The sequence below is a fragment of the Pogoniulus pusillus genome, chromosome 13 (genome assembly GCF_015220805.1).
Source record: "Pogoniulus pusillus isolate bPogPus1 chromosome 13, bPogPus1.pri, whole genome shotgun sequence".
In the NCBI taxonomy this organism is placed as follows: domain Eukaryota; kingdom Metazoa; phylum Chordata; class Aves; order Piciformes; family Lybiidae; genus Pogoniulus; species Pogoniulus pusillus.
This window is the reverse complement of record NC_087276.1, coordinates 24,611,635-24,733,530: the sequence shown is the minus strand read 5'-3', so window position 1 is coordinate 24,733,530 and position 121,896 is coordinate 24,611,635. Positions and strand designations below refer to the sequence as shown.

Sequence of the window (121,896 nt, the reverse complement as noted above, 5' to 3'; positions counted from 1 at the left end):
CCAGAAATCCCATTTTAGTAACTTCAAGAGTAAGAACAAAGAGTCTTTCTGCCTGTACACACACTCAAACCTAACTTGTCCTCAGTTACATCAGCCTCAGTCAGAAGTAAGTCTTTTACAGTCAGTGTGGCTGCAATGAGGTAAGACAGACATCCACAATGCTGGGATCCAGGGATGGGGATTTTGGTGGTGGTGCATTTTTAAACCTGGCATCACCTTAAAGGACAGCTTTGCAGAGAGACCTCCTACATCTTTCAGCTTCCTCTCCCTTCATTACTAATATTAATCTTTCATCTTCAGATCTAAAGGGATGAGGATGCTCAGCAGCACGACGAGGAGCTGCAGGAGCAGTTTCTGCCACCTCTGTCCACTGCAGGCAGAGCTGGAAGCAAAGCAGACTGGCCTGGAAGGCAGTAAGTGCTCTTGCAAACTTTAGGACCAGGCAGAGGTCATGGAGAAGAAAAAACGAAGGCATTGTCCATGTACAGAGTGAGTAGAACTATTTATGTGACAGCTGTCTTGTCACAGAGTTCATGTGCAAGTGGTTTAACATTAAATCCTCACTGTGGGCAAGAAATGCTGGAGCAGGCCAGTGATGGATAAATAGAGCAGTGGTGTGTCAGACAGATGAGATAACTCTAGGGAACATGAACAGCTGTCTGCAGAGAGATTCTGCTGGGAGCAGGACTTTGGGAAAAGCACCATCTTCACAGAATCATAGGATCACAGAATGGTTTGGGTTGGAAGGGTCCTTAAAGATCATCTAGTTCCAACCTCCTGCTATAGGCACAGACATCTTCCACTAGACCAGGTTACTCATAAGCCCATCCAGCCTGCCTTTGAACATCATCAGGGTTGGAGCCTCCACAGCTTCCCTGGGCAACCTGTTCCAGTATCTCACCACCCTGATGGGGTAGAATTTCTTCCTATGTCTGATGTAAATTGAGCTTCTTCCAGTTTGAAGCCATTACCCCTTATCCCCTCACTCCGTGTCCTTGTGAAAAGTCCCTCTCCAGCTCTCCTGAAGGCCACTTCAAATACTGGAAAGCTGCCAAGGTCTCCCTGGAGCCTTCTGTTTTCCAGATGGACAGCCCAAACTCTCTCAGCCTGTCTTCATAAGAGATGTGCTCTAGCCTTCTGATCATCTTTGTGGTCTCCTCTAGATCCACTTTAATAGTTCCACGTCCTTATACTGGGGGTTCCAGAGATGAACACAGTACTCCAGGTGGGATGTCACCAGAGCAGAGAGGCAGAATCTCCTCCTTCAACTTGTTGGCCCTACTGGGGATGCAGCCCAGGACATATTTGGCTTCTGAGCTGTTAGCATGCAACCACCTCATATTGAGCTTCTCACAGAATCACAGAATCAACCAGGTTGGAAAAGAGCTCTAGGATCATCAAGTCCAACCTGTCACCATGGCACTAAGTGCCTCATCCAGTCTCAATTTAAACACCTCCAGGGATGCTGACTCCACCACCTCCCCGGGCAGCCCACTCCAATGGGCAATCACTCTTTCCATGTGTGACAGTTTGGGAGTTACCTGGCCCCCCACTCTTATGAAATCACCCAGACTAGACTCAGCCAGGCTGGAAGTTAAGGAATGAAGCTTTATATTCACAGCTTAGCACAATATACAAGCAGATATTTACAATCTATACAGATATAGACAGAAATACACAAGTAAGACAGAAACACAACAGCCCTCCCAGAAACCAGAATCCCCAGGAGGGCCTCCCAACTACCCTTCCACCTTCTTTCCATCCCTCTACCTTATCCCAGAATATACCTTATCTGCAAGGTGAATTTGGAGGATCAGCAAAGGGGTTAGAAAGCAGAAGGATTAGTTACACAGAAGCAGCCCAGGGCACCCCCTGTGACAGAGGCACACACACACACACACACACTGAATTTCCCACTCTGTCTCATCTATGTTTTGTGTTCTTGCTTTTATACATCTCAGCAAGCCTATGAGTGAAGCAGACATCACCACTGCTTCCCCTTCACAGCCTACCATCTAATTTTTCTCATTAAAATATTCCAATTAGCTTTAAACCAGCACACTGTGAAGAACCAACCAATACCCACAAGTTCTTCTCAAGACTGCTCTCCATCCATCTTGGCCCACATCCTAGCTAGGCCTGTGAGAAGACTTTCAACAAGTTGAGTGGGTGAATGAAGGCAGTGCTTAGCCCTTTTGAAAAGCCCACCTTAAAGAGGACAGTGTAAACGCCTGCCTGCATCGCAAGCAGCAGCTTCACCAGCTGTTTCCATGGTGCTCAGATTTCCTCCACAGCCTGGAGCCCACAGTGAGATCACATTGAGTGAAACTTTAAAGCATCCTGGTGCTGCAGATTGCAGCATGGAACAGCATACCTGCCACTTCGTTTGGTGCAGAGATTCAAAAAGCTACTCGAACATCCACCTGCAGTTCTTTCCCACAGAGACAGCACACACAAACGTTCCCAAGAAGAGTCTAACTTCTGGAAAGGACTGATAATACAACAAATATTTCTCAGCTGCAATTATGGGACACCAATTATCAAAAATCAAGTGGTAAATGTAGCTTTTATTCAACGAGGTTAAAGAAGGCAACCAATGCATCCACTTCCAACTGGCTGATAATAAGAGGATACATTTTCTTTTAACCAACAAAGTGCTAATTTCATGTTTTGAAACTCAGTTGTCATACAAAACCTTCATAGCATGGAACTCACTCAGCATCAGGGATGATCTGAGTGAGGAGGAAGTTCTTCAGAATGAGAGTGGTGATACCCTGGAATGGGTTTCCCAGGAAGGCAGTTGAGGCCCCACCCCTGGAGGTGTTCAAGGCCAGGCTGGATGAGGCTGTGGGCAGCCTGCTCTAGGGTAGGGTGTCCCTGCCATGGCAGGGGACTTCAAACTAGATGATCCTTGTGGTCCCTTCCAACCTTGACTGATTCTATGATTCTATGATCCCATTGCTGTCTACAACTACCTGAAGGGAGGCTGTAGCCAGGTGGAGGTCAGTCTCCTCTCCCAGGCAACCAGCAACAGAAAAAGGGGACACAGTCCCAAGTTGTGCCAGGGGAGGTCTAGGCTGGATGTTAGGAGGAAGTTGTTGTCAGAGAGAGTGATTGGCATTGGAATGGGCTGCCCAGGGAGGTGGTGGAGTCGCTGTCCCTGGAGGTGTTCAAGAAAAGACTGGATGAGGCACTGAGTGCCGTGGTCTAGTTGACTGGACAGGGCTGGGTGCTAGGTTGGACTGGATGATCTTGGAGGTCTCTTCCAACCTGGTTGATTCTATGAGTCTATGATTTACATGATGCTGTTTTGCTGGAGAGCAGCTCATGTAGCTAGAATGGATTTTTTTCTATTGAAGCCCTTATAGTTCTCCTTCCTTAGAGTGTTTTTTTTTGTTGTTGTTGTTCCTTTATTTATTATTTTTACAGCAGCAACAACAACAGTTCTCCAATGATTCATATCAGTAAACAGTAAGCACTAAATGAGCTGTGGGGCTCATATTTTCCACGAGATAAAAAGACACATACATATTGCAAACTGTGGAGCAGAGGCTGCATTTGTTCAGAAAGCAATCAAATAGAGTTTCAACTGGGTCTAAAGCCAGCTGCTTCTATTGCAGCACAACTTGGCAATAAATAATCTTGGTATATAAACTCAAATCCATACAGAAATTCAGCGAAACAGACTTGGACTCAAGACCTTCATAAACAACAGGGCCTATTTCTGCCCCAGAGGTGCACAGTCATTTTAGCTCTCATTTAGCCTGCAAGCAAATACACAGGTTATAATGGTCCATAATGCGGATCTAGGAGGGAAGAATCCAACTTGACTTAACAGTGCCCAATTTTAGGGATAAAAAACCATCTCCACAGAAAACTGTGATGCACAAATCATCTCTTTGAGAGCCAAATGCAAGAGCTGAGCAGATTAAGACATTCTGAGTCTCTAAGACTTCTTTCCACCTTCTAGAATCACTCTGCTTACTATTAAATGAAAGCTGGAGCCTGACCTTCAACACACTATTAATGAGCAGAGGAAAGTCATCAGCGAGTGCTGAGCAGCTGATGAGAGAGCAAAGAAAGCTGTGGCTGATCTAAGTCACCTCCCCACCTTTCTGCCCTTTGTGCTGATAGCTGGAAACCTTAGGGTATATCTTCTATTCCTTCTCTCCAGTGCTCTCACAGTGTTAATAGCACACGTTGTTAGCATTTGCATTGCTTTTTATCATCCTGAAAAGCAGAATGCAGGTTAGCTCACTGATTGCAGCCTGGCAAAATTAATCCACTAAAGAAGAAATCCACTTCCTCACTGCCTCCCGGGTAATCTCCATCACAGATGGCACCCTGAGGAATTCCTCCATTTCCTCCCAATTTGTCCTTTCTTTCACTCATTACACAACTTCACTCATCACACCTATCAGGCCTCCAGCAAAGAGTAGGCTGGCTTCCCTTTCCAGCTAGTCAATGGCATCCATAATTGGCACAGAGGGGAGAAAAGTTGCCAGCACGGAGCAGATTGCTCCTTTGGCACTGTGCTGACAACTGGCACTTCAGAAATATCACTGCTAGCTGTGGATTTAACGCGCAGCATTTCCCCTCTGTGCGAGGCTGAGCCTTCTGCCACCTCGCTGCCTTTGGAGACTGCATGTGCTGGCAGTACCTTTGCCTTCCACCTACAGCACGCTCTCAGCCACCTTCTTTCCATTAAAGTGTGAAAACAAAAGCCCGGAGCATCATCAGAACTAAAGCTACTGACTTCATGGTAGGTGGGGATAATGCATTTGACTAGTCCAGAGGTACTAGTGCAGGCTGAGGGAGCTGGGGTTGTTTAGCCTGGAGAAGAGGAGGCTCAGGGGGGACCTCATTGATGTCTACAACTACCTGAAGGGAGGCTGTAGCCAGGTGGGGGTAGGTCTCTTCTCCCAGACAGCCAGCAATAGAACAAGGGGTCACAGTCTCAAGTTGTGCCAGGGGAAGTATAGGCTGGATGTTAGGAGGAAGTTGTTGGCAGAGAGAGTGATTGGCATTGGAATGGGCTGCCCAGGGAGGTGGTGGAGTCACTGTCCCTGGAGGTGTTCAAGAAAAGACTGGATGAGGCACTTGGTGCCGTGGTCTAGTTGACTAGATGGGGCTGGGTGCTAGGTTGGACTGGATGACCTTGGAGGTCTCTTCCAACCTGGTTGATTCTATGATTCTGTGAGTGCTCCACTGTCTGGTTTACATTCCAGTCTGGAGATGTGGATTTACAGGAGTTACTTCCATGGATTCCAGGGAAACGTAGATCCAGTCTTTGGCAAGGCAGCCTGTCATACACCAAAAAATTAAGAGACGTGGCAAAACTTCTCAGAAGGTAACATGCAAGTATCAGGTTAACATAACCTAGCTTTGAATGGGCTGTATAAATAGCTGTGCTATTGGTCTGTTTCATGCCTTCCTCACAGGCTCCCTGTGTGGCAAAAGATCTGTGTGGGGAGCAGGATCATTTTGTGCACCTGGAAAAGATTAAGGAGAACCATTAAACTGCAATAAAAGACCTGTAAGTCAGGATGGAACAGGATGAGCAGGTAGCCCTGAAAGGAGGAGGGGAAAAAGCACCATCAAGCAACTCCAGAGTAAGAAAACCCATGTACAAATACATTAGGAAAATCATTCCAACTGAGCAGCTCTGAAACTCTCCTGCACCTGAGCTTCCATATTCAGCACAAATACCTGAAAAGGACCATTTTCATTTAACAACCAACACGTCCCAAAGGGAATGTGCTAATTTAAGGAAACCCAGGCAAGGCAGAAAAGATGCATGTAGGACATTCTCAGCCCAGTGGAGCACAAGAGAGTTTCAGCACTTTGCACCCTGTGAAGAATGCATCAATCAGAACCTTTATGGTGCTTGAGTGCAGTGGTAACAAGCCACGGGGGTCAGCAGCTTATCTGCACCCACAAAGGAGAATCTGCAAGGTGTTACTTGGCATTCATGCACATCTGGAGCACAAGTAGCCTCAAATTCCTGAGGTAGACATGGTCTTCCTGTTTCTTCTTCTAATCCTCATGATCACACATCAATTATTCTTCCTCTGCTCTGAAGGAACTCAACAGAAATAGACTCCAGGCAGGGACACTGCGTGGACACTGAAAATTCTGCACAAGAACAAGAGGCCTCTAAAGGAGTTGGTCTTGCACTGAAGATGGCTACAAAACCAAGTAGCACATGCAGGGGCAGCAGAACAAACTAACCTTAGAAGAGGCAGGCACTGTGTCGCAGCAAGCAGAGGGCTTACGTTCTAGGGAGGTTCTTCAAGTGCCTCAACCTTCTTCCTCTCTGCCAGTGGCCCCGGAATAGACACTGAAACTGCAGTTCACTTTTGAACCCACCTGCCATGAACTTACTAGAGCAGAAAAGGGTGTGGGATGGAGATGAGGAAAACATAGGTGTGTTCTCAACAGCAGCTGACTCATGCAGCTCCCTATAAAAGGGAAAAGAGATATTCCACAAGTCTCTGTGCACGGAGATGAGTTCTGAAATGGCTCATGGTTAGGGCAGACGTGTTCTAACTAATGGTAAAACAGAAAGGGAGAAGGAGCAGCATCTTTCTGCTTTCAAAAAGGATACACATTAAGGGCTAAATCTTTTCTCAAGGGCACCAGAATTGGACCTCTCTTAGGAAAAAGCCCACCTCATCCTGGCATGGTATTCCAGGACACTCCTGTATACTCCATAGGGAAGGCAAGGACCAAAAGAATACAAAGTATGTATCACCCAATCTCTACTCCTCCTCCTCCTTCCTCTGAGGTAAGGACAAGGAGTTGCACATCATTGTTTATCAAACATGGATAGAGGTTACAGCATTTCTACCTTCTTTCTCAGCAAGGCTTTGAAAGGTAAATAAGATGCTACTACAACACAGCTTCAGCATCTTTTTCCCTTCCAGACAACTGTGTACTGTGTCAAAAGCTGCCCAAGAGAACACTGCTGTAGTGCTGATTAGAACAGCAGGTCTGAGATATCAAGAAGTGGCCCACGTGAAGAAGAGACTATAAGACAGGAAAACGTGTGCAGTGATCTGCAGATAGAAGAATTATCTGTGTGTCTGACCCAAAAAGTTGCAAATGTACTTCTCAGGTTTACCTGGAATGACAAAAGATATCCAACACTGCCTGAACACTATCTGTGATAACACAGATTGGGGATTTTTCAAGTGAAGGCTAGAAGGTGGGATCTGGGCCATCTCTTCCAAATAATTACTCTCATCAACAGCTTTATTCATAGACTTGATAAAGCTCATTGTATAGGGGAAAATGAATCTGCTTGCAGCGAGGCAGCAGGACACAGTGTTCAGGGTTGCTGCCCAAATGCCAGATGCAGTAGGGTGGTGTGACAGGAGGCTGGAGTAGCACAGAAAGAGTAAATTCAAACAAGACGAGCATCAGAAACAGCTCCTGTGGCAGCCTCGTGAGGTACAGCCTGTAGGGCATGAGACTTTGTTGGCTGTGGAGGAATTACTCTGGAACGAAGAGGGCTGATTCTGAGGGAATCAGAATTGTTAAGGTTGGAAGAGACTTTTAAGATTGCCAAGTCCAACTGTTAACCCAGCACTGCCAAGTCCACCACCAAGCCGTGTCCCTCAGCACCACATCCACACATCTTCAATCCCTCTAGGGATGAGGATTCCACCACTTCCCTGCCAACACTTTTGGGGAAGAAATTGTTCCACGTGTCAAGCCTAAACCTCCCCTGGCACAACTCCAGGCTGCTTCCTCTTGTCTTGTCACTTGTTACTTCAGAGGAAAGACCAACCTCCACCTTGCTCCAACCTCCTTTCAGGGAGTTTAGAGAGCAAGAAGGTCTCCCTTCTGCCTCTTTATCCCCAGGTTCTCCCAGAATCCTGGTGCCCTCAGCTGCTCCTCACGAGACTGCCTTGACCCAGGCACCATTAGCAATGCCAATGTATAATTTTGCTACCATCATCTGAGACAAAAAAAAAAGGTGATGAACACTACTGCTGTTTCTTTTCTAGTGATCATTTTCTGGGAGCTAAAGGAAAACACTGCTGTCATCCAAACACCCTGCTGCTGTTCACCAAGCTCTGCTCAGACAGCTGGAACAAACACATCTAGGCACACAACCTTTCAGAAGCAGGCTAAAAAGGGCACAGATGCTGCCAGATGTCACAAGCTAAAGCTGAAGGTGGTCATTTAGAACCTGAGCCAGAGGGCTTGCCGATTTGAGCACGCAGGATCCCACCTGCTTCATCACAGATCTCCTCTGGCAGCAGTCAACATCAAGGTGCAAAAAAATGCTGCACAGTCCAAGTCTGGCCAGGCAGTGGGAGCAGTTTTCATTCTCTCTTGCTCTGCATTGTGACCACTGCATGCATTCCACACCAAGTTAAAACAGGTTGGCAAGGGAAACACAGTCTAAAGCAATAAAAAAGCAGGAATGTTGGGATACAGTTTCTTTCTTTGCTAAAAAAATCCCCACGTTTGCAGTTACTTTGATCATCTGTAACTTTATGTAATCTTAAAGCAATGTTTTTGATAATTCAAAACTATTCCTGATGATGAAAACTGATCTCAACATATGACCATGATCTCCATGGATGTTCTGGTGAAGCAGAGAATACAGCTGGGGTAGGGGGGGAACACATTTGTTGGATCTTCCTTTTAAAGACAGAATCATAGCATGCTTTGGGTTGAAATGGACTTTTAAAGGTCATCTAGTCCAATCTCACTGCAGTCAGTAGGGACTTCTTCAAGCAGAGCAAGTTGCTCAGAGCCCCATACTTGAATGATCCTAGGGATGTAGCATTTACCACCTTTTTAAGCAACCTGAGTCTGTATTCATCACCTTCAGTACAAACATCTTCTTTCTTCTCTCTAGTCTTAATCTCTCAATCTTTCAGTTTAAAATCATACTCCTTGTCTTGTCACTAGAAGCCCTGCTACAAAGATTGTCCCCAGGGAACAGGTTGCCCAGGGAGGTTGTGGATACTTCCTCCTTGGAGGTATTCAAAGCTAGGTTAAATGAGGCCTTGAGAGACCTGTTGTAGTGGGAAGTGTCCCTGCCTATGGTGGCAGGTTGGAGCTAGATGATCTTTGAGGTCCTTTCCAACTTAAACCATTCTATGATTTTTTTCTCAGGGACCCCCTTTAAGTAGAGAAAGGCCATAATAAGTTCTCCCTGGAGACAACATCAGGCCCAACATGACACTGCTGGGAGCTACTCAAATACTGGGGTGAACAATGCACAACTAATGCCTCTAAAGGCAGATATTTTCCTCCCATTTGCACATATAACATTCTGCTTCCAAAAGAGCCCTTTTTGGCTAGCTGGTACCCACCTGCACACATTCACTGCATGAGGATGTCCCAGCTCAATTTCTAGCAACTGAGGGAGCTGGGGATGGTTAGTTTGAGGAAGAGGAGGCTGAGGAGAGATGTCATTGTTGTCTACAGCTACCTGAAGGGACATTGTGGGGAGGCTGCTGCTGGACTCTTGTCACAGGTAATTGGAGAGAGAACAAGAGGAAATTGCCTCAAGCTGAGACTGGGAAGGTTTAGATTGGACATTAGGAAAAAGTTTTCATGGAAGAGTGGTCAGGGACTGGAATGAGCTGTGCAGGGAGGTGGTAGAGTCACCCACCCTGGATATATTTAATGGTGGTTTGGATGTGATGTTTAGGGATATGGTTTAAGGTGAATCTTGTTGAGTAGTATTATAGGTTGTACTTGGTGATCCTGAGGGGCTTTTCCAACCAGGATGTTTGATTCTGTGATTCCAGGGAAGTGGTGGAGTCACCCACCCTGGATATGTTTAAGGGTGGTTTGGATGTGATGTTTAGGGATACGGTTTAAGATGAATCTTGTAGAGTAGGATTATAGGTTGTACTTGGTGATCCTGAGGGGCTTTTCCAACCAGGATGTTTGATTCTGTGATTCTATTCACACAGATCTTTGACAGTTGGACTTGATGACCTTAGAGGTCTTTTTCCAACTAAAACAATTCTATGATCCTAAGGTCAAGCTGCATCTAAACTACTTTCACTAAGATCAGTTCAGTCTTGCTTCTGAGGCCTTAATCTCAAACACATTGGCATCCCTTATGGATTAACAGAGCATAATTGTATCTGCAATACAGCAGGAACAGGATAGAAGCACTCTCTGTAAAGCTGTGCTGGGAAGGGGGCCTTAGCTTTTAATGCTTAAAAGCTCTGCAGAGCTCCTCATTTAGATGCTTTGACTCCATCTGGTGAAAATCGTTTTGTAAACATAAAACCATACTTAAAAGGGAATTTCATTCCTCTTACGTAATTTTGCCTGGCCTAGTTGCGTGCCTTTAATCGGTGCAGCTGATCTAGTTGGAGCATGAAGCCAGTAAGGGCTGCCACGATGACATACCTCATTGTTACAGAGCCACGGGAACCCTGGTTTCAGAGGCCAGCCACTCATCTGCCTTCTCAGCTGCAAGACCTTCTATTACACTTCTGCCAGCCTGACAAGAGATTTTTCTGATCCATCCTTAAAAATGGCTAAGAGGAGCCTGACAACCTGTCAAGTCAGTCCAGCACAGGGCTTGACTACTTCAAAGGAATCACTGAGGATATTTTTCACTCTAACCCAGATCTGCCTTGCTGTTATCTCTGCTTACGACTTAGGCCCCTACACCCAGTGGCCGTAAGAGAACAAATTGTTCCGTTCCCTTTCTCCTAGCTGGAGCTCTTTTATCTATTTGAAGACTTACCACATTTCCTCTCAGTTTTCTGCCCTCTCAAAAAGGCTCAGCAGAAGTCATGTGTTCAAAACTCTGATCGTGATTGCTGCCTGTTTTCTTCAAGTCATCCACATTTCTCTCGTGTGGAGCCCAGGAGTGGACACGCTCCTCTAGCACAGCTCAGCAGAGCAAGATTCCTGTCTGTGCACTACTGGACCTGTGATGGTGTTTGCCTCTTCTAAAACTCTCTCAGCTTACAAGCCATGGCAACCTCTCCATCCTCCCCTAAAGCACAGCCAGCTGTCCAGTTCTTCCAGATCTCCTTTTATGATCAGGTTACCCACCTGGTGCATGTGGGGCAGGCTGTAGATGTAGTCTACCTGGACTTCAGCAAAGCCTTTGACACTGTCTGCCACAAGAAGCTCCTAGCCAAGCTGGCAGCTCATGGTTTGGACAGATTCACTCTGTGCTGGATCAAGAACTGGCTGGATGGCAGAGCCCAGAGAGTGGCAGTGAATGGTGCCACATCCAGTTGGCAGTTGTCACTAGTGGTGTTCCCCAAGGATCAGTGCTGGGCACAGTCCTGTTCAATATCTTTATTGATGATCTGGATGAGGGCATTGAGTCCAGCATCAGTAAGTTTGCAGATGACATCAAGCTAGGAGCAGGTGTGGAGCTGTTGGAAGGTAGCAAAGCCCTGCAGAGGGACCTGGACAGGCTGCATGGATGGGCAGAGGCCAATGGGTTGAGATTTAACAAGGCCAAGTGCAGGGTTCTGCACTTTGGCCACAACAACCCCAAGCAGCACTACAGGCTGGGGACAGAGTGGCTGGAGAGCAGCCAGGAGGAAAGGGACCTGGGGGTACTGATAGATAGTAGGCTGAAGATGAGCCAGCAGTGTGCACAGGTGGCCAAGAGAGCCAATGGCATCCTGGCCTGCGTCAGGAACAGTGTGGCCAGTAGGACAAGGGAGGTTATTCTGCCCCTGGACTCAACACTGGTCAGGCCACACCTTGAGTGCTGTGTCCAGTTCTGGACTCCTTAATTCAAGAGAGATGTTGAGGTACTGAAACATGTCCAGAGAAGGGCAACAAAGCTGGTGAGGGGCCTGGAGCACAGCCCTGTGAGGAGAGGCTGAGGGAGCTGGGGGTGTGCAGCCTGGAGAAGAGGAGGCTCAGGGCAGACTTCATTGCTGTCTACAACTCCCTGAAGGGAAGTGTAGCCAGGTGGGGTTGGTCTCTTCTGCCAGGCACCCAGCAGCAGAACAAGGGGAGGCAGTCTCAAGTTGTGCCGGGGAAAGTATATGCTGGATGTTAGGAGGAAGTTGTTGCCAGAGAGAGTGACTGGCATTGGAATGGGCTGCCCAGGGAGGTGGTGGAGTCACCATTCCTGGAGGTGCTCAAAAAAAGCCTGGATGAGGCACTTAGTGCCATGGCCTGGTTGATTGGACAGGGCTGGGTGCTAGGTTGGACTGGGTGATCTTGGAGGTCTCTTCCAACCTGCTTGATTCTATGATTCTATGATTCCCATCCTTGCAATCCTGAAGGTGATCACACTGAAGCATAAAGCAGTGCACCTGCTGCTGCACCACATCCTATTTTCCCCGCAGAGCCACCATTTAAAATCCTACTTCTACAATTCTGTTTATTGTGCCTTGAAACTTGATTTGATCTTTGAACACAGTCGTTACATTCTTTATTCCATCATGGATGAGAAATGGACCCAGGGTAGTTCCCTGTACAAGCATTGATATAGAGTGCATTTCTCCTCAACCAGTTTCGCAGCTCCCTTGGAGCACTGCCATCTAGACTGGTCCCCCAGTTTGTTGTTAGAATATCCTGCAATCCAGTGTCAGAAGCTCTACTAAAAATCAAGATATATGACATATACAGCTTCTCCCTTATCTGCAACTCTTGTTATGCTGCCAGGAAAGGAAATTAGATTGGCTCCATTCATTCATGGCAAAACCATACTGGCTAGCATTCATCTCCTTGTTTCCTTCTAGATGCTTATAAATTGTTTATTTTCTCTTGGACTCAAAATTAAACTCACTGCTCTATCACTCCTCAGTCTATCTGGGAGTCACTAATCTCTCTTCACTCTCCCAGACTTGACACTTGGGGGTTTTTCAGCTGTTGTATTTGGGCTCACAAAAACCTGGCAGGCAATGGAGTCTGAAGTTTTACAGGAGCCAAACTATGAGACCCCAAACATCAAGCAGCTCCTCAAGGTGATTATGTGCAGGGCAAAATATTGCAAATGCACTTCCTCCTATATTCCAGACAGGTAGGAGGGAAGGTCTCACAGCATTTGAGTGAGTCAGGATAGGATTGTTATCCCCTGAAGTGGAATCACAGAATCTAATCATGCTTTGGCTTGGAAGGACCTTTAAAGGTCATCAGTCCAATCCCCGGCAAGAGCGCAGGAACATATTCAACTAGAGCTGGTTTCTCAGAGCCCCCAACAACCTGACATGGAACGGTTCCAGGGATGGAGCATCTACCACCTCTGTGTTCAACCTTGGGCAGATTGAGCACCTCCATTCACGGAATCATAGAATCAACCAGGTTGGAAGAGAGCTCCAAGATCATCCAGTCCAACCTAGCAGCCAGCCCTATCCAGTCAACCAGACCATGGCACTAAGTGCCCCACTGAGTCCTTTCTTGCAGGGATGGTGCCATTGTAAAAACATTCTTCTTTATATCTAGTTTGAATTCTGCCTTTTAGTTTAGAACGTCTCTGCTCTGATGAGAGCCCACCTGCAGTGCTGGGGCCAGCTCTGGAGCCCTCAGCACAGAAGAGGCACAGACCTGTTCAAGGCATGGCAAGGGTATGCCACAACGATGGGAGGGCTGGGACCCCTCTGCTGTGAGGACAGGCTGAGAGAGATGGGGTTGGTCAGCCTGGAGAAGGCTCCAGGAGACCTTCGCGTGGCTTTTCAGTGCTTAAAGGGCTTGATAAAAAAGCTGGGGGCAGACTTTTTAGCAGGGCCTGCTGTGACAGGACAAAGGGTGATGGCTCTGAACTAAAAGCGAGGAGACTCAAACTAGACACAAAGAAGAAGAAAGTTTTTCCAGTGAAGGTGGTGAAACTGACCATGGTTGCCCACAGAGGTGATAGGTGTCCCACCCCTGACGCCACTCCCCGTCAGATTACTGGGAGCTCTGACAACCTGCTCGGTGTCCCTGGTATGGGGTATGGACTAAGTGTCCGCTACAGGTCCCCTCGACTAGGGCCTATGACCCTGTAATTCCTGAGTAGCCTCCAGCGGGTAGCGCCCTCGCCGCGCCGCTCCCCTCCTCCCCCGTCCCGCCTGAGGACAGCCTCCCCGCTGCACATGCGCCCGCTCCCGCCCGCTCCCGCCGCCTTTGTGTGGGGCGCGGGCACGGCGCCCGGGCTCCCCCTCGCTCCGCGCAGGCGCAGCGCAGCTCCCGGCACGCCCCCGCCCCTGCAGCGCGGCCGCCGCCCCGGCGCATGCGCGGTGGTGGGGACGGCCGGCGGGCGGCGCGCAGGCGCAGAGCGAGTTTCCTGGCTCCCTTGTCAGTGCCGGGCCCCCCCGCTCGGCCTCTGCTGCCGGCCGCTCCCTCTCCCGCCGCCCGGAGCGGAGTCGCGTTGACTGACCAGAGTCCGCGAGTCCCGCTCCGCTCCCGCCGCCTCAGGTGAGTCCCGCTACCGGGAGCTGCATGTCCGCCGCGTCGCCTGGCCGGCCTGCCCCCGCCCCTAAAAGAGACGGGGGGGCGGAGGCAGCCTGCAGGCCCGCCGGTGTTGGGGGGAAGGCGGCAGGGAGTCACCTCGGCCCCGAGGGTGGATAGCTGCGGGCAGTCTTCTCGCTATGCGGGGGCCTCGGGGCCCTTCAACCTCTTCGCCGTGAAGGGACGGGGCCGCACGGGGGGATGGACGGGGCTGGGCAGGGCATGGCATGGCATGGCATAGCCGGCCGGGCCTCGGCGGGACAACCGCTGTCTTGCCCCCTGCCCCAGCGCGGCTTCCGCAGCAGAGCCGTGCACCTGTGTTACCATCGCGGGGCAGGGTCGCAGCCCGCCATCCCTCCCAAAGCCATCGGCTTTATCATGCTAATAGTGTCCTGTGTCGGTAGGCTTGCCAATGAGGAGTCACCCTCCTGGGAGAGCTGCGCCGAGTGACTTGAAAGGGAATGACAGGAGTAGGAGGCAGTCCGCAATTGCAGGCACTTTGCTTCCAGATGTTAGAAAGTGATGTAGGTGCTCCGAAAATAGGCGAAGACTAAAAAGTTCCCTTTCTGTCACGCACACGTGCTGTCCCCACGCCTCAGTCTGCATCCTTGCTAGTCGCTTGTCCAGGAACGGCCTTACACTATGTATTTCTCACCCTGTTCAGAGATGACAGCAGCCGAGTCCTGCTCTTCCCAGCCTTCATATTCTGCATACAGAAAGAAGGTGCAAGATTCCCTTCATTTTTATCCCCCTCCTTTTAAAAATAGTGAAACTGGAGAGCAGTTACTTTGCATTTGAATAAAAGACCAGAGACAGTTAAATCCTTGACTGACAAAGTTAGCATAATGGTGCCTTTCCTGTGGGAATCAGAGGCTGACTTACAGGAGGGCATTGAGGGCTTTACTACATATGAACTTTGTCTAAAGAATCGTGAAGCCAATTGCATTTTCTCTAGAGAATTGTGAATTTCCTTTTGTCTCTGTATTGGTAAGGGATAAATATAACTGGAAGGCTTCATTAATATTTCTCTTGCTGCAGAAGATAGCTCTGCAGCTATCAGATCTAACAGACAGAGCAGTGCTTTTGGAGGTTATCATCTCTGCTGGATTTTGAGTTTGTTGCCAAACTAAAGTGCAAAACAGTCACTTGCTACAGTGTGGTAGCCCAAGAAAATCAGTGGGAAAGAATGGATCATATTGCTTGTTGAGGTTGTCTTTGGGAATATGTGCGGGGTAGTAAAAATCCCTGAACCATAAGTTGGGATGGGACTATAATGCTTAAGTGTAGTCCCAGTCCCTGGAGACCCCACCTGGAGTACTGCATCCAGCTCTGGAGCACCTATTACAAGAAGGATGTGGAGATGCTGGAGCATGTCTAGAGAAGGGCCACTGGGATGGTCAGAGGGCTGGAACACCTCTCCTGTGAGGACAGACTGAAAGAGTTGGGGCAGTTCAGTCTGGAGAAGAGGAGGCTCCAAGGTGACCTTATTGTGGCCTTTCAGTGTCTGAAGGGGGGCTACAAATAAGCCGGGGAAGGACTTCTTAGGCTATCAGGGAATGACAAGACTGGGGGGAATGGAGCGGAGCTGGAGGTGGGGAGATTCAAGATGGACATGAAGAGGAAGTTGTTCAACGTGAGAGTGATGAGAGGCTGGAATGGGTTGCCCAGGGAGGTGGTTGAGGCCCCATGCCTGGAGGTGTTGAAGGCCAGGATGAATGAGGCTGTGTCCAGCCTGATGTAGGGTAGGGTGTCCCTGCCCATGGCAGCGGGGTTGGAACTAGATGATCCCTGTGGTCCCTTCCAATTCTGACTCATTCTATGATTCTAAAATACCAGGATTGTATCAGAAAGTGTTTTGAAATAGCTGCATTCCCTGGGGAGGGGAGATTGGATATTTTTACATTTTATTTCAGAAAGAGTAGAAAAGGCTGAGCATTCCTGGTTGGCAGAACAGCTCCTCAACTTTTCCTGTATATGGAAATGTACTGCTACTGAATGTTGGCATGTACTAAAGGAAGGTCGTGGAAAAAGCAATTTGCAGTCGTGTTTTGCTTATATTAACACATGGAATCTCAAGTCATGGCTGTCCTGGGTCAAAGCTAACTCTGTATGTGTCAACATTTTCACATGAATAAAAAATCATTCATTATTTTGCTTAGGATTGCATATATTTCATAGCTCTGGTGGAATGTGATTATTAGTAGAACCATGATACATTTGCTGCTGTAAGTTATGAACTGAACTTAAAGCTGTTGCAATGAAAAGTTTTATTAGAAGTACATTTAAATTTATGTTTCTTTAAAATAGCAGTGCTTGATTTGTGAAGAAAAAAGAAATTAAAGGAGAAAAGAAAAACAACTCCAATTATTACACTGGCCAAGGTCTGCATCATTTCTGCTCCGTGATTCAGCCCTTGCAGCGTATTTGTTAAACTCAGGGCATGATAATAATTGCTCAGCTGCCTCAGAACGTGCTCCTCTCCCATTCACTCCTGAGTTTCTGTTGGACTGCCACTCATTTCCTGTTTGCTTCCAAATTCCTACCTTGTCCTGAAGCCTCCACCCTCCGCTAACATGGCCATACTTGGGTATGTTGTAATTTCAGGCTACAATGGGTGTGGATCTCTTGGAATGACATCACAGAGAGATTTCTTTATAGGTGTATCTGTAGGGGTAAAAAGACATTGACCCATCAGTCAAGGATAAATTGTTATGAAAATGAGTGGAATATACAGAAGGAATTGACAGATTGGAGTTGTGTGGATAGAATTAGGTATATTTTGATTGTTACAGGTGACCTTGAGGTTTTTATGATGTTATCTTCCACCCATTTACACTGCCTTTGGTATTACATGGCCTAAAGTATGAGGTAATGTTTTCAACAACTCTGTATTTGTGGGTCACTGTACCTCCAGCTGCAGGTGCTCACCACTGCCTCTTGTAGCAGTTAAAAAACTGAGTGTCTAGCTTTATTTTCAACAAAGCGCTTGTAAACTAGAATGATTCAGCTCTTTCTGTTAGTGTTTGAGTCTCACAGGGACAAAAGCCTAACTGGAAAACAGTTTAGTGATAGAATTAATTTGAATAAGTAATTAACTATTATTAATCTAAATATTTTTTCCTCTTGGATACATATCACTGACTTTATCAAATGCTACATGTTACGTATCGATGTTCTGGACACACCAACTTGAGAAAGAAGGAGGAAAAGGTTTTTATTGTAGTGCTACCTGTCAGCCTTGACACCTGTCAGGGATCAGTTCTCTGAGGTGTATCCCAAGATTGTTTTGTTTCAGCTGTTCTATTTGTTTCAAGCTGCAACTGGGTAGGTTTACACTGGACATTAGGAAACATTTTTTTCCCAGCAAGAGTGGTCAGGCATTGGAATGAGCTGCCCAGGGAGGTGGTGGAGTCACCAACACTGGATGTGTTTAGAAGTCATTTGGATGTGGTGCTTGAGGATATGGTTTAAGGGTGAACTCTGTAGAATAGGTATATCAGTTGGACTTAGTGATCCCGAGGATCTTTTCCAACTGGAATGTTTCTGTGATTTCCATAGTTAAACTATTAGGTTTGTTAGATTTCCTGAGAAGTTCTCTGTCACCTCTGAGGACACATGAAGAAGCAAATGTGTACAGCTTTTAGGACAGATGCAATAAGCTGTGGTCAGCAGGACCCCAGAAATTCATGCTGTTACTGAAGACATCAGGAGGTGTGGCAAAGACAGCTCTTTAGGGGCCTTAATTTAGTAAGTTTTCATCACCTGTGAGTGAATTGTGACACTGGTCTGAAACAACCCTGGTAAATGCTGAGGGCTGATTTTGGTTTGATAATGATCTCATTTCGAAGTGTTTTGGTTTCAGTTTTTTACACCTTTCAGCTTTTTCCATTTTTTACAACATAGGAACCTCTTTAACTCGGAATGTCTCTGCATCAGTTTTTACTAGAGCCAATCACCTGCCATGCGTGGAACAGAGACCGGACCCGTAAGTAACAGCTTAGATTTCATTTCCATGCTTTGGTTTTTTTCCACTTGATGTTTTCTCTCTGATGCTATTGTTCCTGATCATGTTTAGGGAATGTATAACCAAGTGTTCCACTTAGGATCCCAAAAGCACACATCCTCTAAATCTGAGCTTTTCTAAACCCATTAGTGGGACTCTGGCATATGAGCACATCTAGCCTTGCTGGGGTTCCAGAAAGCTTTGTCTCTTAGTCTGCTCCTCATGGGAATGACCTGGCCCTTTCCCTCTTTGACCCCTTATCTGTATAGCCCAAGCAATCCCTTTCTTTTAGCAGTCCAGTTTTCTATCACAATGTGACCTGTTCTGCTCCAAATGTGTTGTCTTCTGTGCACAACACTATGCCCACATTATGACCAGAGTTATTTGAGATTATCCAGGAATCATAGATTCATAGAATGTTTTGGGCTAGAAGAGACCTTAAGATCATCTGCTTCCAACTCCCACCTCACCATGGGCTGAAACACCTTCCACTAGACCAGGTTGCTTGAAGCCCTGTCCAGCCTGGCCTTGAAGACCTCCAGGGATGCTGTCCCTTTGTTTACAAAACCCATGTCATGCTATGAAATTTGAGAGTACATGGTTTAGACTGGAAAGTCTTTCTAAGTAAAGCATGTGGTCTGGTATAAGTGATCCTGCTCTGGCACGGGGATTGGACTAGATGATCTTTTAAGGTCCCTTCCAGACCCTAACATTCCATGCTTGTGTGATTCGGTATTAAAAAGCCTGCTGCACTATTGGGCTGTTTTTATTTCTGCTTCCAGAGATTGCCATTAGCCCTAATAATCATGAAGTCCACATCTACAAGAAGAGTGGGAGCCAGTGGGTAAAAGCTCACGAGCTAAAGGAGCACAATGGACACATCACAGGTAAGAGGAAACTGTGCTGTGCCAGGCATGGAAGTCTGTCTACCCCCTGCTTTCCCCAGCTGAGAATCTGAACAGGAAATCTGCAAGTGTCGAGTAAATAGATCTTTTTATAGGCTGGTGTTCCCATTTAGGAAGAGCTTTGCAGCATTTTTCTGCATTGTATGCAATGAATGTTAGGAAGAAAAGCCCTATTTCATTTCCAGATATTTCAGTAGAGTAACTAAGCCTTTCTCTCTTATCTGTTGCTTATTTTTCATCTGCAGTGACATAATGAGAATAAATGTTCAGCCTGCTGAAGTAATTTGGTTGTGTCACCAGCTCTCCTGGTGGTACATTCTGCTTCCTCTCAACTGCTAGTATGAAAACTTCATCAAGTACACAACTGTTGTGTTGGTTTGTGGGTTCTGACAGCAATTAATACATTTTTTTTAGGGACTATATAAAAACTTGGAAGGGGTCAGTCCTGGATATATGACAGACCATCAGTGAGCACGTTCTACTGCAGGCCCAGAGTGTTTGTAAATCTGCAGTGACAAAGAGCTGCACTATGAGTCACAAGGTGTTATTTTTGAAATGTAATTGCCCTTTGGTGCTCTTCTATTACACCTTTTTTTTAATTTCATGGTGATATTTTTATAAGGGCTTCAAGGAAATGAAAGTGATTAATATAAGCACTTGCCCAAACCAGTGCAGTATCCTTTGTTCTGTTCTCAGTTTGCTAATGGGTAGAATCATAGAATGGTTGTGGTTGGAAAAGTCTTTTAAGATCATCAACAGTTATCTGACCACATGTTTGCATCTTTTGGTGGTAATGATTGAACCACCTCCCTGGGCAACTTCTTCCAATGCTTGAGAACCCTTTCAGTGAAGAAGCTTCTTCTAATATCCAACCTAAACCTCCCCTGGTGCAATTTGAGGCTGTCTTCTCTTATCCTATCACTTGCCATTAGGGAGAAGAGACCAACACCCACCTTGCTCCTACCTCCTTTCAGGTAGTTGTAGAGAGGTATCTGCCCAACAGCATTTTGCAGGCATTCCATTTGGTTTATCTGATTGTTGCTGTCAGAGAGCACAACTGTATGTGCTGTTTGGTGAAGAGCCACTTGGGCTGCATTTACAAATGATATCCTGTTCCCCAAAGACATTTCTCTGCATTTTACTTGCACCTGTTAGTGTTAAGGCCAAATATTCATGACTTGGGAAAAGAGATGTCCCTGCTTTCCTGCTCAGCATATACCTTTGGAATACAAAGTGGTGTGGTGGTTGTACAGAGTAGATTTAAGCTGTGCTTTAAACAGAGAAAATGGAACTCATCAAACAGCTTGTTGCCTGCAGGGATGACTCATCTGCTGCCACTCCAGCTTCTGATTGCAAGGGGCATGGTCCCCTATCTTGTCTTTTGGTCTTGCTTCAGAGATCTGTGGGGAGTTGCTTCCGTTCACTCACAGGATGAGCATTGTTCATTCTTTGCTGGCTTGGTTTTCTGCTAAGCTAGAAAGCTGAGCTTGCCATGGATCACAAGAACACCAGTGGTGGCCAAGAGAAGCAGGGAGAGGCAGGATGGTGCCCCTTTCAAAAGCAGTGCTAGACTGAGCTTTGTAACTCTGATTTCAGACTCTTCATAATTTTGAGCTTAAGCCTGTTTCAAAGCAGACCATAAATGAATAATACAGTGAAATTAGTACAAAATCTGGCCATATCTTCAGTTTGTGTGTATAGGGAATGCTCTTAATACTAAGCACAGTTCTGGAAAATCACTGAAATTTAATTTTGTGTCAGGAGAGTTCATGGTTGCATCCTGCATCTCAAAGAAAGATGCTAAAGAAAAGAGAAGTACCATTTCCAGTTCTGGAGCCCTTATTACAAGAAGGATGTGGATGAGCTGGAGTGTGTCCAGAGAAGGGCCACAAGGATGATCAGAGGATTGGAGCACCTCTTCTTGGAATAGGCTACCCAGGGAAGTGGTGGAGTCACTGTCCCTGGAGGTGTTGAAAAAGTATTGGATGAGACACTTAGTGCCATGGTCCAGTTGATTGGATAGGGCTGGGTGATAGGTTGGACTGGAAGAGCTTGGAGGTCTCTTCCAACCTGGTTGATTCTATGGAGGCAAACAGAAAGAGCTGAGTTTGCTCAGTCTGGAGAGGAGAAGGCTCTGAGGAGAACTTATTGTGGTCTTCCAGTATCTTAAGGGAGGGCCTACAAGAAAGCTGGTGAGGCACTTTTTAAGATGTCAGGTATGATAGGACTGGGGGGATTGGAGCAAAACTAGAAGTAGGTAGATTTGGATTGGATGTTAGGAAGAAGTTCTTCAGCATGAGAGTGGTGAGAGCCTGGAACAGGCTGCCCAGGGAAGTGGTAGAAACCCTATCCCTGGAAGTTTTTAAGCCCAGGCTGGATGGGGCACCTGATCTAATGTGAGGTGTCCCTGCTCATGACAGGGAGGCTGGAGCTAGATGATCCTTGAGGTCCCTTCCAGTTCTGTGGTTATATGAAAATAATGTAGCTGTAAGACTTTCTGGTTGAGAACATCCCTTGTGGCATAGGGGGAGAAGGAAGTGATGGCAGGCTTAGCAAAGGCTTCATTTTATCCTTTGATTTGATTATTTTTGCTTTGTCAATGTTTGTGGGTTTGGGTTTTAGGTTTTGGGGTTTTTTTTTGGTGGTTTTTTTTTGTGGATTTATTTTTTTTCTTCTCATGGCACAGCTTAAATTGTAGAATCATAGAATCGATCTGGATTGGAAGGGACCATAAGGATCATCTAGTTCCAACCCACACAAATATGTGTGGGAAGAATGTAAAGGTTTTAACAGTCCATAAAAATTGATAACTTCTAACAAAAAAAAAACCCTCTGCTGTTTAACCTTCCAGATCATGACTGTGGTTTACTAGCAAGCAATCAGCTATTGGTAGAGAGTTGTGCATAGAATCATAGAATCACAAACTGGTTTGGGTTGGAAGTGACCTTTAAAGTTCATCTAGTCCAACCCCCGTGCAATCCACAGGGACATCTTCAACCTAGAGCAGGTCACTCAGAGCCTCAACCAACCTCAGCTGGAGTGGTTCCAGTGATAGGGCATTTCCCTGGGCAACCTGGGCCAGTGTTTCATCACCCTCAATGTAAAAAAATTCTTCCTTCTCTCTAGTCTAAATCTCTTCTCTTTTAGTTTGAAGCCATCGTCCCTTGTCCTGTCACAACAGCCCCTGCTAGAAAGTTTGTCTCCATTTTTCTCATTGCCCCATTTTAAGTCCTGAGAGGCCACAAGAAGGTCTCCCTGTAGTCTTCTTAAGGCTGAGCAACCCCAACTCCCTCAGCCCGTCCTCCCAGCAGAGGGGTTCCTGTTCTCCTATCACTGTCGTGGCCTCCCTCGGACCTGCAGAGTTTCAGAATCGCTGGGTTTGAGCTGTGGCATCCTGTGTGTTGCACGAGTCGGTGGTTTGGTGTGTGCAGGGGACAGACCTTGACCCGTCTGCAGAGCTCCACCTGTTGGCCGCCGTCAAAGCAGGCTTCCAGAGCGGGGACATCACCTGAGGAATCGGGAAATTTGGGATCTGCGATTTTGATGAAAGCTAGAGGGACAAACCGGTATCCCTGACGTTTAAAATGGTGCCTGGAGAAGATGGGAAGGAGGGGAATGCTGACACAAGAGTGCTTACTGTCTCTGGCAAAAGGCTGGGGATGTCTCTGCCTTGATGTAAAGCAAGTTCTGAGTCCCCCAGTTCAAGCGGGACATAGAACTGCTTGAGAGGGTCCAGTGCAGAGCCACAAAGATGATTAAGGGAATGCTTGGAGAAGAGGAGGCTGAGAGGTGACCTCATCAGTGTTTATAAATATGTAAAGGGTGAGTTCCAGGAGGCTGGAGCCAGGCTCTGCTGGGTGATGCCCAATGACAGGACAAGGGCAATGGGTGGAAGCTGAGCCATAGGACGTTTAATTTAAACATGAGGAGCATTTTTTTCCCCTGTGAGTGTGACAGAGCACTGGCACAGGCTGCCCAGGGGAGTTGTGGAGTCTCCCTCTCTGGAGCTATTCAAAACCTACCTGGATGCATTCCTGTGTCATCTGGTATAGGAGATCCTGCTCTGGCAGGGAGATTGGACTGGATGAGCTTTGGAGGTCCCTTCCAGCTCCTGACATTCTGTGATTCTGTAATGAGTGTCTGAAGGGAAAAGGGCATTGATGTGAACCCTGCACTGCAGGCATTGACTGGGCTCCCAAAAGCGATCGCATCGTCACCTGCGGCGCAGACCGCAACGCCTACGTCTGGAGTCAGAAGGACGGCGTCTGGAAACCAACCCTTGTGATCCTGAGGATCAACCGTGCAGCCACCTTCGTGAAATGGTCTCCCTTGGAGAACAAATTTGCCGTGGGAAGTGGAGCTCGACTTATATCTGTGTGCTACTTTGAATCTGAAAATGACTGGTGAGCTGTTTCGTTTCCGTTTGTACCTTGCATGTCTGCATGGGAAAGCTAAAGGCTGGGTTTAAAGGCAGCAATTAGGTTACTCTTTTCCTAATTCCTTCAAGAAATGGTGAGAGATTTGCCCCGTGAATTCCTTCATGGATTTAAGGTTCCCTGTTTGGCTTTGGTGTAGCACCTGAAAGCCTTGGGCTTAGCCTGTTTTCAGGCTGTATGTGTTGGCGTGGATGTGTTCTGGCTGAGTGCTGTAAACATATGCTGCCTTTCCAAAAGTGCCAGGATTCCTGCAGAGTTAAAAATTCTTTGCCACAACTGTATGTTTGAAAAAAGAAATGCTTCCTCCCCCACCTCCTTCCAGAATGAATGAAGAAACCTTGACTTAATTGTTTTGGGCCACTTCTTGCCATTAGAGAACTCAAATCTGTCACTTACCTCCAGGGTGGTCTCTTAGATGATGTTATAACTTGTCTTATATACTGTTCTGTATTCTGTGATGTATCTTGTCACAGTTCTAGATTGCAGTCAGGGCTATCACAGATACTTCCACCATTAATGGTTTTTTTTTTCCTTTTTGGGATCCAGACTTAGTGCTCCTGATCTTTACCAGGTCTCCATTAGCAGCTGTACTTGCTGGAGCTACATTTACATGTAGGATGTGAGGGACAAAGCAATTACTGTGCAAAATTCACATGAAGAAGTTCTGTCTGATGCCTTATGAAAATGAGTTAAAGAAGAATAGGGCTGAGGTGAAGGGATATATGTACATTTATCATGAGTTTGTTCACAGTGTTTAAAAGATTAATTAAGATAACTGTATCTAAAGTTCACAGACTCTACAAGGCAAGAGGCTGGGGCTGTGAGCAGCCTGCTCTAGCTGAAGATGTCCCTGCTGACCTTGAAAGGTCCCTTCCAGCCCTCACCATTCTGTGATACTGTGTGTTTCACAAAGTGCTGTGTTTAGTCACTAATAGGGGCTGCCCTTTTTGAGGAGTACCTCATGGATTTTGGGGAGTCTGGTAAAATATTTTCAATTATCTCTTTTTATTTAGGTGGGTGAGCAAACACATTAAAAAGCCCATTCGTTCCACTGTCCTTAGCCTGGACTGGCACCCCAACAATGTTTTGCTGGCTGCAGGATCCTGTGACTTCAAATGCAGGTGAGAGAAAAGAAAGCATCTGTAAATCAGTTTGGATTAGCAGTCCAGGATAGTAGCATGAGCATGTTGATCATGAATTTGCTATCAAAATAGAAGATGGTTCACTGCATGCTGTCATTGTTACCAAAATAAAATAGCCAGCTTGAGAAATTTTGGCTTTGGTGCCACTGCAGGAAGACTTTGAGCTTCCAGCATGTATCTACTGAGGGGCATGCCTCAGTTTGCTGAACTGGTGGTTTCTTTGCTAGCAATACACAGACGTGGTGTTACTATGCACACTCTGAGTGCTGAGATCTAGTAGTTAGGCTGAAATTAGACTAGTAGGTGCTACCTTGTAGAACACTGACACTAAAAAGCAGTATCCTAATGATGCAGCTCCAAAATTCAAAGTACCTTGGCACTTCCAAAGGTGCTATCTCATCTTTTTCTTCCCTAAGTCACTTGTTTTCTCCCCATGCCCGTGCCAGCCTTAATGTTCTTGAAGCCCTGTGGTGAGCAGGGTTAAGGAATGGATCCACACAGAACTCAATGTAACAAAACATGGGTTTGGAGAGAAAAAGTGCTGGTGAAACTACATTTTCACATAGTGTGGATGGAGTAAACTTCCAAACTGATTGTGAAATTATACCATAAGTCCTGCTAGTTGCTGTGTGCTGACTGATGGGGTCAGTGAGGTCTACTTGGGAAACTGCCTGCAGTGTGGTTGACTTGAATTCCTGTTTTACTTAATCTCTTGTACCTTGAATGCTAATGAAAGCTCCTTTTCTTAAATTCTTTATGTAATAGGGCAATTTTTAAGCTTCAAAGTGTGTACTAAAGATGACTAAGAAGGAGTGGGAAGAGGAGGTGGGACTAGCTGTTAACGTTCCTTATTTCAGAATGAAACCACTGCATCTGAATTGTATCCTTTGATACCTTTTTCTGTAAGGACAGGCATTATGTAGAAGCTGGGAAGAAGAGGAGAGGCTCTTTTTCCTGCCTGATCTCTGCTTTTCTTTAGAAGAACTCTTTGTTCACTGTCTTTCACAAAAACTGATGTAAAACATATGTGCTTTGCACTTGGAAGTTTTTTCATGTGTGTTCTTAAAGCATCTCAGGGCTTTGACCTTAGGTCAGCTGAGAAAGATGAGTGGATAGATGATGAGTGGATAGATGGATGGATGGACAAGAAGCTCAATATGAGCCATCAGTGTGCTCTTGCAGGCCAGAGAGCCAACCAGATTCTGGGATGCATCAAGAGAAGCGTGGCCAGCAGGTCAAGGGAAGTGATTCTCCCCCTCTACTCCGCACTGGTGATACTGGAGTACTGCATCCAGTTCTGGAGCCCTTATTACAAGAGGGATATGGATGTGCTGGAAGGTGTCCAGAGAAGGGCCACGAGGACAGTCAGAGGGCTGCAGCACCTATGCTATGAGGAGAGACTGAGGGAGTTGGGGCTGTTCAGTCTGGAAAGGTGAAGGCTCCAAGGTGACCTTATTGTGGCCTTTCAGCATCTTAAGGGGGCCTACAAGAAAGCTGGGGAAGGTCTTTTAAGATGTCAGGTAGTGATAGAACTAGGGGGAATGAAACAAAGCTAGAAATGGGTAGATTCAGACTGGATGTTAGGAAGAAGTTCTTCAGCATGAGGGTGGTGAGAGGCTGGAATGGGTTGTCCAGGGAGGTAGTGGAAGCCTCATCCCTGGAGGTGTTTAAGGCCAGGCTGGATGAGGCTCTGGCCAGCCTGATCTAGGGTAGGGTTACCCTGCCCATGGTAGGGGACTTGGAACTAGGTGATCCTTGTGGTCCCTTCCAACCCTGACGGATTCTATGATTCTATCTGTTACTTTGGACTTGGTTCCTTTGTCTTCCAGGCTTGTTAATGTACAATGCATCCCTGATGAGTCCCTCTTTCCTGTTTTGATTAAGAAGATAGGTTCACATCATTTGCTGTTCAGTGTAATTTGATTAATTTTTTTCCTTTGTTGGAAGGAAGTCAAGGTGTGATTCCATCATTTCCCAGGAGCATCCTCTAGAAGACTTGTTTAAATCTCTTGTTTGCTATCAGAAAACTCATTCTGTTCTAAATTTTATTTCTTTGGAAATAGAGGGATATTTGGGTTAAAAAATCCCAGCTCTCAGTTTTAAACGTGTGAGAAACTCTCTTCTCTTCCTGAACACTGTTCTTTAGGGTGAATTATTTAATACTTTTGCTAGTTCTATCCTAGAAACGTCCATAAGGAAACATTAAAGAAAGGGAAAGGAGTGAAGATTAGTACTGCTTGGTCTGGAGAAGAAAGAGAGACATCAAATCCTGAAAGAATAAGTTATTTGCTCCATGTTGAAGACAGAGCTCTAGAATTCCAGTTCTAGGGAATGTTCAGTTACATGTTAAAGACGGAGATATCTGGGCCAGAATTATGCATCTCTTCATTTAGCTGGTTCTGGAGAAAATTAGGAATGGATCTGCCAGAGCCACTGGCTGCTGATGAACAGAATCATAAAATCAGCCAGGTTGGAAGAAACCTCCAAGCTCATCCAGTCCAACCTAGCACCCAGCCCTGTCCTATCAACTAGACCACGGCACTTACTGCCTCATCCAGGCTTTGCTTGAGCACCTCCAGGAATGGTGACTCCACCACCTCCCTGGGCAGCCCATTCCAATGCCAGTCACTCTCTCTGTGAGGAACTTCCTCCTAACATCCAGCCTAGACCTTCCCTGGCACAATTTGAGACTGTGTCCCATTGTTCTATAGCTGCCTGCCTGGCAGAAGTGACCAACCCCACCTGGCTACAGCCTCCCTTCAGGTAGTTGTAGACAGCAATGCGGTCAGCCCTGAGCCTCCTCTTCTCCAGGCTGCACACCCCCAGCTCCCTCAGCCTCTCCTCACAGGGCTGTGCTTCAGGCCCCTTATCAGCTTTGTCGTCCTTCTTTGGACACGTTCCAGTACTTTAACATCTCTTTTGATTTGAGCAGCCCAGAACTGGACACAGGACTCAAGGTGTGGCCTGACCAGTGTTGAGTACAGGGGCAGAATAACCTCCCTTGTCCTGCTGGCCACACTGATCCAGGCCAGGGTGCCACTGGCTCTCCTGGCCACCTGGGCACTCTGCTGGCTCACGTTTGGCTGCTATCTACCAGTACCCCCAGGTCCCTTTCTTCCCGGCTGCTCTCAGCCACTCTGTCCCCAGCCTGTAGTGCTGCTTGGGGTTGTTATGGACAAAATATAGAACCCTGCACATAGCCTTGTTAAATCTCATCTCCTTGGCCTCTGCCCACCCATCCAGCCTGTCAAGCTCCCTCTGCATGGCTTTCCTACCCTCCAACAGATCCACACCTCCTCCTAGCTTGGTATCATCTGCAGACTCAATCCCCTCGTCCAGATCATCAGTAAAGATATTGTCCCACAGCCAGTAGGGATGCTGTGGGAAAGGTTGGTAGGCAGAAGAGGGTCTGAGTGGATGAGTATTCAGGGCAGTTGTGGTGGTGGCTGGCCTGGATGAGCTATTCACTTTGTCTTTAGAAATACAGGGATATAAATTGAACAGCAGCACATAGACATAAAGTTTGCATTCTTGCTGGAATGATGTTGCTGTGGGAATGAAAGCATTTTCCCAGTATTCTTCCAGGACTGGGGCCCTCAAGCTGGGGTGATTTTGGTTTTAAAAGAGAGACTTTAGTAAGTCTCTTATTTTTAACTAAGAGGTATCTACAAGGTCTTCACTGCTTAGAAATGACTTTTCTGCCTTGTGTCAAAGGCTGTTGCTTTAAACATCTTATCCTATTTCCATACATTAAGAGACCTGACTTCTCTAAAATGAAGTTTGTTGAAGGATTATGGTTAGATTATATTTAAACTGAGAGAGCCAAATATAAATTCATACTTAATTCTCTAAAAATCTGTCCCCAATATAGCTGCAGTTAAACCCTTCTTGTTCCAAGTGATCAGCTTTATTGGAGTGAGCTGAATACAGCTGCCTTTTTGAAGTGCATGCCTCACATGTGTAAAGGCTTTGAAAAACAGGGAGGGGGGGGAGCAACATTTCCTTCCAATCTATTAAAGAATTCTTTCTTGTGCTTGACTGTAACTATGAATATTTCATCAGGAGTGTTTCGTTTAGACTGGAATGTTTCTCTGGTAGTAGTATGGTGTAGCTTCACTTGCTCCTCCTCTTCAATGGACTCTAATCCTATGTTCGTGATGTCCCACTAACTTCCATGGTAACTAACCGTCAAGAACACCATATTGTGGCATGTCTGAATCATGCCAAAGGAATTTGATGAAAGGGGGAGGCTTTCTATTTAAACATATCTTGAAAATTGTAGTGCTGAGGGGGAGAAAAAAACCAACCTAACAACACAAAAAGCAAACCCAACCTATAAAAACATTGTGGTATTTCAGGTTTTCAAGGCATCCTTCCAGTAATGAGCCAGAACAAAGTGACTCAGAGTTCTTTTGCTAGCATTTGAGCATCAGTTTTCTGCCTTTTGAAATCCTGCTAGAAAGTGAGTGTGTTCTTAAAAAGTGGGTAATTTTGTAGGTGTTTGTATTGGCTTCTAATTACACAGTGTGTGTCTGGCTTTTCTCTGACTGGTGAATTGACTCTCTGGGCTATCAGCACTGCAGAAGGATGAAAGGGAAATCTTAGCATGGGGGAAAATGCAGTGACAACGGATGTTTTGTGCCACCTTCTGGATAGAAAAGAGAGGAGAAAGATACAACAAAAGCATTTAAGAGAAACCTGTACATGTAACAGCCTTTGTACTTTTGCTTTCTCTCTGTACACTGAGGCTTCCCACACCAGTGCTTTGATGTTTAAAGATGTTGTAGTGCTTCATTTGGGTAGAACGAGGCTGCATCTGCCTGCTGCAGGTGTGAAATGTATCTGCAGCTCCCAGGAGGGGTTTTTTTTTCTGGCTTTGTTCATGCTGAAATCTCTTTTTTTCTATTTGCAGGGTGTTTTCTGCTTACATTAAGGAAGTGGATGAAAAACCAGCCAGTACACCCTGGGGCTCCAAAATGCCTTTTGGGCAACTGATGTCAGAATTTGGGGGCGCTGGAAGTGGCGGATGGGTGCACAGTGTCAGTTTTTCTGCCAGCGGCAACCGCCTAGCCTGGGTCAGTCATGATAGCACCGTGTCAGTTGCTGATGCCTCAAAAAACATGATGTAAGTATCTTCTTACTGTTAGTTGTTCACTGGAGCAGGATGTGGAATGTTGTGCTTGCAGCAGGGGGACCTGTGGCTGCTGTTTGCAGTTTTAACAATTTCACTGTAGATTTCAGGAGTCTCTTTTAAGGCCTACATAAATAAGATGGGTTCCTGGAATTGGAGATGGTATCATTTACATTTTTTATAACAGTTCTTTAGGGAGGTTATAGTCAACTGACCTGGGGGTGGAGGGTGGGGGGAAAGTCATTTAAAATAGAATAGAAACAACCAGATTGAAAGAGACCTCCGAGATCATCCAGTCCGACCTATCACCCAGCCCTAGACAATCAACTAGACCGTGGCACTAAGTGCCTCAGCCAGTCTGTTCTTGAACACCTCCAGGGATGGCAACTCTACCACCTTCCTGGGCAGCCCATTCCAATGGCAAAAAAAAACCAAACAAAAAGCAAAAAAAACCCCAAATAAACAAAAAACCACAACCCAAACAAAAACCAACCAACCAACCACAAAAAAATAACCAACCAACAAAACCAAAACATTCCACTCTAGTGACTGGGGAGACAATATTTCCTTGTAAGTGGGTTCATGAGCAGTGTGACTGAATTGCTCAAGGTCACTTTGATTCTATGGTTCTATGACTCTCTGTCCCTGCTCACTGCAGGGGGGTTGGACTAGATGATCTTTGGAGGTCTTTTCCAACCCAAACTCTTCTATGATTCTATGAGACTCCAGAAACACATTCAGTCTGTAACTAAGCCTCAGTCCACAGCTAGAATCTGGAAAATAAGTTGTCAGTTTCATGAAATGTTAATTTCAACTGTTGCCCTTAAGGTCCTGCTGCTACAAGGTTTCAACTTCTACCTTCCATTCCAGTAAGATATTTTATTAACAGTTTCACATTCTGCTCACCTGGAGCTGAATAACTTTTTGGTGTTTGCGGCTTTCTAACCAAGGAGGAGGAAGTCCCCTGTGTAGATTGGTAGAAGAGATCGCTGGTGGATCACCCAGGCTTCATTTTGAGATGTGGTTGTGGTGGTTACAGATGTATTGGTACTTGGCTGGAGACATCATTAAGTATCAAACATTCTAGAATGCTTTTATCCCTTGTTGTAAGATCACAAGAGTTGACTTAATTTAACACAGAGGCTTTTTCCACCTGAAAAGATGGTGTCAAGCTCTAAATCTTCAGGTGGTTTTGTGTATGGAAGTCAAAGGAATGGTTTCATCAGTCTGAACCTGGTTTGAGGGTATTCTTTTTAAACTCTTGCCACTCTTTCCACACAGCCTTTCATATGGAGTACTCCAGGTGTGATACAGATCTTCCAGGACACTTTCACTAGGTTAAGGTTTCTATTACAAAGCATGTCTGAGCTACACTGACTTCTCTTCCAGTGATCCATGTGTGAGAATGGTCTGAAGCTTTGTGGTTTTGAGCCAAAGATGAGATGTTTCCATTGATTCCTCTAACAACTGTTCTTGTGTTCAGGGTTTCACAGCTGAAAACAGAGTTCCTCCCACTCCTGAGCGTGTCGTTTGTCTCTGAGAACAGTGTGGTGGCAGCTGTAAGTGTCTGTTATTTTATCTTTGTAGAGCTGTAGTGTTTTGGAGAGGGAGAAACACCATTAGTTATAGTTTGTAGTAAGCAAACTTCTCCAGAGCATCAGTCTTTGCATCTCTGCAGTTAACAGCAGTGGAAGAATGAACTGGTGATTGTTGCTTGTGTGTCCTGGAATCATAGAATGATTTGAATTGGAAGGGACCTTAAAGATCATCTAGTTCCACCCCCCTGCCACAGGCAGGGACACCTTCCACTAGACCAGGTTGTTCAAGGCCCCATCCAGTCTGGTTTTAAACACTCCCATGGCTCAACCTTCCACAACTTCTGTGGTCACCTGTTCAGGTGCTTCAGCGCCCCGATGGAGAAGAATTTCTTTCCTGACTTGCTTTCATGATGCTTGCTTGCAGGGCCATGACTGCTGCCCTATGCTCTTTAACTGTGATGAGCGTGGCTTGCTGACCTTCGTTTCCAAACTAGACATTCCAAAACAGAGCATCCAGCGCAACATTTCCGCCATGGAACGCTTCCGGAACATGGATAAAAGAGCCACTACAGAGGACCGTAACACTACCCTGGAGACACTGCACCAAAACAGTATAACGTGAGTGTCTCAGCCCCCTGGGACAAGAGGAGGAAACACTCTCCATGGCATTTGGTTTTCCCAGGATGTGCAGCTCAGATTTACCATATCAGACGGGCTTCCTGGTGTCCCATTGCATTTTAGTCTTCCACTAGCAGCTGTCTGCTTCTTGGGCTTGTATGGAAGCTGGTAAAGTTAATCATTAACGTGGCAGGCATGCTGCTGCTGCTTGCTTGTGTTTAATGTGTTCTGTAGCCTGACCATAGGTTACTTTATCAACTGTGCAGACAGTTCACAGGAGCCAGGTAGCACAGTGCAAAATCTAGTAGGCAAAATTCACCGTTTTCACAGAATCTCTGCATGGTGGGGGTCAGAAGGGACCTTTGGAGATCATCCAGTCCAACCCCCCTGCTAAAACAGGGTCAACCACAGCAAGGTTGCCCAGGGAGATTCAGATGCTCTCCAGAGAAGGAGACTCCACAACTTTCCCGACGGGAAATGTCTAGGCCTTGGCCACAGAGCGATAAAAGCTTTCAGCATCCTTTTTTCTTGGCTTATTTTCCTGAAGCGTTGTACCAAAAACCTAGCACAAGCTCTGCTGTGCTCATGGTTCCCTTTTGAGAGAGTAGGAGTTGAATTCAACCCAGATTTCCCAGCTGTCTGGCTCTCTGGGATGGGTGTCTGTGTCACAGCTCTCGCTCTCTGATTTCAGCCAAGTGTCTATTTATGAGATAGACAAACGAGACTGTCGTAAATTCTGCACCACCGGCATTGATGGAGCGATGACCATCTGGGATTTCAAGGTACACCTTTCCTGCCCTCTCTGTGTCAACTGGGGGTGGTGGGGGGGTTTTGGATCTTGGGCTCAGCACTATGTGGGTTTTACTAGCTGTAGGAAATCCAGCCTGGAATATTCAAGGACTCCATAAGGAAGACCGATGCAAGATTCAGCATAAACGCAGATGCAGTTTGTTCAGCAGATGGTGCTAATCCAGGCTTAATTTTTAATAGAATCACTTCATGTCCTTGTGGGAAGGAGTCACACTGATCCTGAGCCTTTCCTTCTTCAACCCTCTACCTCCACCATAATAGAATCACTTCATGTCCTTGTGGGAAGGAGTCACACTGATCCTGAGCCTTTCCTTCTTCAACCCTCTACCTCCACCATAATAGAATCACTTCATGTCCTTGTGGGAAGGAGTCACACTGATCCTGAGCCTTTCCTTCTTCAACCCTCTACCTCCACCATAATAGAATCACTTCATGTCCTTGTGGGAAGGAGTCACACTGATCCTGAGCCTTTCCTTCTTCAACCCTCTACCTCCACCATAATAGAATCACTTCATGTCCTTGTGGGAAGGAGTCGCACTGATCCTGTGCCTTTCCTTCTTCAACCCTCTACCTCCACCATAATAGAATCACTTCATGTCCTTGTGGGAAGGAGTCACACTGATCCTGTGCCTTTCCTTCTTCAACCCTCTACCTCCACCATAATAGAATCACTTCATGTCCTTGTGGGAAGGAGTCACACTGATCCTGAGCCTTTCCTTCTTCAGCCCTCTACCTCCACCATAATAGAATCACTTCATGTCCTTGTGGGAAGGAGTCACACTGATCCTGTGCCTTTCCTTCTTCAGCCCTCTACCTCCACCATAATAGAATCACTTCATGTCCTTGTGGGAAGGAATCACACTGATCCTGAGCCTTTCCTTCTCCAACCCTCTACTTCCACCACAATCAGGCTGGAATGATCATTGGTAGGACAAGACCTTCTTCCCCTTCTGGCTCACATCCCTTTGGATTCTGCCCACTGTCTTTTTGTAGAATGTTGTCCTGCCCTCTCATAATTAACTGATCAAAGTAATAAAAGGTTACCCCAATCAGAAAATGCAGTACTGGAAACCCTGAAAGCATTTGGTAATGCCAGTGATTGCTTTGTGGAGGACTGGCCAACAGAGGTCTCTGCTGGCCACCTCAAGCGGCTGAAAGCTGGCCACTGCCTGTGGGAAAAGAGTGGCTGCTTTGGGGGGACAGGAGCCAGACAAGGAACCGAAGTGATTGATCAGCTGCTTTACTGCAGTTTCAGGGAAAGAGAGATGGGAATCATTAGTCTGTATTTGCATGAGTTTGAAATGAGACCACTAGAGTGGTCTCTGGCTCTCCAGACAAGGAGGTTTTGCCTCTTTTTCCTTAGCATCAGCATTTACACCGAACAAGTGGATACTGCAGCAGGTTGTGATTAAGATTTTTCTCTTTCTCAAGACCTTAGAGTCCTCTATCCAAGGTCTACGAATCATGTAAAGATTGGATTTCCATCATCTAGCAGGACAAACTGCTTGCTGGAATGCAGCTCCCACATCTGCACAGACCCCAAAAGGGAGGAGGAAGGTGGAATGTTTGGAAACATTGAGGAGGAAAGAAAAAAAAAATACAGCTTGGCAGATTTTCTTTGGAATCTAAAATTGGTGAAATGTGTTGGTTTCAAATCAGCTGTGATTGTTCTTTTTACTTTATGTTTTGGTTTTGTTTTTTTTTGGTTGGTTGTTTTTCATTCCATTCTTTACCAAAGCTGCTCCTTAAGTAGTTTATTGCAGGAAGTTCTGAATCACTAACTTAAAAGGGGAATTTTATGTAAATTGTCTGCTAGAAATAATAATAATAAAAAAAAAAGAAAAGAAGAGAAAAAGGATTCTTTGTTTGGTGCTCATTAGCAGTGATTAAAAATGGAGTGTTAAGGGAATGGATTCTTGAGAGGGTGTGGAAACCCTGCACTGATATTTTATGGCCTTAAACTTTCCCTGGTTTAACTGAGTTTCTCAAAGCTGACAGATGAAGAGCTGGAGTTCTGATGATCTGGATGAAGATACAGCTGGGCTTCTTTCAGGAGAATTGCTCTCTTGAGGGGATGATTTTGGGGGATGAACAATTTTGTCCTGCTACTTAGTTCTGTCTACCTGGTGATTCATCCACTAAAATTAGCAAATTAGCTCGAATGTCTCTTTTATTGTCCATTTAATGGGTCACAGTTTTCTGAAGGTGAATGACCAGAATTATTTCTAGTTCCTTTTTAGGATTTGTACAAAGGCTTCTCACAGTGCAGTGCCCAGGGTAGAGGATGGAAGCTGCATGTGGAAAAGTGAGGCAGGGCTCTGCTGAGCCAGATCTTAGGAGGACAAATTAAAAGCATATTCCTTTGTAAGTCCCTGAAGCTACGCAGGCCTCCACGTCATGTTAGAGCAAAGTGCTCAGCCTATAAATTCTGTGTTTTAATGAGTGGTGGAGAAATGAAGCACATTTAGAGGTGTCAGTGTGGTCTGGGTTCTGCACAGATCCTTCGTTTCCAGGTGACTGTACCTTCTGAAGTTCAGTCCTGAACCATGGTAGCTCACAGAGGCAATTGCACATAACTTATTCACATGGTCTAGTTACTTTCAGGTGTGTTGCTGCCTCAGGGCAAGCTGTGCTCTGGAGGGATTATCTGGCTCACAGCTTTGCTTTACAAGGTTTAAGAATTTGTCATTTCTGTTGAAAATGCAGAAGTGTCTAAAAAAAAATATAGCCAATGACTAAATTTACCACTTCCTCTGGAACCAAAGTTGCTTCATACACTCTGTTTCTGAGGAACTGGAAGGGGATGGTGGAAGGTAAGCTCTCAGAGCTGACAACCTCTCTTGTTCTGCTTCAAGTGAGCCATGGTCATAGTGGTGCTGGATGATTTTCAGGTGCAGTGTTGGTTGCCTGCAGAGAACGAACTGTTTTAACAGTTCCTTCAGGTTCTCTTGTGTCTTCCACCTTCCTCATCTGGCAGTATGCAATTTCCTCTCCCTTCTAAGCATAAAATAATGATTATTTAACTTCCACTCTTGCAGCATAGTGACCTGATGAGTACCATAGTTGGGTTTATCAACTAGAATATGATGCTAAAGATGTTGAGTGTCTTCTGGATTGCCTTGGCATGTGAACAGGTTTCACTTTACTCATCTCCATAAGTACAGTTAAATGCTTCTATCTCACAGTCAGCAATAATTTTGTTGCTGAACTTGCTTTTGAAAGTGTGGTGGTTTATTTAAAAAAAAAAAAGTGTGTTCCAAGTAAACTGGTGGGGAAAATAGAGTGGAGAAAATGTTTATGCCTTTTTTTTTCCTGTCTGAAAGAGCTGGAGAAGGTCAAGTGAGCACCTGTGCTCTAAAAACCCAGCAAACTGAGGTCTGGTGGAGCTGCTCGTGGTTACTACCTGAGAGAAGTGTGCATGGCAGGAGTGTGAGAACAGGTTGGAGGGATTTTTAATAGAGGAGGACTGTGCAAGGGGAGTACAACCAACCAGCACTCAAGGCATACTTCAAACTGTGCCTGGTGCACATGTGAGGGTGGGGTGGTGGGTCCCTGGCTTACCCAGGCTGTGCTCTGGGAGGACATTCTACTACCAGCCCACCTGCAGTGCTTGTGAGCCTGGGGGAAGGTGGGTGGTTGTTTTGCCTCTTACCGTTTCCCTGGTGGCCTCCCCCATCTCCAGCGCTGTCCTTTGTGTCCCACGTGGGTGGGAATTCACGGCTGTGTTTAGCTAACCACAGCCAAAGCTCCCGTGTGCTGGGCTCGCAGTGCCTTTGAAAAGGGATGTTAACAGTCAAGCTCCTTGCAGTCAATTACAGGGTAGGTGCTGCCTGCGTGTGCTCAACCTTACCGTTTGTTGGGGACAAGCAGTATGGCTCTGCACAAGCAGGGATGCTAAGGGTTGTTCACCAAAGCCTGGCCAAAAGCCTCCCCAGCCTCAAAATGAAACTGCAGAATTGCTGCTGCTTTTCATGGCCTTTGTCCCACCTGCAAAAAAGTCCCAGAAAGAAAAAACCTCTGTTGTGTCTGCCCAACGTCTGTGCCCTGAGTTTGTTCATCTGCAGCCTTTCAAGCATCAGAAGACAACCTGCTCTGGGTGCAGGAGGTTCTTTCTCCTTAAGAGAAGGTGACAGAGCCCTAGATCAGACTGCTCAGAGAGGCTGTGGAGTCTCCTCCTCTGGAGAGATTCCAAATCTCCCTGAACATTGTGATCGTGGGCAACCTGCTGTGAGTGACCCTGCCTTAGCAGAGACTTTGGATTAGATAATCTCTGGAGGGTCCCTTCTGACCCCCACCATGCTGTGATTCTGTGAAAATGGAGGCAAAAAACAGGCAAAAAGATTTAGTCAAACCTTGGGTCTGATCCGGCAAGAGATCCAGCAGGGCTGAGTCCCCGGGGGGAAACCTAAGCTGTGTTCCAAACCAGCATGTCCCCAGCAGGCAGCTCGCTGCGTGTGTTAGCGCCACAGCAGGAGCAGCTTTGAGACCAGAAGGGATGAGGACACTGGTAGCCAAGAAGCCGCTCAGCAGGCAGTGCTGGGGGTGATGCTTTCCTCTCCCCAGTTCCTGTTGTAGAAGTTAAGCTGACCTGTCACTTCAGTGGCATCTCCACCTAGAAGGGATCCTATGTGCAGAGGGATGGTCTCCTGTCCTACATCTTCAATCTGTGCAGGTGAGAGCTGCTGGCCCTGGCACGGGAGGCAGTGGTCACACCTAGAGTGCCTGAACCTGGTGAGAAGAGGCAGAGCAGCTTGCAGCTAAATGAGGACTAGAGCAAACAGAAAAACCAGAAAGCCACAGCCTGCACTCATGTGGGAGCTGTGTCCCTCTTGCTGCGTTTGGGGCAATGGAAAGGCTTGGGGTGAGGCTGGGCACTGCAATGGGCAAAGTACTGCTGGAGCATGAGGCAGCTCACTGCCTACAGGAGGGACTTAAACCACTACAGTGACTTGCTCCAGGCTAGAGCTGCAGAGACCCACCACTCTCTGAGGACATCTCGGGATCTCTGTGTGTGTCTGCTGGAATTATGGCAATGTGCATGAGGGGAAGCATGCCTGATGGACCTGAGAACCAAGGAAGTGTTGAGCTGCCTGCTCACTGCCCTCCTGCAGAGCCTCTTATCTACAGCTGACCCCTCATATGGGGATATATTGTGCAGCTCAACAAATAAGAGGTTACTGTGTCCATGTCCTGCAGCTGAAAGCCTCGTCAGAACTTTGCCCTCCCTGTGCAAGCCTCCAATGTGCTGCTGTCCTGCTGCTGGGAGTCATCTGGGGAGGAAAAGGGTGAGTGCATGCCTCCAGGTGTGACTCTGCAGCAGGCTTGCAGCAGAGAAGCTGAAGCCCATCTCTCCTTCCCAGCACTTTTAGCAGGAGCTGAGCTCCTGGTAGTTACCCTGTCTGGCTGGGAATGGGGTAAAAATGAGTTACTCTGAAGAAGGAGGGAAAAAAATAGAGGGGTGCAGGGCTGGTAGGTATGCTGGTGCAAGTGGAGCTGTGATAGCAGCTAGCCTGAGCTTGGGTCCCACTGGGCTCCGTGGCATGCAGGAACCTGCAGCAGCTGCTGCTCAGGGTGACCAGATCCTGGCACGGCCGGGTCCTGCCGCACTGCCAACGTCCCCGCCTGGTGCACATCTTGCCCCGGGTGGGCTCCAACCGTGGCATATCACCTGCTGTGGGCCAGCACCATCAGACTGAGCCTCCCTGCTGCAGCCACCCCCTGCAATGCTTTGAGGAGCAGGGGCGAGCAACCCTTCTGCTGTTCGAGGGAGCGGATGGGGATCCTTCCCTCCACTTGCCTCGGCGAGAGAGTTGCCCAGGACCCACCGAGCGCGGCCGGGGGCGTCCCGGGGCTGGTGGCCCATCCACGTGCGGTGATGGCGGAGCGGCCTGGCTCGCAGCAAGGGGCAGGGCGGCTGCTGAGCTGCTTTGCACTCCCCCAACGCCCACGTAAGGAAGTGGTTGCATTTCTCGGAGAGGAAAAGGGAAGTCAGGCTGCCTCGGCGGGGCAGCCACCAGCTCCCGCCGCTCGCTCCGGGCTGCCGTTCGTGTCGACTGCCCAGAGTCCATGAACTAGCCCTGCCCGCCCTGCCCGGCAAGGTAAGGACGAAGAGGCAGCTCCGCCAGCCCAGCGAGGAGCTGGCGCTGTCCCGTGGGGGCTGTGGCCATCACCTCTCCCGATGCTCGCACCCTGCTTGAGGGAGGTGGGGACCTCGCAGCCAGGCTGTTTGGGGGCTGGGGGGCACAGGCAGCACATGGGTTTTGTTGTCGCTGTGGTTTGAGCGCTTTGGTTTGAGTTGTTTTGGGGTATTTTGTTAGTTTGTTTTTGCCTGCGTTAGCAGCAAGTTTGAGTTTGATTTCGTTGCCCGAGGCCCGGCAGCCGCGGGGGGGTTGGAGAGGGTCCCCTGGCAGGGGTCCCACAGGGGTTGGTGTTGGCAGAGCCAGAGCAGCCTGCGGGCTGCCTGCCTGTTCTCCTTGGGCATTAACTCTCTTGGGCTTCTGCCCGGGCAAGAAGAGAAGGGTGTGAGTAGCCTGCCGTCTGCGCTGAGACAGCTGTGTCCCCCTGAGGGCCAGGCTGGCTCCTGGGGTATCCCACACCGATGTTGGGAACCGAAGATGGATGTCCCTATCCTGGCTGGCAGGAGCATGAGGGTGACACCCAGCAGCTGCCACGGGGAGCAGAGGGGCTCCCCGGGGTCAGTGCTGGGGGCTCAGCAGTGCAGGAGGACCAGGTCACCATGGTGGTTGGGAACAGCTTCATAGGGTCCCACAGCTCCTGGAGGGACTGTGGCCACATCCCTGCACCAGCGTCTGCAAAACCACCTCCTGCCACCCTGCTAGGCTCAGCAAAACTGAAAGTAGAGCTCCTGCAGCACAGCTTCCTCCCCGGGACCGGGAGGGGTCCCCAGTGCTCGGCTCCTGCCAAGGTTTGGTTATCTGCTCCAAGGATGTTTCCGAACTGCTCGGCGCCTCGGGGCTGGCCAGGCAGATAACAGCGCAGCATCGCGTCCCGATCCCGCCCTGTCCGACCAGCCAAAAGTGCCCATTTCCCCTTCAGGAGCCTGCCTGTCAGGCGAACAGAGAGCCACAGCCCCTCCGGTGCTCCTTGCTGCTGGGGAAGGCGCTGCTGAGCTCCCTATGGGTCACCCCGCGGCTCCCCACCCGGCGTGGGAGCATGGCTCAGCCCAGGGGGTGTCAGAAGGGAACTGGTCATAAAGGGGCTGCTGGGGAAATGGAACATAAACGGCTTGCTCCAGTGGGCGAGCAGCTCTTGCCTCTCACCACAGCGCCTGGGGGACGCCTTCCGCTTCTGCTGCTTTGACCGAGCCTGTCCCCGCAGGCCTGGCATTAATTGGGTTAACAGCAAGGCGCCCTGGGCAGGAGGGTCTAAACCACCCGAAGGGAAAAAAAATGCTTCTAAACCACATGAAGAAAAAATGGGGGAAAAGGCACCGTGGTTTTCTCAGCAAATATTCATCTGGAAAGGGCTGCAGCATGTCCTGCCTCCTATCCCTTCTCCTCTGGACCCATTCCATCCAGGTTCCCATTTTGCACTTTCCTGCTCCTAATCTTTTGCAGCTCCAATAGCAGCATCCCCTCTTGTTGAGGGTTTTGTTTGTCACTCGTGGTGCAACTCCAGCTGCAGAGCTCAGGGTAGGGGCATGCGATGGCAGCGGTTTTGTGCCCATCTGTGGGCCACCCTGCGCTGAAACTCCAGCAGGATTGATGGGGCTTTGGTAGGGCAGCTCAAGGAATGTCCACATCCTCAGGGATGGGTGTGACAGCTGGGGCTTGGCTGCGGGGTGTGTGACAGCAGAGCTGGTGCCATGCGTTGATGCTGGGATGTGTCCACGTGCAAAAGGCAAATGCCAGAGTTCTGTGGATTTTCTTTTCACCGGTGTGGGGACAGAGGTTGGCTAGGAGAGGCTTTGTTCCTTCCCCTGTACCGTTTCTAGCTGCCAAAGTGCTCAGGGAATTCCCAAAATAGCTGAGAGCAAACTGTGAGTAATCCCCGTCTGTCTGTCACACCCTGCCGCGGTGTTTCCCTGCGTCCATGCCTTACCTCAGCCAGATGGCCAAGGGGCTGCTTTCACCCCTTCCATGGCACCCAGAGGCTTCACCCACAGCAGTTTGGAGGTCCCTGGAAGCAGTCCCTGCTTTTCATCTGACCATGTGGCACCTGGCTAAGGCACGTCTGGGTCATGGGGCACCCAACAGTGAGCATCTGGCCATAGGCACCCCTCTGGTCTCTGTGGGACACTCAGCATGGAGTGCCCGGTCACAGGGCACTCCCTCAGCTCCACTCAGACCTTCCCTCATCCCCTTCCCAAGTTTGGGCAGTCTCTGAGCTTGGAGATCCTCAGGGAAGCTGACAGAGATGTGACACTGCGCTGCTGATGCCGGTGGGAGGGAAAGCTTGGTGGGGCTGGGAGCCGGGGACTTGTCCTGGTGGATGGAGCAGCATCTCCTGACAGCCGCGGGGGTTTTGCCCTGTCCCCAGCTTGCAAGCCATGGCCTACCACAGCTTCCTGCTGGAGCCCATCAGCTGCCACGCCTGGAACAAGGACCGGACCCGTGAGTATGGCCAGGACGCCCCTTCCCCGGATCCCCGGGGCCGGCTCATGGCAGGGACTCTTCAGCTGTGCGCACCCCACGGTGTGCCCCGGGCAGGGCTGGGTCGGGGCTGAGATTGAGGGAAGCAGGTCCTGCCACGGGCGGATTTTGGGACTCGATAGCAGATGTCCCCCTGCATCCTCCTGCCAGGGCAGAGGTTGGCACAGGCGCTGCCAGCACAGTGTCTGCCCCTGCGGCAGCCGGTGTGGGGAGGCACGGAGCAAGCACTGGGAGCAGAGCAGAGCAGAGCTGAGTGATTCATGGCCCATGGCATTTCCCGATGTGGGAGAGAACAAAAAGACCTTTCTGTGCTCTGGCCGTGCTGCCAGGCAGGCTGGATGGGACAGGGCTGGATGGGAGCTGAGCACTCACAACCACTCTGTCCTGTCCCACCAGCCCCACGGGACCACAGCCTGGGGAAGGGACAATCCTGGGCTGTCAGGTCTCGGGGAGGTTCTCCCTTTCCCACTTCTGGGGATGCTGTCAGGGCAAGACTAGCTTTGGGACTGGGAGGCTTGGTGGGATCCCACTATGCAGATGGGGCTCAGTAGGTTCCCACTGCGCCCAGGCTGGGCAGGGTGGTGCTGGCTGGTCCTGCCCCAGCAGAGACCATGACCCAGGGGAGGACTTTGCCCTGGTTGCTGTCACCCCACAGAGATTGCCCTCTGCCCCAACAACCACGAGGTCCACATCTACCGCAAGGATGGGGCCAAATGGAGCAAAGTCCATGAGCTGAAGGAGCACAACGGGCAGGTGACAGGTGAGTCTTAGCTGATGGAGGAGGCAGGGACACAGGCAGGGGGTGGCCCTGCCCCACTCGGTGACACTGGCAGCTTTTGCATGGGGGTTGTGCGGTGGGTGGAGGAGAGGGAGCAGGTTATGTCTGTCTTTTCTGGCTTTGATCACAGGATGTCAGGGGTTGGAAGGGACCCAAGGAGATCGAGTCTAATCCCCCTGCCAGAGCAGGACCATACCATCTAACTCGGGTCACACAGGAATGCATCCAGACAGGTTTTGAAAGTCTCCAGAGAAGGAGGCCTGTTCCAGTGCTCTGTGACCCTTTACAGTAAAGAAGTTCCCCCTTGTGTTGAGATGCAACGTCCTGTGCTACAGCTCACATCCATTGCTCCTTGTCCTATCCCAGGGAGCAAGTGAGCAGAGCCTGTCCCCTGCCTCCTGACACCCAATCTAACACGTCAGAAGGCATCTGAGGTGGGATGGATATGATAGGTGGGATGGGGTGGGGAGGTGGGATGAGATGGATGGGAGAGATGGGATGATATGGAATGCTTTGGGGTGGGAGAAATGGGGTGAGATTACGGAGTAGGGCAAAGAGGCACTGTGGAGCAAAGACCACCCAGAACAGCTCTGCCTTCAACCTGCTTCCAGCCCTGAGAGACCCATCCCCATCTCCATGGCTTCCTGAGCCTCCACCCCTCCTCTCTGCTTTCCAGGCATCGACTGGGCACCTGAGAGCAACCGCCTGGTGACGTGTGGGACCGACCGCAATGCCTACGTCTGGACCCTGAAGGGCAACGTCTGGAAGCCCACCCTGGTCATCCTGCGCATCAACCGGGCTGCCCGCTGCGTCAAGTGGTCCCCCAAGGAGAACAAGTTCGCCGTGGGCAGTGGCTCCAGGCTCATCTCCATCTGCTACTTTGAGCAGGAGAACGACTGGTGAGGGTCTGCCATGGCCACGCGGGGTCTGTCCTGGGGCAGATGGACTGGAGATGGAGAAGAGATGGATGGGATGGGTGAGGAGGTGAAAGGGAGATGGATTGGGAGATAGGAGACTGAAAGAGGTTCAGAAGACAGAGAAGAGCTGAAGGAGGAGGTGGAAACAGATGAGGACGTGGAGGGAAGTGTTGCTCGTGACCAAACTGCTGCTGCAGGATTGTGTCCCAGGCAGCTCTTGGGGTGCCTGGAGCCCTGACTACCCTCAGCCAACCCCATGAAAGCCCAGAGGGAATTCTGGGGGTGGTGATTCTCCCTCAGTGATGCCAGCTGCTCTCCACACAGGTGGGTTTGCAAGCACATCAAGAAGCCCATCCGCTCGACAGTGCTGAGCCTTGACTGGCACCCCAACAACGTCCTCCTGGCTGCTGGCTCCTGCGACTTCAAGTGCCGGTGAGGAGCAGGGTGGGTGGATTACTGGGGGCCAGCTCTGGTGCTGTGCCTGTTGAGGAGCAGGGTGTGTGGATTACTGGGAGCCAGCTCTGGTGCTGTGCCTGTTGAGGAGCAGGGTGTGTGGATTACTGGGGGCCAGCTCTGGTGCTGTGCCTGTTGAGGAACAGGGTGTGGATTACTGGGGGCCAGCTCTGGTGCTGTGCCTGTTGAGGAGCAGGGTGTGTGAATTACTGGGGGCCAGCTCTGGTGCTGTGCCTGTTGAGGAGCAGGGTGTGTGGATTACTGGGGGCCAGCTCTGGTGCTGTGCCTGTTGAGGAGCAGGGTGGGTGGATTACTGGGGGCCAGCTCTGGTGCTGTGCCTGTTGAGGAGCAGGGTGTGTGGATTACTGGGGGCCAGCTCTGGTGCTGTGCCTGTTGAGGAGCAGGGTGTGTGGATTACTGGGGGCCAGCTCTGGTGCTGTGCCTGTTGAGGAGCAGGGTGTGTGGATTACTGGGGGCCAGCTCTGGTGCTGTGCCTGTTGAGGAGCAGGGTGTGTGGATTACTGGGAGCCAGCTCTGGTGCTGTGCCTGTTGAGGAGCAGGGTGTGTGGATTACTGGGGGCCAGCTCTGGTGCTGTGCCTGTTGAGGAGCAAGGTGTGTGGATTACTGGGGGCCAGCTCTGGTGCTGTGCCCAGGGACACACAGAGAGTCTTTCTCCCACCCAGGATCTTCTCAGCCTACATCAAGGAGGTGGAGGAGCGACCCAGCCCCACCCCCTGGGGCTCCAAGATGCCTTTTGGGGAGCTGATGTTCGAATCGAGCAGCAGCTGTGGGTGGGTGCACAGCATCTGCTTCTCGGCCAGCGGCGCCCGGGTGGCCTGGGTGAGCCACGACAGCACCCTCTGCCTCGCCGATGCCAACAAGAAGATGGCGTAAGCAGGGCTGGGGAGAGGAGGGGTCTCAGGGGAGGACTGGGGATGGCGCTCCTGTGGCTGGCAGGGGCATTGACCCCAGAACTGACCCAGGGATGGAGGCATCTGGGTTGAGCTGGACCAAGCAGGCATGGTTGGAGGAGGTGCTGGCATGTCCTCTCCTTGTAGCCTGCGTTGCAAGCTGTGCCAGCCTCAGCAGAGAGAGGCTGAGGCTCAGCTCACTGCCAACACTGCCCTCTCTCGTAGCGTGGCCTCTCTGTGCACCGAGACCTTGCCCCTCCTGGCTGTCACCTTCATCACTGAAAACAGCTTGGTGGCTGCGGTGAGTGCAAGCTGGGGACATGGGGTGGGTGCTGGGCACTGTCAGGAGCGTGCTGAGCGGAACGTCCCCGTTCCCCAGGGCCACGACTGCTACCCAATGCTGTTCACCTACGAGGAGAGCCAGGGCACGCTGACCTTTGGGGGGAAGCTGGATGTCCCCAAGCAGAGCTCCCAGCGTGGCCTCACTGCCCGCGAGCGCTTCCAGAACCTGGACAAGAAAGCGAGCTCACACACTGCCAACACCACGCTGGACACCCTGCACAAGAACAGCATCAGGTGGGTGCTGTGGGCTGAGAGGGTGGAGAGACAGCTTCAGCTGGGTCACCCCAGGGTGCTGGCCCCTGAGCATCCCCTGGCTGTTGCTATGCGTCTTGAGAGCTGGGACAGTCCTGGACCGCTCCTGGAGCATCCCTGCATGTGGGTAGGGGAAATGGAGGGGTCTTACCCCAAGACCTGGGACAGCCCTGGAGTCTCCCAGGAGCATCCATGTGTATCTCTGAGCATCCCTCAACACGGGCAAGGGAAAGGCAGAGGCAACTGGCACAGCCCTGGGCACCCCTGGACCATCCAGCATCTGAGCATCCCTCCGTGTGGATAGGAGAGATAGAGGGGTCCAGCCTCAGGAGTCCAAACAGCTCTAGAGCACTCCTGGGCATTCCTACATGTGGGTGTGGAAGATGAAGGGGTCCAGCCCCACACCAAACACTGGGCAGCCCTGAGGGCTCAGCAGAGAACTGAGGCTGACTCCTCTCTGTCTCTTTGCACCCCACAGCCAGATCTCAGTGCTGGCAGGTGGGAAGGCCAACTGCTCCCAGTTCTGCACCACGGGGATGGATGGTGGCATGAGCATCTGGAACGTCAAGGTGAGGTGTCCCTGTGGTCATCCCCCCAGCATTAAACTCTGGTTACTCACGACCCTAACTGCAATCTCTTCCCCTACTAATATGCAGCTCTTATCTGTGGTGATTTGGCCCACAGAGATCTGTGGTGAGATCTCCTTTGACCTAGAGGCAGAAAGACACCGCTGGGGTGGAGCATTCACTGCTCACCCTCAGAGGAGGGGTCGATGCCAGCCTTGCGCAGGGATCCAGCACCCTCTCCTGGCGTAGGCTTTGCACACATGGCTTGAAAAATGAGCCCAAACCAAAGCTGGGATCTCACAGAATCCCGCAATGGTAGGGGTTGGAAAGGACCTCTGGAGATCATCCAGACCAACCCTCCTGCTAAAGCAGAGTCACTTGGACAGCCTGGCACGGGAATGTGTCCAGGCGGGTTTGGAAGCTCCAGAGAAAGAGACTCCACAGCCTCTCTGGGCAGCCTGCTCCAGGGCTCTGCCACCCTCACAGTAAAGTTTTTCCTTATATTTAAAGGAAAAACTCTACGGGGACAAATTGGCACCCCAGGGACAGCTTCCCCCCAAGCTGTGCTCTCCTTTCATCTCCTCAGCCACCTCCTGTTGTCTTAAAGAGCAAAAAGCTGGTGACACAGCACCTCCTGTTTCATTCTAGAGCCTGGAGTCAGCACTGAAAGATCTCAAGATCAAATGAAGGAACCACCCAGGAAGGGCATCCCTGCTGCCAGCCTGCCCCTGCTCTGCAGTGCCTGCCTGCTTTCCCTGCCAGCCCCCATGCCACGCGAGCTGGCCGCGGTGCCAGCAGCGCACTTCCCCGGCTGCCAGCCAGCCCTGGTGGCTGCTCTCAGGCAAAGAAAACAATTCATTGGGTTTTAGTACTTTTGTTACCATCCTGCCCGGTGCTGGGCAGACATCGCTTGAGGAAGCCATAAATAAAGGAAGGATTTTCCTGTGTAAGTGCAGTGCTGGGTCTGGGGGCTTTGTGAGCACCTGTGGGGTGAGAGCACCCCAGGGTGCTGTCCCGCACCCCACCATGAGTGGTCACATCCATTCTGCTGCCAGCTGGTAGGATGAACAGGGACTGTGGGGATAAAGGGGGAACAGCACATCCCCGTTCCCTGCTTCAGCACCACTGCTGAAGAGGATTGGTGCTAAAGAGAAGAGGTGGAGGTGAGGATGAAGGTGGCCAGGCACTGCAGCTTTCCCACAGTCCTCCTGGACACCTGTCAAATCCCACCAGGTGTGAAACTCCCTACCTTGGGAGCCAGCTCAGAAACCTTGAGCTGCCAAACCACCGATCCTGAAGTCTATGATGCTGATCAGAGCACTTCTGACTTCCACCTTTCTCCTCTCTAACCTGCAACAGGCAGTCCCATCTCACAGCCACCATGGGAGGACAAAGCTGCTCCCAGGAGCGCTGAGGGACCTTTGAAGAAGCTGTGGCAAAGTGGATAAACCTTTTTGTGTGCCAGAACAGGGGTTAATCACCTGTGGTAAACAAGGGACAGGGTCACACATTGCAGAGGGGTGAGAAACCAGGATGAAGTGGTTGGGAAGGGCTTCGGCAAAGGCATGAGAAGAACCAGGCAGCTGTAGCAGGGCAGGCAAGGTGCCTGCCTGGTCACTCCTCCAGCAGCTGCAGAGGCAATCCCGTGTCACCAAAAGGAAAAGGAACCTGTGCAGTGATGTGCTTATTCTTCCCATGAGCAGACCTCGCTGTAGCAGCTCAGGTCAAGCCCTGTTCTGGTGGTGCCACCCGAAGCAAAGCAGCCCTGGTACTGACCGTGGCTCTGGAGAGGAGTGCTGGCTGGCAGAGGGACAGTGACATTTGGGTTCTGGCCCAGTCACGAGTTAGCAGAGGTGTGTTCTACCGGGAAGAACTTTCCACCCACTTCTGTGCGTTCACTCCATGTGCCCGAACCCATCCATCTCCCCTCCTACCTCCTCCACCCCAGGCATCAGCCCACAGGGACCATCCAGCTGCCTCCCTCTACCAGTTCTTCCTTTCCAAGCTGCCAGTGAGGGCACCTCTCCTGGTGCTACTCATCTTCTGTAGCTTGGGGCACAGAAATGCAGGCTGAGAGCATAGCTCTAGAGCTTATGCCCTTACCCATCTGCAGTACAGCAGGAAGGCTGTACTCAAGTTCCTCACCAGTGGGCAGCTCACGGTGCCGCTCCCTGTCTGACACCCTGATGCCCGAGTCCCTACAGCCAGCCGTGGACAGAGCAATCCAGAGTTGTCATTCTCTATCTCTTCAACTATAAACTCCTTGCTGGTGACTCAAAAGTGCTCTCAAGCTCAGATGTGGGGCAGAATCTCCTCCAGAAATGCTGATGACCCTGGCACAGGCTAGCAGAAGGACTGTGAGGACCTCCTGGGGCGCAGTAGATGTGAATGAGGACATCTGATGAAGGTGACAGTTCAGGGACTGGCCTTCTGACACAGTGACTGGGTTAGACAGCAGCCTGAGGGTAATTGTTTTTGTCACTGTGGTAACCAGATTGTGCAAGACTTCCATCAGAGACAGCAGGGAGAGCTTTTTGCCTTCAGGCTGCATCTGCTGATGGAGCTTCTGAACCTCGAGCCAAATTCTGCAGCACAAACAACACAAAAGCAGAAAAAGCAAAGCAGGGGACAGAGAGGTCACCACACCAGCAGACTGTGGCTGCACCTCACACCTCAGCAGCAGCCTCTTCACACACACACAGGAGAGCAGAGCAGGTTTGATAACTTACATTTTATTCAGCCAAATATACAAGTTCTGGTGGTGGGTTTTCAACTTTATCAAGTTTGGGTTTGTTTTTCCATTTGGGTCTGATACAATTAATGTTGTGATTGGTTGGTTGTTTGTTTTGCTTTGTTTCCTTTAAACAAAGGAGGATGTGGACTGGCACTATCCCTACTAAGGAGAAGAAAAATAAAAACCAATAAAATGAAGGGGAGGGAAAAAGGGGAGACTGGCTGCAAGGAAGGAGGGATGAAAAGGGGAAGGAACAGCACTCCAGATGTCCATGAAGTCAGGCTCCCAGCTTGTACCGCAACACCCTGCAGCACAATTTGATGAGCTGGGCTTTCACTTGCAAGTCAAAGTCCCCCACCCCATGCCCCACCCCCACAATGCCCCCCCCCAACAATCTATAGTCTTGCAATCTAATGTTTGAAGCATCTCCCCCTCCCGCACAGCTCCCTCCCTCCCACCCTGCCCCTTTCTCTATGAGTTTTTAACCCTAAAACCAGCGAAAACATTCAGGTTTCCAAACTGTTACAGAGAATTGCTGTTCAGCACAGTTCTGCACCGAAGAGAGCAGCTGCCCCTAACCCCAAATGGAAATCTGTGCCAGGATGAGGACAAACAACATCGTCAGTGTCTCTTGGAGGTGAAGGTGAGGTCGATGCCGCAGTACACCCTACGTGGCATCTATGGTATGCATCACGACAGAGCTCCTGGCAGGCACCAGGCACAGTTCCCTGGAGATTCCTCCTCTTGCATGTCCTGTGCTTACTTGTTAAGGGATAGTGACTGCAGTCTTCTACCTGCCATGGCCGCTTCGTGTTTTGCTGCAGGAGGAACAGAACAGAGCTTTTGTCGTTTCACAGCACACAGCAGGGATTAGTGGTGGCCTGACAGTCCCAGACTGAAATCCTACTGGCCATGCACAGTGAGGGAACGGGAAAATCCACCCTGCCAACCCCTGCTACATGTCCTCCAGAGTCAAGAGGAGCAGCCCCTCCCTTGCACATTCCCTTCTAGCCTTGCCTTCTCTTCAGGCATCCACAAATGACCCTGGTGCACACATTTCTCACTGAGATGAGTCGTATCAGGCTTCTGTTTCAGGAGAAAGTGAAGGCAGGGGAGAAGTGCTGCACACTCCCCGAGCAGCCTGGATCCCCAGCATGCCAGGTAGATAAATCACACCCGCTAAACCCCCAACCTGGGAGGCTGAGAGCAATTCCCTTCCCTTTGTCCCTGCTCCCTGTTCAGATGGCCCAGAGCTTTATAAAGCTTTGTGAGAAGAGAACAGCTGAACCTGGTTTTGGCGCGAGGAGCTGTGCTGACACTCAGCAACACCGCACAGGCTCAGAGAGAAGGAATTACAGGCTGTGACAGCACCAATCAGGCCCCTTGGCAGCACAGCCATCGCACAAAGAAGGAAGAGGGGATGATTAGGTGCTCTCTAACCTTTTCTTTCTTCTTCTTTCTTCTTGGCAGCTTCTTCCCTTTGCTTCCGAATGATGGCTAGTCGGGCAAGGTCTGCCTTCGCTTGCTCTGTTTTACCAGCTAGGTGCATTTTCATGTACCTCTCTTTTGCCTTTTGTTTCTCTATTTCCTCTCTGTTTGAGGGAAACACACCAGTCACCAGAGCACCCAAACACACTGGTATGGGCAAAGAGGAGGAAGCTTTCTGACTGGGAGGACAGAGATGAGATTGCCCACAAAAACTGGAAGGCCCTGGCACCAGTTTTCAGGCACAGGTTATACTTACCTGCAGGGTTTGAACACGACAGAGATTATTTCTACCCTCATTCAGCTGAATAAGGACACTGGCACACAATGAGGTCAGAGGAATTAGCCTCAGACTGCAGAGCATCATGACATGTTTTTCCCAGTCTTACCCTCAAAGGCATATCTCTGCTGAAGCAATCTAGCTCAAGCTTAAATCTTTCACTCTGAAAGTCTCCACTGCTAAATGGAACTAGAAGATTAAACCTTGGTTTTCATTTGAGTCATCTGCTCAGACAAAAATTCCACTGTGACCCCCCAGAATCTGGGAAATGGCCACCTGTCACTAGGGCACCTCCAGTGGCAAAACTGAAGCAGACCTCGGGTTAATGGCTTTCAGTTACATCTGATTCTTGGCATAAAACTGCAGGAAAGGAATGGCCTACATCTGCTGCACAGCAACAAACTTCACTCTTAGTGCACTCGGCCAAACTGCCTGGCTCCAGGAAGGCCCAGAGGACAGACAGCTTCTGTGCACTTTGTAAGGAAAGACATTTTGAAGCACAGCAAATCCTGCTCGACATTTTGCTGCTGTTCAATGTCTGCTTTAGACATCGAGATCTGTAAAGGGCTTCCCTGAAACACCAACACTTACACTGCAGGGAAACACCTCCCTGTTCTAAGCTGCTCCCACCAGTGAGGATAAAATCCCAGGAAGACAGCAGCTGCTGCCAAGGCTGCAGGACAGACTCACCGCTCTCGTCGCGAGAGTTCCTTAGGTCCATCCAGGTCCAGCTGAGTTACTTTTTTGGTTGTCTGAATTACACGATTGGGATTCTCTATGTCTATCAACCCTTCCACTCCTTTGCGCTTTTGCTGAGGTTCAAGAACAAGAGGAAGGTTAAGAAGCTCTCTCATACCCCATATTGTGTTGTATAAGAGCTCAGCAAACACACTACAACAAGCCCCAAAAGCAGAATTCAAGATGCTTTCACTACTGGTCAGCAAACCCCTTTAGGAACCAAGATTTATACCATGAGGCATCTTACATCTTCTTGCCTTTGTGTTTTTCACTTCAAAAAATAAACAACTTTTCATTCTGAGGACAAAATGCTATTGAGTAAGGTTTTGGGGGGTTATAAAAGTAGTTCTTTCATGCACATTTTACTATGCTTAGCTCTCAAAGAGACCTGAGAGCCAAGAACAAGCACTTCTCTCCTGCCCCAAGAAACCGGGTGCTGCAAAATCATTAAGCGCCTCGAGAATGGCAGTACCTGATAATCATCATCATCTTCATCACTCTCATCTGAATCTAAAGACTTCTTCTCCTTTTTGGGGTCCCCTGTTGCTCCTTCACCTCCTTCCTCTTGTTCCTCCTCTTCCTACAAAATCACAAGAAATCAGAGACAATGTTTGTCAAGAACAATCCCAAATCCAGCAGCGACTCCAGTGTTCCTGACGTGGCACTGCTGATGCCAAGGGTGCCTGGCTGTTAAAAAGCAAGAACCCATTCTCAGCACCTACTTTCACCTACTGTGAATCACCTGCCCCAGCAGATCACCTCAAACCAGCTATGCTGTTCTGTTTAACAGGCCAGGAAAACGATTGTAAAAGGCAATACTGGCACTTTATTTTGCTCCAATAAAAGACCTCCATGAATTATTTTGGCTCTGGTTTCTCAGGGACTGGATACTACATAGTGTAGGACTGCATCTCATCTTACATCTAGATAAAAACAAAGCAGTAACTTGACAAGCAACAACCACAACATTATTATCCAAGAAATTACAGCTCCTTTAACACAGCTTGTACCAGCCAGAGGTGTAAGAATTCCTTTGGAAAGCAATACCAGATAAGATTACAAGAATCAACATGGGTGTGAGTACTTTGCTTTACCACTGGCAAACATCCCTCGTTGCAGCTGCTGGCAAAGCGGACGAGCTCTGGGCAGTAAGAAAAGGAACCTTTTTTTCCCAAGCTTTCCCTAACAAAGCAGCATCAGATGTAACCATCACTATGTGGTATGGATTAGCATCAAAACAAAGCAATCCTCTTCAAAGAGCAGCTGTCTGGTTTGTTTTGAAACAAGACAAACATTTCAAGTGGGGGTCCTGCATGTTCTGTTCCACTTCCAGATGTGTTTTGGGTTTTTTTATTAACACCTCAGCAGCAGAGAACACTCACAGTTTGTGAATGACATCGCACTGGGAGCAGAGGAATTGCTTGGGAAAACAGGACCAGATCCATAGTGCTTTCAGAATTTGGGAAGATGGCATGAAACCAAAAAGGTGGAAATCAAATCAAGCCCAGGGGAGTTAGACTTGGGAAGAAGAAATCCAACACAAAGCAAGAATTTGTGGCTAAGCAGCAAACCACAGGATCATCTTGAGTTACAGCTGGTCAAAGGAGTCAACAATTTGGCTCATAACTGCTCCAAAGAGTAATAACCTTCCTCCTGGAGGTATTCAGCAGTATTTCCTACATGGGGTACAATCACCCTACTGTAGTCAGTGCTGTGAGGCTTCAGGTGCAATTGTGTCTCTGGGCTTAGGCAGCACTTTCAGAAAGTCACAGAAAAACAGCAGTGAGAGTGACCATTTGGGAATGCAAGAGAGCAAGTGCCACAGAAAGTAGCCATGCCTCTTATAATGCCAGTCAGGGAGTTGTGGAAGCTGGGGGAGCTGGTACAATCTGATGCTGGGGCACAGAAACATACCCAATAAAAGGATTTGGGCCAAAAAACTGTTACCTCACTCCTACAAGCCAGAGGCAAACAAGAGAATCATGTGTGCAGGAAGAAGTCAAAGGAGTTTGGTTTTCTAAGTCTAGAAGACAAAGAGGGTAAATAGAGTAACTTCAGCATGCAGATGGGAGCCCTTTTTTTCCCCATAGCCAAGCTGCAGAGCATGGATGCAAAAAAATCACTTGACTAGAATGATGAAGAACAGGGGAAAGGATGTCTAGGGCTGCTGTGTAATCATCTTCCCTATCCTTTAACCCTTCACTTGTCAACTGAATGGTCTATGTGGCCTCACGTCTGCAAGAAGCTGGACTGGATCCCACCTTGCAGTCTCCCCAGGCAGAGATATTCAGGATTCATGCAGAATGAGCTGTGACACTCAGCTAAGCTCCATTTCTCCTGAATTGCAAGCTGAGCAGGCTGCACAAGCCAGGATGTATGACACCAGTTAGGCAAACACATACCCTGGCCTTCTGTTTTTCTGCTTGGAGCTGGGCATCAATCTCTTCAGGACTTGTGTATTGTCTTGCTCGGCCTTTGTGGCCTCCTTTTCTACCTGTACAAAAAACAATGTTGATAAACACTTTAGAAATAAGCTTCCAGAAAGGTCTACTTCTCCTGCAGCACTCTCTCTGGATTTTAGGTGCAGATAGGACAAACCAAAATAGCTCCTCTGATAAAATCAAATGAAGAAAGGCCACATTGAACCTGGCAGTCTCTGTGATACATTCCAAGGACTCTGCACGGAGCAGTGGGATTATTGATCCACAGAAAGCTACTTGGATAATCAGTTCTTTCCTTCCCCTTGGGCTGGTTTTGGAGACACCAGAGCAGAGCACAGCCCATCAGCTGTACAGTGTTTCCCAGTTGAAGCACAAAGAGTGAGCCAGGAAAGGTTCTCCCCAAAGAGGGTAACCCTGTCCGTCAACCATCACAGAGCCCTGACAGCAGTTACCAGGCAACAAGCCTCCAAGTGCCCCCTCAGCTGCTGGTGACACCACCCTTCCGTGCCCACCCACGCTTACGCTTGTGGCCTCTCTGATTCACTTCCCGGCCTGGCAAGGGCTGCCGAGTCCCGCAGCTCTCCCCGCACTTCCTGCGCAGGAGGGACCAGGGCTCACAGCCCGTTCCTGCGGCAGCAGGGCTCCAGCCAGCTCCCCCACACGCTCGCCTCCTCAGCCCCTCCCCTGCACTGTGGCCGTGCCAAGAGAAAATAGCAAGCTCAATGGGCAAAAGCTTTGGGAATTACAACGCGAGCTGAAGAACAACTCATAGGAGCCTTCGTGTTTTACTACTTAACAAGGGGAAAATAAAACCAAGCTCTAGAAACCAGGGTGAGAGTCAGCTTAGCTGGCTGCCCTGCCTGGCTAAGATCTGCTCTCCAACATTCTGCCGATTAATGAGATGCTGAAGCCATTAATGCTTCCTGCAAGTGACTGCTCTGTTTGTGTTCTCACAGCTCAAAGAACTGCTGGAAAGCTGGAAGCTGAATGGAGTCAGTCAAGCCTTGAGCCAGGGAGCTCCAGGTACAACCAGTACATGAGACAGGCAACAAGCGACCAGCTCAGGACGGAGAGCTTTCTGCTACCAATGGAATCTTGGATGTCCAACAAAAGGTGCAGGAATCATGGAATTACTGAGGCTGGAATAGACCTTGCTTTCCCCACTTCACCTGCTGAGGACACTAGACACCTCACAGTGGTGAGGAGAGCTGAGGGGATCATCCCTTCTACATTGGGACTGCACAGGACAGGTGAGAAAGATCTGTCACCACTGTACTGCTGTGCCACAGACATGTCTGGCTGCACCATGGGACTCAGAGGGACAGGGAGCACCAGGGCTGGCAGCCTCGGTGAGCTGTAAGCTTTAGAGAGTCACTGTTTTCTGACCAGCCCTCCTGGCTTACTCTCAGTCGTTTTAGCTCAGCAAAAGCTGAGCTGTGGAATAAATGATCTTGAAACCTCCACTTGCAGAGACTCCCGAGAGGGTTTCCTCATGTGAACAGGGACCAGATTCTTCCCTCTGAACTCAGCTGTGGGCACACAAACCATTAGCACAACCAAAAGCTTTGCTGCACCCAAAGACGTCTGTTTGTTGTTTGTCTGCTCCTGACCATCCCACGCAGCAACACTGACCCCCTCTGGGAATGAGCTCCGTCACTGGAGTGCTCTAGCCCAGGAGACATTACCTCACTGCCACGCAAATGACCTCACTCTAAACAGAACAGTAACATCCCAGACGTACTACAGAACACCAAGAAAACCTAAACAAAGCTGTGCCACAAGCTTAGCCAGTGCCAGGCAGCCGTGTCCAGCAGGGCTCACAATTCTACATTAGGCTCAGAACTGAAGCACACAAAAGCTTACTACTGCAAACCAACAGCAGCAATGCCTAAAAAGAAGCAAATGGAAAAGTGAATCGAGCTCATTGACATCCAAACCTTCCCTCTGAGCAGGAGCAGCAGCAGCTGGAAGGGCTGTGGGAGCTCAGCACAGGGCAGAGACAGAGCTCTGCTCATCAACGTGTGCGTTGGACAAGTGAAATGCCAGCCCTACATGTGCCACTGAGCTGCAGCACCACGCTGAACAACTCATCAGCTCTGTGCCTCAGTTTCCCTGTCTGTAAAGTAAGGATAACGATTCTTATTGTCCTCTGTGAATCACTTTTAAAGGATCATCACCTGCAGATTTCACCCACGGCAGAGGACCATGGGTGCCTCAGGCACGCAGACATTCAAACACATTTGTCTTTGGCCTTAAACAGCATAATTAAGGATTTTAAATCAAAGAGAATGGAAGAGGAAGCATTTTTCTTAAAAAATAGAGGTATTAAAAAGAATAACCAGAAACAACCCTGTAACAGAATTTATTATTGGCTGGTGGAACATGAGCCCACTCCAACACCCCCCCCCCCCCCCAGTTTATATTATTAAACATTGAGTGCAGAAACCCACTCTTCTGCCAACACAACATTAATTCCTACTGACTCATGGGAGGAAGTGAGCAAAGATCCCTCTTTTCCCAAGAAGAAAAAGGTCTGAAACAAGCATTTAAACCTGTACAATGAAATGCAGAGCAGGAAATCCTGAGTTGTGGGGCATTTAAACACACCAGCTGGGGCTACAACCCACCACAATTCTTTGCCTTCACCAAAAATGACTGAAAGCTTCAGCCCTATTTATTAAAATGGTGCAAATGGACACAAGAAAATCTAAACAGGGAAGCAGATTTGGAACTAAATCTTGGGAAATGCTGATGAAATAAAGTTGAGCAAAGCACAGAGAAGATGAATGGCATGGACTGGTTTACATTAATGTATACGACTGGAGTTTCACAGACGCTGGCACAAGAGCTAATTATGCAGACGGTGCATCTGGAGAAGGTTCTGGGTGGATCCAGCTCAGCCCTGACAGCTTGTCAGTCCTTCATGACTTCTCCTTAATCACACAAGCAAGTCAGTACCCGCTCCACAATACCCTGATGTGGAGCTGACAGAGCTACATGAAAGGAGCCACGTTTGAAGCTCCTGAACCCAAGACCACTTCTGCATCCCCTCTCTACTGCTGCCCCTCAGGGCCGGACCCTCGGCCTGTTCCCTCAGATTCCCTGTACCCAGCCCCAACGGCCTCCGACATCGATCCGCCGATACGGGAAAGATGTCAGCCACCGCGCACGGCCTGTGCCCCCGGGATGCCTCCCGGGATCCCCGGTGCAGCAGTTACACTTCTCTCCCCCGCGTTCCCCCTGCCCCCGTCCCTGCCCCGGGAGGAGCGCCTGCAGCTTCCAGCCCAACGGGCATCCCATGGGCCCAGCCCGCTCCCGACCCCACGGCAGGGACCTGGCATCCCAAGACCCGGCTGCCCCCCGGCGCTGCTGCGAGCCCATCGCTCTTATTGGGAGGCGCAGAACGGGAGCCCCAGCTCCGTAAGGAACGTGAAGAAGCTGCCATTTCCACGCGTGGCGGGGGCAAGGGGAGGTCCCAGCAGCAGGATGTGGAAGGAAACCGAGAGCCTCACAGAGGCCACCCGGAGCCGGGAGGCGGGGTGCGGCCAGCGGACCTCCCTCCGAGGCTCTCCGCAGACGACGAGGGGAAAACGAGATCTCCCCTCACCAAGTTCCTCAGGACTGGATGAAGAGGAAAGAGCCCTCCCTTCAGACCCAAAGGCGGGGGACGAGCCCTGCTTCCTCCCAGGAGCCTCCGCAGCCCAAGCGGTGAGGGGAGAGGCCGAGTCCTCCCTCCCCCGCCTCGAGCTCCCATAGCCGCTGCCTCCCCTCCCCACGTCCCTGCTCCGCTCCCGGGGCCTGAGGGGCCTCTCCCTCCGCTCAGCTCCCTCCCTCCCCTTCCCGCTGCTTCCCGCAGGGGTGATTCCCGGCCCGGCCCCCACCTCCTTTCGGCATCGCGGCGGCGATGGCGGCTGCGGCAGCTGCAGCGAGGCCCCCCCACACCGGCCCCCACCGCCGACCCGGAAGCGGAAAGCGCCCCACCCCCAAGCGCGCGGCCCGCGGCGCCCGCCCAGGCTCCGCCGCCCGCCAGGCTCCGCCGCCAGGCTGCGCACAGTGCCGCTGTGAGGCTGCCCGTAGTGTCGGCAGTGCCGCCGCCAGGCTGCGCACAGTGCCGCCGTGAGGCTGCCCGTAGTGGCGGCGGTGCCGCCGCCAGGCTGCGCACAGTGCCGCCGTGAGGCTGCCCGCGGTGCCCACAGTGCCGCCGTGAGGCTGCCCACAGTGCCGCCGTGAGGCTGCCCGTAGTGTGCGCGGTGCCGCCGCCAGGCTGCGCACAGTGCCGCCGTGAGGCTGCCCGTAGTGTGCGCGGTGCCGCCGCCAGGCTGCGCACAGTGCCGCCGTGAGGCTGCCCGTAGTGTGCGCGGTGCCGCCGCCAGGCTGCGCACAGTGCCGCCGTGAGGCTGCCCGCGGTGCCCACAGTGCCGCCGTGAGGCTGCCCACAGTGCCGCCGTGAGGCTGCCCGCGGTGCCGGCAGTGCCGCCGCCAGGCTGCCCGTGGTGCCGGCAGTGCCGCCGCCAGGCTGCCCGTAGTGTTCGCGGTGCCGCCGCCAGGCTGCGCACAGTGCTGCCGTGAGGCTGCCCGCAGTGCCGGCAGTGCCGCCGTGAGGCTGCCCACAGTGCCGCCGTGAGGCTGCCCGCGGTGCCGGCGGTGCCGCCGCCAGGCTGCCCACAGTGCCCGCAGCGCCGCCGTTCCGGCTTCCTCCGCAGAGCAGAGCGGAGCCGCTCCCCTCGACGGCGGTCAGCGCTCTCCGCCGCTCTGCCCCGGTCAGGGAGGGGGCGCGGAGGACGCGGAGGAGTTTTCCTTCAGGCACCGCGGTGGCCACAGGGCGGCCCGGGTGCGAGAGGCCCCGCGGGTGACGTCGGCGGCAGCGCGACGGCGGGGCGGAAGCGGCGGCTGCGGCTCTCGGGAGGTAAGGGGGGTCGCGGATCGCTGCCCGGGTTCTTTCCTTCACGGACACCGCGGCCCGAGCCCCGGCGGCTGCAGTGGGGCCAGCACCGGGCTCGGCGGCCTCCCTCGGGTTTCCGCCAGAACCGACCGAAGCTGTGGTTCGGGGTAGCGCGGAGCGGGTGAGGGCTGGTTCGTGTCGCGCTTTGCTGAGGAGGAGGAACGGTTTACTGGGGTGATGTGAGCACAACGCGCACCCCAGGGCCTGCCGGTGCGCCCAGGGCTGCGCTGGGCGAGGTTTTGTCTCTTCTGTGAGCTCCGTAAAGCTCACTCTTACCATCGAAGTGCAAAACGACAAGGTAACAGAGAAATCTTAAAAGGATCACCTCGAACAGCTGTTTTCCTTTGGTTTTTTTTCCTCCTCCAGTTCTCAGGACTTAGAAGCACCAGAAGGCTTTGTGTGCTGACAGATTCCATCCCTCGCTCCCTTGCCTCTTGCCTTCCTCGTTTCTGAGGCAATGCCCAAAGTGAAGAGGAGCAGGAAGCCTCCCCCAGACGGCTGGGAGCTGATTGAGCCAACGCTGGATGAGCTGGATCAGAAGATGAGAGAAGGTAAAGGGCTGAGCTGGACGTTCTTAGGGCTGTGACCCTGACACAAGTTGTTCCTTAACTGTTTTAGGAGGCTTGACTTCCCCTGCCTGTACACACTGACCTTTGTTATATCTCTGCCTTGCAGTGGTGCTGCAGATTGAGATTGGACCAGCACTGGCTGTGTTTTTCTGGGTGTACATTGGTTACAAAGCACAGAGATTCGGTGTACAATTGGTTTAGGGCAGGCAGGGCACACCATGGCTGAAGCTTGCTGGTGTATGTGGAGGGACTGGTCATGTTCTTACTCTGGTCTGACAAGCCAGGGCAGCCATGGAGTCACCTGCCTGTCTAGCATGGGTTACACCATCCCCACTCTCAGCCTGGTTTTATTTCCTAAAGGAGCTGTTCCAGGTCAGGACCCTTTTGATTGAATCTTCTGCCATTAAGGTTTGTCTTATTCTGTAATGTATGAAAGTTATGAATGTTCTGGGAATGGTTTATTGCAAACTGACTAAAGAAAGAACCTTGGTGATACTATGAAATAAGTTGGCAGCCTGAAATGTTCAGCTAGAACCTGGTGTTTGTGATCTCTTCCAGCGGAGACTGAGCCTCACGAAGGGAAGAGGAAAGTGGAATCCCTTTGGCCTATCTTCAGGATTCATCACCAGAAAACACGTTACATCTTTGATCTCTTCTATAAAAGAAAGGCTATCAGCAGAGGTGAGGAACACAATGTCTTCACCTTGGGCAGGGAAGATGGAATGGAATAAGATGGCCAAAAAGGTGGCCAAGAGAGCCAATGGCATCCTGGCCTGGATCAGGAACAGTGTGTCCAGCAGGACAAGGGAGGTTATACAGCCCCTGTATTCAACACTGGTCAGGCCACACCTTGAGTACTGTGTTCAATTCTGGGCTCCTCAATTCAAGAGAGATGCTGAGGTGCTGGAAGGTGTCCAGAGAAGGGCAACAAAGCTGGTGAGGGGCCTGGAACACAAACCCTATGAAGAGAGGCTGAGGGAGCTGGGAGTGTGCAGCCTGGAGGAGATTCAGGGGTGACCTCATTGCTGTCTACAGCTACCTGAAGGGAGGCTGTAGCCAGGTGGGGGTTGGTCTCTACTCCAGGCAACCAGCAACAGAACAAGGGGACACAGTCTCAAGTTGTGCCAGGGGAGGTCTAGGCTGGATGTTAAGAGGAAAGCCTCAAGAGATAGAGTGATTGGCATTGGAATGGGCTGCCCAGGGAGGTGGTGGAGTCTCCATCCCTGGAGGTGTTAAAGAAAAGACTGGATGGGACACTTAGTGCCATGGTCTAGTTGATTGGACAGGAGTGGGTGATAGGCTGAACTGGATGAGCTTGGAGGTCACTTCCAACCTGGCTGATTCTGTGATTCTAAGATGTCTGCCTGTGGATGTGCCTCAGCTAGGGTGTTGGTGGGGAGCATCAGGTTTTCGGGGAGGGAAGGCTGGCAGATACTTGGCTTTAACTGTAGGTTATTACAGCTAGTAATTCCTGATAGTGAGTCTTCTAACACTTCCTGAGATGGCATCTGCTACTCTACAGAGCTCTATGAGTACTGCATCAAGGAAGGATATGCTGACAAAAACCTGATTGCAAAGTGGAAGAAACAGGGTTACGAAAACCTCTGCTGCCTGCGGTGTATCCAGACCCGGGACACCAACTTTGGAACCAACTGCATCTGCAGGGTCCCCAAAAGCAAGCTGGAAGTTGTAAGTTTTCAGTGTGTTCCTCTGTTTGTCTGGACCCTTGGAGTATGTGATCTGACTCCTTCCAGGTCAGGGACAGCAGAGGTAGTGCTGTTCTTCAGGGTAACTTCCTCTAGTTCTACCATTTCCCATCTTAAGTGGTAGAGCTGGTATCTAGTTGGCAGTAAAGCTGATGTCAGCTTTGACCTGCAGTCACTTGTAAAATGGGAAGCAACAACCAGGGGGTAAACACCCTTCCCATAGACCCACTCTCTGCCTGAAGGCCCAAGCTTGCTGGCCTGGCTGAAATACTCTCCTAATTTCTTTTTCAGGGCAGAATCATTGAGTGCACTCACTGTGGATGCAGAGGCTGCTCTGGCTGAAGCCTTTAGCCATAAGACTACTTTTTGAATGCTGAGGGATCTGCTCATACATGATGGACTATTAGTGCAGTTCCAGCCACGTTCTGTGTGATTAGGTATTTCTTACAGCAATTAAAACAGCAGCTTATTCCTCTGGGTCATGTATATAATGGTGGTTATTTTGGAGCAGGTTTTTCTGTAGCCATTTTATTTTAAAATAAAGTCTGCCCCTCTGAGAGAGTGCTCTGATCTTCTGGCAAAATCTTCCCCTGCCCCTCTCCTCCTGTTTGATGTGGTTGGTTTGTTGTTTGCTTTTTATACTGTGAGGTGTTCTAAACTTGGGCTGGTTTTTAGCCAGCTCTTAAGGCTGCATGGAAAAGGAAATAACATGGTTCTCAAGCATCCAATCTGAGTCACAGTCTCCCTCTGATCTTGCATAGGAGGAAGTAAATTTCACTGGAGGTAGCCTGGAATTAGTGTGTAGATCCATTCAGGAATGCCACCAGTCTGGAAAGACATACTGGTCACACATTGAGTGCTCAGATACACACAGAACATAGGAAACTGACCCACTTCAGCACTGAGCTAAACCACCAGTAAATCTGGTTTTGCTTCTGCCTCGTTTAGCCCAGGGTTTGTTAAGCTACAGCTTAAACTCTGCAGCTTAAGCAAAGTCTCAGGAAACGTATTTGCTTCACATCAAAGGACAATTATTTTATTATGTACCACAAGAACTTAGGTTCACACAAGACAAAGCAGCTTTACTACAGCAGAGTTTGAGAGAAAGTTCCAAGTTCTTCCAGCACAAGGAAGATGCAGGCCTGCGGGTCCTGCTTGCTGCTACTTCTGCCCAGCCTCTTCCTCACCTGCCGCCCGTGGGGTTGTCCGGTATTTTGCCCAGGGGTGTGGAGTCTCTTCTCCTTCCATGAATTTTAGCCACTGATAGTAGTAGCCCCGGAAACCATCAATTTTCTCCAGGTAAGGGTTCTTGGACTTGTACTGCAAGCAGAAAGCCAACAAGTTTCTATGAGAAGAGAGCTTGTTTCAGGACCAGCATGCCATAGCTACAAGCTGCTACTAGAGAAACAGCCATCAGTAGCTGTCAGACAGCTTGGATAAACACAGAGGCAAAGGCCTTGGGCAGACAGCTACGTTTCCACTCTCTTGCTGGTGTCCTTCATGTTTGGAGCAGTTGTGGTTACTTACCCTGTCAAATTTTGGAGGGTACTGTGCTGCAAACTCAAGCTGGCGTATGATAACTTCATTGGGAGGCACTTGGTTTCTCTGCATGTCTCGGAGGATCTCTGTGAGGTAACTGTAATTCAGCTGCTTCACAGCAGCAGCAATGAGGGTGCTGTAGATGTGTTTGTTGGGCATGACACCAGAGCTCTGGAAACAGCAAAAGCTTGATTTAAATGTTTATCTGCCAACTAGCATGGGACCCCTACAGGAAAAGGCATACAGGCACTTCTTCCACAGGAAAGCTGATTGCATTTTGGGCCATGGGGCTTCTGCTCTAGTAAGACCCCAGAGTTGTGTCCACCTCTGGGGCCTCCCAACATTAAGAAAGATATGGATCTGTTGGTGCAGATCCAGAGGAGGCTGTAAGGACAGAGGACTGAAGCACCTCTGCTGTGAGGAGAGCCTGAGGGTGTTGGGGTTGTTCAGCCTGGAGAAGAGATGGCTCCAGGAAGACCTTGTGGCCTTGTGGTACTTACAGGGGGCAATACTCTATCAGGGAGTGCAGTGACAGGATAAGCAGCAGTTTCAAATTATAAGGGGATAGAATTAGATTAGATATAAGGAAGTTCTCCACTGTGCAGATGGTGAGGCACTGGAACAGGCTCCCAATTCCTGAAAATATTAAAGATCAGGCTGGGTGGGGCTTTGAGGAACCTGGTCTAGTAGAAGGTGTCCCTGCTCATGGCATGGTGGTTGGAACCAGGTGATCTTTAAGGTTCCTTGCAAGCCAAATCCTTCTGCCATAAGGAGCAAGTTCTCACTCTGAAACCTGTGTAGCAGCTTGGTGTAAGACAGCAAGCACAGGTATAAGACAGACCACAGCTGCTACTCTAGAGTCACCTATTCTTGGAGTGAGAATCCAACTGCTCACCTGCTCAGCAGGTCTTTTTACAAGCATTAAGGCAGCAGAGGTTTTCTGATTACCTTCAAATCTGAGAGTAATTGCAGCCCATCCTTCTCTTGGTGGCAGGCAATGGCCAAATTACAGAAGGTATGGAGGTTGGGAGATAGTCCCTTCTTCACTAAAGCTGGTAACATGCTCTGCAAGACACAAGCGTTGACAGCACCTTCCAAAATGCCTGTAGCTTTCCAGAGAGCTGAACATGCTAACAAAATCCATAAAGGCTAAGAAATTAACCCAAGCACTGTTTCATGAAACACACTGAAAGAGCCTCAGTTTCTACTGCAGACCAGTAAAACACAGGAGGCCTCCTGAAACGAGGTTATGAGAGGGCTGGGTCTGAGTTTCTCTCACCTTTGCTCCTTCCAGGTCTCCCTGTTTACTTTTCTTCCTTATTAAAGTATTAAAGAAGGTAACATCTGCTTTCACTTTATGCTTATCTAAGCTTGCCAGCAACGAGGATTCCGAGGGGCTTTGGGGTTCCACCAGTTCAGCCAGTAAGGTAAACGTTTTGATGTTAGGTTCTGCATTGTCCTCTTTCATCTTATTCAAGAAGCCTTCCACATCCCCCATCAAAGCCAGTCGATCAGAGGGTGTGGCCACTGTCCCCAAAGAAACCATGGCTGGGTTGGGCATCCTGGGATGCAGCAAGTTGGGCAGGTTGCAGAAGGGCAGCTTCTGGCTTACGTCTGCTTCTGCCTGCTCCATCTTGTTCTGGCCTGTCCTCATCAAAGCTCCAGTCCTGCTGTCAGCTACACCGGGGCAGTCCAGGGCAGCCTGTTCTGTTCCAGCCTGAGTCACATCTTTGGTTTGTGGCCAGATCTGTTCTTCAGGTTGCACCGAGCTCTCCTGAAATAATTGCTTTTCCATGGCTTCCACATCCACCTGGACAGCAGCTGCAAGCTCTGCTCCCTTCCTCCTCTGACTTTTCCCCTTTTCCCTCTGTCTCCCAGGTGCAAGCCTTAGCTGAGCTGAGTTCTCAGCAGTGGGGCTTAGCAGGAGCTTGGAGGCCACAACAGGATCTCCTATCCCACAGTCTCTGGCAGCACGCAACAGCAAATTGTAAGAGTGGCTGTTAGCTTTTATTCCAAGTGCAGTCATTTGTTTCCAGACCTGTGGAGGGGAAGATGAACACCAAATGTGAGTGACAGCAGGATTCCTAGCAGTTTGTATCTGTTAACAGTATGTGCTTGCAGAGGGGTGAGTTTACAGCATGAGGTGAAATGCCTCTTGGACACTGAACACCTGGAGCCAGTATAGCTTTGTGAGATCAGGGTGCTTCGCTAGGGTATGAGACATCCTAATGGCAGTCTACCTACAGAATTACTCCTAGGAGGAGCTGAAATTCTTGTTTCATCAGCTCTCGGCAACCTGCTGCTTTCTTTGTGTTCAAGTTACAACACAGAAGTGCTTTTTTTCTTCCCCACTTAGAATGTGAAGACCAACCTGCAGGGCGTATCGGAAACCATTTTCTCTGTCCTTTATGCAGCCCATGAGGAGGAAGCTGAAGGTCTCAGCTGTAGGAACATGGCCCTTGTGCACGATTTCCTGAAAGAGTAGAGAGGGCATGGAACTTTCCAGTAACCCAAACAGTCCAAACTAGCTGGCTGTGAAGCTCATACCCCACTGTTGTTTCTGGGGAAATAGCAACAGCAAAGCACAGGCTGAGCTCCCAGTGCTGCAAGTAGAATAATCACTCCAGAAACAGGGAAATTAAATGGATCCCAGCTTCTCCCTGACAGAAGCCACAATGACCTTAGAGGAAGGAACAGCAATCCTCTTAGCCATTCCCAGAGTGCCCTTCAGGAGAGAGCTGCTCTAGGAGTAGCTGAATATCAACGTGGGTCTTCAGAACACACTGAGACACGTAGCAGCAGCTGTGATCCCCACAAAAATTGTGTTCAATGAGCCTCTGACACATCTGGCCAGAATTTTAAAGATGGCCTCTGCAGCTGCCTCCTTTTGTTTAACACTTGGTGTGTACCAAGACAATGCTTGTGTGACCAAGGGTCAATGCAATATAAGCAGATGCTCTGTCATCACTTCTGCTGGAAATGAAATAAAGTCTATGAAATACAGCAACTTGCAGGAGCTTTAACCTGAGCAGATGACACTTAATTTGAGGAAAGTTGTGCCATTACCTTCAGTACATCAAAGCACATCCTGAGATCCGAGCACAGGGCGCAGACCTTCAGCAGTGCATGGTAAGTGATCAGGTTCAGCTCCTCGTTCTTGCTCTTCAGCTGCTGGTGCAGTTTGAGGGCACTCTGCAGCCCAGAGTCCTTCCATGGCGACTCAGCACAGGCATTGAACAGGGCCGTGTATGTGGCCTCAGTGGGAGTCAAGCCTCGTTTTTTCATCTAAGGGAAGAGAAGAGCAATCTGAACAAAATTTTAGGAAAGGAATTCCTAAAGAATTGCTTAAGTTGGTTTTAAGAGTTTCAGGGTGATGAGGTGCAAACACTACCTCAAAGGCACGGTAGAGAGAAATTAATGTGAGCAAGCACTCGGAACAGTTTTAGCTCAGAAAATGTTCCAAGGGTTTAAGAGAGAAATGAACATAAACCTACATCATTATAGAGTCTGAAAGCCTTTTTCACGTAGCCAACTCTGCCACAGCCACCAATCAGAACTGTGTAATTGCTTTCTTCTGGCTGCACACGCTCCTCCTTCAGCATCTGCACCTCAAACAGCTCCAGAGCCTCTGCCAGCTACGGGGGAAGAGGAAAATCCGTAAGGCAGCAAAAGAATCGATTACAGTGTACATTAATAAAACGCTGTGGGCAGGCTGTGGTAGAAGTCCTGGAAAGCACGGGATGTCCCACAGCTTGACTACTTTCTGTAAAGACACTGGGTGAAACAAGACAACACAGAGGGGCCAGACTGCAGAGTTCACAGAATCACAAACTGGTTTGCATTCGGAGGGGCCTTAAAAATCATTCCGTTCCACCCTCCTGCCATGGGCAGGGGCACCTACAACTAGACGAGGGTGCTCAAAAGCCCTCGTTCAGCTTGGCTTAGAACGCTTCCAGGGCTGAGGTATCCAGAACGCTTCCAGGGCTGAGGTATCCACGAGCCGTCTGGACAACTTAGAGCTGCATCTTTCATCAGCGCTGTTAAAAACCAAGTAAGAGAAGAGCTGGGCACAAACCTTGTCTTCTTTGATGAGGGCCTTGCATTTTAAGAAGTACCAGTACGGTGTGTTCTTAGGTCGGTACCGAGGTTTTCTTTCCGGTTCCTCCTCTCTGTCTCCTTGAAGCCTTAAGTTATGGAAGCGCGAGGTGGTTTTGTGATAATACTTTCTGGAAGAGAATTTATTAGACAGCGTCCCGAACTCCACGCCTTCGTCATCATCATCCTCCTCCTCCTCCTCCGCCCCAACAGCTCCAGCGCAGCTGCCAGCACCGCTCTCTCTCGGGTCGCCACCTGGCAGCTTGCAGGACACCTGCGAGGCGCTGAACGGCCTCCAGCCCGGCGGAGGCCTCTGACCCGAGGCCCGGAGCAGGCGCGGGGCCTTCTGGAGCGGCTCCGGAGCTGCCCCGCGGCACCGCAGGACGAGCGGCCCGAGGACGCGCATGGATCTCATGACCTGCTCCTGGCCGCCGGGAGAGGGCTGCGGCGCAGGAGGCAGCCCCGGGCCCGCCCCGGCCGCGCTCTCGTCCCCGCCGGTGCGGCGCAGGCGCGGGCGGAAGGGGCGGCCCCCGCGCGGCGCGGCGCGCGCTGAGTGGCGGGGCTGCGCGCGCGGCCCGCCGGGCCTCGGGGCGCGAGGCGACTCCCGGCATTCCGCGGGCGGGCGGCGCGGGGCGGCCGGGAGCTGCCGCCGCCGCCTCCCCTCACCTCAGGCACTGCCGGCACGGAGCGGAGCGGGCCGGGCCGGGCCAGCCCGGGCCCGGCCGCCCGCTGCCCCCCCCCCCCCCCTCCACCATTCCCCCCCTCCCGTCCCGCCTTCGCCGCCCCCCAGCCGCCACCATGCAGGAGCTCATCGCCAGCGTGGACCACATCAAGTTCGACCTGGAACAAGCTGTGGAGCAGCAGCTGGGGGCGCAGCCGTTACCCTTCCCTGGCATGGACAGTGCGTGCAGGCAGCGAGCGCGGCGCGGTCCCCTCCTCCCCGGGGTTTACAGGGCTAGCTCTTGGCCTCTGGCCTAGGGGTCACCTCCCACCTCCGGCCCGGGCTTGGCTGAGGTCACTGGGGAGGGAGGGTGGCTGGGGGAGAGGGAGGTTTGTGGCGATCTGAGTGCTTTGGGTAGGCCTTAGATTCACTCAGGTTCTGCTTTCCCTGTGAGGTTGCCCTCTGAATCCGAATGTTTTTCTTTCCTGCTTAGTAAAAGTTGTAGTTAGTGCCCAGCCGGGTGGAAGAAGAAAGCTGAGACGGTGTTGTGAATGAACATCATTTTCTAACGTACTCTCCTCTGATGAGACCCCTCCTGCGCTGCCATGTCCAGCTCAGAAGCCCTCGGTGCAGGAAAGATACAGACTGGTTGGAGCAGGTTCAGAGTAGGCCACAGAAATGATCTGAAGGCTGGCACCCCTCTGCTCTGAGGGCAGGCTGAGAGAGTTGGAGTTGTACATCTTGGAGGAGGCTCCAGGGAGACCTCTCAGTGGTTGTTCAGTACTTAAGGGGGCCGATAAGAAAGCCAGGGACAGGCGTTTTACTGGGGTCTCTCGTGACAGGACAGTGGGTGATTTGGGGTTTTTAACTGGAAGAGGGAGATTGAGACTAAGAGAGAAAGAAGACATTTTTACATGAAGAGTGGTGAAACACTGGCCTAGGGTGCCCAGAAAGGTGTTAGATGCCCCATCTCTGCAAACATTCGGGGTCAGCATAGATGGATTTCTGAACAACCTGCTCTGCTTGAAGGTCTCACTACGAGGAGGTCGGACTAGTTGACCTTTAAAGTTTCCTTCCAGCATAAAACATTCTATTTTTTTCCCTCTTCATTCCCTTTTGATAGATGAGACATTTTGATGATGGGGAGACTTTAGATTTCTCCATGCCCCTGGTCTCTAAACCTTTTCTTTCAGTCTAATAATCTGATGCAGGTAGTGTCAGGAGACTCATAATTTGCTGAAATTTTCTTCCTGGCCTACTGAAATTATGTTCTAACTACTAAAATACTGTGGTTCCCACTGGTGAAGGGTCACCAAAGGGTAGCACACTTGTGGTAAAACGAATGTAAGTCTCTTGTGGCTAGGGCTGTGAATAAAGGGTTCAGTGATGCAACTGACTTAACAACAAAGGAAAACTCAGTCAACAAAACTTAAATCTGAAAATCAAGCCCTACCAAACCATTTTTAAGGTTGAGCTGGACAGTTACTGGGGCATCTTGTCTAGGCTGTGCTTTTGCCATGAAAGATTAGACCAGAATGATCCTAGAGGTCCCTTCCAACCTAGTACTTAATTGTTCTAAACCTCTGCAAATTCCCTGTGGTGTTCCTCACAATGCATACAGATACTCGTCAGAGCCAGGCTTGAATAAGCAATGTTGTCAGGAAAGTAAATTCCTTTTCTCATGATGCTGAGGGGCAGGTTGTCTTTCTGGGGAAGGAAATGCTTCAGTAGTTGCCATGGAACTTTGTTCAAATTAATAATGTTTCTTTGCTCTCTCCCCACAGAATCGGGTGCAGCTGTATGTGAATTCTTTTTAAAGGCAGCCTGTGCTAAAGGCAAGTAAAGATTCCAGTACAATTATACTCATGGGGTGCAGGGAGCTAATGAGATTTTTCTAGTCCCTTCTACAGTACTCCTCGTTTTTGTAAAGGTGGGGGAATAACCTAGAAAGAGGTTAAAATTGAAGAACCACATAATGATAGGGACCTCTGGAGGTCATCTAGTCTGCAACCAGCAAGAGAACAAGGGGGGACAGTCTCAAGTTGTGCTGCGGGAGGTCTAGGCTGGATGTTAGGAGAGTGATTGGCATTGGAATGGGCTGCCCAGGGAGGTGGTGGAGTTGCTGTCCCTGGACATGTTCAAGAAAAGCCAGGATGAGGCACTTAGTGCCATGGTCTAGTTGACTGGCTAGGGCTGGGTGCTAGGTTGGCCTGGATGATCTTGGAGGTCTCTTCCAACCTGGTTGATTCTATGACTCTCTGCCAGAGCAGGTTCACCTAGATGTTGGGTGTTGGAATACCTGTAGCAGTTGTGAAATAATGGAATGTTCTTTAACAAGTTAGCAGATGGACCAGCAAAGCTACTGGTACAGAAAGCCTTGAACTTAGCACGTGCAGCGTGCTGTGGTTATACCTGTGCTCATTGCTGTGCTTTATGGTTGCCATGGTTAAGAGCTGGAGACTGCCTTGCTTAGCTCATTAGAGGGTAACACAAGGCTTGTGTGGAGCTCCCTGTTTTCTTAACTTAAAAAGTGATGAAGATAAAGTGATGCCTTCTGAAACCCTTCTTGCAGAGGGGAACGAAGTGCAGCTAATACCCTGTGCCACATTTTTTAATTGTTCTTTTTTTTTCCCCCCTTCTCCTTGCTCCCATCCTTCCACAGGGGGCATGTGCCCGTTCCGACACATCAGCGGGGAAAAGACAGTTGTTTGCAAACATTGGCTACGAGGACTGTGCAAAAAGGGTGACCAGTGCGAGTTTCTGCATGAGTATGACATGACCAAGATGCCTGAGTGTTACTTCTACTCTAAATTTGGTAAGGGGCACTTAGCATTCCATGGTGGTGTGGGAGTCTGAAGAGGATCGTGGTACCTCCCTCTCACACATCTTCAGAGTGTTGCAGTTCCTCTGTGTCTGATATTGTTAGGTTGTAGTTTTTTTCAGATCAGCTCAGTCCTTCACCTTATTATCCCCCAAAATTGTGATTTACTGTAGACATCTTCTCTCTCAGGAGCTCATCCCTTGGGGGAAGAGGGGGGAAGTTCAAGTTTTTGCTGGGTTTTGTACCTTATGTTCTGTTTTGGGTATGAGATGAGTAGGCTGAGCAGCTGGTCTTTGCATGACTCTTTATTTTGGGGAGTTGATGAGCAGCAGAGGGCATGGGAGTGCAAAACTTTTATGCACTTGCTTTCCAGCTCTGGAGATCTGGACATAATGAGGCAACTTGCTGCCAGAAACTTACAGTCTTGTAGGTTTCCTTGGATTGAGGTTAGTGCGCAATTTGTAGTTTCTCCACACTCGTGGTGCACTAAATGTTTGGTTTTTTGTTATCATGACTGCTCTATCAAATTTAGTTTCCTCATTGTTTTTAAAAGCACACATAAATTATCCAGTCTGGTAGAACTTGACTTACCAGGGGTGAGCCCTCGGTTCTTCATCTAGGTTAAGGCAGGCAGCAGAACTGTTCTGCCTGAGCTTACAAATGTTGGTAACAGTTTTGTGGGAGCTACATCACCCAGGTAATGTTTTGAGAGCCATTCCATCTGGAACCTGCACAATCAACTAACCAGTGTGTTTGCCTTTGGTACAGGGGAGTGCAGTAACAAAGAATGTCCATTCTTGCACATCGACCCGGAGTCTAAGATCAAAGACTGTCCCTGGTATGACAGAGGCTTCTGTAAACATGGTATGTATGGCACCCAGCCAGCTGCTTCCATGGCTCTAAGTCAGGGGTAGGGTGGTGGTGGTGCTCTTTTCTGCGTGATCTGCTTGCGTATGGTTCTGTTGAAGGAACATTAAATTATCCAAACCCTTGAAGAGATCTCTGAACATTGTTCAGCATAAACTTTCTTGGCAGAATTGAGGATGTACTAAGTGCTGGAAGATGTTTATGTGAATCCTTAGCTACTGAACTTTGTGTTGCAGGTCCACTCTGCAGACACCGACACACTCGAAGAGTCATTTGTGTGAATTACCTGGTTGGATTCTGTCCAGAGGGGCCGACCTGTAAATTCATGCAGTGAGTATGCTTCCAGGCCTCTCCTTTTCCCTTGTCATCTGCTATATATCAAATAGGGCTGCTCCAGTGCTTCCCAGTGGCTTTGGAGATGTGGCCAGGGTTCAGTTTGTTGCAGTGATTTAAGGATATGGGGCAGAGCCTCCTTGGGAATCAGCAGTGAGACACTGAAGTGGTAATCAGATGTCATCAGTGCAGTGGGATCACACGGGTTTATATTCTAGAAGACTTCCTAACTAGAGGGCTATACTACATGCTGGTATATCCTGGACTGTCATTTTCCTATACATAATTGCTGAGGTCAGAATGCAAAGGGAAGTAGGGGGGAGGAGGTGATTTATTTCCTGTGAGACAAATTTAATTGGCCAGGTGTTTGTTTTGTTCTTTGGAATTACTTGACTGAGCTGATGGTAAAATGTGGCATATAATTTGAGAATCAATTTTCTTGCTTGAATCTAAACCAGCCCCCGGTTTGAACTGCCAATGGGAACCACAGAGCAACCACCACTGCCTCAACCGACACAAACACAGCAAAAGGTACACAATGCCCCTGCCTCCCCTGCATGCCTGCCCTCAGAGCATTTCCCACAGTGGGTGGGGGTTTAGTCTGATGGTCAGAACTAGAGACCTGAGCTCTTGGATCTGGCTCTCTGGGAAGCCTTGGAGAAATACTGAGTGAAGAAAAGCCTTTCTCATTTTGCAACAGGGTGTGATAGTCTTGTAGTTCAGAACTTGGAGATAAACCTAAATAAACCACAAACTGTCCTTTCTCTCTTCTCCTAGCTCTCTAACATCCACCATCTGATCACAACAAACTACTGCTGCCTCCCTTCTGGGACTGCAGTGGTGTGCTTTGATCTTTTTCTCCTCTCTCTTTGGTTAATCCCCCTCAGTCCTCCAGTCCAGAGGTCAGCAGTGGTTGTTCTGCTGCTTGGGAACACTGGAAGGGAGGGTGCAATGCAAGAATTAAGCAGTAAACAACCTAGCGCCATTATAGTGATGAAAACTCTACAATTGCTTCAACTTTTACATGGGCATCTAGTCACAGAACACTCCCACATTACACAGAAGCACATCATATGTGGTTGTACAGCAATCTGCCAGGTTTTGTAATCTATGTGACACCTCTCAGTGATATTTTAGTGGCCTAAACCTACTCTCTGAATCTGCTTTCCAGAGAAAAGCAGGATTGCTGGGCTCTGCAAGCCTCAGTACTTGAGTTCTCCCTGGTGCTCCAGCTGGCAGAGCACCCACTCACACAAATCTGGAGGAAAAGAATTGATCATTTTCTATATGGGGTGCTCTTTTCCCTTCTTTACACAATAAAACCCATAAAGGTCTTTATCCTTGATGCACTCAATGAGTCAGAACTCTTCTCTCACTCAACAGAGGACACCCCAAGTCATTGGAGTCATGCAGTCTCAGAATAACAACACTGGGAACAGAGGACCCCGGCCGTTGGAGCAGGTCACCTGCTACAAGGTAATTGAGAGGGGAGAGATCAGGAGGCAAAGGAAGGCTCTGGGTGACTGGTTTGCCCACTCATGGAATAGCTGTGACACTTCAGGCCACTTTGTCTGCTAATAAACAGAACAAGGGCAGTTAAAGGAGACTGCCAAACTGTACATGTCAAAATAAGGGTTAATGCTAGTTTTGTCTCACAAGTCAACTTTTTTACACCTGCTGACTGAAGAAAGATTTTTCTTCTCCGCCGTTAGCTGGAAGGTCCTTGTGAATGACAGAAATTACATATGCAAAGACTGTTCAGTATTTTAGCTGCCTCTGCACCCCATTGCTGTCAAACCAAGGAGCGAGCTCTTCACCTTGCTTGCTAATTGGGGAACACCAGGAGAACTTGGACACAGTTGACTTCCACCTCTGTTTATTTTTCTACAAAAGCCCAAACCACTAGAAAAGGGCAAAGGATCACCCTGTCCACTCAGCTTTGACAGTTGTTGCACAGGCCAACACCTGTGCCTGAGGTGTTTGGGTAAAAATTACTGTGCTTGGACAGGGATATGGAGTAGCTGGATCCATTTCACCAAACTCTTTAACAGCTGCTTGTTGTTTTATCTGTAATGAGATTGCCTATCTGGAGGATACTCTTGCACCAGATATTGCCATTTTTGTCTGGGCTTGAATTGTTTCAAAGTGCAAAGCCATGAATGTCTTGTCCAGATGCACATTTGTCTAATCCAGTCAATCTACTGACTGAATCTAGTTAATCTGGGGTTCCTATGGGTCTCTGATGAAGATGCCAGATGGAGTAGTCTTGGAAGCCTCAAATGTTGAAGTTCTCCTTGTGTGTTACAGCTCATTGTGGCTCACAGCAATGTGCTGGATTGCTTTCTCCTTTATAGTGTTAGGGTAATGTGGCATCAGATTGCTCTCAGCAGAGAAGCAGCTTTTGCTCCAAGGAGTTTCACTTGGCTTGCTAAATGCTGCCTTTTCCATAGGTAGAGAATCTTCTAAATTGAAACAATTCTCAGCTGCCTTAATAAAGGCAGCTAGAGATAAAGCCATAACCTATGTAATAATTGCCCTCTCTTTCTCTTTTAGTGTGGTGAAAAAGGTCATTACGCCAACAGATGCACCAAAGGACACCTGGCCTTTCTCAGTGGCCAGTGACAGAACAGGAAGAATACAGGGGAGCTGTTAACACTGAGGAAAGGTTTCTGCCTAGCACTATGTCTTGAACTATGAATCAGGTTGTTTTTTAATGCCATTACTGAAAGAACTGTTCTGAGGCTGGGTGCTGCTAAGCAACATTTTTGTAATTGTCCACAACTGGGTGTTTGGGTTTTTTTATGTTTTAACCTTTCAAAAATCGATTTTGGCCTCTGCCTGTTTTCATTGAGCCCTGCTGAAAGGTAGATCCAAAAGGCAGTAGATACACAGGCCTGCACCAGTGCAGCGCCCACCTTAAACACATCTCAACGCCAGTGTCTCTTTAAAGGGTTTCCCTTTCTGCCACTTCTCTCTGGGGAGCGTGCAGCATTCCAGCCCTCCCCGTGAAAGCAGGAAGGTTGACTGGGAAAACTAATACTTGGAATTGCCTTCCCTTCAGTGAGGGAGCAGGGATCCTGGTGTCCTGTAGCTCTTAAAAAAGCAAAGTCGTGTTCCCAGGTCCGTCCCGTTGTAGTTGGTAAGCTGGTGGGTGACTTAATGCATCATCGGTGTCAGGGTGCACTGGAGGTTAGAAATCAATTTGGGCAAGAACTGACCAAGGGGAGAATAATTTGTTGTTGCTGTGGATAGCCAAGCAAAGAGGAACAGCGACTGTAGGAGAGCTCCTTCTGTGGTCTTTTTCCGTTGCAAAAAGCAAAGAGGAAAAGGATCATGGCTGGAAGAGCAGGAACAGGAGTGCTCTGTCACAGCACCTTGTCATCCAGCTCACACTGAGCAGGTATTTTCATAGCCTAGAGGAGACCAAGAAGTGGAGACGTGTATTCTTATGGAACATTGCTGTTAAAAGTGGTAGAGCGCTCTTCTGAGAGCAGTTTTTTGCAAGCCAAACCCCATTCATTTTGTGAGACTATTTCAAAAGGGCCAATGCTAAAATGTGAATTTCAACCCCCCAAAAATGGCACCTACAATGTGAACCTTGATTCTAACCCATCACTCATTTGCTGACTGCCTTTAAGACCTTGTTGAAATGTACCCATGGAAAAAGCTGGCTGTGAATTTATTTTTGGGATGAGGGGGTTTTTTTTGGAAGAACAAGCTAATATGATTGGATAAAGAGCAGTGACCAGAGCCTGTGTTGGTCTGAACGATGTGGTTATTTCACTGTGGAGAGTTGGAGTCAGTCAAAATAGATCTTTGAAGTCTAAGTGACTGTGGTGTGATAGACCATCAGACAAGTCTCACAACACACTGTTCCTCCAGAGACAAAACAAACCATGAGGTGTGTTCTTTCTGTGCAGTTGGACACACAGAAAGGAAACTAAAACACTCCAGTTTGGCTGCCTTCCCTGTCTTGTTCAGGATTTCCTGGTCTTTGCTGCCTGAACAGATTTTCCACAGGTGAAAGCCTTCCCCTTACCACTGCAGTTCTTGAGAGCTTCTTTTTATCCCTTAACAAGTAGTTTCACTTGCCCTCTTACTCAAAAGATGTAAGTTGCATCTTCAATACCCAGCTGTGGTTACAGAGTCAGCAGGCAGTGTGGGTACTGAGGAGTTCAGCATCAGCTGGTGTCAAGGCCACATGAGTGCCTTTAAGCTGCTTTTCTCCAGCGTCTCCTGTTAAACCTCTCACTCCTGCATTGAAGTCAAGGAGCAGTTTTCCTTCAGTTTAATTTTATGAAACTTTGTGATATTAAAGGTCTTTTATACTTATTCAAAACAGCCATCCAGCTTCTTTTAGCACTGGAAGCAGGTAGAGTTTTGATGGAAATTTTGGGTTTTCAGAGGTAGGAAGCATTAGCTTCCTAAGTGACAGAATGAGAGTTGTGGATCTTAAAGGCAAACTTATCTCATCTCAGATGGTGCTCTGCCATGATGGAAAACTGCCCAACTACTCCCAGTCCCCTAGTGAGAATCAGAAACGTGGACACACAAACAAGCCACCTAAAGCTCGGGTATTTTTTAGAATCACAAACTGGTTTGGGTTGCAAGGGACCATTAAAGATCATATAAGCAAGCATCTCTTCCACTGGTGCAGGTTGCTCAGAGCCCCATGCAACTAGACCTAGAATGATTCCAGAGGGGGAATTTCTCCCACTTCTCTGGGCAATCTGGTTGCATTTTTGCTTTTAAATCCAAATATATCTCTTCAGCTGGTTGCCCAACTTGTACATAATGATCATGAAGAATCAACCCAAAGCTTTTCACTTCTATCAAGCAGTTAAATAAGCATCAGTTGTAGTAGTTTCCCTAGTTCATTATGCAACCCAAGTAGCAGATGCTTTCCAACCATCTCTGAGCATGCCCTAGGTGGGGCTAAGACAAACTTGCACACAGGACAGCTAAGTCAGTTACAAGATTGTCAGCCCAGTAAATGTAAAGTTTGCCAACTTTATTATTGGTCTTAGTAGTACAGATTTTAATATGAATTAGGTATCTTCCATCAGAGCAACTGTTTCCAGAAGCTGAGTGTTCAAGAGCACTACCTTCACTCTCCAAAGTTCCTGCTTCAGTGGTACTTCCTGTGGCGCTCATGCTCTGTCATTTAAAGAAAAGCAAGTTAATTTTACTGAAGTCACAAGAAAAACACACATCTAAAATCATAGAGGGGGAAAAAAACACTCTGAGCTTGTAGTTTTGGTCAGGCAAGAGTATCTGTCTTTTATCACCAAGAAAATACTGGTCATCTGGTAACTTGGTGAAAACATTGAAGTTCTGTGGCTAAAAGACATTTGCGTGCCCATAGTCTGGGATTCAAGCAGCAACAGTTAACAGAGTCTTTACTTCTAAAACTACCAGCAGACTGTTCTTGCCCCAGGCCACCCTTCCAAGCTGCACTACATCAACTTGGCCATGCTGCTTTTACTCACTGATATGACTGTAGCTCCAGATGTAGCTGACCACCACATAACCAGCAAGCACCATGGAGATACCAGCAAGCCCTCCTTTCTTGACGTTGATGTATTTGTTGTAGTATCTGTCATACCCTGTGCAGGAGATAAGTTGTCAGAGCAGCCAGGTGAGTTGTGTATTTTTCTGTGAAAGCAGCAGCCTGGTTTCACAGAATGTCAGGAAATTGTTTATAATGAGAGTTTCAGAAGCAAGTCTGAGGGAAGGCAGTTTGTGTGTCGTGAGCAGTATGAACTCAAGTTAATAGTGCTAAACCTTAAAAAGGGGGGAAAACCCCATTCTTCACTAAACACTGCGACTTTCACTGAGCTCAAGCTGTTCTGGACTTACCTAAGGCAAATTCTGTAGACACTTGCATTTGATAATTTTGTGTTTAAATCCACCCAAATGCCATTCTTTTTATAGCAAAGGACATCAGTCAAAACTTCGACTAGTGATCCATAAAACCCCTGGTGTCCTTTCTTACCATCTTTAGAGCTCAACTGCCATTTTTAATGATTTGTCATGTTGGGAAACCTTAAGATTCTCAACAAATAGATTCAGGGGGCAGGTCACTGTATTTCCTCTTTATACATGGAGACTGAAAACAAACTGGTGGTGAATACATCCCCTGTGGGAAATACATTTATGGAAGGAAGAACAAAACGCCACAGGAGAGGTGGTTCTGGGAAAGCAAAATCGCCTTCAAGCAGCCCCTCTAGAAGTGGATCCCCCACGCCGACCACAGCCAACACCCACTGCAGCAGCCAGGCGCTTGAGCACTGCTCTGCAAAACTCCGTCAGGGGCAGGAACTGACACCCTCCGGGCCTCCGCCGGGCGAGGCGGTGCGGAGCTGTTCCCGCAGGGCAGACGGCGCGGCCGAGGGCTCCCCTCAGCCCCCCTCACCTCTTCGTAGGGCCCCCGCGATGCCGCCGGGAGTGAAGTCCCTCATGGCCAGCCATGTAGGCAGCTGGCCCAGCTTCACGTCCAGGAGCTTGGTGTCCTTGAGGAGAACTGCGGCACAGAGAAAGGCATAACCCGGTTAGAGGGGAGGAGAAGAGAAGGGAGACGGAAAGCCCACGGTCACCTTGGGAGCCCGCAGCGCTCACCCGGCGTCTGCGCCATCTTGCCGCTCTGCTCCGCTCCGCTCCGCGCAGGGGAAGGCGGGAAGGGGCGGGCCGAGGAGGCTCACGGGAGGAAGGTCAGGCCGGGCCCCGGCTGTGGCGCGGCACTGCCGCCATCTTGGGCGGGTCGCACATCGGTCCCCGCAGTGCTTCGCAGGGTGCTGGGTGCTGGGGCTGAGGAGGTGAGCGCAGCTGCGGCTGGGCAAGCAGCGAGGGAAAAATCAGCAGCACCGTCACGAAACTTCGTCAGGAGTCTTACAGGGGCTGCTGGTGTCCTACAAATCAGCCTTCTCTGGTGTGCTCTGGGGTTGCAACTCTTTAGCAGTGCAGATGTGCACTCACAGACACCAGACACTGAGCTCTGCTCTTGCACAGTCCCCGTGTGCTGCCATGGAAGGAGGGAGGGCTTCTCACATCTCCTTCAGGGGTCGTCAGCCCTCTCCTGCAGTCTTCTTAGGTGGCTTTCATAGCATCATAGAATCAAGCAGGTTGGAAGAGACCTCCAAGATCAGCCAGTCCAACCTAGCACCCAGCCCTGTCCAGTCAACCAGACCACGGCACCAACTGCCTCACACAGGCTTTGCTTGAACACCTCCAGGGACGGTGCCTCCACCACCTCCCTGGGCAGCCCATTCCAATGCCAATCACTCTCTCTGTGAAGAGCTCCCTCCGTTGAGACGAGAGAAGGAACGTTCGGCTGTACTGTTCTCAGGGGTTAGCTGTCAGAGGAACAATCCCAGAATCGTTACGGCTGTGGTCGTCAGGTCCAACAGCCAACCCAACACCACCCCCACGCCCACCAAACCGTGTCCCACCGTGCCGTACCTGCAAGGGTTCGACACCTCCAGAGGTATCGTGTAGTGTACCCTGTGGTCCCATTTCAGCTCCCACTCGAGGCTTTTTCCCTCTGGGAATATGCTGTGCTTCACTACAGCTCCTCTGCAAGGGTGTCAAAGACAAAAGGAGAGGCCAGCCACGGTGTAAACCTACACGACAGGAGCGGCGGGAGAAGTAACGTGCAGATAAGGACAAGGTGCCTGTGGCCACGGCGGTGCTGGGCTGGCAAGTTGGCCTCGGTGATCTCAGAGGTCCTTTCACAACCTTCATCATTCCCTTCTGTGAGTCGTTGAACTTTTGCCTTCGTAGCAAGAGAAAGTCACCCTGGTGTATGTCACGTTCCCAAGCGCACTTTGTTTTCTGAGTGCCTCCCAGGAGGCACATCCCCGGCAGGTAACAGCTGCAGAGCTTGCGGGCGGTGGGACGAGGCTGGGCGCCAGGACCGGACTCCAGCAGGTGTCAGCAGCGCTCAGCAGAAGGCTGCCGGGGAGCTGCTCGCCGCCAGCCCGACCTCTAGAGGTTCTGCTCGTACCCTTCAGGAGGCAGCGTCAGGTTCTGTGCGGTGTTGTGCTGAATCCGGAGGGCGAAGTGATACAGCAGTAAGCAGGGAGCCGCCGGCTGCCGCTGCTGCTCTGCAGCCAGGACCCCACGTTGCCCAGATGTTACATCCCCACCCCACAGAGGACATACAATGGATCGGAGATCATAGAATCAAGCAGCTTGGAAGAGACCTCCAAGTTCAGCCAGTCCAACCTAGCACCCAGCCCTAGCTAATAAACTAGATCATGGCACTAAATGTCTCAGCCAGGCTTGTTTGAACACCTCCAGGGATGGTGACTCCACCACCTCCCTGGGCAGCCCATTCCAATGCCAATCACTCTCTCTGGCAACAACTTCCTCCTAACATCCAGGCTAGACCTCTCCTGGCACAACTTCTGGCTCTCTACATCTCTACCTACTCTCTACATACCTAGGTAGAGAGGCTACTCTCCACCAGTACCTCCAGATCCCTTTCTGCCTGGCTGCTCTCAAAATGAAGGATGCTGAAGGGGGCTCACAGAGCTCCTACATAAAATCCCCACACCTTTTATTCCACACATCTTCCTCCTGCCACTGCAGAACTCTTGTGTTATGATCTGTAGGGTTTGTGTTATCTGGTATTGAGTTGAGCCATGGCACATCTTGTCTCAAAAGATGTTGTTGTCTGCAATGAGTCTTAGTCATGGTCTACATGTCCAGCCTCACCATTTCATGCCCTTTGAAGAGAGGCTGAGGGAGCTGGGAGTGTGCAGCCTGCAGAAGAGGAGGCTCAGGGCAGACCTCATTGCTGTCTTGCAGCTACCTGAAGGGAGGCTGTAGCCAGGTGGGGTTGGTCTCTTCTGCCAGGCAACCAGCGACAGAAGAAGGGGACACAGTCTCAAGTTGTGCCAGGGCAGGTCTAGGCTGGATGTTAGGAGGAAATTGTTGGCAGAGAGAGTGATTGGCATTGGAATGGGCTGCCCAGGGAGGTGGTGGAGGCACCATCTCTGGAAGTGTTCAAGCAACGCCTGGATGAGGCACTTGGTGCCATGGTCTAGTTGATTGGACAGGGATGGGTGCTAGGTTGGACTGGCTGATCTTGGAGGTCTCTTCCAACCTGCTTGATTCTGTGATTCTATGAATAGACTCTCCCATAACTTAAAAAAGAGTAGAAGGAACAAATTGTTGCCTATTTTCCTTACTAACCAAAGGTAGGATTGGGAAGGCAAAGGCTCCAAATTTAGGCCCCATTAAATAGGTTAAAAATCCCCTTATTCAATTATCCTACATTTTATTATTGGCCTTTGCTGATAACTGTCATTTTATTGCTGAAGTGTCCCCTGATGAACTACAATGGGACCTTTTTACAGTACTTGTATGAAAAAAAACCATACTTCAGATTTGTTTCTCTCAATCCTGCAAGGCAGCCTATTGTTTTGAACAGAATTACTCATGCAAGGCAGATTAATTCACCTACAGGGAAAAAAAAAAACAACTCAGAAAAGAGTGGGGGGTGCTTCATTTTAAGGAGTTCCCTGCAGAGCAGAAGAGCACAGAGGGCTGCTCAAGCTGCATAGGACAGTGTCTGGAGGAGTTTGGTTTGTTTGTGTAGGAATGGAACTCCATAAGACACATCTCCAGTGTAATTCAGGATAACAGTGACTCACATCTATGCCTGAACTGCCTGCCCTGCTAGAGTAAAAGGAATCATGCTGCTGTCTTTATGCCATCTTAATCCTGAGCTAAGCAGGGACTGTTTGCTGGTGCAGATGTGCAGAAGGTTTTGCAGCACACATTTCCTCTCTTTGACCTGTAATGCTGGCCAAAATTCAGGGTCTTGTTGTTTGATGCAGTTGGGAGGAAGGGTGATGAAGAAAGGTATTTCTGTTCACTCACAAGAATGCTCACTACCCTTCTTTCCTGCATGCAGGAGAAACCACACAGCTCAGAGTCAGTTCCCATGTGTATAGCTCCAGACCAGCTCCAGGCAGCAAAGTGACCCCAAATCCCTCTCTTTCTTGTATTCTGTCCAGGTTTTCTATCAGTGATTGTTCAGGCTCTTTGAAGTTTCCGTTCCCTGCCTGTTTCAATATGCTGTTTCTCTGTCTCCTTCTCCACCTGAGCTGAACTGTCCATCCACACATAACCTTTCCTTTTAATATCGTAGCCAAAAACTCTCAGAGCCTTCAGGTGCTTGAGCAGTCTTGCATTGTGGGTGGAAAGAGACTTAATGTCTCCTTCAGCTACCCTAAAGGAACACAGTTAAACCTTGCAGTTTGCAGAAGGTTTAACCCAACCTACAAAAATAAAAGCCTAATGGAACGTTGCCCTGAGGTTTTCATCTAACTAAAGACCCCTCTAGAAAATGAAGTTCATAGGTAATGGCATGGAAATAACAGGCAGTACATAACTCAAACCCCCCAAAGTAATTTGCAGACAACATCAATAGGTACCAAAGAGGTTTCCTTTTCTTTTTTGGTTCAACTCTAACACTTAATATTGCAGCTTTCAATCATAGAATCATTTGTGGCCTCAAAAGTTAAGTAACACTCCTCACTGAAGCTGCTGGAAAGAGTTAAAAAGCATAACCCAGCCTCCCTCAGACTGTAAGGTCTTAGAAGCTGGGATCATGTTTTTCTGCTCTGTTGTGCTACCCTTTGAAAACTGAGGGTCTCACCTGTGCCTGATGGTCAGTGACAGTCTAGTAACAGACAGACACATTGTCCATAGGTGTGTGAAGGAGCACAGAGTGGCCTTCAAGAAGGTTGAGAGCTGCACCCCCTGAAAGTGATGACAAAGCATCCAGTGCTTTTAATAAAGCATCAAACCTACATGAATGGAGAGATACAGTTTGGCATAGGCTGCTTCTTGGCTTCTCAACTGCATCCTCAGTCTGATGTCTTCCCAGCAACACAAGTTAAGCAGCTGCAGCCATCAAGGAGAAAGAGAAATCACAGGCTACCAGCACTTCCAGAAGCTCAATTAAGAGAGCTGCATGTTCTATCAATCAGTAATTTGGAGGGAGGTTATCATCCCATGGAGCTTCATCCAGTCTGTTACTTTTTAATTGTGTGAACAGTTTTGATGTGGTGAGGCAGGGCAGGGCAACTGAGCTGTTCAGCATAGGTCGTCTAAAATTGTGCCTACAGTGGAAACCAGACTCTGGAGCTGAATAGGATGAGAAAGGGGTGTGGAGTTTGGAAGCTCTTCCATGGCCAGACTTCCTCAGGAAGGTGGTGAGTTGCCTTGCAGAGATAATAATCACACATACAGAGGGAGTGCTCTGGGTTGGAAGGGACCTCTTGAGGTCACCTAGTTCAACCCCACTGCAGTAAGCAGGGACATCCTCAACACAATCAGGCTTCTGCTCTGGTATGTAAGGACTACCCCAGAAAAAGCAGTGGAGAGAGTTAACCTGTGACTGCAAGCAGGTTGCTTGTTCTGTGCTATTACTGAGCCATTTTCCTCAGTCAACCTCAAAACACTTCACAGAGGAGATCACTTACCAGTGATTAATGGTTTAGCATCTACATAGTTCTTTTCTCCTTCACAGCACTTGAGTATTGATGCATCTTTGTGCTCCTCTGCTAAAATGTGTAAGTTAATGTTATGATTAACTATTCAAGTGGAGAAATTTGAGCTGCGTGTTTAGAACCGGGGAGAGGGAATTCCTTCCTCTTCCTCCTCCTCTGGTCCTATCTTGGCCTTTGCTTGCATCTAGCATTAGTTGCAAAAGTACCTCATTTTATAGGTCTTTGATCAGCCTGCTGGTTAGCTAACTATATGCCAGTGGGGAGATAATTGCAGGCTATCAGTACTAAAGGGTTGTAAAATAATGCACGTTCATTAAAACACTTGCAAAACCCAGGCAGGAATTTTCACTAAGGTAAATCTGTTGCAGTGACAGCTGTATCTGAGGCTGCCTGCCTGCCATAGACAAACATGAAACATAGAACCAGAGACCAGTAAAAAACAGTTTCTGTATGCTAAATGTACCCAGTGGGAAAGGCACAATGGTACCAGTGCAGGAGGGCAGGGCTGAGCACATCCTCCATCTGCGCGAGCGTGGGGAAGGCTGGTGTGATGAATCCCTTCTAATCAATGTGTCTGCTTGGTGAAGTGTGAGTGGCCCAGCAGGAGGGTTGTACAAATGGGCCCTCAGGTCCTCGGGGGAGGATTTGGAGGCTAATTAAATAGTGTGACAGAGGCTTTAAAAAAAAAAATCACCTTGTAACCATCTTTGAAGCCACTGTCGGTTCCTCCGGCATAGTCCTTGTACCTTTCTTCCCTTCCCACATTTACATCTGATGAAAACATTCATCACTTTCACAGCCTTATGTGGAAATTGTCCATCTGACCTTCCCAGCTGAAGTAATCCATGGTTGTTCTCCCTCTGCTATCCTTGTATCTTGGAACAAGCACAGTTGCTGACATGACTCTAATTCAGACCCAAAGCGCTGCTGGGTTTGGGGTGTTATCATAGAATGGTTTGGATTGGATGGGACCTTCAAGATCATCTACATCATCTACTTCTAGCCCCTGGCCATGGGCAAGAACATCTTCCACTAAACCAGGTTGTTCAAAGCCCCATGGAACTTGACCTTGAACACATCCACAGCCTTTCTGGACAACCTCACCAGTACCTCACCACTCTCATAGTAAAGAATTACGTCCTTATATCTAATCTAATTCTACCCTCTTTCTGTTTGAAACCTTTATCCCTCATCACTACTGATAAACAGTCCCTCCTCATCTTTCTTATAGCCCCTTCAAGCACTTAAAGGCCACAATAAGGTTTCTCTGCAGCCTTCTCCACACTAGGCAACCCCAGCTCTCTCAGCCTGTCCTCACAGAGCAGGTGCTTCAGTGCAAATCATCTTTGTGTCTTCCTCTGGACCTGCTCAAACAGATCTGTGTCCTTATACTTTGGGCCCCAGAGCTGGACACAGTACTTAACTGCACGTGGGGTCTCAGCAGAGAGGAGCAGAGGGGCAAAGTGCCCTGCCTTGTCCTGCTGGCCCTGCTTTTGTGATGCAGCCCAGCATATGGTTGGCTTTCTGGGCTGTGAACACACATTATCACTTCCACTCTCCAGTGGAGATGCCTGCTGATATTTCTTCCTGCACATCTCAGATCACAGCCAGTCAACAGTACAACCCAGTGCAACTCCCCACTGTGTGCTTCTGGGGGGGCTTATAGCCATGGGGATCTCTTTCTTCCCCATGGCTGCAAACACTTAGCATGTGATAGTGAGAAGACATCAGAGTGAACTAAGTGTTTAGGAGCCAAGGAGCACAACTTTTTCACTTGCACCTCATTCATATTTTTGCACCAATGGCTGAACTTGGTCTTCTTGGAAGACACAAAGGAATCAGGAGGTTTGTAGGGTTGTGATGGGAGGGCCACAGCTCAGCTCTCACCAGGCAATTGTCTCTCACTACCTACAGAGTCCAGGCCCTCCAGCTGGGTGATTGCACATCCAGAGAGCTAGCCCCTGCCTCTCTCGTCAGTGCCTCAGTCAACAGCTGCAGGCACCATGGCAGGGTTCCTGGCTGTGTTTGGTTAGTTGGTGAGGTACCTGCTCTCCTTTTCCTTGTGCTTCTGTGTGGTACACATGTTTTCCCCTGCATCACCCTCCCCTCACACATACCTCTGTGTTTTTGTTGTTATACTTCACCCGTGAAGAGCATTGCTTTGCACCCCTCTTTCCCAGCCTGCACCAGATCAAATTCCAGCTTTATGCAAGTAGCACAGCAGACCTGTCTGACCAGGCTTGCCCGGTGGCCACGGTCTCCTATACACTTGGCAAGAAAAGAGCTCATAGCCAGGGTGAGGAAGAGATTCCTCTCTAAAGATCAGCTAAGACTCAGGTGGGATTTTAGCCATGGGGCTCTGACATTCAAGCAGGGCACATGGGCACCCTTGCCTCTCCTGCTCTGCATTGTGGACTGGGAGGGACTGCTGTGGACTGGGATGGGGGAGCCAAGCTTTAGCAGGATGTATTCAAGTGTATTTCATTTCAGGGTGACCTTTAGCAGGTGTGGATTTGCTGATGGGGAGGGGAGAGGGAAGTAAGCGAGGGATTAAGGGGACTTTACCCTCCCTGCACTTTAAGCACCAGCTTGCACAGCATTCCAGTACTGAGAGATGCAATTTGTAGCTGTCGGGCTTTATATCTTCTGCCTCCCTCAGTTCCGGACAGGCTTGTGGCTGCCCCAGGTTTTTAGCAGTGCTGGGGATTTAAGAGATGGCACGTTGCACTGCCAGGTATCTCAAATATAAACCTGCACTTTATAGGTGGGGGTGAATTCACCCTCTAATCTGCAAGAGTTGGCATTTGGAAGCGCACAGTTCAGGCAAACACGAGGTGCATGGCACATCCCCTGGGTGACTTTGCCTGGAGATCTTCTCTTCTTGTCCTAGCGCTGCTGCGTGCTGGTGAACAGCTGCTTTCCTCTAACCCAGCCTGCTGCAGTTCACTGATGGATTAAGGCAACTCTCCATTTTCCTTCTCCTTCTCTGAGGGGAGCTGTAAAGTTTAATTAATTACACTTTGTAAAACACGACGAGAACCTTGGATAATAAATGCTACACCCATGTAGAGTATTTTTTAATGAGCACCCTATGCTGGCTGCTACAAAATGCTTGTTTAATCAAACTGATCTGAGCTTAAGAGAGAAAAAAAAAGAAGGAATGGATTCCTCTCCCTGCTGCTACCCAGCAGCAATTTTGCCAAGCACTTTGTCTTTCATGGGCTATTTGATTTGGGAGTCCCCAGGCATTCTGTGAAACTTTAACAAAATAACAAGGCAAGGAGCAGAGAGGCATCTATCTGTATCTGCATTTTATAGATCTTTCCTCTGTGTTTTATAGATCTTTCCCTTCCTGTCTGCAGTTTAGATTACATAACAACACCACTTGGCAATAGGGAAAGGAAAGAGGAGTGAACGGCACGGCTAGCTGGCACGGTTCTGTGGCAAGGGGTACGTAGACCAAGCCAGGCACCAGTTTTTTGGCACCACATATTTTGTGGTTCACAAGCTTCCCCCAGCTGTGGGTATGTGGAAGCAGCCTGGCTGCAGGTTCTCTGGTGCTCTCTCCCAAGCAAACGAGGTTAAAATGAAGTCTGGGAATGCCGGTCTGTGTTGCACACCACAGTGGAAGCCTCCCTGCAGAACTAAAGGTAGCTTCTGTAATGAAAACTGCAGCCTGCTGTAATGGCAAGCAGAGTGCCCTTTTATTTTGCTGAAATTCAATCAGGAGGGAAAAACAAAAACAAAAACAAAGAGAAAATATTATTTCCTGAGCTAAGACATCTGCCTTGGGCTACTCAGTGGCCAGAACTTCAGCTTTACGCTTCCTCCAGAAAGCTGCTTCTGCTGTTATCAGAATGCTGAAGCATCAGATTACCCGTGAACAGAGGAGAGATAAAACTTGAAGCAGCACTTAAAGCAGAGCCTGGAAGAAGCAGACTACAGATTTTCATCCAATGATGATGACACAGCCCGGTCTTACCCAGCCTTTGGGATCCAAGGATGCTCTCAGCAGAGGGTGCTGTGGTTTCTGGCACTGGTTTTGGGGGACCGAAATGGTGGCAACAATTAGTCGGTGTCCCCCATATTTCACCTGCACCAACGTATCTTTAAAGCTGCTGCTCTGCAAGATTTGCCTTTTCTGGATCTTTCATAATCTCTGCTTCTTTTGCCCAGCTGGAGTTTTCCTTAAGGGGAGAAGAAGAGGAGGAGAATGGTTCTGTGCAGATATCAGCTGGCTGTGCCAGGAAAGAAAAAGAAGACACAAGAAATGAGCTGTTGGACCCATGGTGATAAGAGAGGGATGAGCGAGACCTTCTAGGGAATAACGAACCAATCAAGCAGCCTCACAAGCAATTTGTCTTTCCTCATTATAAGACAACACCACAGTGGGAGAAATGTAGGGACATTCTTCAGGAGATTGATTGCTCTGTAGCATCTGTGTGAGAAAACTCTAAGTGCTGCGTAGAGCAGGAAATTGGAAGTAGATTGAACGACCTCCAATCCAACAAAGTTCTTGGATCTCCTGTGGAAAGTGAGCACTGGAGCTTCCAAGCTGGCTCTAGCCTTTAAGACTTTCCTAGTCCTGGGAGAAGAACCAGTGTAGGTTTGATTTTGAGCTGATGGAGGCTTTGTGACTTGCTAGTCTGGATCATAGGAATATCCCAGAGCACTGCTTTAAGTGCTGCAGAGGAAAATACCTCCCTGTGCTGCGATGGATCTGACTGTGGCCCCAGATGAGCCAACCAAATGCACTTGTGTGAGCTGCTGGAGTTTACAGGACCTCTGACAAGAGAGGGGTGCCTGTGTCTGCTGCCTGTGAGCAAATCTCTTTACAGCCCTCTGTATGTACAGCATTTTCTCAGAAGCCAGCCTCAGGGACAATTATACATTAATAGCTACTTCTTTCAGAAGCAGCCAGCCCTGCTCCTGAGAAACAGCTATTTTCAGGCAGTCTTGTTCCTGAGGAACTGCTATTTTTAGTGAGTTCTATTTCTGAAGGAAAAAAAAAAAAAAAAGAGAAGCCATTTCTGTATCACTCCATCATGGCCCAGACCTACTGGCTGTGGTTGACTTGCATTTTGCAATCAACATTTCCTCTTTACATCCCAGTAGCCTGAAGAAAGTGGTTCTCCAGCCATTACAGAAAGCAGCAATCTGAGCTGGGGCTAATTATGCAGGGAGGGCTTGTGGGAGGCAAAGCTGTGCTCACATACTATAGATTCCATTAGGAGGAGTAGGGAGATGTAATGGGGCTCTCCTGGGAGATGCAGGACTTTTAGATACCTAATTTGGAAGTCCGTTCTGCTATCCATTTTCAACATCCCAAGAGTAATGATTAATGCTGTACTCCAGGTTTCTCTGAATCAGTTTGTAGCCGTAGTAAATATGGGCTGAACACCATAACGTCATTGATACTCAGGGTAAATGACTTCAGGCAAGAGAAGCTCAGGTTCTGTGGCCGTCAACTCTGCTGTGCACAGTCATCTGGCAGCGATTTTGACTCAGGAATCTGCAGATGAGATAAAAGAGGCACTATCAGAGCTGAGGAATGTGGTGTTTGGCAATGTAAGACTCTGATATGCTGAAGGCCCCATAAATGCAGCCCAGCAATGCTGTGTTCTCATTCCTGCAGCATCCCAACAGTATGGACCTGGAGATCCCCTGCATGTTCTTGTGGCCATGGCCTCTTACGAGAGCATTTGGTTAGATGCAACTGCACGGAAATTCCAGTAATGCCTTTTGGTGATTCACAGATTTAATGCAAATCTTGGTGTCCTGACACCAGGGTGAAGTGATTCTCACCATGCTGAAGCTCTCCTGAATGCCAGCAGAGCCTGCACAAAGTTCATCTCAGGTGTGTCAGCACCTCTTCCCTACAACTACTTCTGTTTCTGGTCTCTGCACAGCTCAAGGTAACAGGTCTGGATAACAGTGGCATTAGCAAACAATACCCACAGGAGCCATAGAACCATAGAATCAGCCAGGTTGCAAGAGACCTCCAAGATCAGCCAGTCCAACCTAGGACCCAGCCCTTTCCAGTCAACCTGACCATGGCACTAAGTGCTTCATCCAGGCTTTGCTTGAGCACCTCCAGGGACAGCGACTCCACCACCTCCCTGGGCAGCCCATTCCAATGCCAATCACTCTCTCTGCAAACAACTTCCTCCTAACATCCAGCTTATACTACCCCTGGCACAACTTGAGACTGTGTCCCCTTGTTCTGTTGCTGGTTGCCTGGGAGAAGAGACCAACCCCACCTGGCTACAGCCTCCTTTCAGGTAGTTGCAGACAGCAATGAGGTCTTTGCATACCAGGAGGTCTTTCCTTGGCACGATGTTGCTGTCTGCATTCAGCAGCATCAGCAGCTGTAGTGTTGGTACATGGCAGGATTGGACAAAAGCCACCCGTCCTTCCTCCCGCTCAGGGGCTGCTCTCTGAAGACTCTGGTGTGTGTGTGTGTGGTCTGAAGGTCACTCTTTCCTGTCTGAGCAAGGAGGGGAGGCTGCTAGCAGTTCAGCATTGTAAGCAGTTTCCCTCTGGCCTGGTGCAGGCAATACTGATGAACCTGATCTTTAAGTGAAGATTATTTATCTTGTTTGTAACCCTTGGCAAGAAGGAGATTTGGCTGTGTTTATCCTGGAAAACCTGACAGTCCTCCTCCCACCCTGCTTTTTAAACAATATTCCTTGTATCCTCCCACCTCCAGAAAAAGTCATTATCTCTGGACAGTTTCTTGACACCCAATTGCCTTTATATTCTGGTCATAAGCAGAGCATTGTTCAGAGTGTGAGGGAGCCTGGGCTGCTTTTATCGCAACGAGAGCCCATTACTGGCACTTTTCCCTTTTTAGTGCTTCACTAGAGAAAGGCAGGCGAAAAAATGGGACAGAAATCTAGGAAATGAAGGGTAATTTACAGTTCACAAAGGAGCTGTAAAAATTAATTAGCTGTCTGAGGATCCATTCCGACCTGGGCCATGGAGCTTGTGCCAGCTCTTCGCGTCGCATAAGCTGCCTGCGCTCCTCAAAGCTGCTGAGATCAGGCTTGTGTGGTGAAATCGAGGCTCTTTGCTGAGGGACAAGTCCTTTGGGGCATGCAAAATGTGTATACACACCTAATTTGGTGTGCCAAAGAGACATGATGGTGCATATAACTCTGGTCATTACATGCTCAACTGGCTACTTATGACGTTCGCTATTAGTTGTCACAGTAACTGCTCATGTAAATTACAGATGCAGTTATCCACATAATTTAACACTGAGCTCCTTTGAACAGCCAGGCCTAATTTCTCCTCCTTTTCTGTGTTGGTATGAATGAAGCACACTTTATACACCATATCCACATAGTCCAGCTCCAAATGGAACGTGTCCTGGTGAGAGGCTTGGAGCACAGCCCTGTGAGGAGAGGCTGAGGGAGCTGGAGGTGTGCAGCCTGGAGAAGAGGAGGCTCAGGGGTGACCTCATTGCTGTCTACAACTCCCTGAAGGAAGGCTGTAGCCAGGTGGGGTTGGTCTCTTCTGCCAGGCAACCAGCAACAGAACAAGGGGACAGTCTCAAGTTGTGGCAGGGGAGGTCTAGGCTGGATGTTAGGAGGAAATTGTTGGCAGAGAGAGTGATTGGCATTGGAATGGGCTGCCCAGGGAGGTGGTGGAGTGGCTGTCTCTCAAAGTGTTCAAGCAAAGCCTGGATGAGGCACTTAGTGCCATGGTCTAGTTGATTGGCTAGGGCTGGGTGCTAGGTTGGCCTGGCTGATCTTGGAGGTCTCTTCCAATCTGGTTGATTCTATGATTCTGTGGGGGCTGGAGAGGTGACAGGACACCAGCTCAGCTGCCCTGTGGGCCAGTATGGTGCTGCCATGGCACGTAAGAACCAAGCAACTCCAGTATCTTGCCAAGCCTGAGATCCCCACCTGGAGAAAGAATTTCACAAGTCAGAAATGTCCTAAATTGGATCCTTTTTTGGTGCATAATTTTCAAAACTGTAATTTCCATCTGAGAACTATTTGTCCTGATCCTGAGCATCAGCTGAACTCTCTCTCTTTTTTTTCCCCTCTCCCTGTAGTTTAATTTAGGCAGCAGATGCCATCAGAATGTTAATGCCTTCTTAATTCTCACCTACATGCTTTTATTCTTATTAATTTGTTATCTGGGGCTTTAATATTCTATTTTTATTTGGTTGTTTTGTTTTTTTTATTCCTACTTGGCTCAGTTGACATAATTTGATGGCAGCATTTCAGCAGGGCTTGCACTGGGCAAGTGTGTAATGGTGCATCACCAATGTGTGTTGCTGCGCATCCTGCAGCGTGCTCAGCTGTTGTGCTGCGAGAGCATGAATCATGTGATGGGTTTAGGTGATTATAGATGAGGCCTCACTTATCCCTGCTGTGAATAACTAGAGAAGGAACAAGCTTTTAAGGGTTGTTTCCCTGCTTTCGGGTGTCACTGTGTGCAATTGAAGGGTTGATGACTGTGGAATTGCAGCTGGGCTCGGACATTCAGCTCACTTGGCCAGCTGCTTGGCCACAGAGAATGATTTCAGTCAGCACCTTTAAAACTGGTGGGGTGGGGAGGTGATGGAGGTGTGCTCACAGGGTTTCTCAGGGGTGGTACATCCTAAATGAGAGTCACAGACAGTGGGGAAGGGATATTTTCTAGCTGGGATGCAATCCTGGAGGGCATCAGCTCCTAGGAGCAGAGTGCAGCTCCTTGCAGAAAAGTGTTTAAGAGAAGAGGGGATGAGGCACTTAGTGCTGTGGTTTAGTTAATTAGAAGGGTTAGGAGATAGATCAAACCTGATGATCTTAGAGGTCTTTTCCAGCCTGGTTATTTCTGTCATTCAGTGAAGTGAGGATGTGTGGGCTCTTTGGTGCTCTCCAGATGTACCAGACCTGACTGTTGCTTGGGTGCATGGAAGCAGCACTCCCCACTGTGAAAGAAAAGACAAAAGAGAAAGAGATCACAGAATCATACAATCAACTAGGTTGGAAAAGACCTCCAAGATCATCCAGTCCAACCTATCACCCAGCCCTATCCAGTCAACCAGACCATGGTACTAAGTGCCTCATCCAGGCTTCACTTGAACACCTCCAGGGACAGTGACTCCACCACCTCCCTGGGCAGCCCATTCCAATGCCAATCACTCTCTCTGCCAACAACTTCCTCCTAACATCCAGCTTATACTACCCCTGGCACAACTTGAGACTGCGTCCCCTTGTTCTGTCGCTGGTTGCCTGGCAGAAGAGACCAACCCCCACCTGGCTACAAGGTACTTAGTGCCACAGTTTAGTTAATTAGAAGGGTTAGGAGATAGGTTGGACTCTATGATGTTAGAGGTCTTTTCCAACCTGGTTAATTCTGTGATTTTCTGAAGTGAGCATGTGTGGGTTCATTGATGCTCTCCAGCTGTACCAGACCTGACTGTTGCTTGGGTGCAGGGAAGCAGCACTCCCCACTGTGAAAGAAAAGACAAAAGAGAAAGAGATGAGGATGCATCAACAATTTACCATGTTGCTTCTTGAGCCCAGTTTCTACAATGGATTCCTACATGAGCATACTTAGTGCTCTAAACTGGGTTTACCTACAGGGTCAAAAGGATCACAGGATGTTAGGGGTTGGAAGGGACCCAAGGAGATCATTGAGTCCAACCTCCCTGCTGGAGCAGGACCATGCAATCTAGCACAGATCACAAAGGAACCCACCCAGACAGGCCTTGAAAGTCTCCAGGGAAGGAGACCACAACCTCTCTGAGGAGCCTGTTCCAGTGCTCTGTGACCCTCATCAATGGCATTGATGAAGATGTTGAACTGGACTGGACTCAGCACTGATCCGTGAGGAACTCCACTGGTTACAGCTCTCCTGCTGGACTTGGCACCACTCATCACTACTCTGACCTCTATCTTGTAACCAGTTCCTAATCCACCTCACTGCCTGCTCTACCCTTAACCTGTTCAGTTTCTCCTAAGAAATCTAAGTCTGTGGGCTTGCAAATACACTGGCTCAGTTTTGGTAGATATTAATTCAGGAATAAGGGTATGATTCTCTGTGGTTTTGTTTGTTATTTAGGGGATAGGATATCCCTTGGGATGTCCTTCAGACCTTCTAGGAAGAGCATGGGAGCAGATTCCATTCTACCCCTCCAATACTATTTGCAGATACCAGAGGGTCAGCGCAAACATCTGTTTTCATTGGATCCTACCCAGAGGATGAGGGGTGCAGAAAGTTGCAAAAATCACATGGTTAGCTTTAAATAGAGTTGCAAAGAAGGTTTTGAAGGTGAGATATGTGATCCAGTGAGCATTTGCACTGCCAAACACACCAGAATGAAGTCCCAACCCAGATGTGCCTGGTACAGACTGTCAGGAGTAACTGCCCAGTCTGTGTGGGGGGTTGCACAGAATCCGAGCTCCAAGGCAGGCAAACATTAACCAGTGCTATGTGCTCAAAGTGCTGATTGTGTCCATTGCAGCACAGTGACTCCTGATCAGAGCTTGCTCGTGTCCAGGCAGCCTGAAGGGTGACTGAAATTCTAACGAGCTTGTGAAGGAAGATCTCTGCATTCAGACCAAAGGCTGCATAAGGCAGGGGCTGGCTAACAGCTGCATCCAGTGGTTTGGTGGGAAGAAACCGAGTAAGGGTGAAACTGTGGCTTTCATTTGGGCAGATGTAGTCCATCTGTTGATGGGATCAGAGATGGGAGAGCATCCTCTGGAAAGCTGGGATTAAGATGCACAAGCGGTGGATGCAAATTAGGCATGTGAACCGTGATGGTCTCCTGGTATGTTGGTTGGCATCCAGGTTCAGCTTTGGAGTCCTCTATTTCTGGTGCACGAAGACAGCAGCTGATGTGCTGTGCCTCAAAAGATGCTTCTGCCCCTGACATCCAGCATGACCTGGTGCGATGACAATCATGGGACTGTCAGTGTGAGCCCCTCCCCTGCCCCCCCCAGCTCTACTTCTCTCCGGAGGAAAGCAGATCCTTCTGCAAACCCATCTCAGCTCAGGCACTGATGCCAGAGGAGAAAGTTTCAGAAGCCAGGTCCTTCCACAGGCTTTGCCCTGTCTGTCATCCTTCAAACTCAGTCCCACTAAGAGACAACAGCTTTCTGGCTGATGTGAACTGCTGCATGACACATCAGATATTGTGTATAGGACTTGAAGAGGTCGATGAGAGCTATCTGAATCACTCATTACCCGGGGAGGTAGGCGACTGACTGCTATTGGCCTTATCCTTTTAGAGGAGGATGCTGCAGCATGAGAAGGTTGAGATATTTAATGAGTGTCCCTAAAGGAGGAAACACCAGAGCTCAGAAACAGTGCTTGGTCCCACGCTCAGGCAATTACATTTCACTTGTTCCTCTCTGAAACTCATGTACTAAGGATCAGTATTATTATGCCTGGCCAACTTATGCCATAGAAACACCACAGTGTGAATTCAGGCTTTGCTGCTTTGTTTTTTTTTGGTTGCTCATGAATCAGTCCCAGTTCACCAAACAGTTCCTGCTGTGTCTCCATAAGCTTTCTTTCTTGGAAGGTTTTCTTGTTTGGTCCTTGGAATCACATGGGAGCTTTGTTTTTAAACAAGGAAATCCAAAATGTTGGTTTGCTGCTAACATTCCCTGTGGCTGCATGGAAGGGCTCAGTCTTCAGGCTGTGTGAATGGTTTCTTTGGCTCTCAGCTGCTCTCAAGCCACATGAACAATGTTGTTGTTTGCATTGTTATTGCAACCAGACACTGACTTGGGCACCGGTGTTGCTGGGTGCTGCACAAAGGCAGAGCAACTGGGTGGTCCTTGTCCTAAGGAAGTGAGAAGATCAAACGTCCCAGTGTGCTGCAGGGCAGCTCTGTCTTTATTCTTTCAGCTCTAGTGTAGTTGTGACAGGTAAGAGAAAGGACAGAGTAGGAATCACAGAATGTCAGGGGCTGGAAGGGACTTCAAAAGCTCATCCAGTCCCAGCCCCCTGCAGAGCAGGATCATAGAATCAGTCAAGGTTGTAAGGGACCACAAGGATCATCACAAGGATCGTCTAGTTCCAACCCCCCTGCCATGGGCAGGGACACCCTACCCTAGATCAGGCTGCCCACATCCTCATTCAGCCTGGCCAGAGCCTCATCCAGCCTGGCCTTAAACACCTCCAGGGATGGAGCCTCAACCACCTCCCTGGGCAACCCATTCCAGCCTCTCACCACTCTCATGCTCAACAACTTTCTCCTCACATCCAGCCTGAATCTCCTCACCTCCAGCTTTGCTCCATTCCCTCCAGTCCTGTCACTATCTGATATCCTGAAAAGTCCCTCCCCAGCTTTTTTGTAGGCCCCCTTCAGATACTGGAAGGCCACAATAAGGCCACCTGGGAGCCTCCTCTTCTCCAGACAGAACAGCCCCAACTCTTTCAGTCTGTCCTCATAGCAGAGCTGCTCCAGACCTCTAGAGCATCATCCTTGTGGCCCTTCCCTGGACACTGTCCAGCATCTCCACATCCCTCTTGTAATAGGGGCTCCAGAGATGGATGCAGCACTCCATGTGGGGTCTCAGCAGAGCAGAGTAGAGGGGGAAAATCACCTCCCTCGACCTGCTGACCACACTTCTCCTGATGCAGCCCAGGAGAAGCGTGGCCACTTCACCTATACCAGATCACACAGGAACATGTCCATGTGAGTTTTTAATATCTCCAGAGAGGGAGACTCCACAACACCCCTGGGCAGCCTGTTCCAGTGTTCTGTCACCCTCACAAGGAAAAAAGTCCTCCTCATGTTTCCATGAAGCTTCCTATGCCTCATCTTCCACCCACTGCCCCTTGCCCTGCCATCAGGCATCATCGAGCAGAGCCTGGCTCCTCCTGGCACTCACCCTTTCCATATTGATAAGCATGAATTGAGGTCACCTCTCAGTCTCCCAGCTCCCAAAGAAGATCTTCTGCCTGGCGTGTAGAATTCCTGTGTACACACTGGTGAGTATGTGTAAATGAGGGCCCCAAAGAGACCTTCTATTTGGGAACAGCCAGAATTCCTGAATAAGACTCAGCAATTCATGTGGCAACTGGGGTGGTCTTGATTTGTAACCAAAGAAAGGAGCTGCCTCTTGATCCCTGGTGGGTTTTGCAGTATCTCTTTTTCTTTCTCTTCTCTTTTTTCCCTTTTCCCAGCCAAGTGTTCAGATGCACCCAGCAAAGCCTGTTCTTTTCCCAGCTGGCTGCATCTCTGCAGAGAGACTCTGTGGCCCTCTCCCATTTCAGGCCAGTTTGACCTTGCCTTGTAACCAGATGTTTCACTGGAGAACTTAGACTTAGGAGAATCTGGGTTGCCCTCAGCTGCTGGTGAACTCTCTGCCTCGGTCAAGCTGCTGTAAACAAAACCAGCCCAAGAAAAACAAAACCTTCTCTAAACTGAATTGGCCAAGGACAGAACTGAATCCAGAGATGCAGATGGCTGCTAGCATGTTGATGAGGCTGCAGAGAGAAGCTCATCTGCCATCCTTGGTCCTCAAAGATGAGTCTCATTTTGCTGAGGGATTGTTTTGGGGCCTTTTTTTTTTGGGGGGGGGGGGGGGGAGGAGATAACAAATATTATTTCCCTGTTTTCCTGGTTTTTGGAAGTCTGTGACACTGAGCCCCCTTCCAGTGCTACTCCTGGTTTGCAGCTGTCTGTGCATTTGAGTGAGTTTCTGGCCAAAAGTGTTCAGAGAATGGTGGCTTGCTGGCCTGAAAGTCTCAGAAAAAGGAATTACAGGAACACCATAGCAAAGCAATTAGTCAGGGACATCCTTTCCTTTGAAAGACATGTCACTTGCCCCTGGAGATTGTGCACCTGGCACATGTAGACAGCCGTTCTGCAGTCCTGTCCTCCACAGTTGATGGGCAGAAAATGTGAGCAGTGTGTTGTGGGCTTTAAACTACAGCAGGAGTTTAGATTGTTAGAATCACAGAATGTTCGAGGCTGGAAGGGACCTCAAAGGATCATCTTGTCCAACCCTCTTGCCAGAGCAGTACCACTTTTTTTTTTAACAGTCCAATTTTATTTTATTTTATTTTTCTTTTTTTTTTTAAATCCCATTTCTCCCCCATCTCCCTCTTTTCCTCTCCATCTCCCTCTTTTCCTCTCCATCTCGCTCTTTTCCTCTCCATCTCGCTCTTTTCCTCTCCATTCCCCTCTTTTCCTCTCCATTCCCCTCTTTTCCTCTCCATTCCCCTCTTTTCCTCTCCATCTTCCTCCTTTTCTTTCCATATCCTTCCTTTCCTCTTCATCTCCCTCTTTTCCTCTCTGTCTTCTTCCTTTTCTTTCAATAGCCTTCCTTTCCATATCCTTCCTTTCTCCTCCATCTCCCTCTTTTCCTCTCCATCTCTCTCTTTTCCTCTTCATTCCCCTCTTTTCCTCTCCATCTTCCTCCTTTTCTTTCCATATCCTTCCTTTCTCCTTCATCTCCCTCTTCTCCTCTCCTTCTTCTTCCTTTTCTTTCCATATCCTTCCTTTCCCCTTCATCTCCCTCTTCTCCTCTCCATCTTCTTCCTTTTCTTTCCATATCCTTCCTTTCCCCTTCATCTCCCTCTTCTCCTCTCCATCTTCTTCCTTTTCTTTCCATATCCTTCCTTTCCTCTTCATCTCCCTCTTTTCCTCTCTGTCTTCTTCCTTTTCTTTCAATAGCCTTCCTTTCCATATCCTTCCTTTCTCCTCCATCTCCCTCTTTTCCTCTCCATCTTCCTCCTTTCCTCTTCATCTCTTTTCTTTCCCCCCATCATCTTCTTTCCAGCTCTATTCTTTTCCTTTCCACCTCCCTCCTTTCAGCACCACCTGTCCCTTTCCCACCCCACACTGCATTTCCCCTCCTTCCCCCAAACTCAGAGCACCTGGGCTCTGTTGGAGTCTCCTCCCACCCCAGGTGTGGCCACTTTGCCCTCCCTGCCCACTCCCCTTTATAATCAGCCCCAGGAACAGCAGCAGCCCTAAGCTTGCCCAACTGGGCAGAGGGATCCTCCTCCAGACATCACTGGTGAGTGCCCCATGGTGCACACTGGGTGAATGGTGAAGGGTTTCAAAGGCCGGGGGGCCTGGTGGCCCCCCGGTTAGATAGGACTAAGCTTGATGATTGCTCTAACATCACCCATGGGGGCTGGCTGGGCCTCCTCACTTGGGCTGAGCTCCTCTAGGTTTAGCTGCTACTTCCTGCTTACTTATGATGAGCTTAAGTACTTGGCTGAACTGGAAGCTCCTGGGGGAGTAGGATTGTGTTGCTGTAAGATTGTTTGGGTTGGAGTAGCCCTTTAATGTTGTTCTTCAGTTTGTGAAGTGGCCAACTCTGAGAGTTAATGTCAGATACAGTGGAGGTGATCATTAGCTTAGGTGTGATGAGAGCTTCCCCTGCGGGATGACATCTAGAATAGCATGGGGGATCCCTTATCTTATAGCAACAAGTTACAGGAGTTGGGAACTGCTGTCCCAGGCTCTTCCAGCTTGTTTTGGGCCTGAGGTTCAGATCTGAAGAAGCTTTTTTCTATGTGAGTTGTGCTTGGCCAGATGAGAGGGCAGAGGAGCTGGATGAACAGCGGGATTTGCCCTATCATTTATGAGCAGAATCAGTACTGGAGCCAGTGCTGTTCTCCAATGGGTTGAGATTGCTGGAAGAGGGATTGCTTGGCACACTGATCACTGCTGTACCAGGAAGAATGGAGGCCTTTGATTGAGCACTGTACACACAGAATCATGTTGATACACACATTAGTGATTTCTCCTCCACAAGGGTCAGGCTTGCCTGTCCCTGAACATCTGCTACCACTCAGCAGACATCCACCACTGTGTTGAGATGTTTATCCAATATATTCAGTATTCCTTCAGAGGAAAATGTGCCATCTCCTACTCCTACATGTACACCAGCTCTGTTTCCTACAGCCAAGTATCAGCTTTGCTGTGGGAAATGTCGAGGTGAGCTGCCTACAGCCCTTGGCCACTTTCCCCTCTGATCCATCTCGGCACCCCATAAATCAATTTGAACAACCAGAGTGGCCTTAATGCAGCAGTTCTAATGTGGGCTAGATCTGTTTAACCTAATCTGAGTATTAAAGCTGGTTACAGTGATATCTGAGCACCTGTGACTTCCTCAGACCAGCTAGAATTCAGGACTGGGAAGCCAATGGTTTTTCCTGTCCTTGCTGTGCTGGCACATCCCTCCTGGGGTGATTAATGCCCTCCAGAGCTGGCGTTAAGGTCAGTTACACCAAGGCAAGGAAGAGATGAGTGGGGCTGTAGCACAAATACTTCTTTCAGGTTCCCAAATGGAAGTGTTTTCAGACTTCCCAGACCTTGGCTTCAGCATCCCAGGGAGGCATTCTTGTTGCGTGTGAAACCCTGGAGCTGCCATCGCTCAGCCAGCTGGGCGCAAGGAGAGAGAGAGATGGAAAGAGGAAGGGATCTGCTAACACTGCTCTGCCTCCTGTGCTTAGATCGACACTTCCCTCTGTTTTAAACATCCGCTTCATCATTCCTGCTGCCCAATATCCCACTCTGGCCCCAGCAAGAGCTATTTTAATCCCTCATCATTCAACGGGAGGCCCCTTCCTGTTCCCTATCTATCTGCTCCCACATGCATGCGTGTGCATCTCCCCAAGAAATCCCCTGTGCTGGCTGCTGTTGGAAAGGTCACCCAGGGATATTCACAAACAGCAGGTGTAAAATTAACAACTGGTGTGATTCCAATCATCTGGCAGGAAGGAAAACATTGGACAATAGGTAGAGCCAGGGTAAAGTTTCCAGCTGAAGGCTCATCGCCTGATATAGGATGGCAGATTGGTGGGCTGGGAACTCTGCTAAGAATGTGAAATTGATAGGGTATTAGCAGACCCTCTCTGCCCCTCCAACACAATTGTTTTCAGCTGGCTCAAAAGTATTTGGAAATGTTGCTGAGCAGGACATGTGGGCGAGAAGGTCTCCTGCAGCCAATCAGCCGAGTAGAATGCAGCCCTCCCCTTGAATTTCAAGCTTTTGTTTGCCCTGATGGAAGGGAAAGTGAATCCTCCAGGATGAATTTAGGGATCTTAAAGCATTTTGGATGAGTTCCTGCAGCACACTAGCAAGTGGTGCTCTTGAGGGTTGTAGAAATTGTGGGGAGGTGGCAAGAGAGATGGCTGATAGGGATTCTGAGCTCTTGTCTTTGTTAAGTGGAACTGTTTTAGCTGCATGAGCATTGCTCAGTAATGGAATCTGGATGAGACAAGTCTCTTGGAGGCATGAATGGTAGAGCCTGTTAGACTTTGCTGAGTGTCAGCAAGCAGAATGGTGGCTGGAGTCTATGAGCACAGGGGATTTACAGCCTGTGGATGCACCCAAGGAAAGTTGGCAGCACAGAACGTGGTGAAGACAATGGAAAAGGTTGTTGAGAAGCCTGATTTCGCTCGTGGTGAGCTGAGTTGATCTGCAAGTGTCAGAGTGCAGTAGCTGTCCCCAGCATGGAGAAAGAGTTTGGCTGAAGGTTTTATCTGCCCCACAGCCTTTTCTCTGCTAGAGTTCAAACACTCTATGAAGTGAGAGTAGATGTATGGGGGTCACTGTTCCTCAAGAGTGGCAGGATGGTGCCTACAGCTATCTAGCTTTTTTTGTTCTCCTCTGTCCTTCTCCCTCACCCTCAAGGCTGGCTGCCAGTGTGGCATGGCACCAGGGATCCTGTGTCCACCAAGCAGAACTCGTAGGCTTACACAATGTCCATCCTCTCTTTGAGCAGGTTTGGTAAGCAGCATGAGAAGCGCCGCTGCGGGTCTCTGAGCATGGCTAGGGATCTCATTGCTCTTGCTTAGCAGGGTTCTCACACGTGGACTGTGCTGACAAAGGATGCCTGGGCTGAGAGGAGGTCTGGTAACCCTGGCGCACGTTGTCAGCAGCGCTGCCGTCGCCAACCGGAGCGAGGGGGAGGACCGCAACTCTCCCGTGCAATTGGGCGAATCTGACACCTTCTCCTTCTCGTGTCCTCGTGGCTCGGCCACTTGACATTTCTAAACGTTCTCAAGCAAGTTCATTGGAAAACTATCCCCTGTCAGGAGCTGGTGATGTCAAGGCTAATAACAGTCCTGGGGTCAAATCCTTCCGATCCTTCCGGCAAGGACCTCAGGGTTTGGCTCCGAGTCAACCACAAGGCCTGTCACGTTGAGGGGGGCTTGGTAGGAATCCCAGCACAAGCCTTTCCCGAAGTGTATCCGTTTGTTTTTCCATGCAGGAGAAGGCTAGCAATTTCCAAAGGGGGATTTTTCTTCTCCTCGTGTGGAGCAGTGAGCAAAAGCAGTCATCTTGGGCTGGGTAACGGCAGCTCACCATGGAGCAGGGGATGGGAATGGTGATAACTCTTGTACTGGGAAATTCATGGAATCACAGAATTGTCAGGGTTGGGAGGGACCTCAGAGATTGTTCAGTTTCAGCCCCCCTGCTGTGGGCAGGAACCTGTCACACTAGACCAGAGCCTCATCCAGCCTGGCCTTAAAAACCTCCAGGGATGGAGCCTCCACCACCTCTCTGGGCAACCTGTTCCAGTGTCTCACCACCCTTATAGTGAAGAACTTCTTCCTAGCATCGAATCTGAATCTACTAACTTGTAGTTTTGCTCCATTCTTCCTTGTCCAATCACTATCTGACCTCTTTTTCTCTTCCCTTCTGGAATGATGCAAGCTGATTCATAGAATCAGCCAGGTTGGAAGAGACCTCCAAGCTCATCCAGTTCAGCCTAGCACCCATCCCTGTCCAATCAACTAGAACATGGCACTAAGTGCCTCATCCAGGCTTTGCTTGAACACCTCCAGGGACAGCAACTCCACCACCTCCCTGGGCAGCCCATTCCAATGCCAATCACTCTCTCTGCCAACAAATTCCTCCTCGCATTCAGCCTATACCTCCCCCGGCACAACTTGAGACTGTGTCCTCTTGTTCTGTTGCTGGTTGCCTGGGAGAAGAGACCAACCCCACCTGGCTACAGCCTCCCTTCAGGTAGCTGTAGACAGCAATGACGTTAGCCTTGAGCCTCCTCTTCTGCAGGCTGCACACCCCCAGCTCCCTCAGCCTCTCCTCACAGGGCTGTGCTCCAGGCCACTTGTTTTCTTTGCTGGAGTTGGGGGGGGAGTGTGTGTGTCAATTTCCATGTCCCCTTCCATTATTTGAATGTTAACAATCCCACTTGGCTGCCCTTGTACAGGTTACAATGGACCTTGGAAAGAGGGAGCCACTCACATTGGGAATGTCAGGGCTGGATGTTAGGGAAGGAGATAGCAGGGACCTCACTGACTCACTCCTGTGCTGCAGTAGCAAAGTGCATTGTAGGATGACATTCAGTTTGCTGTTCCCTTATTATCCCCATCACTGAGAATGATGCCACTGGAGTGGTGTCCAAAATGATGATTATAACCACTTCCTATTTTTAATTTCCTCTTAATAAGGGAAACAGTGGTCATCATCCTACCAATAATGATTCTGCTCTGTCCTTCCAGATGTCAGAGCATTATAAAGCATGGCTTAACAGACACTGATGGCTCTCTGCAGGCCTTTCTTCTGCAGTGAACACTCCTGTACAGCCCAGCTCACTCAGACATCAGCAGATACAAACTAGGGAGCTACAGAAAATGCTGTAACTGCTGTTCTGCTGCCCTCAATTTACAAAGGAGGGTTTGAATTGTGGGGAAACGAAGTGGCTTGCTCTGTGTCCCTTGGTAAGGCAGTGGTAGAGAACAAATTCAGCTATTCACATCTCCCCATTTTTCTCTATGTCAAAAGGCCTTTTGGGCTATTTTTTTAAAGGCATTTGTCATGAAGTTCCTAAATTTGTAGGCCTGGTGCTCAAAATTGCTGAGTTGTCACTAGTTCCCCTCCAGGCAGTACCTGAACAAAATATCTTGTCCTCTTTTGAATATCAGCAACCACTAATGGGTATTCTTTATGCACTCATCTATGTTGTTGCAGGTGGATCCTAGCTCTGCCCACCTGTTCAATCCATGCAGAAGACAAGGAGGACCCCAGCAGGGAGCCCAGACTTCCTGAGCTATTATTAATCATTCTATGATTAACAACAACGTGGCTACTTCACACACCTCTCTTAAAGATCCACCTGATTATAGAAGTCCTTTGGCTGGGAAGATTTTAACCATGAGGGCAATGAAACACTGGCCTGGGTTGCCCAGAGAGCTGATAGAATCTTCATCCTTGGAGCCACTCCAGATGAAGTTGGATGGGACTCTGAGCAACCTGGTCTAGTTGAAGATGCCCCTGCTGCCTGCAGGGGGACTGGGCTAGATGCCCTGTGAATGTCCTTTCCAGCCCAGCCTGTGGTTCTATGGTTGTCACAAGTCTTAGCTAAGGCAGAGTTGGTCCACATGGCTTGGTTTGAGTGATGCTTCGATTCTGACCAGCTCTTGACTCTACAGTGAGCTTCTCATTTTGCAAAGCACTAAACCCCTGCTGGTTGGTAGGAAGCTTCTGCAGGATCTCTCTCACTGAAGGTCAGGTTTCATGTGAGATCCTAGAACCAGGCTTCTGCTGTGCTAGAAAAGCAGAAAGGAGAAATCTGTATAAGGTTAGCAACATCTGAGCAAAACAGTGTTCTTGGCTCAGACAGCAGTTCTAATTATCCAGCACTTAGGCACCGAGAAGATTCGGATAAGAGGTCTCAGATTTAGCTCCTCTCTGCAAGTTAATGTGCCACTTTTCATCTTCTTTTTAAAGCAGACAATCAAATCTGTGATAGCAAATTTCAAGTTAAAAGGAAATGATTGTCCCTGCAGAGAATGGAAAGAACCATTTTTGGCACTAGAGTGAGGTTTTGTGATCCACCTGAGGCATGGGTAGCTGGCATTCCACACATGAAATAGAAGCTGGTGAGCCTGTTGCAAGAGTAGCTGGATAAAATCCTATGGCTTCTTATATACATGGGTGGTCTGATAGGATTTCTTGGTATCAGGTATCATAGAGTGGCTGAAGTTGGAAAGGACCTTAAAAATCATTTTAATTCCAGCCCCCATGCCATGGGCTCCCACTTCCAGCCATGGGATGCCCACAACTTCCCAGGGCACCCCATTCCAGTGTCTCACCACCCTCTCTTAGTGTGCTAGTTTGAGCCTAGCTAGAATGTTTTGGTGAGAAGAATTAGATTACAGGCTGTGAGAAGGAAATAATGGTGATGTCTACTGCACTCATAGGCTTGCTGGGATGTAGAAGAACAAGGACACAAACATAGATAACACAGTTGCTCTCTGGGCTTTGGGCTGAACTTCTCTCTCTCTCTCTAACCTGCCCTCTGTGTGACTAATCCACCTGCTTCCTAACCCCTCTGGCTGACCCTCCATACCACCTTAAACATAAGGCAAGATCTTTGGTAAGGTTGAGGGGTGGGAGGAAGGTGGAAGGGTGGTTGGGAGCCCCTCCTGGGGACTCAGGTTTGTGGGAGGCCTGTTGTGCTTCTGTATTACCTTTTACCTTGTATATTTCTGTATGTAACTGTATATATTGTAAATGCCTGCTTGTATATTGTGCTAAGATGTAAATATAAAGCTTCATTCAACTTCCAGAGCCCCTGAGTCTAGTCTGGGTGATTTTTCCCACGGGAGGGTGGGGTGGGGAACTCCCAAACCATCACAGTAAAAACCCAACTTCTTAATGTCCAATCCAAACCTACCCTGCTCTAGTTGCAAATCATTGCCCCTTGTCCTATCATCACATGCCCTTCTAAAAAGTCCCTCTCAAGCTTTCCTAGGGGCCATATATATCATGAACTTAAATAGATGTATGATTTGCTCTACTGGGTGAGACCTAACTAAGCTCCTGTTATTCTTCCACTGGAGCTATTTATACAGCATGATAATGCAGGAACCCAGTTTCTGACTTCTGCCTTAAATCTGAGAAGAGTCAATGGAAAAATCATATAGTTCCTGCAGAACTGGATCATATGAAAACCTTAACAAAGGCTCTCTTCTATAGCCCCATCCATTTCATCTCCTTTGCAGGGAGTGCCAAAGGAAGAGGTGTCATCACCAAGCTGAGAGGAGCTGTCTCACTCCCTTCCCTGCAGTGTTTACATGGGTCAGCCCTTCTAATATGTAAGCAGTTTCTAATAGGAGGAAACTCACAGGGGAGCTTCCGAATTTTCCTTCTCTTCTCACTGCTTAGCCACCCACAAACAGCCTTTCAGTCATCTGAACGCTCATCGATCACTGGCATGTAGCAAAGCTTCAGGGAGCATGTGCAGGCAACCTATACCCGAATGCAACAACACGGGGCTGAGGCTCGTCTGTTTGCCCAATCTAACCCTGTTTTCCACCAAGAGCTATAGCTCTGAACCCTGCTGGAGTTCTGAAAGATGCCTGTGGCACTCGCCCACTCTAGCTCCTTCTGGATATGTCAGCAAAAACTTCTGCAAGGTGCTGACATTTGATGCGAGGGTTAGGCAGCAGAAAAGCTCTGCTCCTCTGAGCCTTTTCTATCTACCCCAGAGCTGATTGACTCTCTCTCCCTGTTTGCCCTCTGCCATGGGGTGGTGAGGAAGCAATCCTCTCCTTCTCTCTCTCCTACCCTTCTTTACCCACACAACTCCCAGCCCTTGCCCGCTTCTGCCCCAGCCCCCTTCTGAGCGTGCTCTCAATTAAGACCCCACAGGGAGGAGGTGATGCTCTGAAATTGTCTTAATTGCTCTTGTTTATGCTGGTTACGATGGCAATAAGTTGCCACGCAGAGGAGGCTTTCTTGGGCTGTGCAGGCTCTCCATTGTTCTGCGTTCTGAAGGCTTGTCTGTAGGCAGCTCCGAGTCACTCGCAACAATAGCTTCATGCGAAGCTCAGTATTGCTGGCTGACTCACAGTCACACACAGGCCAGACCCACCAATCGCTGCCACCTGCCACCGGATTTGAGGGGAGCTTAAATGTTGCTGCTGTGCTCTTGCAGGATGCTGAACAGAGAACGCTCTGCACTTGCACGGTTTCTGCTCTCCAGGAGCTCCCCGAGCATGAATGGAGAGCACCGTTCTGCTAGGGATGGAGGGAGGGATTCTTGCACTCGCTGGAAAGCAGGGAATGGGAGCAGTGTGTCTTTGGCCCGGTGTGAGTTTGCATGTGCCAAAGATTGAAGAGGGGTCAGGAACCCTGACTTCCAGTCCTTGATCTATCTGCCAGGCACTCAATCGTGCAGACCCTGAAGAGGATCTTTGATGTGTGCTATGTGCTACTTGTACTGCAGCCTATTTATCACCCCTGACAAGTGACAGAGAAAGCTCCTCAGCCTCACAGCTTCTTCTCTAAACTTCTGCAGTACAGTGTCTGGGTCTTTGTTGGACACCTGTCGGAGATCATGTTGAGGTGCCCTCAGCTGTGGTTTTGTCCCTTCTGTCCCACCATTCAGACTTAGGACTTCATCCTGGGACTGACTGTGTCCTACCATGCAGACTTAGGACTTCACCCTGGGACTGACTGCATTGGACTAGGGCTGTTCTTCTTTCCGTTCTAACTGTTCTGCATGGTCCCAGTCTGCCAGATCAGTGTCAGACACCCTACATCACTCTGATCCAGCCCTTGAATCATGAGGTGTATTTGCCATCCTTTATAGCTTTGTGTCCTCCTGTCATGTCCCCACTAGCCATCGTTCACCCAGGATCCACCTTTTTTCCTTCCATGTGCCAGAGACTCCATGCATCACCTCCCTCTCTCACACATTCTCCCTGTTTCTCCCCTGCTGTTGAGGCCCCACCATTCCCCTCATATTTCTCTGCTGCTGGCTGAAAGGGGAGATGCCCCTGCCCATTTCCCCCCTGTTTGGGTGGCACATTATTCCAACAGCAGGGAATGCAGGCAGATCTGAGGGGAAGGCTGGGCTTCGCTGGACAAGATTAACAGCTGTCATCAACCTGCTCTTGACTCTGAAGTCCTACAGAGCTGGGTCAAGCTGCTGAAACTCCACATCAGTTTCCTATTTGCTGTCTATTTCTTGTCCTTGGATGCTGGCAGCAGCCCCACGATTTTCAGTGTCAGTTAGGTTTGGTGCTCCATGTCACCATATTGCATGTCCTGCAGCAGACAGACAAGTGGAGAGATTCTTTCCAGCTGAGTGTAAAAATGGCCTTGCTCAGCCTTGCAGGTAATGTGCTTGGTCAAGTCTAGCTCATTTTCTTCCCTGCACAAAGCAGTGCAGCTTCTGCATAATTCTGTGTTACAAAACCACCACATCTCAAGAGCTGGATGGTGGGCCAGGCCCCAAGTGTGTCACTAAGCAATTACCAAGTCCCTGCCTGCTTCAAGCTGAATAAAACCTTGAGGGAGAAGCTGAGGAGCTGACCCATGCTTTTCCATATTCATAACAACAGAAGTATGCCAATACTGGGTCAGCAAAGGCCTGGTTCGGTATCCTACCTTATATAGAGCCCCAGAGAGGGTGCCTAGGAAGGACTAGGAAGACTTTTCCACTATAAATATGTATTTCAGTTGGAAATACAACTGGCAGGAATGGTTAGAAGTTCTGTGCCATTCGTAACCCCTAGTGGATTTCTCTTCCATAAAGTTTTCCAGACTCCCTGAAGTTCATAGCCACTTTTATCTGCTTCAGCACCACGTGGCAAGGAGTTCCTCAGCTTAACCACAAACCTCCTTTCACATGAACCTGAAATCCCACCAACAGTGGTATACATCCATAACAATCTTCACTTAGCCAGGCATTTAGCAGTGAAGTTTGTCTGCTTTCCCCTCCATCTGAATGCATTATCTGCTCTAAGTGCAGTAGGCACCATGCTGGAGGGAAAAATGCAGAAGAACCTGAAGCTCTTTGAACGAAATAGCTCAAAGTACCTGCATGAGGTACCAGTGGTCACCCCTGAAACAGCCCCGTTGGGGTCTCCACATGTTGCCATCGCCAGAAAGTGACATCTCCCAAGCTTTGGAGCAGACTTGGTTGCTGATCCAGAAGAGGGCAATGGTGACACATCCTCACTGATGTTCTAAGCACCAAAGCAGCTGAGGACAGGCACTGTAGGAATGTAGCCAAATAGCCAAACCACCTTGGCTAGCAAATCTGCATGTTCCTGGCTGTTTGTGGCAAGCAGATTGAAGTGGGAGGCAGCTTTCAGCTACTGTCTCGGGTCAGATGGGGCTGTCAGTCAGTTGTTAATTATGACTCCTCTTACTAATTTCTGTAACTTCCATCACCATGGCAGCTAACTGCCATGGAAAGATTCAGTCAGAAGGAGAAGACAACCAAACTTTCCACAGCAAGAGAACAAGAATGAGCTACAGAGGAGGAGTGGAGAAGGACTCTGTCAATTGCCTTCTAGGAGAGTCTGATGCCGTGGCCAGCTTTGGGTTTGCATGGCTCTATCACAGGGAGTCAAACCTGCATTCTGACTGTCCCATGGTTACTTCAGCTAGCACAGCATGTGCTGGTGTGGGGGACTACACATCCCCTTGCACAGGCATCTTACCCTGTGTCAAGTGCTGCAAAACTGCACTTCTCTCATGACTTTGCCCTGCCCTGCTCAGTCGATCAGTTCTAATCCTCGGTGATGGCTGCATGTCCACACAGGGAAGGAAGAGGAGAAACCTGACAGCACTTTGAGCTCTGATTAATTTTTAAACTTCCCCTCTTTTCTGCTTATCCTGTTCCTTTTGTCCTGCTGCTGAATGTGTTCTTTTCCCCATGTGTCACTTCCAGAGGGATACTGTGGAGATGAAATGTCCTTACAAGGTGTTTTACCTGCCGAGTCTGGGTAGAAAAGTTCCAGGCTGGGGACTGTACCTGGCCACTTCTGTCACTGCAGCAGCTCATAGTGGCATCTTGCTCGAGTCCATCTGTAGCATAAGCAGGGCAGGTTGCTTTGGACTGTCTAAACAACAGCCACTTTGTTGCTCTTCTGCAGCCACAAGCACTCCATTCTTGTTAAAACGCCTGCTTCTGGCCCGTCCTGCACCTCTCATTTCTGATGCAGTTTTCCAGCCTGTAGATATCTTCTCTCACAGCTGTTTGACCATTTCCATTTAGATGGGTTTAATTTAGCAATCCATTGTACCTGGCCCTGCACAGACCAAGCCAATTTATTTTACATAATGCCTCCCCATTATAGGGGAAACAGAGTTGTTCCAAGTCCTTTCTGGAGGAAAGGATGGAGTCATGCTTCAGGTATTGGTTTTGAGGTCCAGGAGAAACAGACCCTGTTCTCACAGCATTCAGAGTTTTCCCTGAGACCTTTTATCAAATGACTTGCCCTGCCTTGGACACAACTTCTGTATCTGGAAAAAACTCAACCTGACAACACCTCTTCCCTCTCTGGTTTTATGAGGATAAATATGGTATATAGATGGTATCAAATCAGAAACATAGAATGGCTTGAATTGGGAGGCACCTTAAGGATCATCTAGTTCCAACCCCTTGCCCTGGCAAGGGACAGGTCCCACCAGACCAGGTTGCTCAAAGCCTCATCCAGCCTGGGCTTAAACACTTCCAGGGATGACACATCCACAACTTCCCTGGACAACCTGCTCCAGTGTCTCACCATCCTCACGGGACAGAAATTCCTCCTAATGTCCAATCCAAACCTGCACTGCTCTAGTTTCAAACCACTGCCCCTCATCCTGTCACCACAGGTCCTTCTAAACAGTCCCTCTAGGCATTCCTGTAGCCCAGTTAGGTACTGCATGGCTGCTGAAAGGTCATAGAATCATAGAATCAAGCAGGTTGGAAGAGACCTCCAAGATCATCCAGTCCAACCTATCACCCAGCCCTATCCAGTCAACTAGACCATGGCACTGAGTGCCTCATCTGTGTTTTCTTGAAGACCTCAAGGGTCTTCCCAGAGCCTTTTCTTCTCCAGGCTGAACAGACCCAACTCCCTCAGCCTGTCTTTACAGGAGAGGTGCTCCAACCCCCTGATCGTCTTTGTGGCCTCCTCTGGACCTAAAGTCCTCATGTTCTGTGCTTTGCAGTCAGAATCAGAGGGTGACTTCTGTGTTACCTCAGTGAGTAAGTGCAAGACGGGGACAAGTGGCAGGTGCAAGTGTGCTGAGAAGCAATGAAACAAGGCAGAGCTGGCAGGCAAATAGGCCTTGGGCACTGCCCACCAGCTGCTGCCAGGCTTTCCGTGGGCATCGTGCCAGGGATGTTCAGGGAGAGAACGAATCAGGCTGTGGGCGTTCGCAGGAAGCTACCCCCGGGAGCGAGGGAGAGGCACGGGACAGCGCACACCGGAGGCGGCTTGAGCATCCACGTGGGTGATCTCCCGAGCAAGCCTGGGGGACAGGAGACTCCGTGATACGCCTGAGGGAGGCACAGACCGCCCCCTCCTCGGCACAGAGCCCAGCCGGCAAGGTTTGGTCTTTTCGTTCGCTGGAGGGTTTCGGTTTGTTCGCTCAATGCCCCCAGACCTTGCTTGGCAAAGCTCTTTTCCTTCTCTTTTGTTGTCACTGCCACGGCAACAGGCGAGTTGGAGAAGTGACGTGCAGGAGAGGATGATTTCGCACTGAGAAGGTGGTTTGAATCCTTTGCAGACCCCATTGGAGCCCATAGCTCTGAAGCCTGCTGCAGATCTGAAGCCTGCTCCTCTCCGCCCATGGGGCCACAAGCTCGAGTGAACCTTCCAGTGGCTGCACGCCCTCCAGAGCTCTCATCACTGTCACTCAAGCTTTTCCCCCACAAAACAGTAGTGGAGGAAGCTCCAGAAGTATTGCTTTTTAATTTCAGCACTGCCACAGTCGCTGACGTCCTCACTAATCCTCCTGCGGCAGCAGGCTGCTAATCAAAAACTCTTTGCTCGCCACTTTGGCATCATTCTGGGAAGCCAACTGAGCGCAGCGATGCTCAATTCCTCCCCCTCCACACACCTTCCATTGTCTTCAGGACTGACAGCTCCGATGTGGAGCAGTGATAAGAGCCAGCTGATGCTGTCAGGGCCCGGTACAATTGCACTGCAGGGAAAAAGGCGACTGGCTCTGACTCATCCTAGCCGCCTGGAGCTCAAGGTACCGTGCACACGTGCTGTCTCCTGGCACAGCTCATCACAGAGCAGGGCACCTTCTGTGGCTTCTGGATGCTGCCCTCTGAGGCCATAGGCTAGCACTGGTGATCAGCCATCCTTTGAGATGCTAGAAACACCACGGGGGGGCGGGGGGAGAGGAAGACTCATTTACAGCTCTGTGTTGACGTCTTCGGTGTGTATGAAGGAATAAAGGTAGCTGGTTGGATGTTTCTGTGCTTGAGCTACGTTGAGAGGTGCTTGGCAAAGCACTTGTGCAACTCCTGAGTGATAATCTCTGACCTCTCACATGCCCATCCTTATGGAATGAGCTCAGCCAAGGCTGAATTTATGGAAGGCTCCAAAATGCAAGAGAGATCCAGACTTGATTACCTCAGGAGTGCCAAGCCAGGCTGGGAAGGACATTCAGAGAGCTGATGTGAACTGCTGGGTGACCTTGAGGAAATTGGCTCAGTGCTGCCCATCCTGGCCAGGTCAGCAGCTGAAATTTCCATTACTGAAGGCAGAGACTCAGGGGTCATTTTTGTTTCACTTTTCACTTTTTCCCATACACGACACTGAATGAGAGGCATTAGGAGTTCCTCCTATAAATAGGATCACCCCTGTCAAAGCTGGTTAAGTCATACCCAGCATCAAGCCTATAAACAAGGTGCCTCTCAGATGTACTGTCTGGAGGGTGCAGGGGGGTGTGCAGGGAAGTTTGACAGCTCCCTGTTTGGATTGCTGATACTGGGACACCAGCTATTTTCAACACAACAAACATGTTCCTCCCCAGCTCCCAGCTGGAGGGGTGAGGGAGTGGTGTAAGACAGAGGCAATGTAGCTGAGGACCACTACTGTATGTTGAAGCTGAAGTGAAGCCTCACAGCTGTATTGTGAGAGGAGACAGCTCAGCCTTGGAACCATAGAATTGTTTAGGGTGGAAAAGACCTTTGAGATCATCAAGCCCAATATAAGTGTGCAGGTCCTGGGACTTTCATAGCTGCCATCACAGCAGGGGTTAAACACTTTTGATTTCATCCCTTCCTTCAAGACCTTTCCCCTGTCCTAGAGGTCTGTAGGGAAACCCTGAACTTTCAGTTCCAGGGGAAACCCTGGAAACCCTGAACTTTCAGTTGACTCAGTTTCCCCTGGAGGGAGCTGCAGTTACCTCTTCCCTTCAGAGCTGCCCATCTCTTTAGCTCCACGAGAAACAGCAGTTTCAGCAGCATCTATTACAAAGCAGCTTTGCCATGCTGCAAGTCAGCTGGGGCATGACGGTGGAGCCAGAGACACAAAGCAAAACATCGTTGGAACAAGAGAGCCTAAGTGTCTGCCTGTGCCAGCTGCAGGGACATCTGGATGGATCTGGGCAGAGCTGCAGAGGTCTCCAGGGTAAAGCATCAGAGTGACTTCATAGCAGAGCACCTCAGGATAGCAGGATCTGGTGGAGAGACACTGAACCCCTCTTCTCTTTCTTTCTTGCTCCTGGGAACTTCTTCCTATCTCTTCATCAAACTTTGTGACGCTCTGAGACTGGGAGGTTGCAAGGAACCCGTTCTGCTCAAGTGATGCAAGTGAACGTGTCTTAAAAAAACACAAACAAAGAAGCCTTTTTTCCCCTTTTGCCTTTGAGAAATAGATCGTTTCTGTGCTCTGATTTCCCCACAGATCCACAAGCAGTTGCATCAGTACAGCTGAGGGGGTGGAAAACCGAAGTGGGGGCAGAAATGAAGAGAAACTTTCTAAGTCAGCTCCACCACTGAACGTTTTCTGTAACTATATGGAGACCCAGAGCCACTCGTCCCTTTCAGACTTTGAAAGCTGTCTGCTGCTTGTGTGAGGAGACACAGCCAGCAGAGCAGGGAGGAGAGACGACTTGTGTGAAGCTGAACCTAGAGAAACCTAAGCAGGGGAGGAATTGCTGCTTGCTCTGAGATGGGCTAATTATACTCCGTGTCCTTGGAAGCCAACCCTTTTCTACTCTGCTTGCATAATCGAGATCCTATAGCTGTGCACAGAAGCACCCAGGGCTTCCCTCCCCTCGCAGCCGCCTCTGCCACTGCCAGCCTCCACCCCAGAAGAGTCTGGATGTCAGTCCTGCATTCCCTGGAGGGCTGCTGGAGCACTTTAGATTCCTTAGAGATGGAAACCTTTCTAGAAACGCAGGGTAGAGTTACTTTAATTCCTTGCTGTTTGGGATCGAGCTGAAGCCTGCTGCTTAATGGGGGCTAAGTGGCTGTAATGCAGCCAGTCAATAACTTGAGGCACACACGCAGAGCCCTTTGGCTTACTGATAACCCAAAGCCAGTCTGCCTCACGAACCCTGCAACGCACTGACTCAGCCCTCAGCCTTTTGACTTTGTTTTCCCTTCTTTACAAAATGACTTGTACTTGCAATTCTTCCCCCCCCCCTTCCCCCACACACCCTTATTCATTTCCCCCCCACCACTTATTCATTCTTTTTCCCCCCTGAAAAGTTTTCAGCTTGTCAAAGGACTCTCCTTCTCCCTCTCTCTTTTCTCTTTGCCTTTTGCAGTGGGAGGAAAGATAATAATAAAAGGAGCAGTTTTCAAATAAAAAGCCCCATGTGTTACCTGGGAACTGTCTCTCAGCATCCAAATACCTGCCTGGGCAGAGATCTGAGTCCCCCTTGCTGCTTTGTGCCTGCCAGACACTGTTTGTGTTTGTCACTAAACGCTGCCGTCAGGTCTGTCACTTGGTACAGGCAGGACTGACTGGGCCCTTCTGAAATAGGATTTCCCTTTACCCCTCCCTGTTAAGTGCTCCTCACCCCTTCCCTTCTTCTTGACAGGGTGAATTGCTGCTTCAGCTCCTCCGTGCTAGTTCCCAGGCTGGAGGAATGGGTTTGGAAGTATTTGTTCTCCTTGCCTTGTCACGCCAAAATGTTCCTTGTCTTTGGCAGTTCTTTGGTCCTCAGTGGGGAGGGCAGGGTGGGATGAAGGCATCAGCCTACCTTTCTCTCTCTGTTGGTCCTCAGTCCCTGCTCAGCGTGGAGCTGAGTCTTCCAAAAGTTCAGCACTCTCTACAGCCTCTTGGCACAGAGAGGTTTTGGCCACCTTTTTTATGGCCTTATTGAATTGCTCCTAGAAGGAGAAACTTGGAGGAGAAAAAAACTCTGGATCGAGGTGTTTCTGTCAGACCAAAGGATCTGAAATGACTCCTTTGGTCCCCCAAGAAGGGGAAAAGCAGGAGGTGTTGGCCCACATTGCCACACTTAGCCCATCCCTCTGGGAAGTGACTCAGGCATTAGTTCTAAAGCTTCCAGGTAGAAGGGAAGTGACACTACCCTTTGCTGCTCCTTTCTAGAGCCCTGACTTAGAGCCATAGCCTGTGCTTTATATTTCACCATGGGGGGGGCAGAGGAATTCACAGACCCTGAGTTACAGTCTCCTCACCACTCACCTTTCCAGGCTGAGGGTCTGGCTTGGGTAATAGAATGAACCAGGTTGGAAGAGACCTCCAAGCTCATCCAGTCCAACCTAGCACCCAGCCCTAGCCAGTCAACTAGACCATGGCACTAAGTGCCTCATCCAGGCTTTTCTTGAGCACCTCCAGGGATGGCAACTCCACCACCTCCCTGGGCAGCCCATTCCAGGTCCCTGCAAAGGTAGAGCTGGAGGCAATGTTTGCAGCTGCAACAGAACAGCTTCTTTTGCTACACACTGCTGCTTTTGTTGACTGTAACAACCCTCTCCTTTGGCTGCTGGCACTGTGCTCTGGGGCTGGGAATGAGGCATTGCTCCTCCTGCTCATCCGTTCATTGCCGGAGTTTTGGGAATCTTTGTAAAGGAGCCAAGAACATGAGAAACAGAAATTCCTCCTGTTCCAGGCCCTGCCTGACACTGCACAGAGCCTTTGTTCTTTGCTCCTTTCTCCTTGCCAAGGCCTCAGAGAAGTCCTTCCAACAGCACAGTACCCTGCCCAGCCTCTTCCACCAATTAGCAGTTATCCACTAACTTGCCACGAGTCATTTCATCGATTAGGCCATCTCTGGAGGCTCTCTTTTCCCAGGTGCTAGCAATGCCACTTTTGAACCAGCAAGAAAGAAGCACTCAGAAGTTACATATATTTATAAATGCTTTTATGGGACCTCTTGATTCTTTCTACCTTGTGGGGCTCCTGATTTCAGCTAGTCTACAGAGAGCTCAGGATAATAGAATCATAGAATCAACCAGGTTGTAAGAGACCTCCAAGCTCATCCAGTCCAACCTAGCACCCAGCCCTGTCCAATCAACCAGACCATGGCACTAAATGCCTCATCTGGGCTTTGCTTGAACACCTCTAGGGATAACGACTCCACCACCTCCCTGGGCAGCCCATTCCAATGCCAATCACTCCCTCTGGCAAGAACTTCCTCCTAGCACCCAGCCTATACCTCCCCCAGCACAGCTTGAGACTGTGTCCCCTTGTTGTGTTGCTGGCTGCCTCATCTCATATCCATCTTATTCCTAGGAGTCCTGCACCACAGTCTCTGCTGGCAGTGTGGAATCAGGCCTTTCTGGCATCACTTTCCTGCTTTTTTTTTTGGAGGCAGTGTGTGAGGATGGCAAGAAGGCTTTGAAAGAGCCCATGGTATCCTGTAACCTGACCAGTTATGATGGATCCAGGATGGTAAGATTGGAGAGTGCTCCATAAAATGTATCTGCTCAAAGGAGAAGGGAAGTAGTGGGAACTAAAGAAGAAAGAGTGTTTTCAGCCCTTGAAGGGGAATCTGGAGAAAAAGAGATCCTTTTCAAAGTGTGAAATGGTGTCAGTAGGAACAGAGTGTTGTCACTCCTTTGATGGCAGCAGCTAGCAGAAAACAGGAGGACTTGCAGGTTATCCCAGGTAGGAGAGGAAGTGGCAATGGAGTGAAGTTTCCTTTGAAATCCTTTGGTTCTGCAAAGGAAGGGCAGACTCCTGCTTGCCTGTATCCAACAGGAATCCAAACCAGGAGACATGGCCGTGCTCACAGCTCTGCCCTGTTTTGTCAGCACTCAGCACAGATGTCTCTGACCCCATCTCTTCTTTGGGCCAGGTGAGCCTGGAATTCCTTTGCTGCTTTTCTCTTTTTCTCCTGTTTATTTCCCACCACTCTGCACTGAAGGCATGGCCTAGCAAGTTCTTCCAGCTGTTCTTTGCTGGATCCACTTCCTCTGCTTTTGCATTGTCTGAGGTGCTGGTTCGTGACCCTCTATCAATGCCCATTCTCATGCTACAGGTGAGCCACAGGGACAAGATAAAGACAGAGGAGGAAGAGATAAGGTCAGTGGAGCAGCCGGGACAGCTCTGCATGTCTTAAACAGTGTGAGGGCCTTGCAGAGGAAATGATGGAAGGCTGAAAATCAGAGGTACCTCAACTTAGCCTGAGGTGGAGGGTGGAGAATAGGGTAGGATGTGGCATTTCCTGGCATGGCTCTGCACCCTCCAGCTTTCAGTTCCCACTATGAGCAGGGCAGCACCTAGCTGGCATGAATGAAGCTGTACCTGCTTCCATGATTGGTTAGGGCTGGGTGATAGGTTGGACTGGATGATCTTGGAGGTCTTTTCCAACCTGGTTGATTCTATGATTCTATGATTCTATGATTAGCCAGAAGGACTTGTGTGGGTTTTGATGCTACCATTCCAGTGCCCAGATACCCTTTGAAAGCTCCTCTGCTTTGTCTGGTTTCAGAGAGCCACCAGGGATTGTGGCCAGCTATTTCCTGGTTTCCTAAGGGAAATGCTGAAACAGGGACCCCAGAACCTACCCACCCAAATCCCGTGAGTGAGTAGCAGGTGCTGCCCTGAGCTCAGCACCGCACCTTAGGCAGTGCACATGGTGTCACACGTGCAGGTGACACAAAGGAAAGGGACAGTGCCTGCAAATTAATTACTGTTAACGATGCCACCTTCCTGCAGAGCACAGTTATTTCTGCAGAGGGCACAAGGCTTGGGTTTACCGAGTGCCCAGCCTGTAAAGATGCCTTCTGGTGTCCCTGTGCCATCCATGAGCCCATATGCTCCCAGTGGGAGCCGCAGAGCCATCAGGCAGCGCCGGATGGAAGCCTGTGTTTTGCCTCATGGGTCAGAGGAGTCTATCGTTCCCAGTCACTTCTTTAATTGACACACTGAAAGAAGCCACATCTTCCTGCCTGATTCTGACCAGCTCTCTAATTGAATTCAGCTCAACATCTCCGCTTCAGGCCCCCAGCAATTAATGATGGAGATCTTCTCGCCTTGGGAATTTCCCCTTGCTCCCATTCTTTTTGTTTAATAGGATCTAGTGAGAAAACCGGCAGCAGGAAATCTCCCACCCGCCCATCTCCTACCTTTCCCAGAGGTGCTTCGTGAAGAAAAGAGAGCCATGTGAACTTCAGGGGTTGGAAAGGTCTGCAGCTCCCCTGCCTTTGGTTCGTTCATCCTTTCCCTGGCTCCTCTCAGGTCTTTTGTTTCTCCTTGCCAAAACTGCTTGTGCACACTTTGCTCGCGATCTAATGAGGCTGTTATAGAAACTGCAAAGCTGAATTGGATCCTGCTTCTCCCCTCCCCCCAAGAAATGCAATATCTGTTTAACCTTTCTCCCTTGGCATCTGTTTCTCCTGGCAACCTATTTGCAACGCCTGTGGTTGCAAAGAAATCCCAGTGCTGACTGGGTTTTAAATGGGAGTTGCTGGGGACGCGGGCAGGAGGATGCCATACGATGGAGGGTACAGTTGCAGGCTGGCTGCAGGGAGCAGTTACTCCATGGATCTGGCTTAGCCTGGTCTCTCCAAGCCCTGCCAAAGTCTAGAGGTTTTTCATTGCTCCTTGAAAGGAAAATGTGATTTGCATGTCAAGGAGTGGGAAAGGACAGGGCTTGGCAGTTCTCCAGCATCTTTATCCTCTTCCAGTCTCTCTCCCCCTCCTCACATACCCCCATTTGGCATTTCTGTGCCACTGACGACTTACTGCTGCATTTAAAGCCTCCAGTCATCTTGGGGCTTCTTAAACTCTTGGATCCTGTTGCACATCCTTGTTAAACTTCGCCCTTACTGCTGCGTGCGGGGAAGCTTCCCACGCAGACCAAAGTTCGGTCCCCAGCCCACCGCTTCTCCTCCACAGGCGGTGACGTACGAGGCTCTGCGCGCAGGAGGCGGCGAGGGAGGCTGCTGGGGAGAACGTGGCTCTGAAGCACTGCCTGTTTGCTGAGCCTGCAGAGACAACTGCAGTGGGTTTGCTGGTTAACCAGGTGAGAGTGTGGTGTCTCCAGTCCTTGCTTGGAGAGAAAGGCCCCTAACCCTGCTCCTCGTCCTTGCCAGCCACAGCTGGTGATGGGTGGGAGGAAAGGGTGGAGGGGGAGATTCCCTCCCTGACCGTTCTACCTGTGTGCTGATGTGAGAAGGGGTGAAGCTGCCCAGGTTTTGTGGAGCTTCATCATACATGATGCCTACCTGCAGGACTAGAAGGCAGACAGAGGGGTTTTCTCCTCCTTTCCTTCACTCTGTGATTCTTTCCCAGCTTCCATGAGTTTTCCTGGCTTGTCATTGAGTTTTTTTGGGGGGGAGTTGTTTGTTTGTCTGTTTGTTTGTCTGTTTGTTTCTTTTTCACATGTGGCTTCCAGATCCATGTAGCTTCCAGGTCCATGCTCTGTGGGGGATCCACATTCACTGCTCAGATGTCCTGGAGCAGTAGAGCCAGGAATATGCTCATCCACAGCTGGGAAGAATGTGTGAACCTCAAGATGTTGTTTCTGGCCACCTGCTCCTGAGAGCATTGAGACAGTACCTTCACATGATACTGAGGTTGGTTGCACCTAGAACTCATAGGACAACATAGCTCTGCAGTGGCCCAGAGATGTCAGCAACTCTCATGACTGGAGAGAGCACAATCCTGCTCTCCATGTGCTGAGACCCTCTTTTAGCTGGCAGCAACAGTCCTGGAGGCAGGGACAGTCATACCAACATGCGCTTGTGTCCTGCCTCCACCAGCTATGAGGAGGAGGAGATCCTGGTTGTTAGATTGCATTGAGACATTGCTGGCTTCCTTGGCTCAGGGAGATGAAAGAATTTGTTTTCTGCTCAGTGTCTTTCCCAGGGCTGGCAGAGAGCAGGGAAGTTACTGTGAGTCCCAGTTCAGATCAGCTCTTACCCTGTGTTCATACAGGGTTGTTCTCACGCCCCATTTCCTTTGTGGACAGAAAGAAGAGTTATCAAGAGCATGCACCTGCTTCCAGCTGAGGAGAGGAAATGCTTCTGGAGAGAGCAGGGGATGGTGGTGGTGGTGTCTCAGGGCTCCAGGAAAGATCAGGGCTCAGTTGGGCTCAGCATAGTTAAGACTGATATTGCAAGCTTATGGTCAGGGTGGTCGGAAAAATCATTGCCATCATCAGGAGAGGACTCAGAGTTAAAGTCATCACCCTGGTAATTTGTAGAACTGAGCTACTGGTGTACGTGTGGTGCTGCCCCAGGCCACAGAGGACACGTTCTCCAGCCCATGGGTCAGCAAAGGCTGTAGCTTCCCTGATTGTACTACCTTCTGTCAGCCTGCTCGCAAGTGAGGAGCATCCTAGCTGTCCTCATTGGCCTTCTGGCTGATTTTGGGCTCAGATGGAGCTCTTGTCTCTATCCCACAGCAGTGCTTTAGTCCTGGAGACATGCAAATCTGTGAAACAAAGGCCCTGGAGAGCCAAAGGAGATGTCCAGACAACTAAGTTGCATTGCCTAAGGAAAGGGAGTGAAGGGATGCTCCTGTTAGTGGGTTGCATTAGCGGGGAAACTGACTTAAAGGACCTCATCAGGGTGTAGAGTGAGTTGGTGGCAGACTGGAAGTCTCCTAATGGGTGCTCTCCCCTGAGTTTTCTACCCTGTTGAGAAGCCAGGATGTGCTATTTTGAAAGAGTACATTAAGTCAACACTAAGATGCTTCCTGAGATGGGCTGGGAGGAAGAAGCCAGGAGATGGAAGAAACACTCAAGAGTGCAATGCTGAGAGATGCTCCTCTCACAGAAGGTCATGCTGGATCTGAGCTCCTCTGTGACTCTGGGTGTGATCAAGAGCATGAGCACTCCAGCACAAGGTACTGACTCAGCTCCAGACACAACCTCAACCCTTCCCTAACACCTACATGTCCTTGGAGGCACTTCCCCATACGAGGAGTTGGACAACAGCACAACCAGGTGCCGCCCAGCACAGGGCACCCAGCAGCTCTGCTTACCTTAGTGTAATAAGATTAAATCCCTGCCTCATTAGAGACCTCAAATTAGTCACCACCTTGGTGGATCAATACCATTTTCCATGATGCACTTGTGACACTAAGCCCAGGAGATGGATTGATGCTGGGAGGCTGGAATGCTGCAGGGGAGCTCCAGTTAGACCCAGCACCAGGCAGGGCCTGTTATCAGTGGAGAGAAAATAGCAAATTTCCATGGAGAGCAGCAGCTGGTGACAGAAGTAGGAGGTGTGGTGGAATGGGGACATGAAGGCAGTGCCCATGTCACCTGGCACCTCATGAGGCGTGGTGCTGGATCCTGTTTTATACTTGGAGGACTATTACAAGGAGAAAATCCTTGTCTGTGAGAAGCCTGTGGCAGCAATGATCTCCAGGTGTGGCTGCACTGGGAGCTGGGCTAAAGTGGTGGTTCCCTTCTCACTGCCCATTCCAGTTCCCTCTGACTGAGGTTTGGGAGAGGAAAGGCCAAAGCAGCAGCACTCATGGGGTGATCACTGCAGTGTGAGGGTTGCCTGGTGTCATGCTGACCCCTCTGCCCAAGAGACAGTCTTCCCACCCCAGCAGCCACCATCACAGAGGCTCACCTATCTCCCATGTCCTCAGGGATTGCCACCACGTGTTGGCTAGGGTATGACCCAAGGGAGCCTCCAGTTGCCTTCAGCCCCCTGGAAAGATGTTAACTGGTGTCTATCAGGTTGCTGAGGCTCAGCTGGGTTCTGGATCCAGGCAAGGAGTCCATGGGGCTGAGTCTGGGGTGAGTTGTGAGACACTTTAGGATCCTGGATGCCAGATCACTGTGCTCTGAGCTGCAGCCAGGCCAGCAAAGTCTGTAGCCAGAGTGAATCCTGGCCACTCTAAATCCCAGCCCTAGGATATTTGCACTTCTGCAGCTGCCCACGCAGGGAGGCTCAGAGTGGCCATCTCTGCCCTTTCCAGGGACATGGTGTGGATCAGAGACCACCCACCTCATCCCAGCCACCCACCCTGCTCCAGATGCCAGGGCTAAGGTCACTGCTGCATCTCTCACCCCCGTGTCCCTTGCCCCATGCCTTTCCCACCTCCCTGGCTGTTCTGCCTCCAGAATCACTAAGCACGGGATCCCCTGGTGCTGGGTGCTTGTTCAGCTGGCCAGGAAGAGCAGGCAGGGCAGTGGGGTGGGTGGTGCAGAGCAGGGAGCTTACAACCCCTTTCCTGCTGCTACAGCTGGACACTACACCCTTAGGGAAGAGTGGGACCAATCTGCTGGGTGGACTGGGAGGGTTTAACTCTTCCAGGGCAAACCTCATTCTGTTGAACATCTTTGTGCAAAATCAGGGTCCTCTGCAGAGCCAGCACTTCCCTGGGAGCAAGGGGGGAGCTCAGAGGGAGCAATCATACTCCTAAAACCATTCCTCACCCCCTGCCCCCGGGGTGCTCACATGGCTGCTAAACCAGAGTTTCTGGGTGCTGCCTGTGTTGTCTTTCTAAACCCTTAACAGAACCATGTACTTGAGCTACTTGGCATCTAAATACATGGTATTCCTCCTCTTAATCCCTCTCCTGGCGTGCCCAGAGGTGAGCTGGTGGCTCTCACAGCCTTGTATTTGGGCAGAGGCGGAGGAGTGGGTACCCAGGCAGCAGGTTGCTGCCCACCCTAAGGCGTGAGGGGGCTGAGTGGGTGCTTCTGAATAAAACACTAAAGCACTGGGGGGGGGGGGGGGGGGGGCAAAGCTGATAAAAATGCCAGAGCAGCTGTGGCAATGTGGGCAATGAAGAGATGCTGCAGTTTGCTCTTGCTTATTTGGAGGCTTCTTGTCTCTGGTTTGCTTCACAAACCTGCTTCTTTCTGCCCCAAGAACCCTCTTAGGAGCTGAAGCATTTCTGCAACCCAAAAGCCTCTGATGTGCCTCCAGCAGTGATGCAGGAGCATGTCCAGGGAGCTGGACAAGACCTGTTGAGAGGAGAAGGGACTGCTCAGGGCTGAAAAGGTCTGACTGAAAGGGGAGAGGAAGGAAGAACTTTGATGTGGTTCTGGTTCATGCAGGGAGCAGTAGATGAGGTGATCCCTACCCTGGGGAGCTCATCCCTGGCTTGGGGAGATGGGAGAGGACACACAGCTCATACTGGTGCTGCCAGGGCAGTTGTGCTGTCCCCATGGAGGCAGAGAACTGAGCTTTTTGTTCTTCCCTACCACGAAACAAGAGAAAAACACTCCTGCTGAGAGCAGCCAGAAATAACCCAGGCCTC

The 121,896-nt window shown here is 49.4% G+C and overlaps 7 protein-coding genes and 2 long non-coding RNA genes across 10 annotated transcripts; 6 read left to right on the top strand and 3 right to left on the bottom strand.

Annotated features, from left to right (window-relative positions):
* Positions 1-14,189: 14,189 nt before the first annotated feature.
* ARPC1A (actin related protein 2/3 complex subunit 1A) lies at positions 14,190-34,835 on the top strand. The gene is made up of 10 exons (XM_064153602.1): positions 14,190-14,364; positions 18,301-18,382; positions 19,183-19,287; positions 23,486-23,708; positions 24,755-24,862; positions 29,796-30,008; positions 31,498-31,573; positions 31,977-32,170; positions 32,862-32,952; positions 34,412-34,835. The coding sequence occupies exons 2-10, from the start codon at positions 18,319-18,321 to the stop codon at positions 34,448-34,450; spliced, it is 1,113 nt and encodes a 370-aa protein (XP_064009672.1). The 5' UTR covers positions 14,190-14,364; positions 18,301-18,318; the 3' UTR covers positions 34,451-34,835.
* A 4,093-nt stretch (positions 34,836-38,928) lies between these two features.
* On the top strand, positions 38,929-46,758 carry ARPC1B (actin related protein 2/3 complex subunit 1B). Its single transcript, XM_064152712.1, has 10 exons — positions 38,929-39,078; positions 41,480-41,553; positions 42,248-42,352; positions 43,047-43,269; positions 43,612-43,719; positions 44,425-44,631; positions 44,878-44,953; positions 45,032-45,228; positions 45,725-45,815; positions 46,461-46,758. Exons 2-10 carry the CDS (start codon positions 41,490-41,492, stop codon positions 46,497-46,499), a joined length of 1,110 nt encoding a protein of 369 aa, XP_064008782.1. The 5' UTR covers positions 38,929-39,078; positions 41,480-41,489; the 3' UTR covers positions 46,500-46,758.
* A 2,248-nt stretch (positions 46,759-49,006) lies between these two features.
* PDAP1 (PDGFA associated protein 1) lies at positions 49,007-57,446 on the bottom strand. Its single transcript, XM_064153598.1, has 6 exons — positions 57,372-57,446; positions 53,452-53,543; positions 51,522-51,629; positions 51,002-51,123; positions 49,987-50,138; positions 49,007-49,364 (listed from the first exon to the last, which is right to left on the bottom strand). Exons 1-6 carry the CDS (start codon positions 57,382-57,384, stop codon positions 49,306-49,308), a joined length of 546 nt encoding a protein of 181 aa, XP_064009668.1. The 5' UTR covers positions 57,385-57,446; the 3' UTR covers positions 49,007-49,305.
* An 850-nt stretch (positions 57,447-58,296) lies between these two features.
* On the top strand, positions 58,297-61,264 carry BUD31 (BUD31 homolog). Of its 2 annotated transcripts, none has more exons than XM_064153599.1 (5): positions 58,297-58,396; positions 58,806-58,983; positions 59,560-59,682; positions 60,524-60,690; positions 60,999-61,264. In XM_064153599.1, exons 2-5 carry the CDS (start codon positions 58,890-58,892, stop codon positions 61,047-61,049), a joined length of 435 nt encoding a protein of 144 aa, XP_064009669.1. In that variant the 5' UTR covers positions 58,297-58,396; positions 58,806-58,889; the 3' UTR covers positions 61,050-61,264. The 2 variants fall into 2 exon arrangements, with proteins under 2 accessions (XP_064009669.1, XP_064009670.1); XM_064153600.1 differs by lacking the exon at positions 58,297-58,396 and adding an exon at positions 58,435-58,553.
* A 452-nt stretch (positions 61,265-61,716) lies between these two features.
* PTCD1 (pentatricopeptide repeat domain 1) lies at positions 61,717-66,836 on the bottom strand. Its single transcript, XM_064153596.1, has 8 exons — positions 66,322-66,836; positions 65,741-65,881; positions 65,313-65,531; positions 64,618-64,719; positions 63,526-64,284; positions 63,195-63,311; positions 62,235-62,417; positions 61,717-62,027 (listed from the first exon to the last, which is right to left on the bottom strand). Exons 1-8 carry the CDS (start codon positions 66,754-66,756, stop codon positions 61,869-61,871), a joined length of 2,115 nt encoding a protein of 704 aa, XP_064009666.1. The 5' UTR covers positions 66,757-66,836; the 3' UTR covers positions 61,717-61,868.
* A 145-nt stretch (positions 66,837-66,981) lies between these two features.
* On the top strand, positions 66,982-74,773 carry CPSF4 (cleavage and polyadenylation specific factor 4). The gene is made up of 8 exons (XM_064153597.1): positions 66,982-67,242; positions 68,787-68,837; positions 69,665-69,817; positions 70,592-70,687; positions 70,927-71,020; positions 71,482-71,554; positions 72,407-72,499; positions 73,577-74,773. Exons 1-8 carry the CDS (start codon positions 67,140-67,142, stop codon positions 73,643-73,645), a joined length of 732 nt encoding a protein of 243 aa, XP_064009667.1. The 5' UTR covers positions 66,982-67,139; the 3' UTR covers positions 73,646-74,773.
* A 1,240-nt stretch (positions 74,774-76,013) lies between these two features.
* Positions 76,014-77,746, bottom strand: ATP5MF (ATP synthase membrane subunit f). The gene is made up of 4 exons (XM_064153601.1): positions 77,642-77,746; positions 77,439-77,546; positions 76,513-76,629; positions 76,014-76,180 (listed from the first exon to the last, which is right to left on the bottom strand). The coding sequence occupies exons 1-4, from the start codon at positions 77,655-77,657 to the stop codon at positions 76,152-76,154; spliced, it is 270 nt and encodes an 89-aa protein (XP_064009671.1). The 5' UTR covers positions 77,658-77,746; the 3' UTR covers positions 76,014-76,151.
* A 4,348-nt stretch (positions 77,747-82,094) lies between these two features.
* On the top strand, positions 82,095-103,539 carry LOC135180347 (uncharacterized). Its single transcript, XR_010304401.1, has 2 exons — positions 82,095-82,248; positions 102,467-103,539. It is a non-coding gene; the product is annotated as an uncharacterized LOC135180347 (long non-coding RNA).
* A 13,019-nt stretch (positions 103,540-116,558) lies between these two features.
* Positions 116,559-118,088, top strand: LOC135180346 (uncharacterized). The gene is made up of 2 exons (XR_010304400.1): positions 116,559-116,851; positions 117,565-118,088. It is a non-coding gene; the product is annotated as an uncharacterized LOC135180346 (long non-coding RNA).
* The last annotated feature ends 3,808 nt before the right edge of the window (positions 118,089-121,896 follow it).

Bases quoted from the DNA above. Each gene is read 5' to 3' on its own strand.
- ARPC1B (XM_064152712.1), top strand. From the start codon at position 41,490: ATGGCCTACCACAGCTTCCTGCTGGAGCCCATCAGCTGCCACGCCTGG. The intron at 43,270-43,611 runs GTGAGGGTCTGC...CTCTCCACACAG, and splicing joins TTTGAGCAGGAGAACGACTG to GTGGGTTTGCAAGCACATCA. The intron at 45,816-46,460 runs GTGAGGTGTCCC...GTTTCATTCTAG, and splicing joins TGAGCATCTGGAACGTCAAG to AGCCTGGAGTCAGCACTGAA.
- PDAP1 (XM_064153598.1), bottom strand. The intron at 50,139-51,001 runs GTGAGTCTGTCC...TCCCTCAAACAG, and splicing joins GAACTCTCGCGACGAGAGCG to AGAGGAAATAGAGAAACAAA. The intron at 49,365-49,986 runs GTTAGAGAGCAC...TTCCTCCTGCAG, and splicing joins GAAAGAAGAAGAAAGAAAAG to CAAAACACGAAGCGGCCATG.
- ATP5MF (XM_064153601.1), bottom strand. The intron at 76,630-77,438 runs GTGAGGGGGGCT...TCTCCTGCACAG, and splicing joins CGCGGGGGCCCTACGAAGAG to GGTATGACAGATACTACAAC. The intron at 76,181-76,512 runs GTGAGTAAAAGC...TTTAAATGACAG, and splicing joins CTGGAGCTACAGTCATATCA to AGCATGAGCGCCACAGGAAG.
- PTCD1 (XM_064153596.1), bottom strand. From the start codon at position 66,756: ATGAGATCCATGCGCGTCCTCGGGCCGCTCGTCCTGCGGTGCCGCGGG. The intron at 65,882-66,321 runs GTTTGTGCCCAG...CTTCCCCCGTAG, and splicing joins CCCTCATCAAAGAAGACAAG to CTGGCAGAGGCTCTGGAGCT. The intron at 65,532-65,740 runs GTAGGTTTATGT...CTCTTCCCTTAG, and splicing joins CTTTCAGACTCTATAATGAT to ATGAAAAAACGAGGCTTGAC.
- BUD31 (XM_064153599.1), top strand. From the start codon at position 58,890: ATGCCCAAAGTGAAGAGGAGCAGGAAGCCTCCCCCAGACGGCTGGGAG. The intron at 58,984-59,559 runs GTAAAGGGCTGA...GATCTCTTCCAG, and splicing joins GGATCAGAAGATGAGAGAAG to CGGAGACTGAGCCTCACGAA. The intron at 59,683-60,523 runs GTGAGGAACACA...GCTACTCTACAG, and splicing joins AAGAAAGGCTATCAGCAGAG to AGCTCTATGAGTACTGCATC.
- CPSF4 (XM_064153597.1), top strand. From the start codon at position 67,140: ATGCAGGAGCTCATCGCCAGCGTGGACCACATCAAGTTCGACCTGGAA. The intron at 69,818-70,591 runs GTAAGGGGCACT...CCTTTGGTACAG, and splicing joins TTACTTCTACTCTAAATTTG to GGGAGTGCAGTAACAAAGAA. The intron at 71,021-71,481 runs GTGAGTATGCTT...AATCTAAACCAG, and splicing joins CCGACCTGTAAATTCATGCA to CCCCCGGTTTGAACTGCCAA.
- ARPC1A (XM_064153602.1), top strand. From the start codon at position 18,319: ATGTCTCTGCATCAGTTTTTACTAGAGCCAATCACCTGCCATGCGTGG. The intron at 19,288-23,485 runs GTAAGAGGAAAC...CCTGCACTGCAG, and splicing joins GCACAATGGACACATCACAG to GCATTGACTGGGCTCCCAAA. The intron at 32,953-34,411 runs GTACACCTTTCC...CTCTTTCTCAAG, and splicing joins TGACCATCTGGGATTTCAAG to ACCTTAGAGTCCTCTATCCA.